Here is a 142,964-nt window from a genome sequence, read left to right as displayed (position 1 = left end):
CCATTTGTCTATAGTAAAACGTAATGTAAGCTTTACTGAGACCTTGAATGTTGTAACCCTGATCGAACAATTTCTGAGCAAGAGGTGATGCTCACTGAAATCTTGGTAGTGTTTTGTCACTCTGAATCTTTCCGCATAGGTCTAAATATGAAACAGATGAAGCGGTCTCAGTGGTTTCCTTCATTTCTAGTTCAGGTGGGTAAATGAGTGGAAGGGAATTGTCTATTTGATGGTTATTGAACGATATCAGATCATCGATATATACCTGAAGCCTAAGTTTAAACGTCTTGGCCAAATTAATTTTGCCAATCCGAGCAGACATTTTGATTCATATGGATAAAGAAACAGATCAGCAAGAAGAGGGGCGCATTTGGTACCCATGGCGATGCTTACTTCTTGCCTAAATGCCTTACCGAAAAATTTCACACAGATGTTATGCAATGAGGAAGTCCAGCATTTCACATATTGATTTCTCAGTAAACTTCATATGACATTTGCTTTCATTTTTGACAAGTTGACCTGAACTTCAGAAGATAGATATGCTACTATATCTATGGTCACCACGTTTTGTAAATTGATCAAGGAATTAAGTTTTTTCTTAAGGTTGTGTCGGCAACGCAGCATGTTGTGAGGGGTGTCGTAAAGATTCTGGGCAAAGCTATGATGTGACATGATGTGAGTACATCCTTCACAGTTTTCATGTCTTAAGTGCACTGTATCCATGCTTACAGGTTATATTTGAACCAAAAAGACAACCAGGCAGCATATTTCTGCTGGCATCAACGTGACTAGGTATTATTGGCTACCACGTGATCATCAAATATCTCCCAACTTTAAAGTTGATTTAGGCATGGTATCAACTTTCGGCAGAAGTATGTGGACCTTGGAAGGCATTATGTTGAAAAAAAATGAGCAACCACCTCCATCAACGCACATATAGGCTTAAAACATTTCTGCAACCCTTCGTATGATGGATGGGGCACGGGTGCCCCCGTCGTCTCATGCGCCGCAATTCGCTGTGCAGAGTTCGCGCCTTGGGCACGCCAGAATCCTATGATTGTGGGGTCGAAGACTATGCTTGTCGTAAAAGGCGACTAACGGGATCGGGTGGTCAGGCTGGCTGACTTGGTTGATGCATGTCATCGATCCCAATTGCGTGGATATGCTGACGATATCAAACACTGGATTGTCTGGTTCAGACTCGATTATTTACAGACCGCCGTCAGATAGGTGGAATATTAATGAGTGCGGCGTTAAACAACAAACAAACAACAAACTATATCCCCGGCCACCGAGCATTCAAACATGTAGCCACCACTCTGTTCCGCTTGAACTTCTACCTCAAAGGCCTCAGAAGCGAATAGGCATCTTGGGAAGCATGCAACCTCTTAATGCGATGTAATCCGATATCAAATGTTCCCTCCTTATTCACAATATGATAGAGTTCAGTGGGTCCAGAAGGAGACTGGGTGTTATGTATTAAAATCATCTAAAACCTCACAGGTGTATCATCAAATGTGTTTACATCTATAGACTAGTATTATATCTACCTTTATAGTGTCACAGATCGTGCTATTTAAAGCAAGCACGTTGCTGAAAGTGAAGCCCTTTCCCCTCTTCACTCTCAACATAGTCTCTATCAAAAGTGTTTGGCTTGTGTTTGGTCCGACTTGGCCCGGGCTGTCAAAATCAACTTTAAATTCACAGATGTATCATCAAATGTGTTAACATCTATATGATGGTATTATATATACCTAAATACCACATTATAATATCACAGTACATCGTAGTGAAGAAAATTGGTCCGTTAAAGTGAAGCACATTTACTGCATTTTCTCAAGAAAATCTGTCACATGTGTTCACTTGGCCCGGGCTCTCAAAATCATCTAAAACCTCAAACATGCATAATCAAATGTGTTAACGTCTATAGGATGGTATCATATCGACCTAAATTCCACTTTATAGTGTCACAGTACATCGCTGGTCCGTTAAAGTGAAGCCGTTTTCCCTCTACACACTCTAAAGAAGTTTGGTCAGACTTGGCCCGTAGATACTTTATGCAATTTCACCAGAAGACTTTTAATAGGTCACAATGTTGTAAGATACGTGTTTATTCCTTATCCGATAAATAAAGCGTGTTCTGATCACTACATATGTCTAGTTATCTATATCCTAAACATGTTTGGAATTGTTTAAAACCCAAACATGTTCATAATCTAAACGTGTTTACAACCAAATTGTGTTACGGATATTAATATTCCTGATTTAAATGTTTGTCAGTTTTGCTGAGACATTAAATATTTTCTTTGCGATGGTTACATAAACGGCATCAATACCAAGGGCTCCCAAGTTAAAACATGTCAGATCAAATAAGCACCTCTCTATAATCCTCGACTCTTGCAGGCTGATGTATTTATCAAAACAAAATGAAAACCAACACTTTTCAGAGAATCCAGTATTTAAAATATTAATATGTTTAGATTTGAAGATATTATCAAATAGATTATGTGACGGATCATTTCAGACTAATCATTGATTTCATTTCCCTAAGAAATATCCCCCCGAAAACTTTTTAAATTTGATATATAGCAATTGTTACGACAGTTGACAGTTGCTGTTGACTCGCGAAAGGGTTTGGTATGGAATGCCATTCAGTACATTACAAATCTCATCACAAGCAGATCTCACTCGCTGCCGCTACACAAAGATCTGAGGTCATCTCAATACAGGTCACGCCATTGTATAAATGTAATAACCTTAAGAAGATCCAATTTTGTCAGTGGCATCACTATTTGCAACATCGTTGTCCTAAACGCTCGTGCAAAACTGCTCTTCTTTATTTTATACATAATCATTTGCACCATTTTTTCCTTAACTCACTAGTATAATGGTAACGCTATTTTTCAGAGCATTATCATTTGCAGAAGCCCGAGGTTTTCCATTAATAAGCTGAAAAGACCGATTGCGTCTGCAAATGATACTAGTAATGCCCTGAAAAAATAACGTTACCGTTATTATGGCGAGTGTGTGAGTTTGGTTTTACGCCGCTTTTAGCAATATTCCAAAAATATCACGGCGGGTGACACCGGAAATGGGCTTCACACAGTGTACCCATTTCGGGAATCAAACCCGGGTCTTCGGCGTGACGAGCGAACGCTTTAACCACTAGACTACCCGACCGCCCCTTACAGTTATTATAGCTAAAATGGATAGAATTTGTTATCAAATAAATATAAACAACAATATCGTTTTTTAAACATTTATTTAATAAACACACAACGAATGTCACTTACCCACTTTTACAAATATGAAAACCAGATGACGTCACTAATGAACATCAATATGACGTCACCTAACAACGGGCATGATAATGGCCTCTAGTCAAGCAATATGATTCATTATTATGCCTCAAAGTGAGATTGACCAGAATTGAATAGAATTACTAACCCCTGGTACTGGTTGTTACTGACCTAATATTTTAACAGCCTAACAGCTATTTTGGATTTTTCAACACCCACCTCACATATTTCACATGACAATTGTGGTACAGAAATTCGTCATTCGACACTGTTTTGTCTTTTTATATAATTAATTGTGATGTACTAAGACATTTACTTTAAAAAAAAACACGTTCATGACTTTAACGTGACTTTATTAATAAAAATTATAGAGCAAAATAGCTTACAACGGAGGTAACCGATTTACAAATAGCAACATCATAGAACATAATAAATGATGACGTCACAAACAAAAAACGTGACATCAATGACGTCACATAGCAATAGAATAGGCAGCAGCCCGTCGTAAGGGGAAAGCGGACTGTTATCAAGTTACATTGGCCCGCAGATTTTGAACATGCGGGCATTTTTATGATTGTGCTATCCCTTTTAGCTATAATACTTTTTATAAACGTTTCACAATTAGCGGTTATATATTCCATTGTTCACGTTTATGTTTACATTAAAGCGTTGTATTGGAAAGATTTGTACTGGTCCCGTCGTTTATACAGGTTGTAAGTGTCAGGTCTTCATTCATTCTGACATGTGCGATAAAGATACCAAATAATGTTAACTTTTCGGCACAATATGTTCGTAATGGTGTCTTTAGTTGCCGTATACGTCACAATGCACACGATAAGGTATTCATATGGCTGGACTAAAATTGTGACATTTTAATTCGATTGTATTGCTACTCATTTACCACAGCTACTGTTTCCGAGACCTTGTGGTTAGTGCAAGACATGAAACCCTACCCAATAGACACCACAAAACAATACGAATGTGGATTAAGTCCCATGAACATATCTGAGTTCACGGTAGTGCTGAACATTGTGCAGTTGTAGGTTTATTCCTTCACCCGCTTCCTAGAAGAATTCGAAAACAGGCGATGGACGTTGGCTTATAGCGCCATACCATAAGCTTACTCGGCATATCGATACTGACGAGCTGACTGTGTCAAGAGAATGCCTGCAACAATGGGTTGAATAACAGACAATCGATAGAAATGGATCAATTGTAAACAACATCTGTTCTCACGCAGTTTGAGCATACCTTTAAGCAAGTTGGGCGGTTGGAACTTACTGGCCAAAGAAGATTATTAATATGTCAATGAACAGAGATATCGTATGTCTCTTTATCTTGGAGGTGACTTTCGTGAGCGTACTGTTATATGCATGTTTGACGTCCCATCCAATTGTCAATCACAAGACCCGGATACACAAACAAGCACTCTTCAACCTTGCTGTAAAGGAAGAAAATGTTTCACCGAAAGAACTGAGAAGAGAAACTGGGCAGTCATGTGTTTTCCCTGTACATTCACCAAGTCTTGTTCCATGTCAGCAGAACAACCTCAGTGAGTTGGCTTTTTGTTTCTTTCTTAATTCCTTTTCCGAGGTGCAATGTTATTTATGAAACTAAAATAATTACATATTACGATGCTCAACACCCTGTCGGGAACCCTGTCGTAATCGGTACCCCATGCTTGTAAGAGCCGATATCAGAATCGGGTGGTTACAATTCATATTCTTGCTGACTCTTTATCATTATGCTCCGACCGTACTGGGTGTTGCTCTTGCTATCAATTACTTGTTTTCGGGAGCAGTTAAAATGTTCAAGTAAGAAATAAGCTGTAATCGTCATATTTTACCTCGCAAAAGTGTTGAGTGAAATAACTGTGAAGTAGGATTCGCTTGACAAAAGAATATTTTTGAACCGTTTTCACAGCTAAGTTCTTTTTAGACCCCATATGTCAAAAAGCTTAAAGGACTACCATTTTCATCACACATTGGATCTTTAAAATCCTCTTTTGGCACGACCAAATTCGATTACCAGTATGTTTAGATGCCACTGTGAGTTAACTGACTGCGCTATATTATTAATTTCAAATTATAATGTCAAATAGCATTAACTTATTCAATACAATAGCAAGTATTTGGTAATATACTAACGCAGGCGTTTGCCTTACAAATGACCATGCGAGACGTACCGAATAGATGCTGGCTGAGGTATCTCCGCTTTGCGGATATGTTTTGCTTGTTTGTTTGCTGTGTGTTGATTAACGCCGCACTCAGCAATATTCCAGCGAAATGACGGGGGTCTGTAAATAATCGAGTCTGGACCAAACAATCCGGTGATTGACTTCATGATCATCGATCCACGCAGCTTACATACGATGACATACATCGATCCTGACCATCTGATCCCCTTAGTTACGACAAGCATGGTCGCCGTTTACATTTACCGATATGTGCCTATCGGTAAAAGTGTTTATCCGTGTAACTGGAATAGTAATACACACCATACCTTATGAACATGTCAGAGGTTTGAGGTGTGTCACATGATATAATATCAGAGGAGAAAGGCTTTGATGGTCCATAAAAGTGTTTCGCAGGAATATATGGACATTGAACCTTTTCTTTTTACCCTTTTATGTGTGTTTAGTTCTACATCACCAGTTATGTTTTGTCGCATTCGCCTGGCCTATATATCGAGTTAGCTGGAATATTGCTGAATGCGGCGTTAGGGAACACACAAACAATGTATCGAGCTTAAGATAATTTCTTGTGAGGTAGGATACGCTCACCTTTTTGCGAACATTGGTATTATCGCTAATTGATAGTGATTCAGAAACACATGAATATGATATAGTCTGAATCGCACAATGGACTCTGCTTTTAGCAGAACTGTCGAATGATTAAGGAAGATGTTTTGTCGAGGGTTTTTTCTACGTATGTGCGAGAATATCTTAAGTGCCGTTTCTGGAACGCCAATTCGATTGGATCAGGTTGATGACGGATGATCACATGACAACAGTGTGTCCACGTCCACGATCATGTCGCCAATAAATAGCGAGTCAGTTGGTTACGCCATGTGCACGACCCATGTATAGTCGGCACTTGAAATTGCATCGGGACCAGTTTTGACCAAGAATTGAAGGAACATCACATCTACATTTTATAGAGGCGCCTCTCGAGAAAACTGCTGATATTGTTCTTTATGTTTAAGATGTCTTTCAAACAGTTTGCATTGATCTGAAAGTAGATGTGTTTTCACGAAGCGAGGCTTTTGATTCCCACTGCTGCTTAACATACTATAGCAAAGCTCGATCTGAATGACAGTGCCATGAAGTCACAAAGTAATAAAGAATACAGCTGATTTACGTTTTCAAAATGTATTTTCGGTCCTACATGTACGTGTTTAAATTTATTTTCTCGGTGCTGCCACTCCATGAATAGCATGATAGAAATGTTAAATATACGTTCGCGCACTTATGTTACTATATTTTCAATTAAACGATTGCATTTTGGACACGTTAGCACGTTAAATAAATTTATCATATTGCATGTTGTCTGGTCTGGCTTCTACTTCGAACAGCCGGGTTATATCCCTGAAGGCTGTCCTTAGACGACTGGGCCGCCCGTGACCCCGAGACGACCTTGCATGCGTCCATGAATATATGTGTGTAATAAGACATCTTTGAAAATAATCATTTCCTAGGCATATATGTATATCAGTAATTGTATCGGTACTATTCTTCAGGTGAGAAACGACGAATACTAAACGAATCGCTACCATGGCTTGATCTTGAGGCGACCTTGAATGCGTCCAAGACACTTCTCCCCGGGGGATACCACCACCCGCTTGGATGTGCCTCTCCACAGCGACTTGCCATAATAGTTCCCTACAGAGACAGAGAGGTGAACCTGAAGATCCTCCTCAACAACCTCCACAGAGTGCTCCAGAAACAACAGGCGGAATATGCCATCTTTGTAGTGGAGCAGGTGTGTTGACAGTACACCTCACAGCTTAGTAGTAGACAGTCTCACCGTTGTGTGGACAACACAATTGCGAAAGTGAGTGAGTTGACATTTAAAGTCTCATTGGCAGTATTTCAGCCATATAGTGACCCCATTTGTACAGTCCACATCTTTCTCTGACGATACCCGTAGGTTCAGCAAATGTTCTGAATATCCACCTGGGTCACGTCGGGCTTCTAACAACAGCTAGCGAACACACTGTCATACAACTGAAATAATGTTCAAATGCATGGTTAATCCTACTCACCCACTCACCCGTCTCACTTTTCCGGGTTTTTTAACATTATGAGATTACAAGGGTGTCAGGGGATTAGGCTGGATGACCCTGATCTTTTTGTTGTCAATGTGTGTGGTTGTGAAGTAACATGGTGAAGAAGGAAATACATTCAATCTAAATATACACCTTGCACATTCAAGACTGACTTTCAATGAAAAGGAACAGACGAATCATAATAAATTACCAATGGCGTGAAGATCCCGGTTAGAAATGTACTTCAGCAACCCTAGCAACTTATCGGGTTGATGCGTGTCATGGTATAACAATTGCGTAAATTAAATTGACGCTCATTTCATTCACTTGATTGAAAAAACAAGAAAACAAAGAATATATAGAATATCACACGAGTGTGTTTGGAGATGGTAAATATCCTGTATTAGGAATATGGATTCTATTAAGCGAGCCTTGGCCCTGTCCGATAAACTAACTGCCCTTTGTCAAAGGGAAGCTACTCTAACCCTTGTCTATGAGACGTCACGGCTACGGTCAGACGTTGTTGACAGTCGGCCTGTCCTGACATAACGTTACGAAGTGCAGTCAGATGTACACACAGCGACAAAACGAAAAAGGTAGCAATTCGAACATATTTTGGCCAAATCCTACTATTTAATTTGTGGACAGGTTCCAAGCCGCAGAGGTCTGCAAGCACAGATATGGCTACTGATCCCGCTTGGCTAGGCCTGGTGCCCTCTCAAACTTGTTTCGAAATTTATATCTCCAAAGTTGCCCAAACTTGTAAAATGCCTTAGCTACGTCACAGTTAGACACGGATTTTGAGTATATTAGACTGTTCTTTTGATAATGATAGCAATTATCCCAGTAGTTTCTCCAGATTCCCGATGGTTAATTCTTATTGGATCGCCGAATGACAAGGACGACTGAAACACTGAAAGTAGTCCCTACTTGACCTTTGATATTTGCATCTCTATCCGCCTATGACCCCAACGGATATCGTTTCTATCTGTTGGCTTTATCCTGCCGAGAAACCTACCCATTATATGATAAATATATATTTCTTTTTCAGGAAAATGGTACACCGTTTAACAGAGGATTGATTAAAAACATTGGTTACGTTGAAGCCCAAGCTCTTTGTCATTTTGACTGTTTCACCTTCCAAGATGTCGACTTGGTGCCTGAGAGTGAGAGGAATACCTACTGGTGTGGTGCGAGGGCTTTACATCACTCTCAAAGACTCGACATACTGAAATACAGGTAGACTCAACCCTTTGCCATCCTCTCTACAGATTGTTAAATTCAAAATAGTTCTGGTGGTGCATGGTTTTCAGGGTAGGAGTAAACAAAGGTGTTCCAATTCCAGTTTTCTGAATGATGGATTGCACATATTTATCGAATTCCTATTTAAGGTTTGTTAATAGCATTAATCCCATTATCTGATAACGCACCAAGATGAGAGCTGATAGTAATAATGCGTTCGTCGACTTTAAGTGATTAATTCGTGTGTCTGGTGCATTTAATTAAAACTTTCATTTCAGTATGTGACGGGAGCTATATAGTTTGTGCCTGACCGGGAAGGACATGTCAAATGTTCATAAAGAAAAATGTTCTTGTATCTTACTTGATGTGTTGGGGTAGACTAAGACCGATGTGTTCGATTTCCCACATGGGTATAATGTTTGAATCCAATTTAAGGTGTCCAAGTCATATCACTCACTCCAACAATATGCTGACAAACTGTCATACAACTGAAATAATAGCTGCGTTAAACATAACTCACACACTTATTTCCAGGATATTTTACAAGTATCACTTTGGTGGAGTGATCACCTTCAACGAGACATTTTTCTCCACCATCAATGGTTACTCTAACTTGTTCTTCATGTGGGGAGGTGAAGATGATGACCTGTTTCACAGGTAAGGCTTTTCAAACAGTGACTGGCAGTTCACGCATAATTTAATAAAAATGGAGCATAATACTTGCAGTTAGGGATCTGTATGGCTCTAACTGTACTTTTCTTACCTGAGCCACCATGTTTACGTTGACAGACATATCACAATTTAATTTCAACATCACCACCTATGTACCCCTTCTTTGTTTACACTACATCACTCATTCATACAAAATCGTTCGTTTTTTAAATTCCTTTCGAAATGTTTCGATTACGTATGATTTGAAATGGTTACATCATGCATTTGCTCAGCGCGCTATTCCCAATATGGAATGTAGTTCGGGTAATATCGTTTGCCATAAAACATCAATTGACTTATTAATTGATCATTTCAGTTGTAGCTCTGGTTATTCTAGACATTGTTTTACATGCAGAGATTACCATCCCTGTGTGTATTTGCCTCTGAAACTAAGCCTGAAAAATATCCATCAGCTCTGCATACATTTTGTCCCAATCTAAATAAATCCAATAACATAACTTAAAAGAATGATACAATGATTGACAAAGTATTTGTAATTAATATTTGACCAGGAATAACATATTCCATTATATTGTTATTTCATTTGAAGCTTTTATTATATGTCTGTAGCACTTGGACGTGTCACCGTTGAAGATCAGACGGTCTTGCAATTTCGATCGCGAATATGTTGACGTATGATAGTCAAACTACAAATAATATGACTCGTTACGAGTCAACGTATGACATTTATGATATATAGATCCATTCTCTGACAACTAAGGTTCGTTTCATGGCGTCAGTAGCGGTAATCTGATCGTGGTTGCATCTTTCGATCAGTTGACAAACAATTTCGATGAGTTTAATGTAAACAATATAGAATTGACTCGATGGTTTTAAGACTTTGATTAGAGAGATAATTTGAATAGGTAGGACGTTTCCTTTCTCTTGTGTAATAACGTGTGTCTTTTCAACTCGAAACCTGATATTATTGACATATTCCCAAGTAGATGCGCCACGTGCAACAGATGGATTTGACATGACATACATGTAGGTACACGTTTTTAACATCTGTAACCAGTGTTCTTTTATGCCAAGGTGATAGGATTGCACGTGGTTGCCCAAGTCTAAAATTTTTTTAAAAGAACATACATATATGTATATACATTTCGAATATAGATCACCCGATTAGATATCAAACTCAATAACTGAAATAACCACGGTTCAATTGTAACAGTAATGTCGGTTCGACGTTGCGGTAAGATGACGTAGGTAGACCCATACATATAAGCAAAGACAGACCCATAGTACCATAATGTCCACTCGTACTGTGACAGTATCATTGCTGGAAGAGGATGAGAACCATGCAGTTTCATACAAATAGTATAACAAGGATAGAACGAATCGTTACGATGTATTTTACCACATACATCTAGCTCATATAGAATGCATTCAACACATGGTGCTTTGTGTAAGTATCAGTTTGCATTGTTCATGGCATTTGTGAAGTTAATCATTTTACATATCTTGCAATTATATCAGTGACGTCAAACGCGACAGGTGCTAATGGCACCAGTTATATGCCCCAGTCGTTCACAAAGGGCAAATTCAGTAAGTAAATCATAATCATACCACTTGCATACTTATTTCATATCGATATACAATCATTTTCAGATTGCTGAAGAAAAAAATGCCATATGAATTCAGCAGATATCCTCGTTACACTGCTTTGACGCATAAGAAAGACCCGCACCATACAAAGGAAGAGTAAGTAGAATTATGCTCTCCACTTTCAGAACATTTATATGGTGCAATACAATCAGCATGTAATAATGAACAGACCGCAAAAGAAACGTCACCCAAAGTAACATTGCATGAAAAGTCTTTTAAATTTCTGAGTATTTTTAGTCAAAGTTTCTAAAGTTTAACATTACCTCTCCGGGAAAAATGAAATTTGACGATAAAAAACAAAGCAGATGACAATAAAACCGATAGCCCAAACGCATCACGGCAACGGCCATGGTAACCCGATGCACGTGAGTTCCGTGCAAATTGAAATGCACATGCGTTCCCCCATTTCTTGCCCTATAAAAATCCACCCAGATCGGATAACATTCATTCCTTATTGAATTGCCACCACATACCAAGATTGACAAGAAATCAGCGACACCAAGCCCTTGGGCGATTGCAAGCTGGACAAACCGCCCGGCAAGTCCACGTAAGGACCATATACAGGCTCCAACAACGGTACCATGCCACCAACGCTACAGATGACCGACCACGTAGTGGAAGATCAAGGGTCACCACCCGACGTCAGGATCGTCTGACTGTGCGACAGCATCTTCAAGATCGCTTTGTTACTGCCGCGGAAACTACTCGACAGACCATGGGGACACACCAGCGACACATTGGTGCGGACACCGTGCGACGACGATTGACGAGCAGACACCTCCACTGTCACAGGCCACACTGAGGACCCATTCTGACACCACGTCATCGCCGGGACCGTCTTCAGTGGGCAACACAGCACCAGCATTGGCGCCACCAGCAGTTGAGAAAAGTCTTCTTCTCAGACGAGAGCCCTTACTGTATCTCAACAGCAGATGGCAGAGAGTCTGGCGACGCCGTGGGAAACGTTATTCGGATGCTTGTGTTGTTGAGAGAGACTCGTGGGGTGGTCCGAGCATCATGACGTGGGGTGGAATTGGTCTTGCACATTGGTTCAGGGAGAGGCAATGGTGTCACAGCAGCTCGGTACATTGATCAAGTTTTGAGACCACACGCCATACCTAATTTGGCACGTCGCCGCAACCACGAGTTTCAGCATGAAAACGCCCGTGCCCAAACTGAGAGAGCAACAAGAGACTTCCTCCAGCAGAATGGCATCAGAACCATGCAGTGGACTCCCCTCAGTCCCGATTTAAATCCCATTGAGCATCTGTGGGGCGAGATTAAAAAAACGGCTGAATGACGTCCGACCAAGGCAGACAACTGCAGCTGAACTGCGACAGGCGTTCCTCAGAGTGTGGGCTCAAGTGCCCATGGCCTCATCCATTCCATGTATCGACGTTGCACGGCAGTCATCAATGCACATGGCGGACACACGAGATACTGACTTGTCATGCCATTTTCTCAGAGACAAGTGTTGTGTTTCACTTTAAGTACGTTTGACACTTTAATTTCGACCTTAATGATAGGTTTTGTATGTTTACAGCGTTTGGACAAATAAGGTTTCTCATATATCTATCCATGGAGACGTTTCTTTTGCGGTTCAGTATATATATATACCACTGCCTGGAAGTTCATCCCCCTTACACGCGTGAAGCAACCCGTGTGCAATCCGTCCGTCACGCCTCGCAAGCCTCGGAGTTTTTCCTCTTTTATCAACTCGTGTTCATGTATTTGATGCCAAAAGACACTCAGGTAAGATTCTCTATATCTTGCTGATTCTAAAAATCGATTATGCAATATCAATAAATATATAGAGATTATCACGCGAGTGTGTTTGGAGATTGTAACATCCTGTATTAGGAATAAACATTGTGTTTAGCGAGCCTTGGCGAGCTAAATACAAAGGGTTTATTCATAATACAGGATATTTACCACCCGCAAACACACAAACGTGATAACCTCTTTAACATATAATGTCATTCTTCAATTCTGTTAACCGCCTCCGTGGTCTAGAGGTAGAGCGTTCGTCCGGAGAGCGGAAGATACGGGGTTCGATCCCCGGTCGCGTCATACCAAAAGACGTTAAAAGATGGTACTTGTTGTTACCCTGTGTGGCGCTAGGCATTAAGGGGATAAAACAAGGACTGATCGGCTCGGAGACAGTATACTGTGTCTGAGTGGGGTATTCATGTTAAACTGAGGCATGGCATCTCAGTGTGCTAGCACCATAAATCTTCATTAGTCCGGACTAGTACAGGCAGGCAGCCACACACACACACACACACACACACACACACACACACCATGCATGCACGTCGCTATGTAAGTGCAATAATCTTAGACGCGACGTTAAACCCCATTTCACCTCACCTCACCTTCAATTGTGTGCAATCTCGACAATCTCTTTCCATCTTTCACAAACATTACCGAAACATTGCAAGTTTTCCTGGAATGCGCGCATCATTATTTATTGCGTCTTATGTTATTACGTGATCTGTCCGATAGAGTAACTGCCCTTTATTAAAGGGAAGCTATTCAAATCCTAGGCCATGAAACGTCACGGCCACAGTCAGACGTTGTTGATAGTCGGCCTGTCCTGACATAACGTTACGAAGTGCAGCCTGATGTATACACAGCGACAAAACACAACAAAGTAACAATTCAACTATTGTTCACCAAACCGATGGTAAAAATTAGATGTCCGTTGTAAGTAGACCGTTTTAATTAGAAAAGAGAAAATATTACTCAGTATTGAAATGTTGAATTTTAATCATAATATTTGTTCGAAAAAGAGTTACATATGATATATAATTTAAAAGAGACCTACGCAGTATTAATAGAATGGGTTATAGAGATATAGCACGTATAAACATGAGATGTGGAATATATGCCTCAAATTTTACATACATGTGAGTATATGTGAATATGTAGTGATGCCACTAAAGGGTTGCAAATGATAAGCATATATGGAAAAACACATTCACAGACACAACCCATCTATGTCCCATATAGGCTATACATACATGCCCTCTCAAGACCCACTTAGAGCCTATGGACAAATACAAGAGGGTCCACAAAGGGCTACCCAGTTAGGACCTATTTCCCAGTCTACATCATATCAAGTGGCTCTGTACGACAGTTCAAAGTAGGACGTGTGCCCATGTAAAACTACTGAGTAATATAAACGCCGCTTTGGACTGCAAAAGGTTTGATTTTAGAGGTTTACATGAACAGTATTTAAAAGTGGGAAGAATCGTCAATTTCAATCATTTTTACCATTGCCATTCACTTAAAGCAATGTGTTTGGTTTAGATTAGATGAAGTATGTGTATGTTTGTTGTTGTTGTCTTAAGTGTTTAAGAGGGCGCCTTCTGCCTTAGCAATTTCGTTATGTTTCGATATGTTTCGATATGTTTCGATTTTCGTATAATGATATAATTTCATTTTTATCTTTGGCTGCTCTGTTTATATAGGTTCGAGAAGCTGTCCATCTCTCAGAAATAGAGTTAGTTTGGCCTTCGCTATTGCATCTCTTGGCTTCAGGAGAAAATTATAGCATAATCGGTGATAAAATGAAAGCAGTTAGGCTGCAGTTAGATATAGAGGCCAAATGAAGGAAGAAAAAGGGAATAAGCGCCTAGCGTAAGTCTATACCGGCTGGGGTGGGGGGTGAGATATCTGTGTAGCGCGTTAGCCGTGTGAGTGGAGTAAAGACCGAATTTTGGTGTCCTTGACCGTAAGAGCTGGCTGGTTGAACGGCGTTCTGATTTAGTGGTATGGTTAAGTAAAGTTTAGCGCGCGGGCGTCGTAGAAGACAGTTCGCGCTGGATATTTCGTGAGAAGGGGTAGAGAGGTAAATTTTGGAGTGAAGGGTGCTATATAAAGGACAGTGATTAAAAACATGATAAAGGTCTTGTGGCTATTGCAGTGTATACACAGTTACCAGTTGCCGGTTCTGTTTATATAAGTTATAATTAACATTTGTGTGGCCACTTATTATTCGGGATATGATTTGTTTAAAAAAATGTCGAAATGTTGTAATTGTGGCATTTATATATAGACTTGTTTATAAAATTAGGTTTTAAGCCACGTAGAGTTGGAATTTTGAATAATATGATGGTAATAGTGATGTGTGGTTGTTATTTTTCCTGCTGTGTCTGCTATGTGGTTTCCAGGTATGTTTGATTATCCATAACAGACTTATAGATTTATTAGTTTGTTTCAATTCTTCTATAAGATGTATGATATTATTGATTAGGTCAGGGCGGGATTTTGAATACTTGTTTTGAATTTGTTTTAATGAGCCTAATGAGTCTGAAATGATTAAAAAGTTGTTTCCTTTAGTGGTTTTACTGAATGTAGGGCAGTAAGTATGGTCTTAATGGATACCTAGCCCTGTTTTATTGTTTTTGTCTTGTAATCCATCTGAGTAAATTTGTGTATGAGATGGCCAGGTAGAGTGTATGGGGTTTAGTATGAGTGATGAGTTTAACATCAGAATATGACAACAACGTATCCCATAAAATGCTTCTATCTATAAAATCGTAGGCTTTTCCGAAGTCGATGAAAGCAGCAAACGTTGGTTTTCTTTGACTTTTCCTTGTTTTGACTATAGAGGTGAGTCTATATATGTGTTCTGTAGTTGATCGACCCAGTCTAAAACCGTTCTGGCTGTCGTGCAGGGGATCATTCGTTTCCACAACATATGATGTCAGTCTATTGTTCAATACTCCACAGTGTATCTTATAGCATGCGCTGGCTAGGGTGATGCCGCGCTATGCCAAGGGGTAACCTGGGTCTCCGATCGAACTCTTCGGGATAGGTGAGATGATGCCTTTACACCATATTAAAGGGACTACGCCCTTACAGAAACATGCGTTAAATAATTCATGGAAAAAACGTAAACAGTTTTTATTTTTAAGAACTGTAGATGGAATGTCGTCAATTCCATGTGATTTACCACGTTTCGCACTTGATATCACTCGCTGCACTTCATCTACTCGCTGCACCTTCTTATCGAATGGTTCTAGCACTTACATACGCTGCTTTGTGATTTGCCTTCTGAGGACCCTTGCACCGACACCACGCCCTTTCTGCTGAACACATTGCGTTCCACAGGGAAGATAACTCTTCTGTCCACCAGGGTTTACGGTTGCATCGCTTCTTATTGCTCTGTTTTGAATTAGACAAACGCTTAGTTGGTAGTACTCTCATCATTTCCTATTTAACATACATATCAAAGTCTTTAAAGTCGCCTTGATCCTTCTTAGAATTCCCAAGTCCATCTATGATGCATCTTCCCGAGGCGAGAGAGTTAACTCATCAACGTCCAGTTTTCACTCTTGCCGAGAGAGGCTGGTTTTATGAAATTTTGACTGGACTAACGAGTCTATGCATAGTCCAATCACAATCGCGCAACGAAATCGAAATCCGGTTCGTAAATCGTCGTGCAAATTTCGGTAGATTGCAGGATTTACAAAGCATGCCCACCGCCAACTCGTTGTCAACAAATATTTTCCAAATCTTTTCATGTTTTGTATCAAGATGCTCGCGTGATTTGATGCACTTTGCAGTGTAACACCCTATTTATCACAACATAGATCTTGATTATCAATCAGATCGTCTTGACTGGGCGCCGCCATTTTGCAAATGGAAGTGAAACGAGAGGTGGAATCTGATTGGCACAGAAGGGACATAGCTCGTAATAGCCAATGGTGGCGCTAGGATCGAGCCCGGGAATTCTAGCCTAGTTCGGCAAGGGTTGAAACTGGACTTTTGTTGTCAGTTAACTCTCTTGCCTCGTGAAGGTGTCTATGATGTGGTTAAGGGTCTCGCTGCATTCTTCTGATGACATGAAAGTTTGTGGAATATTTGATGTGTCGCAACTTATTTTACTCTCAGATACACAGTTGCGATATTCTGGTTTCTTCACCGGCACATTAATATCAAGAGTACAGTTTAACACCGAAGGATCAACTTTAAGAACAGCTTGATCTACCGCACCCTGGCTGCCACAACGTTACCTATTTCAGTTGGCCTTAACACATTAAAGTAAATTATTTTGTTCAGTTTCTCATGCGGACATATGCAGTAGTACCACAGAGGCACCCCTAGATGCTATATAAGCAAAGTCGTCCCTTGAGTCACATCTTCCATTCACAATACAATAATTAATGTTAATTTAAAAGTCAATTAGGAGATGGCCGCAATTATTAACAGTACTGTCAATTGTTTCCCGGTTAGGCAAAATATCAACTCCTTCCACACAGTCTAACAGCCCTCAACATTGATTATTAATATCTCCACAAATACATGTCATCTCAGGCCGTTGATATTTAATAACCTGCATTAAAGTGTATAAAAAACTCAACAACATCTATTTGTCTTGATGAATATTCAGGTGGCAAATAACATACACAAATTGTAATAACAATATCATGATTATCCTTATTTGTCAACTCCATCCACAATATACTTTCGTATGAGGAATATAAAAAAATAACACTAAAACAATCATAAAATTCACGTTTGCTGAAAAAACCAACGCCCTTGAACCACACTTGGCTTTTGCATGTCTATTTTTTCGGTTGTGTCCGTACCATATATATCCATCAACATTCAGTGCATTATCACCAATTAAATGCGTCTCTGCAGCACCTACAATGTCTAGGTTAGATTGGATAAAAACTGTGAGCGTAATAAATAATTATCAGAATTAGTGTCTTTTGAAAAACCACACGTATTCCCAAACCCACATCGAACCTAGAAGTTTCGCAGATTGGATCGCCGGCTGTGACTTCTCGCTTCTGTGTCGGTTGGCTGGCTCCATTCACGTGACACGTGTATGTAAACACGACCACGTGAACGCGAATCATTCTGGTTGTGTCGCGTGTCTCTCTCCAACCTGTTGTCGCCTCTTTCCCGGGACTTGACCAGTCCTCCCTCCCTCGATGTACCCACTGCAGTCTGCTTCCTGACAGTTTAGCTGACCATCACCCACTGTTTCAACAAGCAACTTCATGTTGTTCTCCAATTTTCTCTGCTGTAGGGGTTTATCATTTTGAATATAAACCTCCCTAAAGTTTCTGCTATCTTTTAGTTTCATTTTTTCACCATGGATGATCTTCCTGTGGTCGATGGATCTGCATTTGGCGATTTCTACACCAGGATATCGGGGGTTATTCGAATATTTCCTAGCAGCATTGACTGCTGTAATGTCTCCAAACTTTAGTCCATCTTTAATTATGACATTCAATTTGGAGGTAGCACACTCGTTGTTCGAATCTTGAACATTTCTCAACACAATGTTTAGCCCACTAATTTCTTCTTTTGCAGCTGCAGCATAGCTTTTTTGTCTGCGTATATTGACTATACTCTTTTTCATTGTTTCGTGTTTTTGGTCTTGTTCATCTTTCATTTGTTTGAGCTCAGAGTTCACATCGCCTATCTTATCTCTAACCTCACTTTACATATCTCTATGTCTATAATGTTCTGCATTTCACACATTATTCTCTCCTCCATTGTGTCTAACCCTTTATCAAAATGTCTTGTGAGATATTCAATTGCTGTCATCACCCCTGTGAGGCTTTTCTCACATTCTACTGAACAGCACTTTGATGTATGTGTTGACTGTTGAGTCTCTACTCACATTGTCTGTATGCACCAGATCGACATTCTCACCTGTCTGACTCTTGTGTTGTACTTTGTACCTTGACCGTCGCCATTGTGTCCATCGTTTGATCCCGCCTCGCTTGAGTGAACTTGCACCTCTATCGTTGTTAATCTTACTTCTTCTATCTCCTCCTTTCTTTTCTTAGAATCATCATTCCTGCAGATTTCTCTGATCGGTGTCTTTGACGATGAACAACTTGTCACTGACAGGCCGGGTAACAAGCCTGACAGCATGTAGTCCTCCGAGTCGGTGAGAACACTTTCTCCAATTTCTGGCATAATTTCCGACATGAAATGACACTAACGATCTCACAAGATGTAAAAGTGATTGATTAATCACTGATTTTACCTCGATCGATGTCTTTGTAGCAGATATTTCACTATATTTTCAGTTGTCCTAGACAGCTTGTCACAAAGTCCAGCAACTGAGCACAAATAAAGACGGGTCGAAATTGTGTTTATTGTCTGGTGGACACAGGTCAATGGCCGCTCATATACTCAAGATTCACATCTTATTGTTCTGCTTTCTCTCTATATTGATTTGATCAATTTGTCAAATTCAAATGAAACCCGGTCCCCTGTTACACGCATGGCACACGCGTGGTCAGCAGGTTACACACGCGCTGCACACACGCGTGTCAGGGGAATGAACGTCTGGGCAGAAGTGTGTGTGTGTGTGTGTGTGTGTGTGTGTGAGAGAGAGAGAGAGAGAGTGGTGATTGGTGAATGCAAATCACTACATCAAATAATGCCACATGTTAATATGCCAAAACCATGCATCACTACATATAATAAACACATGCTCATGATAAAACCGGAATCGTACAATCAATATTTCTTATGATTGTGGAAAGGGTTTTGTCGCTTTTATTAATTTTTTTCTTGACTCTATAACCCGGTGACATCCATTCCTCATTTATACTGGATTCCAAAGCGCTATATAAATCCGTACAAAGAGAGATATATTGCTGGGTCCGTCAAATGTACCACCAAATCAAATAAAAGATTAATCACAATCCTTAATACAACAAAGGAAGGCCGTTCTTTATACTCACATAAAGTATTTGAGAAAAGTGGAATTAAAATCTTGTGGATTCTCAAAAAAAGAAAGGATTTTCTTGGAGCTTTGCAATCTCAGAAAAGAAGTTCAAATATGTAAAAGCATTTGTTTTTCAACTTTGTATATCGCAATCTCACACGACGAACATAATGGAAAACTTCATTCCTCGGCCCATGGGGCATTTGTCACTAAACGTGGATACCGTAGATATAGTTACATTTCAGAGGTTCTTCAGACGTTGAGGACAGTGTGTCAAAAATGAAAGCACGTGTCATCTGAAGTTTACGTAGAAAACAATTGTGAAATGGTGGATTTCACGTCCAAATACATTTGCCAAAAAGGCTCATGAGCACCAATTGTGCTCTCATCCTTGCTGATCTGTTATTTTATGCATATAAAACGGTATTTCTCCTCTGACATCAAAACAAGGAGATTTGGCCAAGATGTTTCACATATATCGAATCTGATATCGCTCAATAGTGGTCAAATAGCCAATTCAATTTCACTAGTCTACCCAACTGAACTAGAAATAAAAGATCAATGAAACTGCGTCATCTGTTTCACATTTATATCTATGCATAAAGGTTCAGAGTGACAAAATTACCCACAAAACTGTTTGACAAGAGGGATCATTTCAACTTTCCGATGGTCATCCGTCACGTTATGTCGAGCGGTATTCCAGCTGCTCCAGCCTTTTGTATCTACGTTTCACAACTGTTGAGGTACAATCGAGCATGCTCTTTCTACGAATATTTCGAAGAGGGTCATACAACTCGTGTTCAAAAGTTGTTTGATCAGGATTACAACATGCACCGCTTTAGTAAAACTTTGAAAAACTTTTATGGTAGAAATGTATTTTCGAATTCGACGCATCAGTGACAAAAATTATGTCTGACGTGAAGTGAAATGGGGTTTAAGGGATGTGCATGCACATGTGTGTGGCTGCTTGTACTTATCCGGACAAATGCCGATTTTATAGTGCTAAAACACTGAGATGCCATGTCGCAGTTTAACATTGATACCCCACTAAGACACAGTATACTGACTCCGATATTCAATCTATGTATTTTCTTCAGGATGGCTGTGTATGGAAAAAGTCGCCTCCGATTTGAGACCGACGGCCTCAACAGTACGGGACGACTTTACCGGTTAATATCTGTGGACTACAAGCCTCTATATACCCGAATATATGTTTCTGTCAATCAAACTGAAGTACTCACTCAGCTGAAGCATTATGGCATTAATTTATAAATGGTTTCACTGGTTAGAACACTTCATGGTCTCGGCAGTAACCTTTTTCTAATTAATCAGTATAATATATATGATCTAATATGACTTCCGTTTTTCCACCCTCGTGTTTTGAGGTTCTTGATTATCAGCATACATGTCAACTCTCAGAGATGACGCTCACTACAGGAAATCTCACTCATTTATTAAGAAATATTTATTCAACAAAATATATTTTCCATCTTTCTGGCTCTTCACCAAAAAGTACAATGGGGCCCTAAAGCCCCCACTGCACACTATAAAAAACTTGGTCTTAATCCGTTTGGACCCCACGGTCCCTAGGATGGTGGCCTAATTTTGGTTGCTGGTGATCTGTAGCCTTTTTTATTTTGTGTTTTATATTAGATCCATTTTGAACAAGCTTTGGGCAATTTCCGACAAGGTTGGTTATTCTGTTGCATTGACAATTTATATTTACGTGTACAACATTAAATCGGGGGGAGTTTGTAAAGACATGGGACCTATCTTGTGATATTTGCACTAACCCTATTAGCCCAGGCAATCTAGGCCATTTTCCACTCAACTGGGAACAAATTGCAAAAGAATATATTTCACCACAAAGCATTTCAAGTCCCAAGCAATCCCAGTTTGGGAAATATGTCTAATTTGCATAATCCAATCTGGTCACCTATAATCAATATATTGTCCATATGTCAGAAAAGGTTCAATGTTTTGATGTAAAAAGCATGTGTTGTATTGCGAAATAGCCATATTATGTTTCTAAACAGATATTCACAACTACTGAACGTTTCCAACTATTGACAAATCTGCAAAAATTCAAGACTTGAAAATGGCCAATTTTAAGATGGCCGACAAGTTTCCTATATGTGTGTTTACACGGTTGAATCTTTTAACTCTAAAACAGTGTCCCAGGACTTATATGCATATAACTTGCCACATTAACTCACTGAAGTATACTTAACACTTTAAGAAAGAAACTCCGTCACCTGAGGCCCCTGGTGGCCCAAAAATCCAAGATGGCCGCCAAGAGTTTTATGGCTAGGCATAGAATATCAATACACTGTTGGTCTCTGATGACATATTTCAGTGATTTGAACTTCTACATTGGAGTAAACAGACGCAAGGATACATGTAGAATACTCAGTTATTTGCATAAACCTAATATAACCACCACATATCAATATGTACCTCTTGAATGACGAGTTTTGTCGAGTTAGATATCAATGTTGATTGTTATTGTCTGAATCTACTTATTAACATGACAATAAACGCTACAATAAGTTTCGTTTTCATTCATGTAAATACTTGTTGGAAACAAGTATGACCTATATGAGATCCTCTGCGAATTTACCCCAAACCAGTTGATTCACAAGAAGTCGATGAGTTATCTCCCTTGTAGTTTATTTGCGCACTCAGCAATATTCCAGCTATATGATGGCGGTCTGTAAATATTTAAGTCTGGACCAGACAATCCAGAGACTGACATCATGAGCATCTATCTAAGCAATTTGGATACGATGACATGCATCAACCAAGTCAGCGAGCCAGACCATCCCATCCCGTTAGTCGCCTCTTACGACAAGCATGGCTTGCTGTGCTGAAGAGAGTATTCTAACCCGGACCATCACGGGTCACAACGAGGAGTGGAAAGATTGTCACGGTGAATGCTGTAGCTTGCTGTTGCAGGGGTCATTATATACATGCACCTCGAAAGTCTCAACAGGTTTGAGACTCCCTTGAGAAGTCTGGTAACTGTTTATTGGTACAGCTCGTACCATGGTATTCCGCGCACACAGCACGGCAAGTGAGACCATATTTCCGGCAAGTGCATCTTTTTGTTGTTGAAATTACAGCAGATAATATCACGAAGTGCTGGAGGTGCTGCTGGCTGATCTGACTGTATTGTAAGCAACGCCCATCTATCATGTGCCATCCCCACTCGAATGGATTCACACTGAACCCTTTTCACTCCATTATCTGATAGCAGACACGGGGGCTGTGGTATCTTGTGGTTGCAGAGGATGGTGACAGAATTTGTGGAATAATCGTGTATCTAGCTGATATTTTACGTGCGCTTCATTATTTCAGTAGGTCCCATATCCTGGATTTTGGGATTGAATGAGTGAGTGAGTATGGTTTTACGCCGCTTTTAGCAATATTCCAGCAATATCACGGCGGGGGACACCAGAAATGGGCTTCACACATTGTACCCATGTCGGGAATCGAACCCAGGTCTTCGGCGTGACGAGCGAACGCTTTAACCACTAGGCTCCCGAACGCCCCTGGGATGGAATGATCATACCTACATTGGTAAACCTGTATTTGTAAACAATGAATTTATTCCTGGAACAGAATTTATTTTCATATCAATATCTTATATTGATCCAGGGAAGGCAATTTCATTCAGTATATGTTGCTTCATGTTTACACGGACAGCCGCAACGTGGAATAAAATAGTTCATCAAACGGGGCGGTTGCATGAGTGTATGTATGCTTTAATATGTTTTCAACGACTAAATGGACCAACACGCAATTCTATGTCAAAACAAAGATCAGATTTGGAATCCTTGAGGTCAAAACCGCATAAAAAGAGTCTTTTTTCTTGATCCTATGACTGTTGGTTATGAAGTTGGCCATCTTGGATAAAACACTGCAGGGAGAATAAACTATTTGGGGCTGCACCCCTCATGGTTTATTCTCTCTGCAGTGTTTTATTTTACGGTTATCAACTACCACGAGTCGTTTATTTCTTATATATTTTTTAATGTGAAATTGTACACACATTACAGTGCAAATCATTTCAATAGTTTTATTTAAAATAGTGCAAAACAGTTCAATACTTTTTTTAAAAATTTCACTCATCTTAAATAACTTATTGGTTAAATATGTTTCCAAGTGCACCGAAATTCTATGCCCTTTGTCTGTTTAATATATTCAACAAACATTCGGCGTATCCCCTCTGATCACAAGCCCCATCCGGGCAGAACCCTAAATCTCCAGCGCTATCTATAAATGTCAATTAGCACCTACTTACGCCGCCGGATCTTACGTATACACATACACGTGGGACAATGACCTTGCCACACGTTATGTAATACCTCTCTCTACAAAACCCGACTGACAGGGTCAGTCTGGGAGAGCAGCCAGGACAAAAGTATGACAACTCATAGACGATTCTAAAAAAGAGTCATGGCAGACCTTCTGCAAATGAGAAAACAACTGCTAAAACAGTCTGGAGCAAAATACACGCAATCAGGGGTAAGCGTAAACCCACAAAAATTCCCAAGTTAGCCAACGCCCATACAGTCAAAGAAAAGGCCAACATTTCTCATCTGTCAGCAGCAACACAAATTGCAGCAAAGAATTCAAACAGGAAAAAATGCGTATGCTTAAGATCTCAAAACGGCCGCAAAGCAAGCATCTGGTATACAATATACCATTTACTGTGACAGAGTTTGATGATGCGATACAACATAGAAAGGACTGAAGGTCTGCCATGACTCTTTTTTAGAATCGTCTATGAGTTGAGCACACAAAGGAAAGGCTGACATTCCACCACCAGAAGGGTATAGGTGGACGTCCACTGAGAACCCATCCCAATGACCCAGGAATAAATGCCAGCACTGTATCTAGAATTACTTACCTGTAAATGCACAACAGGCAGATGCTCCTCATTCAGGTGTAGCTGCACCAAGAACATCATGGGATGTTCCCTTGGATGCAGTTGTGCTATGTCATGCCTAAACAGAAACAACTTACCTACCTTTCAAGATGAGACGGACTCTGACGGTGACTAGAGATGACATTATTTCACATTTTATTTTTAATACTTCATAATACTAGAAGTATTCACATGTTTGTTTCATCACTAAAATTATAAACTAGTGAAATGCTCAGACAAAAGTGCAGTATATCTACAATTTTGAGTGAAACGATGTCCATTTTAATTTAAATCAAAATTTGGGTAAAGTTGCGAGAAATTAGCTTTCAATATTTCCTTTTTTTCATTGATGGGGATCAATTTACCACAGGAGTCAGTGAATTATGTACATCATTGAAAAGACAATGTAAAAAGCTTTCATATGATATATTACATGACCATGTTGAAGAACTATATAAGATCTTGATTTCGAAAACAGGTCAAAATGGCGGCCATCTTGAAATTCAAGATGGCCACCCAAAATGCTCACGGAAAAACTTTAAACATCATTTTTCTTTATGAGATTACTATTTTGGTGTTTTTAAGCATTGTTGCAATTATCCCACTCATCCACTACAGCAGCATCATTTACCACCATATCTCAATAAGCAATTTTCGTCAAAATTGGTTTTTGGGGGGTGGGGTAACACTGTATACAATATCTCAACCCCTATGTAATATATTTTCATTTTGTTTTTTGTATGGTTTTATTGTCAAAATTCAATGGAATTAGTGTTTTACCTACTCACAAGATTTGAAAATGAAGTAAAAAAACATGATTTTTACCAATGTTTCCACTGAGAATTAAAATAACAATTAAATGAAACGAAATGTTTGCCAAATTCAGATAACCGAACATATTACCTGTAATCAAAGACATAATTGGGATAGTTTAATGACTTAATAAAAGTGTTACAGCCAATTTTGTCAAATTATGCATTTTTCCTTCAATTTATGCAATTTTGACCCCCTGAAAATTCCTGCACACACTTGCAAGCTTACTACCCAATGAAAATTGTGTACAGATACCTCCTTTATGCAATAGAAAAGGTTTAAGGTATACAGGAAAAGGTGGGAACGAAAATCTTGTTTTTCACCCCTGGCCAACTGACTATCAGTGGCAGAAACTCAAACTCCAGGCCAAACACACTCAATATTCTATACGAATATACTATCGGACCAAGGGCAACAGGTTGAGCTGTGTTGGATCCCCTCTCACATAGGTATTCATGGAAATGAAAAAGCAGACTCACTGGCGAAGCAAGCTCTAGACAAAGCGGATATACAGCCTATTCCCTTTAGTAAACTAGAGATAAAAAGCAAAATCAAAGCCTCCATGGCAGAAAGATGGCAAGACCAATAGGACGCAAGTAAGATCGACAGATGGCTATACAAAATTCAACCCAAGGTCGAACAAAAGCCAAACTCATACTCAAATGAAAGGAAAATTGAAATTGCTATATGACGCCCAAGACTCGGTCACACTTGTTCATCTTGCAATCAGGCTGAAACCATTGCTCACGTGTTACTAGAATGTCAAGACCATGCCCCAGCCCGGATTAGGTTAAAACAAGAATTGCAGTTAGATCCGCTATCTGTCATAGATCTCCAAAAGCCAAGAGATTCAGTAGCGAAGGCCAAACTAACTCTATTTCTGAGAGCTGGACAGCTACTCGAACGTGTATAAACACAGCAGCTAAGGATAAAAATAGAAATCATATCAATACAAAAACAGAAATTATGTGAATACCAAACTCACACTAGATATGTGTAACCTACTCACACACAGGAGTCCCAAAGAGGGACAGGTCAGCCGAAATTGCTTAGGCAGAAGGCGACCTCTTAAGCACTAAATGCAACAACATCAGTCTGGAAGACAGTCAGAAGATCGGCTTATGTAAGTGACAATAGCTGACGACAAGAAGCTAGCATTCCATTAGGAGTCAAACAGATAATCTGATATCAGTTGGCATCACCCTACCCATCCATCCAAGTTCACACAGTCGTCATCGCTTTTGGGGGATCTCCAGAATGTAGAGGTGTCAAGACATGCATTTGATACTTTCTTTGACGTCCGTGATCTCCACAAAGACTTGGTCGGCACTGACGGATTCTTGGGTGAACCTTACAGGGCGATCTGATCATCGGCAAAAGAGAGAGATAAGCTGTCATAAGCATATCTGTGTATTGCTGTGCAGATACACCTCTGTCAAAAACTGTCATCTGAGCACTTTGCCACTTTATAAACCTCAGTCCTTGCAAAACATTCTTATCTAAACTATATTCCGGCATCTGTCTATTCCGGATACCAGCACTAATATTGGCCCCAATTTCCTTTCTAAACAGGTTACACACAACCAAATGTTCTCCCATACCATTCTATAGTAACGTTATATTAAAATAAATAATAATGAAGCATTCAACAGCTATTACCTGTACGTGTGTACATGTGTCCACAGTTTGGCTTGAGGTCACATTCAGCATAAGTCATCATGTTGAAAAAGACAGTACTAAATATATAAAATCATGGTCAGTCTTAATAACTGGATGGATGTACATTTAAAAGACATAAAACATCTTATACAATATCATCCAATCACAGCCCGCAGATATCTATCGATCTGCACTGAAGGATGGTTCTGATTAGGTGTAGTAGAACCTGTACCGGTATCTTATTGCTCTGTTGGGAATTAGAAAAAAGCTTAGTTGGTAGTGCTCTCATCATGTCCTCTTTAACATACATATTAAAGTCATTAAAGGCAGCATCAATGTCGCCTTGATGCTTCTTAGAATTCCAAAGTCCATCTAAGTTACATTTTGGCTGAACTAACGAGTCTATGCATAGTCAAATCAAAATCGCGCAACGAAATCGAAATCCGGTTCGTAAACCGTGGTGCAAATTTCAGGCGATTGCATGATTTACAAATAATGTGCACCGCCAACTCGTTGTCAACAGATATTATCCAAATCTTTTCATATTTTTTATCAAGGTGCTCGCGTGGTTTGATGCGCCTTGCGGTGTAAGACCCGTTTGATCACAACATAGATCTTGATTATCAATCAGATCGTCTTGACTGGGCGCCGCCATCTTGTTTGAAGCAAATGGAAGTGAAACGAGAGGTGGAATCTGATTGGTCCAGAAGAGAGGCATAGAAGGGACATAACTCGTAATAGCCACTGGTGGCGCTACGATCGAGCCCAGGAATTCTAGCCTAGTTCGGCAAGGGTGGAAACTAGACTTTTGTAGTCAGTTAACTCTCTTGCCTCGGGAAGATGTCTATGATGTGGTTAAGGGTCTCGCTGCATTCTTCTGATGATATGAAGGTTTGTGGAATATTTGATGTGTCGCACCTTATTTTACTCTCAGATACACAGTTGCGATATTCTGGTTTCTTCACGGGTACATTAATGTCAAGAGTCAAGGTCCAGCAACGTCTCTAAATGAAGCAGTAAATACACTAAGTAAGTTCTATAGAATGACTGGCTTACAAATAAACAGACAAAACAAAAGCCCTATGGATAGTCTCAATGACAGGGAGTTCACCCACATTATGTCCTGATTTGACATTGGCACAACGCAGATTTCGATGCCTTGGAATTAAACTATACGCTGATTTGATAAACCTTTGGGTTATCAACACTAGAAAATGACAGGAAACAATTCTTGCAAACTGGCGGAAACGCAACTTTACATTAATTGGGAAAATAACCGTAATATAATCTTGGCTTTGTCAACTATAGACCATATATTAACTGCTTTACCAAATCCCCCAAAAGAATTTATAAAATAATTAAACAGCATTTTGTCAATTTCATATGGAATGGAAAGAATGAAAGACAAAATAAAAAGAGTGAACCTAGTTCGAAAATGTGAGATTTCTTCTCCATGGCTTGAATGGTTGATATTACAATGTTTATTTACTCACTTAAGGTATCGTGTATCAAACGATATATTTCCAAACCAAACAGCTATACCCTCTTTCAGGCTTTCCCTAACAAGACATCTTCCGTTTGGGCGCAAATATTTAAAAACACTTCTATATCACCAAACCATTTTGGAAAGACACATTAGACGCTTGGAGCAAATATATAAAACGCACGAACAAAACGAAAACGATGTTAATGAAATTTTAATGCAACCATTGTGTTACAATCATAAATGTAAATTTCCGGATTTCATTATTAGAAAGGATTTATGTGACTCGAACGGCTTTATTTCATTCCCTGAGCTGAAAGTAATGTATGGCTTAAAAGGTACTTTATTAGAATATAACCATTTTCTCTTAAACATCCCTAAGCCATGGAAAGAACTCGTGCATGATGCAAATAATCCAAACACAATGCAAGTAAACATTTCTTCTCAATGGCTTGATTTACTTGAGACAAGCAAAGGTTCTAGGATATTTTATGACAACTTCATTGACTTTAGGCATCGTATCAACTTTTGGCAGAAGTATGTGGACCTTGGAAGGCATTATGTTGAAAGATAATGAGCAAACCAACTCCATCAACGCAGTCCATCACATATAGGCTTAAAACGTTTCTGCCACCCTTCGTATATAGGAGGGGGCACGGATGGCCCCGTCGTCTAATTCGCCGCAATTCGCTGTGCAGAATTGCATCCCTTGGGTACGCCAGAATCCTATGCTTGTGTGGTCGAAGCCTGGCTCGACCCGACTATGTTTCTAGGTTTGTCAGCACCATACCCATGCTCGTGGGTTTCAGTGAAGTGGTAAACCTCTGAGACCGTGATCACTTCGGTCTTTCCGCCCACATTAAGCTGACACGCCGTAATATGACTGTTAAAAGCGGCGTTAAACAAAACTCACTCACTCAATCGTATGATAGAGCATCACTTTATGATTATGTCAGCTATTATGTCACACCACTCTCAAGTTATCGCGGAACCTTTCGAAGTGGAACCTTCCACCCATAGCAGAATACTCTCCTTTGAAAATTTGCTCTATCATCGCCACGTGCAGTCAGTGTATCTTAATACCATTTCATGAAGTGCCATGATTAATGACACACATCATTTGTGTCTTTAATGCAGGTCGGTGACATCTTCTAGTCTTACATCTCATACACTATGACTAGTACGCATAATCAATCTTTAATAAAAGTTGTCCTACATTCGATCTGATTTCGCCCCCGATTTTATTTTGAGACGATACCTACCTTGTTTGTTTTGTTCATCATTGTTTACAATTAAATTCGACAAAAATGACGAGATTGATAAACATTCCAGGTGTAGGAATAGATACTAAGGCGTGACATGAATCAGGTGAGTGTTAAATATTTGCACATAACTTGCAACGCTTACACAGTCAGTAGCCAATCAACGCAGAGTAGGATCAAACCAATGTTCATTGGACCTGTCAATTACGGCAAGAGACGAAAAGAACTGCACCAGTCAGTCTGTAACGAACCGGGAGAAATATGTCCGGGAGAAGGCGGCTGTTTTTCAAATAACATGGTCAGTTACCGCGCATATTCAAACATTACTTCCCTGATTACGGTAAAACACAGTTGGAAAAATGCTAGTTAGAAATGAAACCCTAAGACATGAAAGTTGAACCGAGGCGAGCGGGAAAAAAACAGGCCAGATCCTGCACGCTTGCTGTTTCATTCATTTTGGGCCTCCAGTTTCAAAGGGTAGTTTGGACAATGAATATGCATGAAAGCCGCTAAATGTCCTGTGCATGACAATACACGTGAGCAGAAAGGGAATTCCCTTGACTGTAATATTGAGATTCCCCGACATTCCGCAGTAATACAAGTAGTGCGCCTCGGTGGGCGTGGCTTTTATTTTTTACATTCATTAGGAAATGAATGCAATAACACGTGACCAATTCAGCTAATCAGAATGCAGGAATTTCAATGAACACAACGAAAATTTAATTATTCATTCTTTGATAAAAGTTGTCCTACATCCGATCTGATTTCGCCCCAGATTCGCGTGGGTACTACCCTGTCTGATCCTTATAATAAGGATCAGGGTGTCCAAAAAGGCAGTATTTTGTCTGTCACTATGTTTAGTATGAAAATAAATAGCCTCTCCAAAGTTTTAAATGATTCCATTGACGGATCATTATTCGTAGATGATTTTAACATCTCATATCGTGGTAAGAATATGAATACTGTCGAAAGGCAGCTGCAATTATGTCTAAATGAAATCCATAAATGGTCGTTAGAAAATGGTTTTACATTTTCAAAATCAAAAACTAATTGTATCCACTTTGTAGAAAATACAAACCTCATAGAGACCAAGAGCTAGTATTAGATGACAATCCCACTAAAGTGTTAATGGAGGCCAAGTTTTTGGGCATCATTTTCGATCACCATTTGACCTTCTTACCGCACATTAAGTGTTTGAAAACTATATGCCTGAAGGCCCTTGACTTTTTGAAAGTTGTTTCAAATTCCAAGTGGGGAGCGGATCAGAAAACCCTACTCCAACTCTACAGAGCCCTTATCTGGTCCAAATTGGATTATGGTTCCATCATTTATGGTGGAGCCTGTAAAAGTAATTTAAAATAATTAGATACAATACATCAACAAGCCCTGAGGCTTTGCCTTGATGTATTCAGAACATCACCCATTTATAGTCTGTACGTGGAGGCTGATGAGTCATCTCTAAAACAACGTCGTATTAACTTTCATTACAATACGCCACAAAACTCTTTTCGAATTAATCTAATCCAGCCTATGACTGCGTTTTTCATCCACTGTATGAGGATCTGTATCAAAAGAAACAATCCCTCATTCCACACCTTGGAATAAGAATAACACCTGAAATATCTGCTGCAAAAATGACCTCAATAACATCTCTACCACCCACAAACTGTCGTCTCCTCCGTGGCAACTGGTAAAACCACAAATAGATCTTTCCTTAAACTAAACTATAGAAATCAGACACTAACCAACTAATGTATCAGCAAGAATATAATCAATTAGGAAGCACTTACAACACTTCCAAGTCTACATTTACTGATGGATCCAAAGATGGTGACGCAGTTGCTAGCGCAACTGTCATTGGATCCGGAACCATATCATCCAGATTACCAAATGACAGTTCAAATTTTACAGCTGAATCACAGGCCATACTAACAACTCTTAAATATTTATACTAAACATAAGCAGCTCATCATATTTTCTGATTCCTTTCCTATCATCAGGCCATTAAGAATACTTCATCTGAACATCCACTGTTACGCGAAATTATAGAGTGACATGACGATCTTGCGACTGACCAGTACGACATCGTCTTTTGTTGGTAACCAGCCATGTTGGAATCATTGGTAACCATGGCCGATGCTGCTGCAAAAGCAGCACTCAACTAATTTTGGACACCACTTCTTATCCCATACAGTTATTATAAACCTGTAATTAGATGTTACATCAACGATATGATGCAAAAGAAGTGGGACATCCAAATAGATATTAACAAATTACTTGCAATAAAACCAACTATTGGTTACACCTTCTTGGGTTGTCAGTCAAGATTTAAAGAGGTCGTTTTACGACGTATATCGTATTGGCCATTCAAGATAAACAAATTAATATTTATTAAAATGTGAAGACCCTCCTTTCTGTATCCCTTGTGATGAAAGAAGCATGTCCTGCTTTACTGTATTGATTTTTCCATCACAAGGGATCAATATTTCAAAGTTTCATCACTCAAGGAGTTTTTTTAAAATAAGCTCTCATTTAATTCTTGCATTTTAAAAAGAAATTGAATTAATTGATATTTTTTTTATGTGGAAAGTTCTACATTTTATGAAATTGGTAGCATATGATTATGAACTGAAGTTGTTAGTGGTTGTACACTTGATGGCGGTTGAAGTAGCATAAAATTAGTGTCCCCTTGAAAGGGTATGTAAGTCCACTTCATTCAAAGTATTATCTATATACCAGGTTTTTATTCATAGAATATTTGTTTGTTTTAATCATGCATTGGCTAAACTTCTCCATAATCACCAATAACTAGAGGGATGGTGTAAATCCTGCCGGTGTAGAAGGCTCAAACGACTCCCCCTAAATTTGACTCGAGAGTCATCTGAGCCTAGGCTAACGTGACTCCCCTAGCCAGGCCCAAAACACTCCCTCTAGGCCCAGCTAAATCCCCTACTTTGCCCAAATGACTCCCCTTGTTTGAATTAAAATGATTACAGAAAAGATCAAACATATCTTGTATAAGGTTTTCAACCCCTCTTCCCTATTTTCTATTTTGAAATGTCAGGTTGAGAAAATCCCCAATATTATGTGTTAGATGTGTTAGTATCATTTATTTTATTACAGTTCCATGTTTAACTTTATTTGGAAAAACTCAAAGTGCCTCTCGTAAATCACTATACTTTTCTTAACCTATAATTTGATACTCCCTGTGTCCTACATCCAATTCTTTCATATCAGGCTCAAACTACTCCCCTATTCTATATCCGATTCTTGACTATCAGGTTCAAACTACTCCCCCCATTTCCAGCTATCTAATGCTCGTAAATCAGCTCCGAAGTTAGAGGCCTTTCTTCTGAAGTTTGCCTACTGTCCTCTGATACCTGTACACCAGTCTAGATATGTTTGGGTGGAGGTAGCAGGTAGCAAAGGTACTGTAAGTCCCCATGGTCCCTGGTATGGTGGCCTATCTTTATGTTGCTGGTGATATATAGCCCAATTTTACATTGCAGTAGTCGAGTTTTATGGTCATTTTCTAGTTTTAAACCTACATCTGTGATAATCTAGTTCTTTTACTGTCCTTTGTCGACAGGTTTGTATTCTACATTGGTGTATTGTATAATTTGATATAATCACCATATGGCTGAAATATTGCCGATGTGACTTTAAATATTAACTCACTCACTCACTCACTCACTCATTTTGTTGTTATTAACTTCACGGCCTTTATCCGACCTCATGATCTTTGGCAAAGGCGCGGTTGTAAATATTTTCCTCATGGCTTTGACCACAGAGTCAGAATATTGATTGCTATTAACAAGTACTTGACTTTGTCATTGTCCGAAGCTATGACACGTCTGCTAAGTCTATATCCCAGGCAACCCGTGAAGATCCGGGGTAAGAATAGGTCTTCAGCAACCCATACTTGCCGTAATAGGCGACTATGCTTGTAAGAGGCGACTAACGGGATCGGGTGGTCAGGCTCGCTGACTTGGTTGATGCATGTCATCGATCCCAATTGCGTGGATTGATGCTGATGATATCAATCACTGGATTGTCTGGTCCAGACTCGATTATTTACAGACCGCCGTCAGATAGGTGGAATATTGCTGAGTGCGGCGGTAAACAACAAACAAACAACAAACTATATCCCCGGCCACCGAGAATTCAAACATGTAGCCACCACTCTGTTCCGCTTGAACTTATGCCTCAGAAGCGAATAGGCATCCTGGGAAGCAAGTCACTTCTTAATGCGATGTAATCCGATATCAAATGTTCCCTCCTTTTTCACAATATGATAGAGTTCAGTGGGTCAAGAAAAGGAGACTGGGTGTTTTGGATTAAAATCATCTAAAACCTCACAGGTGAATCATCAAATGTGTATACATCTATAGACTAGTGTTATATCTACCTAAATACCACTTTATTGTGTCACAGATCGTGCTATTCAAAGCAAGCACGTTGCTCAAAGTGAATCCCTTTACCCTCTTCATTCTCAACATAGTCTCTATCAAAAGTGTTTGGCTTGGGTTTGGTGTCACATGTGTTTACTTGGCCCGGGCTCTCAAAATCATCTAAAACCTCAAACATGCATAATCAAATGTGTTAACGTCTATAGGATGGTATCATATCGACCTCAATACCACTTTATAGTGTCACAGTACATCGCATTGAAAAAACCCTGGTCAGTTAAAGTGAAGTCGTTTTCCCTCTACACACTCTACAGAAGTGTTTGGTCTGACTTGGCCCGTAGATACTTTATGCAATTTCATCACAAGACTTTTAATAGGTCACAATGTTGTCACAGCACAATTTTTGCCTTAACTCACTAGTATTATGGTAACGCTATTTTTCAGAGCATTATCATTTGCAGAAGCCTGAGGTTTTCCATTAATAAGCTGAAAAGACCGAGTGCAGAAGCCTGAGGTTTTCCATTAATAAGCTGAAAAGACCGAGAGCGTATGCAAATGATACTAGTAATGCCCTGAAAAAAATAACGTTACCGTTATTATAGTGAGTGTGTGAGTGTGGTTTCACGCCACGTTTAGCAATATTCCAAAAATATCACGGCGGGGGACACCGGAAATGGGCTTCACACATTGTACTCATTTCGGGAATCAAACCAGCCATAATACTTTTTATAAACGTTCACAATTAGTGCATTATATATTCCATTGTTCACGTTTATGTTTACATTAAAGCGTTGTATTGGAAAGATTTGTACTGGTCCCGTCGTTTATACAGGTCGTAAGTGTCAGGTCTTCATTCATTCTGACATGTGCGATAAAGATACCAAGTAATGTTAACTTTTCGGCACAATATGTTCGTAATGGTGTCTTTAGTTGCCGTATACGGCACAATGCACACAATAAGGTATTCATATGGCTGGACTAAAATAGTGACATTTTATTTCGATTGTATTGCTACACATTTACCACAGCTACTGCTTCCGAGACCTTGTGTTTAGTGCAAGACATGAAACCCTACCCAATAGACACCACAAAACAATACGAATGTGGATTAAGTCCCATGAACATATCTGAGTTCACGGTAGTGCTGAACATTGTGCAGTTGTGCAGTTTCTGGTTTATTCCTTCACCCGCTTCCTAGAAGAATTCGAAAACAGGCGACGGACGTTGGCTTATAGCGCCATACCAAAAGCTTACTCGGCACATCGATACTGACGAGCATCACTTTGTCAAGAGAATGCCTGCGACAATTGGTCGAATGACAGACAATCTATAGAAATGGATCAATTGTAAACAGCATCTGCGCTCACGCAGTTTCAGCATACCTTTAAACAAGTTGGTCGGGTTGAACTTACTCGCCAAAGAAGATTATTAATATGTCACTGAACAGAGGTATCGTATGTCTCTTGGTCTTAGAGGTGACTTTCGTGAGCGTACTGTTATATGCATGTTTGACGTCCCATCCAATTGTCAATCACAAAATATGGAAACACAAACACGCACTCTTCAACCTTGCTGTAAAGGAAGAAAATGTTTCACCGAAAGAACTGAGAAGAGAAACTGGGCAGTCATGTGTTTTCACTGCACATTCACAAAGTCTTGTTCCATGTCAGCAGAACAACCTCAGTGAGTTGGCTTTTTGTTTCTTTCTTAATTCCTTTTCCGAGGTGCAATGTTATTTATGAAACTGAAATAATGACATATTACGATGCCCAACACCCTGTCGGGAACCCTGTCATAATAGGTACCCCATGTTTGTAAGAGCGGATATCAGAATCAGGTGGTTACAATTCAGAGCCTTGCTGACTCTTTATCATTATGCTCCGACCGCACTGGGTGTTGCACTTGCTATCGATCACTTGTTTTCGGGAGCAGTCAAAATGTTCAAGCAAGTAATAAGCTGTAATCGTCATATTTTACACCGTAAATTTATTGAGTGAAATAACTGTGAAGTATGATTCGCTTGGCAAAAGAATATTTTTTGAACCGTTTTCACAGCTAAGTTCTTTTTAGACCCCATATGTCTTAGAGCTAAAAGGACTACCCTTTTCATCACAAGTTGGATCTTTAAAATCCTCTTTTGGCAGGACCAAATTCGATTACCAGTATGTTTAGATGCCACTGTGAGTTAACTGACTGCGCTATATTATTAATTTCAAATTGTAATGTCAAATGGCATTAACTTATTCAATACAATAGCAAGTATTTGGTAAAATTCTAACGCAGGCGTTTGCCTTACAAATGACCATGTGAGATGTACCGAAAAAATGCTGGCTTAGGTATGTATGTTTTGTCGCACTCAGCAATATTCCAGCAAAATGACGGGGGTCTGTAAATAATCGAGTATGGACCAAACAATCAGGTGATTGACTTCATGAGCATCGATCCACGCAACTGACATACGATGACATACATCGATCCTGACCATCTGATCCCCTTAGTCGCCTCTTATGACAAGCATGGTCGCCTTTTACATTTACCGATATGTGCCTATCAGTAAAAGTGTTTACCCGTGTAACTGGAAAAGTAATACTCACCATACCTTATGAACATGTCAGAGGTTTGAGGTATGTCACGTGATATTCTATCAGAGAAGAAAGGCCTTGTGGGTCTATTAAAGTGTTTCGCAGGAATATATGGATCTTGAACCTGTTCTTTTTACCCTTTTATGTGTGTTTAGTTCTACATCACCAATTATGTTTTGTCGCATTCGCCTGGCCTATATATCGAGTAAGCTGGAATATTGCTGAGTGCGGCGTTAGGCAACACACAAACAATGTATTGAGCTAAAGATAATTTTTTGTGAGGCAGGATACGCTCACCTTTTTGCGAACATTGGTATTATCGCTGATTGTTAGTGATTCAGAAACACATGTATATGATATAGTCTGAATCGCACAATGGACAATGAAAAGTCTTATGATTAAGGAAGAGATTTCGTCGAGTTTTGTTTTGACGTATGTGCAGGCGATATCTTAAGTGCCGTTTCTGGAACGCCAATTCGACTGGATCAGGTTGATGACGGATGATCACATGACAACAGTGTGTCCAGGTCCACGATCATGTCGCCAATAAATAGCGAGTCAGTTGGTTACGCCATAAGCACGACCCATGTGTAGTCGGCTCTCACGTCAAGCATTTGAAATTGCACAGGGACCAGTTTTTACCCAGAATTGAAAGAACACCACATCTAAATTTTATAGAGGAATTTTCTCAAGAAAACTGCTGATATTGTACTTGATGTTTAAGATGTCTTTCAGACAGTTTGCATTGATCTGAAAGTAGATGTGTTTTCACGAAGCGAGGCTTTTGATTCCCACTGCTGCTTAACATACTATAGCAAAGCTCGATCTGAATGACAGTGTCATGAAGTCACAAAGTAATAAAGAATACAGCTGATTTACGTTTTCAAAATGTATTTTCGGTCCTACATGTACGTGTTAAATTTGTTTTTTCGGTGTTTCCACTCGACGAATAGTCATGATAGAAATGTTAAATATACATTCGCGCACTTATGTTTCCATATTTTCAAAGAAACGATTGAATTTTGGACAGGTTAGCACGTTAAATAAATTTATCATATTGCATGTTGTCTGGTCTAGCTTACACCTCGAACAGCCGGGTTATATCCTTGAAGTGTCACAGGAGACATCTCGCTGTAGTTCAAGCACTGGGGTATTGGGGTTAAAGATGTCAGTCATGGCAATGTTTGATCCGCGGCTTTTGCAATGTGTTTAATAATTCAAGACAGACAAGACGAATAACAAAAGAATAATTTCCATGGCTTGACCTTGAGACGGCCTTCAGTGAGTGAGAAAGTTGGATTTAACGCCGCTTTTAACAGTATTCTAGTCATATGACTGCGTGTCAGTTAAATGTGGGAGGAAAGCCCGAAGTGATGCAGGTCTCGCGGACGTTTACCTATTAGGTAAAACCCAGGAGCACGGGTATGGTGCTGACAAACCTAGAAACATAATCGGGGCAAACCGGGATTCGAACCCACAATCATAGGTTTCTGGCGTGCCCGAGGGACGCAACTCTGCACAGCGAATCTCGGGGGGCCTTAGACGACTGGGCCGCCCGTGTCCCCGAGACGACCTTGCATGCGTCCATGAATATATATGTGTAATAAGACTTCTTTGAAATAATCATTTCCTAGCCATATATGTATATCAGTAATTGTATCGGTGCTTTTCTTCAGGTGAGAAACGACGAATACTAGATGAATCGCTACCATGGCTTGATCTTGAGACGACCTTGAATGCGTCCAAAACACTTCTCCCCGGGGGATACCACCAACCGCTTGGATGTGCCTCACCACAGCGACTTGCCATAATAATTCCCTACAGAGACAGAGAGGTGAACCTGAAGATCATCCTCAACAATCTCCACAGAGTGCTGCAGAAACAACAGGCGGAATATACCATCTTTGTAGTGGAGCAGGTGTGTTGACAGTACACCTCACAGCTTAGTAGTAGACAGTCTCACCGTTGTGTGGACAACACAAATGCGGAAGTGAGTGAGTTGACATTTAAAGTCTCATTGGCAGTATTTCAGCCATATAGTGACCCTATTTGTATAGTCCACATATTTCTCTGATGATACCCGTGGGTTCAGCAAATGTTCTGAATATCCACCTGGGTCACGTTGTACAGCAACCCATGCAACTTATCGGGTTGATGCATGTCATTGTATAACAATTGCGTAAATTGACGCTCGTGTCATTCACTTGATTGAAAAAACCCGAAAAAAAACAATATATAGAGGTTATCATGGGAGTGTGTTTGGGGATGGTAAATATCCTGTATTAGGAATAAACATTGTCTTAAGCGAGCCTTGGCCCTGTCCGATAAAGTAACTGCCCTTTGACGTCACGGCTACGGTCAGACGTTGTTGACAATCGGCCTGTCCTATCATAGCGTTAAAAAGTACAGTCAGATGTACACACAGCGACAAACCGAAAAGGTAGACATTCGAACATATTTTGGCCAAATCCAACTATTTAATTTGTGGACAGGTTTCAAGCCGCAGAGGTCTACAAGCACAGATATGGCTACTGATCCCGCTTGGCTAGGCCTGGTGCCCTCGCAAACTTGTTTCGCAATTTATATCTCCAAAGTTGCCCAAACTTGTAAAATGCCTTAGCTACGTCACAGTTAGACACGGAGTTTCAGTATATTAGACTGCTCTTTTGATAATGATAGCAATTATCCCAGTAGTTTCTCCAGATTCCCGATAGTTAATTCTTATTGGATCGCCGAATGACAAGGACGACTGAAACACTGAAAGTAGTCACTACTTGGCCTTTGATATTTGCATCTCTATCCGCCTATGACCCCAACGGATATCGTTTCTATCTGTTGGCTTTATCTTGCCGAGAAACCTACCCATTATATGATAAATATTTATTACTTTTTCAGGAAAATGGTACACCGTCTAACAGAGGATTGATTAAAAACATTGGTTACTTTGAAGCCAAAGCTCTTTGTCATTTTGACTGTTTCACCTTCCAAGATTCCACTTGGTGCCTGAGAGTGAGAGGAATACCTACTGGTGTGGTGCGAGGGCTTTACATCACTCTCAACAAATCGACAAAATGCAATACAGGTAGACTGAACCCTTTTCCTTCCTCTCTATAGATTGTTAAATTCAAAATAGTTCTGGTGGTGCATTGTTTCCAGGATAGGAGTAAAACAAAGGTGTTCCAATTCCTGTTTTCTGAATGATGCGTTATAATGCGTTCGTCGACTTTAAGTGATTAATTTGTGTGTCTGGTGCAATTAACTTAAACTTTCATTTCAGTATGTGACGGGAGCTATATAGTTTGTTCCTGACCGAGAAGGACATGTCAAATGTTCATAAAGAAAAATATTCTTGTATCTCACTTGATGTTTTGGGGAAGACAAAGACCCGGGTTCGATTCCCCACATGGGTATAACGTTTGAATCCAATTTAAGGTGTCATATCACTCACTCCAACAATATGCTGACAAACTGTCATATAAGTGAAATAATAGCTGCGCTAAACAAAACTCACACACTCATTTCCAGGATAATATACAAGAATCACTTTGGTGGAGTGATCACCATCAACGAGACATTTTTCTCCACCATCAATGGTTACTCTAACTTGTTCTTCATGTGGGGAGGTGAAGATGATGATCTGTTTCACAGGTAAGGCTTTTCAAACAGTGACTAGGAGAGCCATGCGCCAAACCCAGTTCACGCATAATGTAATAAAAATGGAGCATAATACTTGCAGTTAGGGGTCTGTATGCCCTGTACTTTTCTTACCTGCGCCACCATGTTTACGTTGACAGACATACCACAATCTAATTTCATCATCACGACCTATGTACCCCTTCTTTGTTTACACTACAGCACTCATTCATACAAAATCGTTCGTTTTTTAAATTCCGTCCGAAATGTTTCGATTACGTATGATTTGAATTGGTTACATCATGCATTTGCTCAGCTTGCTATTCCTAATATGGAATGTAGGTCGGGTAATATCGTTTTGTCGTGTGTATAGTGCGCTATTGTTATTTCATGTATTGTGCAGAGTCAAAAACTACTTCGTATGCCTTCAGGAGAAAAAACATGCTGGAGGTACCAAACTTGAATGGACCATGAGACCAAATGGAAATGAGACATTTGCCATAAAACATCACTTGACTTATCAATTTATAATTTCAGTTGTAGCTGTGGTTATTCTTGACATTGTTTTACATGCAGTGATTACGATCACTGTGTGTATTTGCCTCTGAAACTAAGCCTGAAAAATAGCAATCAGCTCTACACACATTTTGTCCCAATCTATAAAAATCCAATAATATCGCTTAAAAGAATGATACAATGATTGACATGGCATTTGTTATTAATATTTTACCAGGAATAACATATTCCATTATATTGTTATCCCATTTGAAGCTTTTATTATATGTATGTTGCACTTTGACGTGTCACCGTTGAGTATCAGACGGTCTTGCAATTTCGATCGCGAATATGTTGACGTGTGATAGTCAAACTACAACAAATATGACTCGTTACGAATCAATGTATGACATTTATGATATATAGATCCATTCTCTAAAAACTATGGTTCGTTTCATGGCGTCAATAGCGGTAATCTGATCTTTCGATCAGTTGACAAACAATTTCGATGAGTTTAATGATAGAGAATTGACTCGATGGTTTTGACTCGATGGTTTTCAGACTTTGATAAGAGAGAGAGATAATATGAATAGGACGGATGTTTCGATTCTATTGTGTAATAACGTGTGTCTTTTCAACCCTGATAATTTTGACATATTCCCAAGTAGATGCGCCACGTGCAACAGATGGATTTGTAATGACATACATGTAGGTACACGTTTGTAACATCTGTAACCAATGTGTTTTATGCCAAGGTGACAAGTTTGCGCGTGGTTGCTCAAGTCTAAATGAATTAAAAGAACATACATATATGTATAAACATTTCGAATATAGATCGTCCGATTAGATATCAAACTCAATAACTGAAATAACCACGGTTCAATTGTAACAGTAATGTCGGTTTGACATTGCGGTAAGATGACGTAGGTAGACCCATACATATAAGCAAAGACAGACCCCCCATAGTGCCATAATGTCCACTCGTACTGTGACAGTATCATTGCTGGAAGAGGATGAGAACCATGCAGTGTCATACAAATAGTATAACAAGGATAGAACATAACGTTACGATGTATTTTACCACATACATCTAGCTCATATAGAATGCATTCAACACATGGTGCTTTGTGTAAGTATCAGTTTATATTGTTCATAGCATTTGTGAAGTTAATGACTTTACATATCTTGCAATTGCATCAGTGACGTCAAACGCGACAGGTGTTAACGGCACCAGTTATAGGCCCCAGTCGTTCACAAATTAAAGGGCAAATTCACTAAGTAAATAATAATCATGGCAAACACAGAAAACGCCTGAGGAAAACCACTCCCATACTTATTTCATATCGATATACAATCATTTTCAGATTGCTGAAGAAAAAACTGCCATATGAATTCAGCAGATATCCTCGTTACACTGCTATGACGCATAAGAAAGACCCGAAACATACAAAGGAAGAGTAAGTAGAATTGTGCTCTCCACTTTCAAAAAATTTATATGGTGCAATACAATCAGCATGAAACAATGAATATATCTAAAAATCGATTATGCAATATCAATAAATATATAGAGGTGATCATGCGAGTGTATTTGGGGATGGTAAACATCCTGTATTAGGAATAAACATTGTATTTAGCAAGCCTTGGCGAGCTTAATACAAAGTGTTTATTCCTAATACAGGATATTTACCATCCCAAAACACACAAACGTGATAACCACTTTATCATATAATGTCATTCTTCAATTCTGTTAACCGCCTCCGTGGTTGAGAGGCAGAGCGTTCGCCCGGAGAGCGGAAGATACGGGGTTCGATCCCCGGTCGCGTCATACCAAAACACGTTAAAAGATGGCACTTGTTGTTACCCTGTCTGGCGCTTGGCATTAAGGGGATAAAACAAGGACTGGTCGGCTCTGAGTCAGTATACTGTGTCTGAGTGGGGTATTCATGTTAAACTGCGGCATGGTATCTCAGTGAGCTAGCACTATAAATCTGCATCAGTCCGGTCTAGTACAGGAAGCCACACACACACACACACACGCACGTGCATGCACGTCGCAATAATCTAAGACGCGACGTTAAACCCAATTTCACCTCACCTCACCTTCAATTGTGTGCTCGAAAATCTTTAATATGTTTAGGCCAACTGAAATAGGTAACGTAGTGTCAGCCAGGGTGCGGTAGATCAAGCTGTTCTTAAAGTTGATCCTTCGGTGTTAACCTGTACTCTTGATATTTCGGCCAAATCCAACTGTTGTAATTTGTGGAAATAGTTCCAAGCCGCAGAGGTCTACAAGCACAGATATGGCTACTGATCCCGCTTGGCTAGGCCTGGTGCCCTCGCAAACTTGTTTCGCAATTTATATCCCCAAAGTTGTCCAAAATTATAAAATGTCTTAGCTACGTCAAGTTAGACACGGATTTTCAGTCTATTAGACTGTTCTTTTGATAATGATAGCAAATATCCCTGTAGTTTATCCAGGTTCCCGATGGTTAATTCTGACTCGATCGCCGAATGACAAGGGCGACGCCATGTTTGTTTATAGACACTGAAAGTAGTCCCTACTTGACTTTTGATATTTGCATCTCTATCCGCATATTACCCCAACGGATATTGTTTTTATCCGTCGGCTTTATCCTGCCGAGAAACCCAACCGGTATATGATAAACCTATTGAGCAGATCATGTTGTCATATTTCAGAGAGCCCTATTTCAAAGTGGAACAGTTAGTTGATGATATTATATAGACAGTAGCATTATCATTGTTTTTGATGTTGGAAATTAAGGAATGATATTGCAGTATGTTGGAGAATATAGAATGGTATTGCAGTATGTTGGAGAATATGGAATGGAATTGTAGTATTTTAGCTTTCTATGTTTGTTCCAAGGGTAGAGGTTGCATGTTGCAAGTTGGATGACTCATAAGCAGTGATGACACCAGGTGTTCGCAAAAAATACGTCACATGCAGCTGTTACATGCGGGACACGGTGATCTTGGATCAAGTAGATCTAGAAAGATTAGTGTTATCGGTACACGGCTAATGTACGCGGCTCACACCAAACCATTAAACCAGTGACATATTGATAACAGAAAGTCAATAGAACTGAGACTGTATAATTACATCATATATAAGAATTGAGTTTGTATAAAATGATAGTTACCTTTTCAGAGAAACCTTTATTCAAACGGTTAAGACCTACTGTTACGAGGTGATTTCCAAATCATATCCTGAGTTGCATGGATTAGCTTAAAGTGTAAAACAATAACATAAAGGTCACAAAATACATGAATGATGGTGGTAAAGTAACAAATTAGGACCAAAACATGTATCTGTTCTTTGTACTGATTGAAACAAATGTTACCATGTATGTTTGTGTTATAAGAGTGAAGAACGGGTGTTTTATTTACATATAAGAAACTATTTTGACCAATTTACAATGCTGAATTCATGATCATTGATCTCATTTGTAAAATATGTTGAAATTTATTCATTTTGTTCGTACTCAACTATATTGTTCACCAAACCGATGGTAAAAATAAGACGTCCGTTGTAAGTAGACCGTTTTAATTAGAAAAGAGAAAATATTACTCAGTATTGAAATGTTGAATTTTAATCATAATATTTGTTCGAAAAAGAGTTACATATTATATATAATTTAAAAGAGACCTGCGCAGTATTAATAGAATGGGTTATAGAGATGTAGCACGTATAAACATGAAATATGGAATATATGCCTCAATTTTTACATACATGTATATGTGAATATATAGTGATGCCACTAAAGGGTTGCAAATGATAAGCATACATGAAAAAAACACATTCACAGACACAACCCATCTATGTCCCATATAGGCTATACATACATGCCCTCTCAAGACCCACTTAGAGCCTATGGAGATATAGTCCATGCATGTAGCAAAGGTACTGTAAGTCCCCATGGTCCCCAGTATGGTGGTCTACCTTCAGTTGCTGGCGATCTATAGCCTGTTTTTATAATGTAATGTTATGCATAGTACTATTGATTTTATGATTACCTACTAGTTTTAAATTTATTTCTGTGATAAGTCTAGTTATTTTACTGTCCCTCGTTGGCAGGTGTTTTATATAAGTTTCAATCTATGTATTATAATTAACTATTGATAGTCACGATATGGCTGAAATATTGCGATGTGACTTAAAATTTTAACTCACTCACTCACTCAATATGGACAAATACGAGAGAGTCCACAAAGGGCTACCCAGTTAGGACCTATTTCCCAGTCCACATCATATGAAGTGGCCCTGTACGACAGTTCAAAGTAGGACGTGTGCCCATGTAAAACTACTGAGTAATATAAACGCCGTTTGGACTGCAAAAGGTTTGATTTTAGAGGTTTACATGAACAGTATTTCTAATAATCCAACATGAACAAAGCTATTTTTCTTAGGACAATTAGGGAAATACGAAACAAACTTGTGGTAAAATATTCATTTTTGCTCACGAACTTCCTTATGGCTATATTTTATCTTAAAGTGGGAAGAATCGTCAATTTCAATCATTTTTACCATTGCCATTCACTTAAAGCAACGTGTTTGATTTAGATTAGATGAAGCATGTGTATGTTTGTTGTTGTTGTTGTTTTAAGTGTTTAAGAGGGCGCCTTCTGCCTTAGCAATTTCGTTATGTTTCGATATGTTTCTATTTTCGTATAATGATATCATTTCATTTTTATCTTTGGCTGCTTTGTTTATATAGGTTCGAGAAGCTGTCCATCACTCAGAAATAGAGTTAGTTTGGCCTTCGCTATTGCATCTCTTGGCTTCAGGAGAAAAGTATAGCATAATCGGTGATAAAATGAAAGCAGTTAGGCTGCAGTTAGATATAGAGGCCTACTGAAGGAAGAAAAAGGGAATAAGCGCCTAGCGTAAGTCTATACCGGCTGGGGTTGGGGTTGGGGTGAGATGTCTGTGTGAGTGGAGTAAAGACCGAATGTTGGTGTCCTTGACCGTAAGAGCTGGCTGGTTGAACGGCGTTCTGATTTAGTGGTATGGTTAAGTAAAGGTTTAGCGCGCGGGCGTCGTAGAAGACAGTTCGCGCTGGATATTTCGTGAGAAGGGGTAGAGTGGTAAAGTTTGGAGTGAAGGGTGCTATATAAAGGACAGTGATTAAAAACATGATAAATGTCTTGTGGCTATTGCAGTGTATATACAGTTACCAGAATCATGCCGGTTTTGTTTATATAAGTTATAATTAACATTTGTGTGGCCACTTATTATTCGGGATATGATTTTTTTTAAATGTCGAAATGTTGTAATTGTGGCATTTATATATCGACTGGTTTATAAAATTAGGTTTTAAGCCACGTAGAGTTGGAATTTTGAATAATATGATGGTAAAAGTGATGTGTGGTTGCTATTTTTCCTGCCGTGTCTGCTATGTGGTTTCCAGGTATGTTTGATTATCCATAATAGACTTATAGATTTATTAGTTTGTTTCAATTCTGCTGTAAGATGTATGATATTATTGATTAGGTCAGGGCGGGATTTTGAATACTTGTTTTGAATTTGTTTTAATGAGCCTAATGAGCCTGAAATGATTAAAAAGTTGTTTCCTTTACTGTTTTTACTGAATGTAGGGCAGTAAGTATGGTCTTAATGGATACCAAGCCTTGTTTTATTGTTTTTGTCTTGTGATCCATCTGAGTAAATTTGTGTATGAGATGGCCAGATAAGAGTGTATGGGGTTTAGTATTAGTGATGAGTTTTTTCTGTGGGAGCGATGTTGGGTTATGAAAGAAGTAATAACCATTATAAAAGATAGTTTTGTGGAAATGTGGAAATTAACATACCTATTAAAAAGCATCGGAGATAACATATAACCCCTTTTCAGACCATATTTCACATCAAACCAGGAGGTACACAAACCATTCACCCGCACACAGCACTGAACACTTTTGTAAATGGATAAAAGTGCTCAAAACATAAAACCATTAACATCAAAATATGACAACAACGTATCCCATAAAATGCTTCTATCTCTAAAATCGTAGGCTTTTCTGAAGTCGATGAAAGCAGCAAACGTTGGTTTTCTTTGACTTTCCTTGTTTTGACTATAGAGGTGAGTCTATATATGTATTCTGTAGTTGATCGACCCAGTCTAAAACCGTTCTGGCTGTCGTGCAGGGGATCATTCATTTCCACAACATATGATGTCAGTCTATTGTTCAGTACTCCACAGTATATCTTATAGCATGCGCTCGCTAGGGTGATGCCGCTCTATGCCAAGGAGTAATCTCTTCGGGATAGGTGAGATGATGCCTTTACACCATATTAAAGGGACTACGCCCTTACAGAAACATGCGTTAAATAATTCATTGAAAAAACGTAAACAGTTTTTATTTTTAAGAACTGTAGATGGAATGTCGTCAATTCCATGTGATTTACTACGTTTCGCACTTGATATCACTCGCTGTACTTCATCTACTCGCTGCACCTTCTTATCGAATGGTTTCTAGCACTCACATACGCTGCTTTGTGATTTGCCTTCTGAGGACCCTTGCACCGACACCACGCCCTTTCTGCTGAACACATTGCGTTCCACAGGGAAGATAACTCTTCTGTCCACCAGGGTTTACGGTTGCATCGCTTCTTATTACTCTGTTGTGAATTAGACAAACGCTTAGTTGGTAGTGCTCTCATCATTTCCTATTTAACATACATATCAAAGTCTTTAAAGGCAGCATTAATGTCGCCTTGATCCTTCTTAGAATTCCCAAGTCCATCTATGATGCATCTTCCCGAGGCGAGAGAGTTAACTCATCAACGTCCAGTTTTCGCTCTTGCCGAGAGAGGCTGGTTTTATGGAATGTTGACTGGACTAACGAGTCTATGCATAGTCCAATTACAATCGCGCAACGAAATCGAAATCCGGTTCGTAAATCGTCGTGCAAATTTCGGTAGATTGCAGGATTTACAAAGCATGCCCACCGCCAACTCGTTGTCAACAAATATTTTCCAAATCTTTTCATGTTTTGTATCAAGATGCTCGCGTGATTTGATGCACTTTGCAGTGTAACACCCTATTTATCACAACATAGATCTTGATTATCAATCAGATCGTCTTGACTGGGCGCCGCCATTTTGCAAATGGAAGAGAAACGAGAGGTGGAAACTGATTGGTCCAGAGGAGAGGCACAGAAGGGACATAACTCGTAAAAGCCAATAGTGGCGCTAGGATCGAGCCCGGGAATTCTAGCCTAGTTCGGCAAGGGTGGAAACTGGACTTTTGTAGTCAGTTAACTCTCTTGCCTCGGGAAGGTGTCTATGATGTGGTTAAGGGTGTCGCTGCATTCTTCTGATGACATGAAAGTTTGTGGAATATTTGATGTGTCGCAACTTATTTTACTCTCAGATACACAGTTGCGATATTCTGGTTTCTTCACCGGCACATTAATATCAAGAGTACAGGTTAACACCGAAGGATCAACTTTAAGAACAGCTTGATCTACCGCACCCTGGCTGACACTACGTTACCTATTTCAGTTGGCCTAAACATATTAAAGTAAATTATTTTGTTCAGTTTCGCATGCGGACATATGCAGTAGTACTACAGAGGCACCCCTAGATGCTATATAAGCAAAGTCGTCCCTTGAATCACATCTTCCATTCACAATACAATAATTAATGTTAATTTAGAAGTCAATTAGGAGATGGCCGCAATTATTAACAGTACTGTCAATTGTTTCCCGGTTAGGCAAAATATCAACTCCTTCCACACAGTCTAACAGCCCTCAACATTGATTATTAATATCTCCACAAATATATGTCATCTCAGGCCGTTGATATTTAATAACCTGCATTAAAAGTGTATAAAAAAATCAACAACATCTATTTGTCTTGATGAATATTCAGGTGGCAAATAACATACACAAATTGTAATAACAATATCATGATTATCCTTATTTGTCAACTCCATCCACAATATACCTTCGTATGAGGAATATAAAAAAATAACACTAAAACAATCATAAAATTCACGTTTGATGAAAAAACCAACGCCCCTGAACCACACTTGGCTTTTGCATGTCTATTTTTTCGGTTGTGTCCGTACCATATATATCCATCAACATTCAGTGCATTATCACCAATTAAATGCGTCTCTGCAGCACCTACAATGTCTAGGTTAGATTGGATAAAAAACTGTGAGCGTAATAAATAATTATCAGAATTAGTGTCTTTTGAAAAACCACACGTATTCCAACCCACATCGAACCTAGAAGTTTCGCAGATTGGATCGCCGGTGTCCCGGTATAAACTCTCCCCCGTACAAATTCTCCCCCCGGAGATTTTATACCGGTACAGATTCTCCCCCGGCGAATCTGTTCTGAAATAAAATCTCCCCCGGCCGGATATATTTCGCGCCCCCCTCAGTATAAAGTCTCCCCCCTGATTATTCGGTTTGTTGCAATGTCTTTAAGTACTATATTCTTTAAATAGTTATCTTTAATGTAAGGAGGGTTACTTTAAAAAATAGATTATGAAATATGGTCATAATAAATTGATATTTCAGGGGCGGGGCGGAATTGTACCGGTATAAATTCGCCGGGGGGAGATTTTATTCTGGGGGCGAATATATTTCGTGACACCGGCTCGTCTGCAGCCTAAAAAGGGGCTGTTCAGTCATACTCAGTTCCATTGGTAATCACATTGTACTAGAAGGTTCATTCCTAGTAAATCTACAGATTGATGTTGAACCACATTATAGATCGGGGTTGTCATCTTGCTTCATGTAACTTCTAAACTTCTTATGGAGAATGTTAACACAATATTGTCAGCCATTGACAGTTGTGAGGTGTGAATAACCGTTATGTAGATCAAGTTCTGCCACATCCAAGTTCGGGGTGGTGAGGCATTTATTTTGATTTTTTTTATTATTTACTGGGGGTAATTGCCAACTTACAAATAAGACGTACACATGTAAAATAAATAGTAGGGTGTTAATTCATAAAGTTTGTTGAAAAAAATGTATTCGTTTAGCATTTGTACAACCTGTCACCCCTACAATGGAAATGGCATATTAAAACATTTGTCCTTTGATTAAGTTTGGAGGGTTATTTGTCAACTTCATTGTGAAAAACTATGTGTTTTGAACACTTATTTTGAACTACTCAAGAATATAGGTATTCTTATGTTGAACTTTAGTAATATTTGTTACATATGTAACTGCCTTTGACCACTTTTCGGAATGTTCAAAGATAGTGGACCTTTGAGATCACCGTTTTAAAAACGTTATTGCCTTCATGGTAGAATGGAGATAAACCTACTGTGTTTTGAAGGTTGATGTAGTCCCACTGTAGAGTAGATACCTCTTATTTATACATTTGAAAGCGCTCGGTTCCAAATTAAAATAAGAGGTATCAACTCTACAGTGGGACTACATTAAATTTCAAAACACAGTCGGTTTATCTCCAAAATGAATACCCTTAATGCACCCGAATATCTCTTTGAACTTATTTCAGCTCAAGTCTCAGATAATCTAAGAGATGAATCTTATTTACAAACAGTCAACTGTAGGGCCCAACGGCATGCGATTATTCACCGAAACAGATTCAATTGGACGTAAACGGAAAAATAGCGGCGAAAATTATATGAATGGATCAGTGAAGATCAGTGATGACACCAGGTATTCGCAAAAAGGATAAACATAACCTGCTCTACTGGTAATACCCGTCACTCGCACACTTTACCTGAAAAAGTAAGTGTTTGTTTAGTGCCTGACGCCGCACAGCAGTACTTCTGACATACGACGGCTTGTTGTAAACAAACCAGACAAACAAGTTATACGTCAGTAAACTAAATACGTTGTCGGTTATGTGCACCTGATGACCTCACATTCAATGTAGTTACGCGATCTCGTGAATTATCGCGATATTCCTTTTCGTCAGAAACAACGTCCCCGATAGATCTAATTCGGATAAAACAATCGAGCAGTTACTATCAACTCGCTTTGCTGAGTCAGAGGTAAGACAACTGTAGGATATTTGTACTTATCGGTAATTTCAGTCAGGCGATGGATGTTGTATTGCTTGTTTACTCCAGCCAGTAACTCTGTTTAGCCAAGAGTTGATTCAAATGATAGCGAAACTAGGATGTGACGATCTCTATTGAGATAGTGCATGAACGTGTATGCGCTTGGAAACACTCAAGTAAGTCCTCTTGTCACGTTGGGTACAAATTCTATAAAAATAAATACTGATTTGGCAAACTTTTATCCTGTTTCATTATTCTACAGATGATATTTTATGGCATAGTCTCGTCCTCCCTTCTGAAATGAGTTCGAGCTAGTAAGGCCCGCGATCATTGCTTTCCTATAAAATCTTTGCAACTATACAACTGAAAAATGGATGGATAATACTAATGTTTAATACATTAACTGTACAAATCAAGCCTGTACAAATCCAAGGTTCACTCGGAAAACGTTCTTTAATTCGTCAGCACGATACCCGTTGGTTAAACCAGAGACCATATAATCTATTATATGGTCTCTGGTTAAACGGACGACAACTGAACTAATGCACAAAGCGGGGTCAAAGGTCACTCCTCACTGTGCGTACCCAAACCTTTCCAAGGGAGGTAATTTTCAAGGGGTTACAAACACGTGGCGACTGTCCTGACGCCGAATACACTTCCTCCCGCTAATTTGTTTTGTTTGTCAACTTGAAGTTCTGTCACATTTCTGTCATGTTATTGGTTAAATGAGAATGTAATCGGGTAGTTGTAATCTTTTTTAGTCTGCAATCTCGAACCAAGCTCATTAAACAAACATAAATGTAAGTAGGAAATAGAACGTCAGTCGTAAACCTTTTCCCAATTCAGTCGGATGACATCGTCGAAGCCATACACAAAAATATAGATATAAATGTTCTTGTAATGACCGCTTGCACACCGATCGCAACAGGGAGTAACAACAAAGGCTGATATGAATAAATAATCAATGTATTAACTAAACTTAACGATTTACCCCAACAAAATTAACTGAACAAATACTCATACCAAACTCCTTCTCTCCACTAATACATACTAATACTACCACATTATATCACCATACTAATACATCAACATCATAACATCAATACAGCAATGCATAGAAGATCAATACGTATTCATTGAATAATACACCACACACGGGTATATTATAGAACGTCACTGTTCAGAATGTTCACGGATCTACCGTACACAATGTGCGTCGTCATAGCCACCCTCAAGGTGAATAAGTCACTACAGTAATGCTATTACTGTTTCCATAGATGTATCTCTATCTCTCACAACTCAAGTCTCACATCTGCTCTATCTCTCTCATCCCAGTTGGTTACGTCTTTCGGTCGTCGTCACTTCCTTGTCCTGGCTCCTCTCTGGTGCCCAACACTATATAATCCAATGTATGCTGCTCAGTAAACATAGTCATTTAACTTACAATGAACATGAATACACATACTCAGAACGGGTATACTTACATGAGTTATTGAACATATAGCCAAGCAAGAGAGCACACTCAGAATAATTGTACATACACGGTTCTTCAACATACAAACGAGCATGAACATAATAAGAATAACCAATAACAATTGCGCTTACAACTTGACAAATGACACACACACACACACACACACACAACCACACACACACACACACACACACACACACACACACACGCACGCACGCACACACACACACACACACACACACACACACACACACACACACACACACACACACACACACACACACACACACACACACACACACCACCTCAAATCAATTTACACAATCTCACACATTCAGAGATTACAGCTTTTATACGGTCCAACCCAACTTTTATGTATACAGTCAAATCAAATTGAATGGTTATGCAGTGATCTTGACAAGCGGGATGGTAACGAAGATGTCACGCGCTGGGAAGGAGCTTCATGGATAATCAGACGTATTGCGGAAGTTCCAATCTACCAAGTAAACATGAGATCATAACCTTCACTCGCTAAACTATCGCGTGCCTTTGCAATGATTCACGTTCGTTCACTGTACTGTGGCTCTCACATTAAGCTCATACTCCGTGATGTAACTGAAATACTGTTGCAAACGGCGTTTGTAGCGACACCGTAATATGGTTTGTGGTCAGTATTATTTTTAATGTTTGGTAGCTCAGTTATCTTTTCCAACATATAGAGAATCTCACCGAGTGTCTTTTGATATCAAATATATCAACACGAGTTGATAAAAGTGGAAAAGTTCCGAGGCTTCGAGGAATTTTTCCACTTTTATCAACTCGTGTTGATATATTTGATATCAAAAGACACGAGGGTGAGATTTTATTTATCATCCAACATCATTCTTCCAACTTTTTCAAATTGTAGACAGCAATTAGCAGTGTCTTCAGTGTAAAAAGTACTGCTAACAGCTTCAGTAGCAGAGCCATTAGTGATGTCATTTGATTGTGATGTCATGGTAACCAGTGACGTCACAATGGTCTGCAAAGCATTGTGATGTAATTTCATTGCAGCGATATCTTCAGTGTAGATATCGCTTGATCTACTCCAAGCGATATCTCCTGTGGGAGCCAGTTTTGGATGATAAAAACAGGTGCTCAATTATTTTTTTTAAATGCACAGATGATAACGAACTGTATTCATTGGAAACACCGTTTGCAAGAAAAGGGCATATTATGATTTTACTACAGTGGGAGGCATATGTAATTTTAGGAGCTAAGTCTAACTCTCTATCACTGTTCTAATGCGATGGCTGATAACTGAATCGATGCACAATCGATGCGCCAGGCCAACGGAGTTCAAGTAAGGATCACTGGCCTGTACAACCGACAGAACATACTCGCGCTAATAGTTATGCCGTTTGCGCGCCATTTGTCATTCACGTATGTGACTGACAACCTCCAGCAGCAAAACATCACCAGAATGCAATGGCCAGCAATAAGCCCTGACCTTTCTCCCATAGGGCAGCTTGTCCTGGGCATGATCAAGGGTACGCTGACGTGAAAAACCACCAACTAGCTTTGTCGAACTGGGCCAGGCGCTGCATAATATTCTCTCAAGTAGACAATATTCTCTCAAATTGTGATTGGGAGATTTATTCGGACCATGCCACGCCGAATAAAGAAATGTTTGGCCAATCGTGGGGGCATGACCTGTTATTGATCAAGTTATCTCAAACGTTCAGTTTTTCACAACACACTCTGTCCTCTTTTTGACCGCCTCCGTGGTCTAGAGGTAGAGCGTCCGCCCGGAGAGCGGAAGGTCCGGGGTTTGATCCCCGGCCGCGTCATACTAAAAGACGTTAAAAGTTGGTACTTCAGGAGATAAAACAAGGACTGGTCGGCTCGGAGTCAGTGTACTGTGTCTGATTGGGGTATTCATGTTAAACTGCGGCATGGTATCTCAGTGAGCTAGCACTATAAATCGGCATCAGTCCGGACTAGTACAAGCAGCCACACACACACACACGTGCATGCACGTCGCTATATAAGTGCAATAATCTTGGACGCGACATTAAACCCAATTTCACCTCATCTCACCTCTCCTCTTTCTTGGTTGTTTACACCCTCACAATACATCGCCAAACATGTTCTGTTGATTGTCTTGTTACACCTCGTCCTTCCTGTTTCTGATCCATCCAATACCACCACTCGATACATCTTTGTAAATCTGTAATCGTCTGTTATTTTCGAATTGTTATTACATGTAAACAGACGTAATTTCCTCTGATGATGATGGTATGTGTGTTTCATTGCAGAAATGGGAAAAACCGAAATCTGCCCCACCTACGCAGGGAAAAGCAGCTCCGAAGCCTAAACCAAAGAGTAGGTACATGTGCACTCTTCGATAGTATTGAGTTAAACAACAATATCACACGGTAAATTAGATTCGTGAAATGTTTGATCTGATGTTTGAAGATGAACATTTTATTTAGAATTATTAATATCACATGCTGATTACTGAAAGTCACTTTAAACATCAGATGCAATTTGTCAAAATATGAAACGCCATCATTTTGCTGTACCCATTGACTGCTACATGCAGAGGTAATAGTTTCTCTGAACATTTACCAACGTGAAGTCTAATATTTTTAATCAGTACATACGATGTCTAATTGCTAGCCAATTTTTAAGCACTGTTTGTAAAACACAGAAATGGAATCACAAATGCATGATTTAATTCTATATGTCGAACAGTGTTGTTCAATGAGAGTTATTTCATTTTTGGAATGGCCTTAAAGCATTTTCGATATTGAAGAGACCCTATCACTGCAATTATAGAAGTATAGTTATGTTATTACTGTATTGTGCTAAACAGGACGTTCTATAGAGTGGTACTTATGTCAACGGCAATTACATGTTTATAGCTGTCACATTTTTCTTATTTTCCTACCCCCTAAAACCCCATTTTGTACATTAAATAAGAGTGAGTTTACAGTATTTCAGTTCCATTGTCTATCACGGTGTGTTAGGTTAATGTGTGAGAAAAGGCCGAAGTAATGCAGATCTTGGACGTTTAACTTTTGTTACATTTGCTCTATCTCTCTCATTCAAGAGCATTAATACACATACTCAGAACGGGTTTACTTACATGAGTTATTGAACATACAGCCAAGCAAGAGAGCACCCTCACCACACATAAATACACAAGATTAGATATTCAATAAAAAAGAACATAATAAGCATGACCATTTTTACATAAAAATATTACTCACGCAACGAAATTGGGAAACCTTCAAACACCCCAAACCGAATAGGTTAGATTTTTCAAATGACTGCTCTGGTAATCGGGTCGCAGTATCTTTTATACCCCACGCTATCACTCAGCACAAACAAATATAAAACGTCAATGCCAGAGAATAACCATACTCGATTGTCTACCGAAACAAATCCCATAAGGCCTAAAAGGCAAAATAGAGGTTAAAAGTATAGGAATGGATGACTGACAAATAAAGCCTTTCACTCCATCTCAAAACAATTTACACAATCTCACACATTCAGAGATTACAGCTTACATACAGCTTATATACACTTATATATACACACTTATCTCCCCTGAATCTGGCTGGCTGGCATTCGTTGGAGCAGATGAAATAATTATGAAATAACTGATCACCAAATTGTTTCCAAAATGCAAAGTTGGTACATGAAGTAGATTGGTATACCTAAAAAGATTGGAGAAGAGAAGATGATCGATCTTGCGACTTACAGAGCCAGGATCGGGCAGTTTACCCACCCTCCACGGACCCGATAGGTGAGACATATCGCAATGGACGCTGAGTACACACCTCACACGTCGTGCTCTGATACACCGCTGCGTGTATCAGTCTGCATGGTCTTGCTTACACTCCACCTCATGCTGTCGGCAATTCTGCTAGCTAACAAACAAGTTCTCTTTAACGCCGTTGAGGATCTTCATCGTTATTTACCACATGAACACGAAAGTGTATGTGACGTCACTATGTTTATCCCTGTGACAAGTCATGCATGTCGGCCATGTTTTGCGACTTCATTACTCAACTGTGACGGTCTCCGCATCGCAGGATATGTAACGAGACTCCATATACTACTCTCTGGTGATGTTGAGACCAACCCAGGGCCTGTTACTATGGAAGATTTGAACAATGTAAAGACTGAGATCAAATCAGATATCCTCGCAGAACTACGGGATTTCCGACAGTCTCTGTTTACCGAGATGAGTGTAATTAAATCACAACTAACCGACCTTAGCAGCAAGTGTTCATCACGTGAGAACTCACTTTCAGAAGTGCGCTCAGAGGTAGAAAGGGTTGGACTTGAACAGGAGACTATCTACAGTGATATAGATGCACTCTATCAGAAAGTTGAACAACTTGAAGACAAGGTATCTAGTCAAGACTCTGATATCGACAGGTTAGAGGCCTTCAGTCGTCGGGATAACGTAGTATTTTATGGCGTGCCTGAAGAAGCTGATGAGACCTTCGAAATGTGCAAGGATAAAGTTATTACTATGCTCAATGAGCATGTGAAGACAAAGGATTGGCAACGCCCAGATATTATACGGGCGCATCGGATAGGGGTCAAACAGCCGCAACCCAATAAACCCCGCCCTCTCATTGCTAAGTTTTCTCTGACGGAGGAGAAGATTATAGTACTGAAGCACAGACATACCTTGAGGAGTGTTGCTATAGGCGTTGCTAACGACCTAACCAAGCACCAGAGACAGACTCTAGCTGATCTGAGGGACAAAGGCCTAGATGCCTACTACAAAAATGGTAGACTGGTCACAAAACCTGGTACCCATGACAACACATCCAGACACGAATCGACACGGAGATATGTACATGCTAAACCAACCACTACTGTTCCTGTTTCCCGGAATGCCCAACCTCTAAGAGCTGTCCACTCCGCCCCCAACAGCAATTCCGAGCACAGTGCTACCGCGGACAGTAGCTAGGGATACGGCCCGGCCCCTACCATCACTTCTGAATTATCAGGTGCAGAACATTCCATTTCCATATCAAACCTCAAAATAGTTACATGGAATATTGAAGGTTTTCTTTCCAAAATAGACGATCTAGGCTTTTTAGATTACATAAAAGGCTTCGAAATTATATGTCTAGTTGAAACATTTATTGACTATGCATTATCCATACCTCAGCTGTCAGCTTATGACACATATATTGCAAAAGCTCATAGGCTAGCTAAGGCTGGTAGACTGTCAGGCGGTGTAACGTTGTTGGTTAAGACTCGTATAGACCTGCACTGCCAACAGATTGAATTAGATATACACAATGTCGTATGCATTAAATTTGATAATTTCTCAACTCTTGGCAAAAACCTGTTATTATTTGGAATGTATGTTCCACCCATCGGCTCAACATTCTACGTTGCAGCTGAAAAGGCAACCGCCATTGAATTGGTTGACCAGTGGTTGATTGAGCATAGTGACTTAGACTGTGAGGTCATCATCTGTGGGGACCTGAATGCCCGTCTAGGCGGGGGAAACAACCCACCTGAGACACTAACTCAGCGTGGCCTCAACAATGCAGCATTCCCCGATGAACCACCCGTTCCAGTAGAAAAGAGACAGTCATGTGATAGTTTTGTAAACGCTTTTGGTCGTAAGCTACTGGAACTGTGTTTCACTCATGATTTATATATCTTCAACGGCAGGACAACTGGAGACAAAGAGGGTAGTTTCACTTACATAGCAGATCAAGGATGTAGCGTAATCGATTATTTTATAGGTTCAGTTAATGTTCACAATTGTTGTCAATCCATGTTTGTGGATACAAGAGTTGAGTCAAAACATATGCCTGTATGTCTACATTTGGACATATTTCTCCCTAAAGCATCTACAAGTGATGATTATCTTTCCACCAAAACACACAAATATAAATGGAACCCTCGTAAGCGTGATGTGTTTATAGGAAGTATAACAAATCTATGTCCATCCTTCAATGAGCTCATCGATCTTTTAACTTTTGATTTCAATCTTGCCCTCGAAAAATTTGTTAATGTTGTTCTTTGTGCCGCTGACTGTATGAAGGTACCTTGTGTTAAAAGTTCACCCCGAAATACGGGGTTTTATAACAGTGAATGCAGACGAGCAAAACGGGAAGCGAGGCGATACATGAGGAAATTCAAAGAGAAGAAATCTAACGAAAATAAGTTAATCTTTTGTAAAATGAGAAACAAGTATAAACATGTTTGCAGAACAGCAAAATTAAACTATCAATTTATGACACGAACAAAACTAAAGCTATCTCTATCTGATTCAACCACATTTTGGAAAGAGTTACGGAGTATATCAGGTCGTAGGGAAACAAAGAATAACATAAGTAAAGAGTGCTGGTTTGTTCATTTTACAAACGTTTTTCAGTGTACAGATGTATTACATGCTGAAGTCGAATGTCAATGTGATGAAGATTTTATACTTGATGAGATTGACCAGTGTATTTTGGAGTCGCCGATTACCGACTCAGAAATCCACAAGGCTATAAATCGTTTAAAGAATGGCAAATCCCCTGGTGTTGATGACGTGGTCATTGAAATGTTAAAATGTTGTGAAAATGTAATAACTCCTTTCCTACGAAATTTGTTCAATAAGTTATTTGATTCTGGATTATTCCCTCAGAACTGGACGAAAGCTATTATCCTTCCACTACATAAGAAAGGTAACAAAAATAATCCAGATAACTTTAGAGGGATATCTCTATTGTGTACAATTAGTAAGGTTTACACAAGTGTCTTAAACTCTAGACTTACAAACTGGGCTAATATAAGAAGTAAATTACCCGAGACACAAGCAGGCTTTAGACAGGGATATTCTCCTGCTGACCACATATTCACGTTGAATGCAATTATTAACAAATGTTTATCGAAAAGAAAAGGGAAATTATACGTTGCTTTTGTGGATTTTAAAAAAGCCTTTGATTCAGTAAATCATCTTAAACTATGGGAGTGTCTGCACGATGTAGGCTTGGGTGGAAAGATGATGAGAGCACTTAAGGGAATCTATGCCTCCGTGAAAGCGTGTGTGAGATGTAATGATAACATTTATACAGAATATTTTGATTGTCCTAACGGAGTTAAACAAGGCTGTATATTAAGCCCTCTATTATTTTCCTTTTTCATCAATGAACTGTCAAATGATGTTTCATCACATGGGAAACACGGCGTACAATTATTTCCTGACTTGTTTGAAATATTATTATTATTGTTTGCCGACGATGTTATTCTTGTCTCTGACACAGTAACTGGTTTACAGAACCAACTTAATATTATTGATAACTTTGCAGATTCACATGGATTAACGGTTAATTTAGATAAAACGAGTGTTGTTGTATTTAGACGAGGAGGGCGGTTATCTGTTCATGAGAAATGGTTCTATAAAGGCAAACGTATTTCAACCGCCAACTCCTATAGATATCTTGGGTTTGTATTCTCATATACATCAAAGATGAACCAATGTGTTTCAGATCTAGCGTCAAGGGGTAAACGAGCTTTAATGGAAATATTTCGCAATCTACGGAAGATTGGTTTTGTTGACACTTCAGTTTTCTTTAAAATATTTGATACTCAGATTCAACCTATTCTTTTATATGGTGCGGAAACATGGGGTGTAGACAGATTTGAAAAAATAGAACAAGTGCATATTATGGCTTGTAAGAAGTTTCTTAACGTTGGTTTGCAAACCCCAAATGCTATTGTGTATGGGGAATGCGGTCGGTACCCACTACATGTAAATGATATGTGTCGTTCTGTAAAGTATTGGCTAAAACTGATTGAAATGGACGAAGATAGGATACCAAGAAAATCTTATAATATACTTGTATATAACGACAAGTGTGGTCGTCATAACTATGCTTCTTCTATTCGTTCCATATTATTTTCTCACGGATTCGGAGTAGTTTGGCTCAGTCAAGCTGTTGGCGACAAACCATCATTCATGAATAGTTTTAAAAACGTTTTGATAAATATGTTCTACCAATCATGGAATAGTACTATCAAGGCTAGTTCTAGGTACATTCTGTATAAAGAATTTAAAAGTCTCCTGGAACCAGAAAAATACCTTGCCATTATTACTGAAATAAAATATCGAAATGTTTTGATAAGGCTTAGAGCCGGTGTCACGAAATATATTCGCCCCCAGAATAAAATCTCCCCCCGGCGAATTTATACCGGTACAGTTCCGCCCCTCTCGAAATAAACTCTCCCCCACCCTACGAAATAAAATCTCCCCCCAGAATATTTCCTCCCCCGGTCGTTTTATAAATACTTGCCATGCAGTTGCCAATAGTTTTAATGTTAATTTGTTTATGTGTTTTTTTATTCATTTTTTTTTTTCTCCTTTATTTTTTCTGAATTATACATTTAGTTACTTGTGTGGGGTGTGGGGTGTGTGGTGGGGGGTGGGGGATGTCCCACCTTTCCTTTCGTTTTTCATAATATTATATTTTTAAGTTGTATATTACGTATGAATCCCTTCTCAGATTACTTTATCTCAGTTCTATATGACGTACTATTTTACTTTTCTGTGTCGTTCTTGTTTTCTCTTCAGTGTGAGGTTAAACTGTATCATTTTTACTATTTTGATATTTTGCAATATGTTGTGGTCATCAGTTATGCAAATCAGTTTCGGTGTGTCTTTTTAACAAGATGTTCTTCATTAATATTCACCGCCAGCCCCATTGTAACAATTACATGTACACTTTGCTTTGACGATGCCGGTTGATGTTGTTCAATACAGGTGTTTTTGAATCTATTCTACATGCTAATCATTTCGGGAAGATGATACACATTATCTATATTTTGGGTTACTTTGCTTATAAAGATTAAACATGTAAACGTACGCAGTCTTAGTAGATTTTAAAGTAGATTTAATCAATGCTGAATTAGATAGTTATGATGTTGTATGTTTAACAGGAACCTGGTTGCACCATGATATTCTAGCCCCTGGTATTACACTGATACCATTTTCAAATGGTAGCCTGTATTAAGGTATATTTTAGATCTTTAATCAGAGTATAACGGCGTGGATATGTTGACAGTTTTTACGTAGTTAGTGTTAAAACCGAATGTTTGCGAGGATTAATAAGATGTCTGAAATCAGTTACATCAGTAGTTCCGGTGTCACGAAATATATTCGCCCCCAGATCTAGAATTGCCAATGGAAATACTACACCATAAATGAACTGTTTCGATTTGCGCGGTTTCACCAACCGTTCAAGATAACTAATACTCTCTGTCAATGCGTTCAACGTGTAAATGCATTTCATACCTGATATACTGACATGGTCCCAGCTGGCAAACAAGACTTCTAAGAGCTTACTGTTTCGGCATTACTTCATCTATTCATCGGAGGCAACAGATTTTTGCAAACAATTGCGTCATCACTGATTTTCAGTGATCCATTAATATATTTGTACCGCTATTGTCAACGTTCACGCCAAAAGGAATTTTTTCGTTGGAAAATCGAACTTGGTTATTCTCTATTATTGATGTTTCACATTTCTATGGTTGTTTACGTTATGAGTATTGGTTGATAACAACATCTGGTGTCACATGACACAAAATAATATGTGTATGCCTGAAGTAGATAATGTTTTATTCAGGAAATAATAGCTAGAAATGGTTACCCGAACAGACTAAACGGTTATATTTCCCTTTAATATAACAGTGTTTCAACACACAAAAATGTTAAACAAACACACGTTTGTGTTTACCGTTATACTTGCCCATGTAGCCGTCGTATACATGTAAATATATAAATGTTGTGTACAGTCATGGGTGGAATTGAATACAATATTGAAATAAGGAACGTGTTCATGAGGCGAGACATTTCAAAACAATATACAATCTGAAGTGTTGATTATCTTCTTTGGTTGACTGCAAACTACAGTTTTTACACGTGCACATACCTTAGCAACATCATAAATAATATATATTTCATATTTTTTTGTTATCTATAAATACCCACATCTAAAATCAACCAACATCCCTGAAATACAATTTCACGTAGTTAAAATTATAAATCTACTCAATAGAATACAAATGGATCCCAGAACGATGCTTGATTTCAGGACCAGAACTTAGGCAATCTAGACTTGTCAAATCATTCTTTACTTGGAGTCCGGTCGTTTTATAAATACTTGCCATGCAGTTCAATAGTTGCCAAACACTTCTGATAGAGACGATGTTGAGAATGTGGAGTGAAAAGGGCTTCACTTTGAGCACTGTGTTTTCTTTACTACCGCAGTATGAGACAATAAAGTGGTATATAGGTGGATATAATATTAGTCGTTAGATATAAAGAATGTTTAGTAACTTAAGAAGTTCTAGGACAGTTATTAACACATGTCGTGTCAGCCCTATTACATTCGCGATTGTCCACTTCCAGAAAACATCCTGTGTTGGTTTAACATGAATTAGTAAATGTTAATTAGGGATGCCCATAACGTTAATTAATGAAAGACGAGTAGTCAAAACACTGTCATTTCCTGCCCAGGACATCACACCCCTACACGCTAAGGTCGGTGAGAAACATTCTCATAAAAAAACACACACACAGTCAAGACTGTAGATTCCCGTCGTCTAGCTACAAATCCCTGTGATGTATTAAAGGTTGAAGAATTTTGAACTGAACTGTCCGAAAGTTTATATCTAAAATGTTGGAATTGGATACAGTGATAAAGTCTTATATCAATATGTAGACTCATAAATATTGGTTTTATGTTTTAACGGAGATATGATATTTTCTTATGAAATATCGCGTATTAGAGTAATTTGCATGCTTTACCATTCATTGTACCATTCTAAACCATGTGAATGTTGTATGTCAGTCAATCGGGTGAGAAAACAGCCCAATCCTCGCTCTATAAAGGACTATGTCAATCATTTTGCAAGTTGAAATGACCCCTGATACTTTATGAATACTTTATAACAGTTTATTCATAAACTTAATGCTTCGTACTATAGGCCTGTGGCCTCTTCAGTGCTGAATAAAGATTGAAAATACATCAGTCAATCAAAGATGAAGGTAACTTTATACATCAGAGTTCTTTAGAATTAGTTCATGTTTTGTTCTTAGACTAACATTTCAACCATCGATTGTGTTCACATGTAGACTCAAACTGGTATATTAAAAAAATGTATACAGACAACAACAACTGTATTAGAAACAACAAGTTCTGTAGAGACTCATGTCTCCCATCCTTTGTTTGGTATGATTATGTCTTATAATTATTTTAGGATGGAAGGTACAGTTACCAAATAAAATATTCTGAAATATCAATTCATTATGACCATATTTCATAATCTATTTTTTAAAGTAACCCTCCTTACATTAAAGATAACTATTTAAAGAATATAGTACTTAAAGACATTGCAACAAACCGAATAATCAGGGGGGAGACTTTATACTGAGGGGGGCGCGAAATATATCCGCCCGGGGGAGATTTTATTTCAGAACAGATTCGCCGGGGGAGAATCTGTACCGGTATAAAATCTCCGGGGGGAGAATTTGTACGGGGGAGAGTTTATACCGGGACACCGGGCTACTAAGACTTAAGGTAAACGAAGGTAGATGGGCTGATATTGACTTACGTTTACGACTCTGCCCCATATGTGAAACAAGTATAGAGAATGAATATCATTTTACTTTAGAATGTGAATATTACAACGATATTAGACATCTGTATTTACCAACAACATTTTGCAATAATCCAAATATGCATAAATTTAAAACGCTACTGTCATCTTCGTGTAAGCAATTACTTGGAAAACTATGTAAATACCTGTATTACAGCTATGAAAGAAGACGTAATTATGAAAAGCCTGTAAACCTGTAAATTTGTACCTGACATTACCTTTTTTCATGTACCACACTATTTCAAATGTATGTATTGTATATGGGCCAGTGGCCTTGGTACAAATAAAGACTTCTTCTTCTTCTTCTTCTTCAGTCCAACCCAACTTTAATGTATACAGTCAAATCAAATTAAATGGTTATGCAGTGATCTTGACAAGCGGGATGGTAACGAAGATGTCACGCGCTGGGAAGGAGCTTCATGGATAATCAGATGTATTGCGGAAGTTCCAATCTACCAAGTAAACATGAAATCATAACCTTCACTCGCTAAACTATAGCGTGCCTTTGTAATGATTCACGTTCGTTCGCTGTACTGTCGCTCTCACATTAAGCTGATACTCCGTGATGTAACTGAAATACTGTTGCAAACGGCGTTTGTAGCGACACCGTAATATGGTTTGTGATCACTATTATTTTTAATGTTTGGTAGCTCAGTTATCTTTTCCAACATAAACAGGTGCTCAATTATTTTTTTTAAATGCACAGATGATAACGAACTGTATTCATTGGAAACACCATTTGCAAGAAAAGGGCACATTATGATTTTACTACAGGGGGAGGCATATGTAATTTTAGGAGTTAAGTCTAACTCTCTATCACTGTTCTCATGCGTTGGCTGATAACTGAATCGATGCACAATCGATGCGCCAGGCCAACGGAGTTCAAGTAAGGATCACTGGCCAGTAAAACCAACAGAACATACTCGCGCTAATTGTTGGCTCGTTTGCGGGCCAATTGTCATTCACGTACGTAACTGACAACCTCCAGCAGCAAAACATCACCAGAATGCAATGGCCAGCAATAAACCCTGACCTTTCTCCCATACGTCAGCTTGTCCTGGACATGAGCCAGTGTACGCCGGCGTGAAAAGCCACCGCTAGCTTTGTCGAACTGGACCAGGCGTTGCACAATGTTCTCTCAAGTGGACAATATTCTCTCAAATTGTCATTGGGAGAGTTATTCGGACCATGCCACGCCGAATAACGAAATGTTTGGCCAATTGTGGGGGCATGACCTGTTTTTGATCAAGTTATCTCAAACGTTCAGTTTTTCACTACACAGTCTCTCCTCCTTCTTGGTTGTTTAGTCCTTCCTGTTTCTGATCCGTCCAATACCACCACTCGATACATCTTTGTAAATCTGTGATCGTCTGTTATTTTCGAATTATTATTACAAGTAAACAGACGTAATTTCCTCTGATGATGATGGTATGTGTGTTTCATTGCAGAAATTGGAAAACCGAAATCTGCCCCACCTACGCAGGGAAAAGCAGCTCCGAAGCCTAAATCCAAAATAGGTACATATGCACTCTTCGATAGTATTGAGTTAAACAACAATATCACACGGTAAATTAGATTCGTGAAATGTTTGATCTGATGTTTGAAGATGAACATTTTATTTAGAATTATTAATATCACATGCTGATTACTGAAAGTCACTTTAAACATCAGCGCTGATGAGCAAAATAATATTAATGATTATCAGTATGTCGGAAATGTTGAAGACTTGTCGGGATACTTAATAACACTCTCGCTGAGATCGCACATGCTTAGTAAGACTTTCAGCGACTATTTAACAGGTACATTCACTCATTGTTTATTGGATTTTGTGTGTTTGTTTACCTTGTTATGCTGGAGAAGAGTGATCACCAATAACAATTGCGCTTACAACTTGTAACTCACACTAGTCAGAATACTAGTATCTAACTAAGAAGTACACAGAGATAGAATTTTGTTTGTTTGGGTATGATGTACAGTTATAATGTAATTGCAACCACAACAACATTAGAAATGTTAAAATGACACACACATACACACACAATCTCTCTCTACATACACACTATTTCCCTCTCTCTCTCAACAAACACACATACTATCTCTCCCTACATACACACATACGAACACACTCTCTCATTACATACACACAGAGCACACATGCACACACGCTCACATTGCACACATGCTTATATAAACTTATATATGTATACATGTTCCTACACCCGTACATACATATATATGTTACAGGAATTATTTATAATCAAGGAATATGTGTATTCCCTGAAATGTTCAGGGAATTTAATGTCTGATTCACTCAGGGAATACACATAATCCTTAATTTTTTTAGATATTGTACATATTCCCTGATTTAACATCAAGTGTGTTTGACATATTCCCTGAAATTACTTTTGAGGCTCTCATATAGTCAAACTTGATAAAAAAAATCGAGAAGACAAATATATTTGACATGATAACAAATACCTTTCACATAACTTAACAATTAGTTTTAACTGTAATCAAAACATAGGATAGAAATGAGATTAAAAAACTGTAAATCGTGAAATTAATGCGCCTCCAAAAGAATGCGACCACTGGCCCCTAGCCAAAAATGCGACTCAATATGAATGCGACACCCCGCTCCTCTAACTAACTATATTGGAGATTTAACGTGCGCTAGTAGTTGGTGGCATCACTCTGGGACCGCTCCTGGCTTCGGATTGGTCGGTTTGGTCACGTGACCTCTGATGACGTCATCAGAGGTCACGTGAACTGTGCAGGGCATTGTGGGTCATGGGGTGGCGTGTGGGACAGACACCAACCAATGAGAAGGTTGCGTTCTTCATCAATGAGAAGGTCGGACTTTCCACCAGTCAGGAAGCAGGGTGTCAGTTCCTTTAAATACGACCAACGTTCTCTGGCCATCACTTTTCACAGAACAGTCCAAGCAACAACACCATCATGTTCCGGCTACTACCACCGCATGAAGACAACGGCTACTACCGTATCACCGTCAAACAGAAGAAGAAGAAGGTGGACAAGTACGAGGACGTTCTCAATGGCGAGCATTTCCGTCGTGCAATGGCGGGCATCCTGAAGGAACGGTTAGTTCTACATTGGGAGCTGATGAGAGCGAGTACCTTGTAAAAGCTTCCCATGACTGCATACATGAGAAGTTAAAGAGCGTCGTGGACACATTTCTGCCTCCGGGGTATGGCATCTGCATCCCCAGAATGGACCTATACGTGGAAAAGTCAACCCCAATACCTGAAGCAGCAGCACTCACAGCATCAATACTCAAAGGAGCAAAAAAAAATTGCTGCAGCAATACTCGTCGCAGACAACACCAACAACAACGCCCGTAGCAGCAGCAGAAGCAGCCACCACACAGGCAGAAGAAGATGCAGCTGCAAACACAGCAACAACACCCTCACTAAAAGTATTCATCTATGCACTACAGATGACGCAATGTGCGGCAGCTGTGAGGGCATCGAAGAGGACACCCCGAGAAGCAGCAGCAACAGAAAAATTCGCCTCAGCACTATCCTGGGCGCAGCAACAGCCACAGCCGACACACCCGCAGCAGTAGAAGCAGCAACAGCAGCACTCGTCGCCGTAGTAACAGGAGTAACCTCAGCACAGTCACCACCACCGTCACCACCATCACCACCGTCACCATCACCGATGGACACCTCAGATGCAGCAGCACCCACACCAAAACCAGTGGCAGCCACCACAGCACCCCCATCGACAGCACCCACACCAAAACCAGTGGCACCAGCACCCACCACCCCCACAGCAACAGAAGCACCAGTAGCAACACCCTCACTAACAGAACTCTTCGACGCACTCCACGCAGCAGCAGAAGCAGCCGCAGCAGCGACAACACCCTCACCAGCAGCAGCAGCACCAGCACCAGAACTCATCTTAGCACTATACAGAGCGACAGTAGTAGCCGCAGTAGCAACACCCTACCAATAGAAGCAGCAGCAACAGCAGCACTCGTTGCAACATTGAGCAGGCTACCTGTGTGATGACGATGACGAAGGTTGTCATCCACTTTTTCGCATTGTTCGCAAATTTTCGTATTGTTTTGCATTGTTTGCCCTGTATCTAAGTTGAAGTGTGTTAGGTGTCATCATTAAACAGGGATAAACTGAACTGACTCTTTGTTTCTTGATTGATCTCAACTCCAATAGGATGTCGAACCAAGGGTAGAAGCTGAGTTGAGATGTCGTCTACGATGTCTGTCTGTGCGTCTGTCATGTCTGTGCACATGTTCGTTGTAAAAGTTAAGAAACAAGTAAAGAATAAATAGATAAAAGAGGAAGGCCATGCTTTAAAGATGAGTTGCCTTGTAAGACGTCATGGAGTCCACATCGTGTTCAGACTGTGGTAAGACAATTTCTAGAAGTGATGTCTTACTTCATCATAAAAAACACCTCCATGGCTTATCACCAACACCATCACCTATGAGACCAGTGACATCACCGTGCCGCCCTCTTGGATGGGGAGATGGCCCCTCGGAAACGGACGTGCCGCCATTTTGGATGCGCACGCGCCACCGGAACGTCATCGTGACGTCACCCATGACCCGCAATGCCCTGCGCAGGTCACGTGACCTCTGATAACGTCAGAAAAAACCCGACCAATCAGAAGCCAGGAGCGGCCCCAGAGTGGTGATAAAGAAACCAAAAAGGTTTCAGTGAACTGTGTGAATGTACATACGTTTCTCTATCTCTTTCCTTTCCTTTCTGTCATTTGATTTATTAACCGTAAATAAGCATACATGTAAATCTATGAGAGAGGGCGTTCTAAGTTGTGATAACTTGTGCCCAGTCCTTTTCATGAGAATAAAATATGTTTAAACTAAAACTCATTACCAAACACATAGAACAACTCTAGAGACACTCCTAAGCCCATTAAATAACTCACTAAACTTCAGAGCCCTGGGCGTATACCTAATTAAAACAGGTCTAATAAACCGTATCTAAAACCATCGAACACACCAATAAACCACCAACTACTCGACTGAGAGCGTATTTCGCACATGGCCCGCCAGGCCATTTAGTGAAGTTTCGAAAAGGGGAGCAAAAGGGTGTGCGCAATCCAGGATGGGGCTTTTAGGGGTTGCTTATATTGTAATTTGGAGATTTGGAGATTTGGAATAGGTGCCAAGGTGGGGAGGGACTTAGGGAACCGTGTGTGGTGTATGGTTGTTTGTTTATGTAGATTTGGGACATTTGCTTTCATTTTTGACAAGTTGACCTGAACTTCAGAAGATAGATATGTTACTATATCTATGGTCACCACGTTTTGTAAATTGATCAAGGAATTTTCTTAAGGTTGTGTCAGCAACGCAGCATGTTGCGAGGGGTGTCGTAAAGATTCTGGGCAAAGCTATGATGTGACATGATGTGAGTACATCCTTCACAGTTTTCATGTCTTAAGTGCACTGTATCCATGCTTACATGTTATATTTGAACCAAAAGACAACCAGGCAGCATATTTCTGCTGGCATCAACGTGACTAGGTATTATTGGCTACCACGTGGTCATCAAATATCTCCCAACTTTAAAGTTGATTTAGGCATGGTATCAACTTTTGGCAGAAGTATGTGGACCTTGGAAGGCATTATGTTGAAAAAAAATGAGCAACCAACTCCATCAACGCACATATAGGCTTCAAACATTTCTGCAACCCTTCGTATGATGGAGGGGGCACGGGTGCCCCCGTCGTCTAATGCGCCGCAATTCGCTGTGCAGAGTTGCGTCCCTTAGGCACGCCAGAATCCTATAAATGTGGGGTCGAAGACTATGCTTGTCGTAAAAGACGACTAACGGGATCGGGTGGTCAGGCTGGCTGACTTGGTTGATGCATGTCATCGATCCCAATTGCGTGGATATGCTGATGATATCAATCATTGGATTGTCTGGTCCAGACTCGATTATTTACAGACCGCCGTCAGATAGGTGGAATATTGCTGAGTGCGGCGTTAAACAACAAACAAACAACAAACTATATCCCCGGCCACCGAGCATTCAAACATGTAGCCACCACTCTGTTCCGCTTGAACTTATACCTCAAAGGCCTCAGAAGCGAATAGGCATCTTGGGAAGCAAGCCACCTCTAAATGCGATGTAATCCGATATCAAATGTTCCCTCCTTATTCACAGTATGATAGAGTTCAGTGGGTCCAGAAAAGGAGACTGGGTGTTATGGATTAAAATCATCTAAAACCTCACAGGTGTATCATCAAATGTGTTTACATCTATAGACTAGTATTATATCTACCTAAACACCACTTTATAGTGTCACAGATCGTGCTATTTAAAGCAAGCACGTTGCTCAAAGTGAAGCCCTTTCCCCTCTTCATTCTCAACATAGTCTCTATCAAAATTGTTTTGCTTGTGTTTGGTCCGACTTGGCCCGGGCTGTCAAAATCAACTTTAAATTCACAGATGTATCATCAAATGTGTTTACATCTATATGATGGTATTATATATACCTAAATACCACATTATAATATCACAGTACATCGTAGTGAAGAAAATTGGTCCGTTAAAGTAAAGCACTTTTACTGCATTTTCTCAAGAAAATCTGTCACATGTGTTTACTTGGCCCGGGCTCTCAAAATCATCTAAAACCTCAAACATGCATAATTAAATGTGTTTGCGTCTATAGGATGGTATCATATCGACCTAAATACCACTTTATAGTGTCACAGTACATCGCTGGTCCGTTAAAGTGAAGCCGTTTTTTCCTCTCCACACTCTACAGAAGTGTTTGGTCTGACTTGGCCCGTAGATACTTTATGCAATTTCACCAGAAGACTTTTAATAGGTCACAATGTTGTAAGATACGTGTTTATTCCTTATCCGATAAATAAAGCGTGTTCTGATCACTACATATGTCTATATCCTAAACATGTTTGGAATTGTTTAAAACCCAAACATGTTCATAATCTAAACGTGTTTACAACTAAATTGTGTTACGGATATTAATATTCCTGATTTAAATGTTTGTCAGTTTTGCTGAGACATTTGCCTTAAATATTTTCTTTGCGATGGTTACATAAACGGCATCAATACCAAGGGCTCCCAAGTTAAAACATGTCAGATCAAATAAGCACCTCTCTATAATCCTCGACTCTTGCAGGCTGATGTATTTATCAAAACAAAATGAAAACCAACACTTTTCAGAGAATCCAGTATTTAAAATATTAATATGTTTAGATTTGAAGATATTATCAAATAGATTATGTGACGGATCATTTCAGACTAATCATTGATTTCATTTCCCTGAGAAATATCCCCCCGAAAACTTTGTAAATTTGATATATAGCAATTGTTACGACAGTTGACTGTTGCTGTGGACTCGCGAAAGGGTTTGGTATGGAATGCCATTCAGTACATTACAAATCTCATCACAAGCAGATCTCACTCGCTGCCGCTACACAAAGATCTGAGGTCATCTCAATACAGGTCACGCCATTTTATAAATGTAATAACCTTAAGAAGATCCAATTTTGTTAGTGGCATCACTATTTGCAACATCGTTGTCCTAAACGCTCGTGCAAAACTGCTCTTCTTTATTTTATACATAATCATTTGCACCATTTTTTCCTTAACTCACTAGTACAATGGTCACGCTATTTTTCAGAGCATTATCATTTGCAGAAGCCCGAGGTTTTCCATTAATAAGCTGAAAAGACCGAGTGCGTCTGCAAATGATACTAGTAATGCCCTGAAAAAATAACGTTACCGTTATTATTGCGAGTGTGTGAGTTTGGTTTTACGCCGCTTTTAGCAATATTCCAAAAATATCACGGCGGGTGACACCGGAAATGGGCTTCACACAGTGTACCCATTTCGGGAATCAAACCCGGGTCTTCAGCGTGACGAGCGAACGCTTTAACCACTAGACTACCCGACCGCCCCTTACAGTTATTATAGCTAAAATGGATAGAATTTGTTATCAAATAAATATAAACAACAATATCGTTTTTTAAACATTTATTTAATAAACACACAACGAATGTCACTTACCCACTTTTACAAATATGAAAACCAGATGACGTCACTATTGAACATCAATATGACGTCACCTAACAACGGGCATGATAATGGCCTCTAGTCAAGCAATATGATTCATTATTATGCCTCAAAGTGAGATTGACCAGAATTGAATAGAATTACTAACCCCTGGTACTGGTTGTCACTGACCTAATATTTTAACAGCCTAACAGCTATTTTGGATTTTTCAACACCCACCTCACATATTTCACATGACAATTCTGGTACAGAAATTCGTCATTCGACACTGTTTTGTCTTTTTATATAATTAATTGTGATGTACTAAGACATTAACTTTTAAAAAAAAACACGTTCATGACTTTAACGTGACTTTATTAATAAAAATTATAGAGCAAAATAGCTTACAACGGAGGTAACCGATTTACAAATAGCAACATCATAGAACATAATAAATGATGACGTCACAAACAAAAAACGTGACATCAATGACGTCACATAGCAATAGAATAGGCAGCAGCCCGTCGTAAGGGGAAAGCGGACTGTTATCAAGTTACATTGGCCCGCAGATTTTGAACATGCGGGCATTTTTATGATTGTGCGATCCCTTTTAGCTATAATACTTTTTATAAACGTTTCACAATTAGCGGTTATATATTCCATTGTTCACGTTTATGTTTACATTAAAGCGTTGTATTGGAAAGATTTGTACTGGTCCCGTCGTTTATACAGTTTGTAAGTGTCAGGTCTTCATTCATTCTGACATGTGCGATAAAGATACCAAATAATGTTAACTTTTCGGCACAATATGTTCGTAATGGTGTCTTTAGTTGCCGTATACGTCACAATGCACACGACAAGGTATTCATATGGCTGGACTAAAATTGTGACATTTTAATTTGATTGTATTGCTACTCATTTACCACAGCTACTGTTTCCGAGACCTTGTGGTTAGTGCAAGACATGAAACCCTACCCAATAGACACCACAAAACAATACGAATGTGGATTAAGTCCCATGAACATATCTGAGTTCACGGTAGTGCTGAACATTGTGCAGTTGTGCAGTTTCAGGTTTATTCCTTCACCCGCTTCCTAGAAGAATTCGAAAACAGGCGATGGACGTTGGCTTATAGCGCCATACCATAAGCTTACTCGGCACATCGATACTGACGAGCTGACTGTGTCAAGAGAATGCCTGCAACAATGGGTTGAATAACAGACAATCGATAGAAATGGATCAATTGTAAACAACATCTGTTCTCACGCAGTTTGAGCATACCTTTAAGCAAGTTGGGCGGTTGGAACTTACTGGCCAAAGAAGATTATTAATATGTCAATGAACAGAGATATCGTATTTCTCTTTATCTTGGAGGTGACTTTCGTGAGCGTACTGTTATATGCATGTTTGACGTACCATCCAATTGTCAATCATAAGACCCGGATACACAAACAAGCACTCTTCAACCTTGCTGTAAAGGAAGAAAATGTTTCACCGAAAGAACTGAGAAGAGAAACTGGGCAGTCATGTGTTTTCCCTGTACATTCACCAAGTCTTGTTCCATGTCAGCAGAACAACCTCAGTGAGTTGGCTTTTTGTTTCTTTCTTAATTCCTTTTCCGAGGTGCAATGTTATTTATGAAACTAAAATAATTACATATTACGATGCCCAACACCCTGTCGGGAACCCTGTCGTAATCGGTACCCCATGCTTGTAAGAGCCGATATCAGAATCGGGTGGTTACAATTCATATTCTTGCTGACTCTTTATCATTATGCTCCGACCGCACTGGGTGTTGCTCTTGCTATCAATTACTTGTTTTCGGGAGCAGTTAAAATGTTCAAGTAAGAAATAAGCTGTAATCGTCATATTTTACCTCGCAAAAGTGTTGAGTGAAATAACTGTGAAGTAGGATTCGCTTGACAAAAGAATATTTTTGAACCGTTTTCACAGCTAAGTTCTTTTTAGACCCTATATGTCTTAAAGCTTAAAGGACTACCATTTTCATCACACGTTGGATCTTTAAAATCCTCTTTTGGCACGACCAAATTCGATTACCAGTATGTTTAGATGCCACTGTGAGTTAACTGACTGCGCTATATTATTAATTTCAAATTATAATGTCAAATAGCATTAACTTATTCAATACAATAGCAAGTATTTGGTAATATACTAACGCAGGCGTTTGCCTTACAAATGACCATGCGAGATGTACCGAATAGATGCTGGCTGAGGTATCTCCGCTTTGCGGATATGTTTTGCTTGTTTGTTTGCTGTGTGTTGATTAACGCCGCACTCAGCAATATTCCAGCAAAATGACGGGGGTTGGTAAATAATCGAGTCTGGACCAAACAATCCGGTGATTGACTTCATGATCATCGATCCACGCAGCTTACATACGATGACATACATCGATCCTGACCATCTGATCCCCTTAGTTACGACAAGCATGGTCGCCGTTTACATTTACCGATATGTGCCTATCGGTAAAAGTGTTTATCCGTGTAACTGGAATAGTAATACACACCATACCTTATGAACATGTCAGAGGTTTGAGGTGTGTCACATGATATAATATCAGAGGAGAAAGGCTTTGATGGTCCATAAAAGTGTTTCGCAGGAATATATGGACATTGAACCTTTTCTTTTTACCCTTTTATGTGTGTTTAGTTCTACATCACCAATTATGTTTTGTCGCATTCGCCTGGCCTATATATCGAGTTAGCTGGAATATTGCTGAATGCGGCGTTAGGGAACACACAAACAATGTATCGAGCTTAAAATAATTTCTTGTGAGGTAGGATACGCTCACCTTTTTGCGAACATTGGTATTATCGCTAATTGATAGTGATTCAGAAACACATGTATATGATATAGTCTGAATCGCACAATGGACTCTGCTTTTAGCAGAAATGTCGAATGATTAAGGAAGATGTTTTGTCGAGAGTTTTTTCTACGTATGTGCAGGCAATATCTTAAGTGCCGTTTCTGGAACGCCAATTCGATTGGATCAGGTTGATGACGGATGATCACATGACAACAGTGTGTCCACGTCCACGATCATGTCGCCAATAAATAGCGAGTCAGTTGGTTACGCCATGTGCACGACCCATGTATAGTCGGCACTTGAAATTGCATCGGGACCAGTTTTGACCAAGAATTGAAGGAACATCACATCTAAATTTTATAGAGGCGCTTCTCGAGAAAACTGCTGATATTGTTCTTGATGTTTAAGATGTCTTTCAAACAGTTTGCATTGATCTGAAAGTAGATGTGTTTTCACGAAGCGAGGCTTTTGATTCCCACTGCTGCTTAACATACTATAGCAAAGCTCGATCTGAATGACAGTGCCATGAAGTCACAAAGTAATAAAGAATACAGCTGATTTACGTTTTCAAAATGTATTTTCGGTCCTACATGTACGTGTTTAAATTTATTTTCTCGGTGCTGCCACTCCATGAATAGCATGATAGAAATGTTAAATATACGTTCGCGCACTTATGTTACTATATTTTCAATTAAACGATTGCATTTTGGACACGTTAGCACGTTAAATAAATTTATCATATTGCATGTTGTCTGGTCTGGCTTCTACTTCGAACAGCCGGGTTATATCCCTGAAGGCTGTCCTTAGACGACTGGGCCGCCCGTGACCCCGAGACGACCTTGCATGCGTCCATGAATATATGTGTGTAATAAGACATCTTTGAAAATAATCATTTCCTAGGCATATATGTATATCAGTAATTGTATCGGTACTATTCTTCAGGTGAGAAACGACGAATACTAAACGAATCGCTACCATGGCTTGATCTTGAGGCGACCTTGAATGCGTCCAAGACACTTCTCCCCGGGGGATACCACCACCCGCTTGGATGTGCCTCTCCACAGCGACTTGCCATAATAGTTCCCTACAGAGACAGAGAGGTGAACCTGAAGATCCTCCTCAACAACCTCCACAGAGTGCTCCAGAAACAACAGGCGGAATATGCCATCTTTGTAGTGGAGCAGGTGTGTTGACAGTACACCTCACAGCTTAGTAGTAGACAGTCTCACCGTTGTGTGGACAACACAATTGCGAAAGTGAGTGAGTTGACATTTAAAGTCTCATTGGCAGTATTTCAGCCATACAGTGACCCCATTTGTACAGTCCACATCTTTCTCTGACGATACCCGTGGGTTCAGCAAATGTTCTGAATATCCACCTGGGTCACGTCGGGCTTCTAACAACAGCTAGCGAACACACTGTCATACAACTGAAATAATGTTCAAATGCATGGTTAATCCTACTCACCCACTCACTCGTCTCACTTTTCCGGGTTTTTTAACATTATGAGATTACAAGGGTGTCAGGGGATTAGGCTGGATGACCCTGATCTTTTTGTTGTCAATGTGTGTGGTTGTGAAGTAACATGGTGAAGAAGGAAATACATTCAATCTAAATATACACCTTGCACATTCAAGACTGACTTTCAATGAAAAGGAACAGACGAATCATAATAAATTACCAATGGCGTGAAGATCCCGGTTAGAAATGTACTTCAGCAACCCTAGCAACTTATCGGGTTGATGCGTGTCATGGTATAACAATTGCGTAAATTAAATTGACGCTCATTTCATTCACTTGATTGAAAAAACAAGAAAACAAAGAATATATAGAATATCACGCGAGTGTGTTTGGAGATGGTAAATATCCTGTATTAGGAATATGGATTGTATTAAGCGAGCCTTGGCCCTGTCCGATAAAGTAACTGCCCTTTGTCAAAAGGGAAGCTACTCTAACCCTTGTCTATGAGACGTCACGGCTACGGTCAGACGTTGTTGACAGTCGGCCTGTCCTGACATAACGTTACGAAGTGCAGTCAGATGTACACACAGCGACAAAACGAAAAAGGTAGCAATTCGAACATATTTTGGCCAAATCCTACTATTTAATTTGTGGACAGGTTCCAAGCCGCAGAGGTCTGCAAGCACAGATATGGCTACTGATCCCGCTTGGCTAGGCCTGGTGCCCTCTCAAACTTGTTTCGAAATTTATATCTCCAAAGTTGCCCAAACTTGTAAAATGCCTTAGCTACGTCACAGTTAGACACGGATTTTGAGTATATTAGACTGTTCTTTTGATAATGATAGCAAGTATCCCAGTAGTTTCTCCAGATTCCCGATGGTTAATTCTTATTGGATCGCCGAATGACAAGGACGACTGAAACACTGAAAGTAGTCCCTACTTGACCTTTGATATTTGCATCTCTATCCGCCTATGACCCCAACGGATATCGTTTCTATCTGTTGGCTTTATCCTGCCGAGAAACCTACCCATTATATGATAAATATATATTTCTTTTTCAGGAAAATGGTACACCGTTTAACAGAGGATTGATTAAAAACATTGGTTACGTTGAAGCCCAAGCTCTTTGTCATTTTGACTGTTTCACCTTCCAAGATGTCGACTTGGTGCCTGAGAGTGAGAGGAATACCTACTGGTGTGGTGCGAGGGCTTTACATCACTCTCAAAGACTCGACATACTGAAATACAGGTAGACTCAACCCTTTGCCATCCTCTCTACAGATTGTTAAATTCAAAATAGTTCTGGTGGTGCATAGTTTTCAGGGTAGGAGTAAACAAAGGTGTTCCAATTCCAGTTTTCTGAATGATGGATTGCACATATTTATCGAATTCCTATTTAAGGTTTGTTAATAGCATTAATCCCATTATCTGATAACGCACCAAGATGAGAGCTGATAGTAATAATGCGTTCGTCGACTTTAAGTGATTAATTCGTGTGTCTGGTGCATTTAATTAAAACTTTCATTTCAGTATGTGACGGGAGCTATATAGTTTGTGCCTGACCGGGAAGGACATGTCAAATGTTCATAAAGAAAAATGTTCTTGTATCTTACTTGATGTGTTGGGGTAGACTAAGACCGATGTGTTCGATTTCCCACATGGGTATAATGTTTGAATCCAATTTAAGGTGTCCAAGTCATATCACTCACTCCAACAATATGCTGACAAACTGTCATACAACTGAAATAATAGCTGCGTTAAACATAACTCACACACTTATTTCCAGGATATTTTACAATAATCACTTTGGTGGAGTGATCACCTTCAACGAGACATTTTTCTCCACCGTCAATGGTTACTCTAACTTGTTCTTCATGTGGGGAGGTGAAGATGATGACCTGTTTCACAGGTAAGGCTTTTCAAACAGTGACTGGCAGTTCACGCATAATTTAATAAAAATGGAGCATAATACTTGCAGTTAGGGATCTGTATGGCTCTAACTGTACTTTTCTTACCTGAGCCACCATGTTTACGTTGACAGACATATCACAATTTAATTTCAACATCACCACCTATGTACCCCTTCTTTGTTAACACTACAGCACTCATTCATACAAAATCGTTCGTTTTTTAAATTCCTTTCGAAATGTTTCGATTACGTATGATTTGAAATGGTTACATCATGTATTTGCTCAGCGCGCTATTCCCAATATGGAATGTAGGTCGGGTAATATCGTTTGCCATAAAACATCAATTGACTTATTAATTGATCATTTCAGTTGTAGCTCTGGTTATTCTAGACATTGTTTTACATGCAGAGATTACCATCCCTGTGTGTATTTGCCTCTGAAACTAAGCCTGAAAAATATCAATCAGCTCTGCACACATTTTGTCCCAATCTAAATAAATCCAATAATATAACTTAAAAGAATGATACAATGATTGACAAAGTATTTGTAATAAATATTTGACCAGGAATAACATATTCCATTATATTGTTATTTCATTTGAAGCTTTTATTATATGTCTGTAGCACTTTGACGTGTCACCGTTGAAGATCAGACGGTCTTGCAATTTCGATCGCGAATATGTTGACGTATGATAGTCAAACTACAACAAATATGACTCGTTACGAGTCAATGTATGACATTTATGATATATAGATCCATTCTCTGACAACTAAGGTTCGTTTCATGGCGTCAGTAGCGGTAATCTGATCGTGGTTGCATCTTTCGATCAGTTGACAAACAATTTCGATGAGTTTAATGTAAACAATATAGAATTGACTCGATGGTTTTAAGACTTTGATTAGAGAGAAAATATGAATAGGTAGGACGTTTCCTTTCTCTTGTGTAATAACGTGTGTCTTTTCAACTCGAAACCTGATATTATTGACATATTCCCAAGTAGATGCGCCAAGTGGAACAGATGGATTTGACATGACATACATGTAGGTACACGTTTGTAACATCTGTAACCAGTGTTCTTTCATGCCAGGATTGCACGTGGTTGCCCAAGTCTAAATAAATTAAAAGAACATACATATATGTATATACATTTCGAATATAGATCACCCGATTAGATATCAAACTCAATAACTGAACTAACCACGGTTCAATTGTAACAGTAATGTCGGTTCGACGTTGCGGTAAGATGACGTAGGTAGACCCATACATATAAGCAAAGACAGACCCCCATAGTACCATAATGTCCACTCGTACTGTGACAGTATCATTGCTGGAAGAGGATAAGCACCATGCAGTGTCATACAAATAGTATAACAAGGATAGAACGAAACGTTACGATGTATTTTACCACATACAAGTAGCTCATATAGAATGCATTCAACACATGGTGCTTTGTGTAAGTATCAGTTTGCATTGTTCATGGCATTTGTGAAGTTAATCATTTTACATATCTTGCAATTATATCAGTGACGTCAAACGCGACAGGTGCTAATGGCACCAGTTGTAGGCCCCAGTCGTTCACAAAGGGCAAATTCAGTAAGTAAATCATAATCATACCACTTGCATACTTATTTCATATCGATATACAATCATTTTCAGATTGCTGAAGAAAAAAATGCCATATGAATTCAGCAGATATCCTCGTTACACTGCTTTGACGCATAAGAAAGACCCGCACCATACAAAGGAAGAGTAAGTAGAATTATGCTATCCACTTTCAGAACATTTATATGGTGCAATAGAATCAGCATGTAATAATGAACAGACACGCATATATATATATATATATATATATATATATATATATATATATATATATATATATATATATATATCCGCAAAAGAAACGTCACCCAAAGTAACATTGCATGAAAAGTCATTTAAATTTCTGAGTATTTTTTGTCAAAGTTTCTAAAGTTTAACATTACCTCTCCGGAAAAAAATGAAATTTGACGATAAAAAACAAAGCAGATGACAATAAAACCGATCGCCCAAACGCATCACGGCAACGGCCATGGTAACCCGATGCACGTGAGTTCCCCCATTTCTTGCCCTATAAAAATCCACCCAGATCGGATAACATTCATTCCTTATTGAAGTGCCACCACATACCAAGATTGACAAGAACTCAGCGACACCAAGCCTTTGGGCGATTGCAAGCTGGACAAACCGCCCGGCAAGTCCACGTAAGGACCATATACAGGCTCCAACAACGGTACCATGCCACCAACGCTACAGATGACCGACCACGTAGTGGAAGATCAAGGGTCACCACCCGACGTCAGGATCGTCTGACTGTGCAACAGCATCTTCAAGATCGCTTTGTTACTGCCGCGGAAACTACTCGACAGACCATGGGGACACACCAGCGACACATTGGTGCGGACACCGTGTGACGACGATTGACGAGCAGACACCTCCACTGTCACAGGCCACACTGAGGACCCATTCTGACACCACGTCATCGCCGGGACCGTCTTCAGTGGGCAACACAGCACCAGCATTGGCGCCACCAGCAGTTGAGAAAAGTCTTCTTCTCAGACGAGAGCCCTTACTGTATCTCAACAGCAGATGGCAGAGAGTCTGGCAACGCCGTGGGAAACGTTATTCGGATGCTTGTGTTGTTGAGAGAGACTCGTGGGGTGGTCCGAGCATCATGGCGTGGGGTTGAATTGGTCTTGCACAGCAGGTCGGTCCCGTGGCCTTCCAGAACATTGGTTCAGGGAGAGGCAATGGTGTCACAGCAGCTCGGTACATTGATCAAGTTTTGAGACCACACGCCATACCTATTTTGGCACGTCGCCGCAACCACGAGTTTCAGCATGATAACGCCCGTGCCAAAACTGAGAGAGCAACAAGAGACTTCCTCCAGCAGAATGGCATCAGAACCATGCAGTGGACTCCCCTCAGTCCCGATTTAAATCCCATTGAGCATCTGTGGGGCGAGATTAAAAAAACGGCTGAATGACGTCCGACCAAGGCAGACAACTGCAGCTGAACTGCGACAGGCGTTCCTCAGAGTGTGGGCTCAAGTGCCCATGGCCTTCATCAACCGCCTCATCCATTCCATGTATCGACGTTGCACGGCAGTCATCAATGCACATGGCGGACACACGAGATACTGACTTGTCATGCCATTTTCTCAGAGACAAGTGTTGTGTTTCACTTTAAGTACGTTTGACACTTTAATTTCGACCTTGATGATAGGTTTTGTATGTTTACAGTGTTTGGACAAATAAGGTTTCTCATATATCTATCCATGGAGACGTTTCTTTTGCGGTTCAGTATATATATATACCACTGCCTGGAAGTTCATCCCCCTTACACGCGTGAAGCGACCCGTGTGCAATCCGTCCGTCACTCCTCGCAAGCCTCGGAGTTTTTCCTCTTTTATCAACTCTTGTTCATTTATTTGATGCCAAAAGACACTCAGGTAAGATTCTTTATATCTCGCTGATATCTAAAAATCGATTATGCACTATCAATAAATATATAGAGGTTATCACGCGAGTGTGTTTGGAGATGGTAAACATCCTGTACTAGGAATAAACATTGTATTTAGCAAGCCTTGGTGAGCTAAATACAAAGTGTTTATTCATAATACAGGATATTTACCATCCGCAAACACACAAACGTAATAACCTCATATAATGTCATTCTTCAATTCTGTTAACCGCCTCCGTGGTCTAGAGGTAGAGCGTTCGCCCGGATAGCGGAAGATACGGGGTTCGATCCCCGGTCGCGTCTTACCAAAAGACGTTAAAAGATGGTACTTGTTGTTACCCTGTGTGGCGCTAGGCATTAAGGGGATAAAACAAGGACTGATCTGCTCGGAGTCAGTATACTGTGTCTGAGTGGGTTTTTCATGTTATACTGCGGCATGGTATCTCGGTGTGCTAGCACCATAAATCGTCATTAGTCCGGACTAGTACAGGCAGCCACACACACACACACACACACACACACACACACACACACACGTGCATGCACGTCGCTATGTAAGTGCAATAATCTTAGACGCGACGTTAAACCCCATTTCACCTCACCTCACCTTCAAGTGTGTGCTCGACAATCTCTTTCCATCTCTCACAAACATTACCGAAACATTGCAAGTTTTCCTGGAATGCGCGCATTAATATTTATTGCGTCTTATGTTATTACGTGATCTGTCCGATAGAGTAACTGCCCTTTATCAAAGGGAAGCTATTCAAATCCTAGGCTATGAAACGTCACGGCCACAGTCAGACGTTGTTGATAGTCGGCCTGTCCTGACATAACGTTACGAAGTGCAGTCTGATGTATACACAGCGACAAAACAAAACAAAGTAACAATTCGAACATATTTTGGCCAAATCCAACTGTTGTAATTTGTGGAAAAAGTTCCAAGCCGTAGAGGTCTATAAGCACAGATATTGCTACTGATCCCGCTTGGCTAGGCCTGGTGCTCTCGCAAACTTGTTTCGCAATTTATATCTCCAAAGTTGCCCAAACTTATAAAATGCCTTAGCTACGTCACAGTTAAACACTGATTTTGAGTATATTATACTGTTCTTTTGATAATGATAGCAATTATCCCTGTAGTTTATACAGATGCCCGATGGTTAATTTTGACTCGATCGCCGAACGACAAGGGCGACGCCATGTTTATTTATGGACACTGAAAGTAGTCCCTACTTGACTTTTGATATTTGCATCTCTATCCGCATATGACCGGATATCGTATTTATCCGTTGGCTTTATCCTGCCGAGAAACCCACCCGGTATATTATAAACCTTTTGAGCAGATAATGTTGTCATGTTTCAGAGAGCTCTATTTCAAAGTGGAACAGTTAGTTGATGATATTATATAGACAGTAGTATTATCATGGCTTTTGATGTTGGAAATTAAGGAATGATATTGCAGTATGTTGGAGAATATAGAATGGTATTGCAGTATGTCGGAGAATATAGAATTGAATTGTAGTATTTTAGCTTTCTATGGTTGATCATACAGAACGACTTGCTGTGTACACCTTGTGTTTGTCTTTATTTGTTACATTCTTTGTTCCAAGGGTAGAAGCTGCATGTTGCAGGTGGGATGACTAATAAGCAGTGATGACACCAGGTGTTCGCAAAAAATACGTCACATGCAGCTGTTACATGCGGGACACGGTGATCTTGGATCAAGTAGATCCAGAAAGATTAGTGTTATCGGTACACAGCTTATGTATACGGCTCACACCCAAACCATTAAACCAGTGACATATTGATAACAGAAAGTCAATAGAACTGAGACTGTATAATTACATCATATATATGAATTGAGTTTGTATAAAATGATAGTTACCTTTTCAGAGAAACCTTTATTCAAACGGTTAAGACCTACTGTTACGAGGTGATTTCCAAATCATATCCTGAGTTGCATGTATTAGTTTAGAGTGTAAAACAATAACAAAAAGGTCACAATATACATGAATGATGGTGGTAAAGAAACAAATTACGACCAAAACATGTATCTGTTCTTTGTACTGACTGAAACAAATGTTACCATGTATGTTTGTGTTATTAGAGTGAAGAACGGGGTGTTTTACTTACATATAAGAATCTATTTTGACCAATTTACAATGCTGAATTCATGATCATTGATCTCATTTGTAAAATATGTTGAAGTTTATTCATTTTGTTCGTACTCAACTATATTGTTCACCAAACCGATGGTAAAAATTAGATGTCCGTTGTAAGTAGACCGTTTTAATTAGAAAAGAGAAAATATTACTCAGTATTGAAATGTTGAATTTTAATCATAATATTTGTTCGAAAAAGAGTTACATATTATATATAATTTAAAAGAGACCTGCGCAGTATTAATAGAATGGGTTATAGAGATATAGCACGTATAAACATGAGATGTGGAATATATGCCTCAAATTTTACATACATGTGAGTATATGTGAATATGTAGTGATGCCACTAAAGGGTTGCAAATGATAAGCATACATGGAAAAAACACATTCACAGACACAACCCATCTATGTCCCATATAGGCTATACATACATGCCCTCTCAAGACCCACTTAGAGCCTATGGAGAAATAGTCCATGCATGTAGCAAAGGTACTGTAAGTCCCCATGGTCCCCAGTATGGTGGTCTACCTTCAGTTGCTGGCGATCTATAGCCTGTTTTTATAATGTAATGTTATGTATAGTACTATTGATTTTATGATTACCTACTAGTTTTAAATTTATTTCTGTGATAAGTCTAGTTATTTTACTGTCCCTCGTTGGCAGGAGTTTTATATAAGTTTCAATCTATGTATTATAATTAACTATTGATAGTCACGATATGGCTGAAATATTGCCGATGTGACTTAAAATTTTAACTCACTCACTCACTCACTATGGACAAATACGAGAGGGTCCACAAAGGGCTACCCAGTTAGGACCTATTTCCCAGTCCACATCATATCAAGTGGCCCTGTACGACAGTTCAAAGTAGGACGTGTGCCCATGTAAAACTACTGAGTAATATAAACGCCGCTTTGGACTGCAAAAGGTTTGATTTTAGAGGTTTACATGAACAGTATTTCTAATAATCCAACATGAACAAAGCTATTTTTCTTAGGACAATTAGGGAAATACGAAACAAACTTGTGGTAAAATATTCATTTTTGCTCACGAACTTCCTTATGGCTATATTTTATCTTAAAGTGGGAAGAATCGTCAATTTCAATCATTTTTACCATTGCCATTCACTTAAAGCAACGTGTTTGATTTAGATTAGATGAAGCATGTGTATGTTTGTTGTTGTTGTTGTTTTAAGTGTTTAAGAGGGCGCCTTCTGCCTTAGCAATTTCGTTATGTTTCGATATGTTTCTATTTTCGTATAATGATATAATTTCATTTTTTATCTTTGGCTGCTTTGTTTATATAGGTTCGAGAAGCTGTCCATCACTCAGAAATAGAGTTAGTTTGGCCTTCGCTATTGCATCTCTTGGCTTCAGGAAAAAAGTATAGCATAATCGGTGATAAAATGAAAGCAGTTAGGCTGCAGTTAGATATAGAGGCCTACTGAAGGACGAAAAAGGAAATAAGCGCCTAGCGTAAGTCTATACCGGCTGGGGTGGGGGTGAGATGTCTGTGTAGCGCGTTAGTCGTGTGAGTGGAGTAAAGACCGAATGTTGGTGTCCTTGACCGTAAGAGCTGGCTGGTTGAACGGCGTTCTGATTTAGTGGTATGGTTAAGTAAAGTTTAGAGCGCGGGCGTCGTAGAAGACAGCTCGCGCTGGATATTTCGTGAGAAGGGATAGAGTGGTAAAGTTTGGAGTGAAGGGTGCTATATGAAGGACAGTGATTAAAAACATGATGAAGGTCTTGTGGCTATTGCAGTGTATACACAGTTACCAGAATCATGCCGGTTTTGTTTATATAAGTTATAATTAACATTTGTGTGGCCACTTATTATTCGGGATAAGATTTGTTTTAAAAATGTCGAAATGTTGTAATTGTGGCATTTATATATAGACTTGTTTATAAAATTAGGTTTTAAGCCACGTAGAGTTGGAATTTTGAATAATATGATGGTAATAGTGATGTGTGGTTGCTATTTTTCCTGCTGTGTCTGCTATGTGGTTTCCAGGTATGTTTGATTATCCATAATAGACTTATAGATTTATTAGTTTGTTTCAATTCTGCTATAAGATGTATGATATTATTGATTAGGTCAGGGCGGGATTTTGAATACTTGTTTTGAATTTGTTTTAATGAGCCTAATGAGTTTGAAATGATTAAAAAGTTGTTTCCCTTAGTGTTTTTACTGAATGTAGGGCAGTAAGTATGGTCTTAATGGATACCTAGCCCTGTTTTATTGTTTTTGTCTTGTGATCGATCTGAGTAAATTTGTGTATGAGATGGCCAGGTAGAGTGTATGGGGTTTAGTATTAGTGATGAGTTTTTTCTGTGGGAGCGATGTTGGGTTATGGAAGAAGTAGTAACCATTGTCATGACACTGACCATTATAAAAGATAGTTTTGTTGAAATGTGGAAATTAACATACCTATTAAAAATCGGAGATAACATATAACCCCTTTTCAGACCACATTTCACATCAAACCAGGAAGTACACAAACCATTCTCACGCACTCAGCACTGAACATTTTTGTAAATGGATAAAAGTGCTCAAAACATAAAACCATTAACATCAAAATATGACAACAACGTATCCCATAAAATGCTTCTATCTATAAAATCGTAGGCTTTTCTGAAGTCGATGAAAGCAGCAAACGTTGGTTTTCTTTGACTTTTCCTTGTTTTGACTATAGAGGTGAGTCTATATATGTGTTCTGTAGTTGATCGACCCAGTCTAAAACCGTTCTGGCTGTCGTGCAGGGGATCATTCATTTCCACAACATATGATGTCAGTCTATTGTTCAATACTCCACAGTATATCTTATAGCATGCGCTCGCTAGGGTGATGCCGCGCTATGCCAAGGAGTAATCTCTTCGGGATAGGTGAGATGATGCCTTTACACCATATTAAAGGGACTACGCCCTTACAGAAACATGCGTTAAATAATTCATTGAAAAAACGTAAACAGTTTTTATTTTTAAGAACTGTAGATGGAATGTTGTCAATTCCATGCGATTTACCACGTTTCGCACTTGATATCACTCGCTGCACTTCATCTACTCGCTGCACCTTCTTATCGAATGGTTTTTAGCACTTACATACGCTGCTTTGTGATTTGCCTTCTGAGGACCCTTGCACCGACACCACGCCCTTTCTGTTGAACACATTGCGTTCCACAGGGAAGATAACTCTTCTGTCCACCAGGGTTTACGGTTGCATCGCTTCTTTTTGCTCTGTTTTGAATTAGACAAACGCTTAGTTGGTAGTGTTCTCATCATTTCCTATTTAACATACATGTCAAAGTCATTAAAGGCAGCGTTAATGTCGCCTTGATCCTTCTTAGAATTCCAAAGTCCATCTATGATGCATCTTCCCGAGGCGAGAGATAACTCATCAAAGTCCAGTTTCCACTCTTGCCGAGAGAGGCTGGTTTTATGGAATTTTGGCTGGACTAACGAGTCTATGCCTAGTCCAATCAAAATCGCGCAACGAAATCGAAATCCGGTTCGTAAATCGTCGTGCAAATTTCGGTAGATTGCAGGATTTACAAAGCATGCCCACCGTCAACTCGTTGTCAACAAATATTGGATGTCGCTGCATTCTTCTGATGACATGAAAGTTTGTGGAATATTTGATGTGTCGCAACTTATTTTACTCTCAGATACACAGTTGCGATATTCTGGTTTCTTCACCGGCACATTAATATCAAGAGTACAGGTTAACACCGAAGGATCAACTTTAAGAACAGCTTGATCTACCGCACCCTGGCTGACACTACGTTACCTATTTCAGTTGGCCTAAACATATTAAAGTAAATTATTTTGTTCAGTTTCGCATGCGGACATATGCAGTAGTACTACAGAGGCACCCCAAGATGCTATATAAGCAAAGTCGTCCCTTGAATCACATCTTCCATTCACAATACAATAATTAAAGTTAATTTAGAAGTCAATTAGGAGATGGCCGCAATTATTAACAGTACTGTCAATTGTTTCCCGGTTAGGCAAAATATCAACTACTTCCACACAGTCTAACAGCCCTCAACATTGATTATTAATATCTCCACAAATATATGTCATCTCAGGCCGTTGATATTTAATAACCTGCATTAAAAGTGTACAAAAAATTCAACAACATCTATTTGTCTTGATGAATATTCAGGTGGCAAATAACATACACAAATTGTAATAACAATATCATGATTATCCTTATTTGTCAACTCCATCCACAATATACCTTCGTATGAGGAATATAAAAAAATAACACTATAACAATCATAAAATTCACATTTGATGAAAAAACCAACGCCCCTGAACCACACTTGGCTTTTGCATGTCTATTTTTTCGGTTGTGTCCGTACCATATATATCCATCAACATTCAGTGCATTATCACCAATTAAATGCGTCTCTGCAGCACCTACAATGTCTAGGTTAGATTGGATAAAAACTGTGAGCGTAATAAATAATTATCAGAATTAGTGTCTTTTGAAAAACCACACGTATTCCCAAACCCACATCGAACCTAGAAGTTTCGCAGATTGGATCGCCGGCTGTGACTTCTCGCTTCTGTGTCGGTTGGCCGGTGTCCCGGTATAAACTCTCCCCCGTACAAATTCTCCCCCCGGAGATTTTATACCGGTACAGATTCTCCCCCGGCGAATCTGTTCTGAAATAAAATCTCCCCCGGGCGGATATATTTCGCGCCCCCCTCAGTATAAACTCTCCCCCCTGATTATTCGGTTTGTTGCAATGTCTTTAAGTACTATATTCTTTAAATAGTTATCTTTAATGTAAGGAGGGTTACTTTAAAAAATAGATTATGAAATATGGTCATAATGAATTGATATTTCAGAATATTTTATTTGGTAACTGTACCTTCCATCCTAAAATAATTATAAGACATAATCATACCAAACAAAGGATGGGAGACATGAGTCTCTACAGAACTTGTTGTTTCTAATACAGTTGTTGTTGTCTGTATACATTTTTTTAATATACCAGTTTGAGTCTACATGTGAACACAATCAATGGTTGAAATGTTAGTCTAAGAACAAAACATGAACTAATTCTAAAGAACTCTGATGTATAAAGTTACCTTCATCTTTGATTGACTGATGTATTTTCAATCTTTATTCAGCACTGAAGAGGCCACAGGCCTATAGTACGAAGCATTTAGTTTATGAATAAACTGTTATAAAGTATTCATAAAGTATCAGGGGTCATTTCAACTTACAAAATGATTGACATGGTCCTTTATAGAGCGAGGATTGGGCTGTTTCCCCATCCGATTGACTGATATTACAACATTCACATGGTTTAGAATGGTACAATGAATAAAGCATGCAAATTACACTAAAACGCGATATTTCATAAGAAAATATCATATCTCCGTTGAAACATAAAACCAATATTTATGAGTCTACATATTGATATAAGACTTTATCACTGTATCCAATTCCAACATTTTAGATATAAACTTTCAGACAGTTCAGTTCAAAATTCTTCAACCTTTGGGCACGCCAGAAACCTATGATTGTGGGTTCGAATCCCGCTTCGCCCCGATTATGTTTCTAGGTTTGTCAGCACCATACTCGTGGGTTTCACCGAAGTGCTAAACGTCTGAGACCTGCATCACTTCGGGCTTTCCTCCCACATTAAGCTGACACGCCGTGATGTAACTGGAATACTGTTAAAAGCGGCGTTAAACCCAACTCACTCATTCGGCGAGTATCCGAATATTATCATGTTTTAATGCTTTCTTTGGCAACTTACGAGAAATAATATTTATAGCTATTCCTGCCAGTCCAGAGACTCCAGCGGCTATTTCCATGTCAAGTACGATAGGCGTGGCGATTATAGTTGATAGTAAACCAACACCGGCTACACCGAGTCCCATGCCAGCCTTTACAAGCATACGTTATCAATGTACCTCGAGTACAAGCAAGTAATATCCATGTACTGGTACAGCATATCATTATTATGAATATGAAATCACAATAGCACATTTTCTTTTTAAAACAGACAAATTGTGCGTTGATAATGCTTTAATCTCTACATTAACAATCCCGGAAGAAAACTAACCCCTTTATTGCACCACTGTGCCCAAGCTTGTTCTATTATGCCAACAGTTCAAACTCGAGACCTAGCAACATATCCGATTACACTTGGCCCAGGCTGACCCAAGCGGGATTCCGTCAGTTCTCAATGCAATACTCACGCGGTAGTCTGTCTCCTAGGCCTGGTCCTGCGCCATGACTGTGGGATTTATATGTTTTAGGTATTCTGTTTTACTAAATTCCTAGGCAAGTCTAGATCATACTAACCAAGTCTAGTTTAGTTGATTCCATAACAGCAGAAGGAGAAAGGTTCTTCCGAATAAAAAAAATATATTTTAAAGAAATGTTTTCATTGACTATGTGTTACTCTATCTGTCCCCAGATCATAGAGAATATATTTGAAACGGACTCCAAGTAAAGAATGATTTGACAAGTCTAGATTGCCTAAGTTCTGGTCCTGAAATCAAGCATCGTTCTGGGATCCATTTGTATTCTATTGAGTAGATTTATAATTTTAACTACGTGAAATTGTATTTCTGGCATGTTGGTTGATTTTAGATGTGGGTATTTATAGATAACAAAAAAATATGAAATATATATTATTTATGATGTAGCTAAGGTATGTGCACGTGTAAAAACTGTAGTTTGTAGTCAACCAAAGAAGATATTCAACACTTTAGATTGTATATTGTTTTGAAATGTCTCGCCTCATGAACACGTTCCTTATTTCAATATTGTATTCAATTCCAACCATGACTGTACACAACATTTATATATTTACATGTATACGACGGCTACATGGGCAAGTATAACGGTAAACACAAACGTGTGTTTGTTTAACATTTTTGTGTGTTGAAACACTGTTATATTAAAGGGAAATATAACCGTTTAGTCTGTTCGGGTAACCAATTCTAGCTATTATTTCCTGAATAAAACATTATCTACTTCAGGCATACACATATTATTTTGTGTCATGTGACACCAGATGTTGTTATCAACCAATACTCATAACGTAAACAACCATAGAAATGTGAAACATCAATAATAGAGAATAACCAAGTTCGATTTTCCAACGAAAAAATTCCTTTTGGCGTGAACGTTGACAATAGCGGTACAAATATATTAATGGATCACTGAAAATCAGTGATGACGCAATTGTTTGCAAAAATCTGTTGCCTCCGATGAATAGATGAAGTAATGCCGAAACAGTAAGCTCTTAGAAGTCTTGTTTGCCAGCTGGGACCATGTCAGTATATCAGGTATGAAATGCATTTACACGTTGAACGCATTGACAGAGAGTATTAGTTATCTTGAACGGTTGGTGAAACCGCGCAAATCGAAACAGTTCATTTATGGTGTAGTATTTCCATTGGCAATTCTAGATCTGGGGGCGAATATATTTCGTGACACCGGAACTACTGATGTAACTGATTTCAGACATCTTATTAATCCTCGCAAACATTCGGTTTTAACACTAACTACGTAAAAACTGTCAACATATCCACGCCGTTATACTCTGATTAAAGATCTAAAATATACCTTAATACAGGCTACCATTTGAAAATGGTATCAGTGTAATACCAGGGGCTAGAATATCATGGTGCAACCAGGTTCCTGTTAAACATAGAGCAAAGTAACCCAAAATATAGATAATGTGTATCATCTTCCCGAAATGATTAGCATGTAGAATAGATTCAAAAACACCTGTATTGAACAACATCAACCGGCATCGTCAAAGCAAAGTGTACATGTAATTGTAACAATGGGGCTGGCGGTGAATATTAATGAAGAACATCTTGTTAAAAAGACACACCGAAACTGATTTGCCTAACTGATGACCACAACATATTGCAAAATATCAAAATAGTAAAAATGATACAGTTTAACCTCACACTGAAGAGAAAACAAGAACGACACAGAAAAGTAAAATAGTACGTCATATAGAACTGAGATAAAGTAATCTGAGAAGGGATTCATACGTTATATACAACTTAAAAATATAATATTATGAAAAACGAAAGGATAGGTGGGACACCCCCCACCCCCCACCCCCCACCACACACCCCACACCCCACACAAGTAACTAAATGTATAATTCAGAAAAAATAAAGGAGATAAAAAAAAATGAATAAAAAAACACATAAACAAATTAACATTAAAACTATTGGCAACTGCATGGCAAGTATTTATAAAACGACCGGGGGAGGAAATATTCTGGGGGGAGATTTTATTTCGTAGGGTAGGGGAGAGTTTATTTCGAGAGGGGCGGAACTGTACCGGTATAAATTCGCCGGGGGGAGATTTTATTCTGGGGGCGAATATATTTCGTGACACCGGCTCCAGTCACGTGACACGTGTATGTAAACACGACCACATGAAAGCGAATCACTCTGGTTGTGTCGCGTGTCTCTCTCCAACCTGTTGGCTGTCGATCTGCGACTTTCGCCTCTTTCCCGGGACTTGACCAGTCCTTCCTCCCTCGATGTACCCGCTGCAGTCTGCTTCCTGACAGTTAAGCTGATCATCACCCACTATTTCAACAAGCAACTTCATGTTGTTCTCCAATATTCTCTGCTGTAGAGGTTTATCTTTTTGAATATAAATCTCCCTAAAGTTTCTGCTATCGTTTAGTTTCATTTTTTCACCCAGGATGATCTTCTTGTCGTCGATGGATCTGCATTTGTCGATTTCTACACCAGGATATCGGGGGTTATTCGAATATTTCCTAGCAGCATTGACTGCTGTAATGTCTCCAAAGATTAGTCCGTGTGTTTAGTCCATCTTTAATTATGCCATTCACTTTTGAGGTAGCACACTCGTTGTTCGAATCTTGAACATTTCTCAACACAATGTTTAGCCCACTATTTTCTTCTTTTGCAGCGGCAGCATAGCTTTTCTGTCTGCGTATATTGACTATACTCTTTTTCATTGTTTCGTGTTTTTGGTCTTGTTCATCTTTCATTTGTTTGAGCTCAGAGTTCACATCACCTATCTTATCTCTAACCTCACTTTACATATCTCTATGTCTATAATGTTCTGCATTTCACAAATTATTCTCTCCTCCAATGTGTCTAACCCTTTATCAAAATGTCTTGTGAGATACACAATTGCTGTCATCACCCCTGTGAGGCTTTTCTCACATTCTACTGAACAGCATTTTGATGTATGTGTTGAGTCTCTACTCACATTGTCTGTATGCACCAGATCGACATTCTGACCTGTCTGACTCTTGTGTTCTACTTTGTACCTTGACCGTCGCCATTGTGTCCATCGTTTGATCCCGCCTCGCTTGAGTGAACTTGCACCTCTATCGTTGTTAATCTTACTTCTTCTATCTCCTCCTTTCTTATCTTAGAATCATCATTCCTGCAGATTTCTCTGATCGGTGTCTTTGACGATGAACAACTTGTCACTGACAGGCCGGGTAACAAGACTAACAGCACGTAGTCCTCCGAGTAGGTGAGAACACTTTCCCCAATTTCTGGCATATTTTCCGACATGAAATGACACTAACGATCTCACAAGATGTGAAAGTGATTGATTAATCACTGATTTTACCTCGATCGATGTCTTTGTAGCAGATATTTCACTTTATTTTCAGTTGTCCTAGACAGCTAGTCACAAAGTCCAGCAACTGAGCATAAATAAAGACGGGTCGAAATTGTGTTTATTGTCTGGTGGACACAGGTCAATGGCCGCTCATATACTCAAGATTCACATCTCATTGTTCTGCTTTCTCTCTATATTCATTTGATCAATTTGTCAAATTCAAATGAAACCCGGTCCCCTGTTATACGCATGGCACACGCGTGGTCAGCAGGTTACACACGCGCTGCACACACGCGTGTCAGGGGAATGAACGTCTGGGCAGAAGTGTGTGTGTGTGTGTGTGTGTGTGTGTGTGTGTGTGTGTGTGTGTGTGTGTGTGTGTGTGTGTGTGTGTGTGTGTGTGTGTGTGTGTGTGTGTGTGTGTGTGTGAGTGGTGATTGGTGAATGTAAATCACTACATCAAATAATGCCACATGTTAATCATATAATAAACACATGCTCATGATAAAACCGGAATCGTACAATCAATATTTCTTATGATTGTGGAAAGGGTTTTGTCGCTTTTATTAATTTTTTTCTTGACTCTATAACCCGGTGACATCCATTCCTCATTTATACTGGATTCCAAAGCTCTATATCAATCCGTACAAAGAGAGATATATTGCTGGGTCCAGCAAATGTACCACCAAATCAAATAAAATATTAATCACAATCCTTAATACAACAAAGGAAGGCCGTTCTTTATACTCACATAAAGTATTTGAGATAAGAGGAATTAAAATCCTGTGGATTCTCAAAAAAGGAGAGGATTTGCTTGGAGCTTTGCAATCTCAGAAAAGCAGTTCAAATATGTAAAAGCATTTGATTTTCAACTTTGTATATCGCAATCTCACACGATGAACATAATGGAAAACTTCATTCCTCGGCCCATGCGGCATTTGTCACTAAACGTGGATACCGTAGATATAGTTACATTTCAGATGTTCTTCAGACGTTGAGGACAGTATGTCAAAAATGAGTGAGTGAGTATGGTTTTACCCTGCTTTTAGCAATATTCCAGCAATATCACGGCGGGGGACACCAGAAATGGGCTTCACACATTGTACCCATGTCGGGAATCGAACCCGGGTCTTCGGCGTGACGAGCCAACGCTTTAACCACTAGGCTACCCGACCGCCCCATGTAAAAAACGAAAGCACGTGTCATCTGAAGTTTACGTAGAAAACAATTGTGAAATGGTGGATTTCACGTCCAAATACATTTTGCAGAAAGGCTCATGAGCACCAATTGTGCTCTCATCCTTGCTGATCTGTTGCTTTATGCTTTATGTATTTCTCCTCTGACATCAAAACAAGGAAATGTGGCGAAGATGTTTCACATATATCGAATCTGATATCGTTTAATAGTGGTCAACTAGCCAATTCCATTTCACTAGTTTACCCAACCGAACTAGAAATAAAAGATCAATGAAACCGCATCATCTGTTTTATATTTATATCTATGCATAAATATTCAGAGTGACAAAAATACCCACAAAACTGTTTGACAAGAGGGATCATTTCAACTTTCCGATAGTCATCCGTCACGTCATGTCGAGCAGTATTCAAGCTGCTACAGCCTTTTGTATCTACATTTCACAACTGTTGAGGTACAATCGAGCATGCTCTTTGTACGAATATTTCGAAGAGGGTCATACAACTCGTGTTCAAAAGTTGTTTGATCTGGATTACAACATGCACCGTTTTAGTAAAACTTTGAAAAACTTTTATGGTAGAAATGTATTTTCGCATTCGACGCATCAGTGACAAAATTATATCTGACGTGAAGTGAAATGGGGCTTAACGTACTTGTCCGGACTAATGCCGATTTTATAGTGCTAACACACTGAAATGCCATGTCGCAGTTTAACATTGATACCCCACTAAGACACAGTATACTGACTCCGAGACGACCAGTCCTTGTTTTAAACCCTGAATGCCAAGCGCCAGACAGCGTAACAACAAGTACCATCTTTTAACGTCCTTTGGTATGACGCGGTCGGGTATCGAACCCCGGACCTTCCGCTCTCTCGAGTCTTGTCGATGTTGTGCCATATGCCATCTTGATCAAAATTTTCTATGTGAAATACACCCGATTCATTAAGTGAAAATCAATAAATTAGGTAAAATGTACATAACTTATATTTAATCTATGTATTTTCTTCAGGATGGCTGTGTATGGAAAAAGTCACCTCCGATTTAAGAACGACGGCCTCAACAGTATGGGACGACTTTACCGGTTAATATCTGTGGACTACAAGCCTCTGTATACCCGAATATATGTTTCTGTCAATCAAACTGAAGTACTCACTCAGCTGAAGCATTATGGCATTAATTTATGAATGTTTCACTGGTTATAACTCTTCATGGTCTCGGCAGAAACCTTTTTCTTATTAATGAGTATAACATATATGATCTAATATGACTTCCGTTATTCCACCCTCGTGTGTTGAGATTCTTGATTATCAACATACATGTCAACTCTCAGAGATGACGCTCACTACAGGAAATCTCACTCATTTATTAAGAAATATTTATTCAACAAAATATATTTTCCATCTTTCTGGCTCTTCACCAAAAAATACAATGGGGCCCTAAAGCCCCCACTGCACACTATAAAAAAACTTGGTCTTAGTTCGTTTGGTTCCCACGGTCCCTAGGATGGTAGTCTAATTTTGGTTGCTGGTGATCTATTGCCTTTTTTATTTTGTGTTTTATATTATATCCATTTTGAACAAGCTTTGGGCAATTTCGGACAAGGTTGGTTATTCTCTTGCATTGACAATTTATATTTACGTGTACAACATTAAATCGGGGGGCAGTTTGTAAAGACATGGGAACTATCTTGTGATATTTGCACTAACCCTATAAGCCCAGGCAATCTAGGCCATTTTTCACTCAACTGGGAACAAATTGCAACAGATTTCAATTTCAAGATGGCCGACAAGTTTCCTATATGTGTGTTTACACTGTTGAATCTTTTAACTCTAAAACAGTGTGCAAGGACTTATATGCATGTAACTTGCCTCACTAACTCACTGAAAGAAAAGAAACTCCGTCAACTGAGCCCCCTGGTGGCCCAAAAACCCAAGATGGCCGACAAGAGTTTGATGGCTAGGCATAGAATATCAATACACTGTTGGTCTCTGATGACATATTTCAGTGATTTGAACTTCTACATTGGAGTAAACAGACGCAAGGATACATGTAAAATACTCAGTTATTTGCATAAATCCAATATAACCACCACATATCTATATTTATCGAGTTTAGATTGTTATTGTCTGAATCTACTTATTAACATGACAATAAACGCTACAACCAGTTTCGTTTTCATTCATGTAAATACTTGTTTGAAACAAGTATGACCTATATGAGATCCTCTCCGAATTTACTCCAAACCAGTTGATTCACAAGAAGTCGATGAGTTATCTCCCTTGTAGTTCATTTGCGGAAGTGCAACATCACCACCAAATACCAATATTTGAATATAAATCTGACACTTTTTATCCACTTCCCATTCAGTTACATGATTGTGTGATTCATGACCATTATTACGTTTGTTTGTTTTATTTGTTGTTTAACGCCGCACTCAGCAATATTCCAGCTATATGATGGCGGTCTGTAAATAATCGAGTCTGGACCAGACAATCCAGAGATTGACATCATGAGCATCGATCCAAGCAATTTGGATACGATGACATGCATCAACCAAGTCAGCGAGCCTGCCCACCTCATCCCGTTAGTCGCCTCTTACGACAAGCATGGGTTGCTGTGCTGAAGAGAGTATTCTAACCCGCACCTTCACGGGTCACGACGAACAGTGGAAAGATTGTCACGGTGAATGCTGTAGCTTGACGTTGCAGGGGTCTATATATACATGTACCTCGAAAGTCTCAACAGGTTTGAGACTCCCCTGAGAAGTCTGGTAACTGTTTATTGGTACAGCTCGTACCATGGTATTCCGCGCACACAGCACTGCAAGTGAGACCATATTTCCGGCAAGTGCATCTTCTTTTTTTGAAATTACAGCAGATGATATCACGGAGTGCTGGAGGTGCTGCAGGCTGATCTGACTGTATTGGTAAGCAACGTCAATCTATCATGTGCCATCCCCACTCGAATGGATTCACATTGAACCCTTTCCACTCCATTTTCTGGTAGTAGATATCTTGTGGTTGCAGAGGATGGTGACAGAACTTATGTAATAATCGTGTATCTAGCTGATATTTTACGTGCGCTTCATTATTTCAGTAGGTCCAATATCCGGTAGGTTTGGATGGAATGATCATACCTATTAGTAAACAATGAAGTCATTCCTGGAACAGAATTTATTTTCATATCAATATTTTATATTGATCGAGGGAAGGCAATTTCATTCAGTATGTGTTCACGATTCTAAAAAAGAGTCATGGCAGACCTTCTGCAAATCCCTTAATGAGAAAACAAATGCTAAAACAGTCAAGGGTAAGCGTAAACCCACAAATTCCCAAGTTAGCCAACGCCCATAAAGTCAAAGAAAAGGCCAACATTTCTCATCTGTCAGCAGCAACACAAATTGTAGCAAAGAATTCAAACAGGAAAAATGCGTATGCTTAAGATCTCAAAACGGCCGCAAAGCAAGCATCTGGTATGCAATATACCATTTACTATGACAGAGTTTGATTATACAATACAACCTAGAAAAGGCACAGCACCTGGTCTTGACACAACCAGCCACGAGATATTGAAAAACCTACCTGATCAAACCAAAGGCTTACTCACTGAGTTGTATAACACGATATGGTCCAAAGGGGAAGTCCCAAAAGCATAGAAATATGCTGCAGTTATCCCGCTGCTAAAGCCAGGGAAAGACGAAGCCCTACCAAACTCTTATCGACCGATCTCACTCACCTCAAACATGTGCAAAGCCATGGAAGCCATGGTTACTAAAAGGCTCATGCATCACCTTGAAACTGGCAACCACATAAAACCTGACCAATGTGGCTTCAGGAAGGGACACTTGTGTCTAGATCATATTCTAAGACCTGAAAATGAAATAAAAAAGCTCAATTAAACAGACAATGCCTAGCCGCAGTATTTCTGGACTCCAGAAAAGACTTTGACATGGTATGGCATGACGGACTCCTCTCAAAACTAGCACAAAATGGAGTAGAAGGGAACATGGCAAACTTCATAGACAGCTTCCTGCAAGACAGGTCGCTATCAGTTAAAATAGGGAACAAACAATCTGATCCTATGGCACTGGACAATGGCACGCCACAAGGCAGCATTATAAGCCAAACCCTGTTTAATATCATGATCAATGATCTTTTTGACCATGTCAACTCTCCTACCCTAACTTCTAAATTCGCTGATGACGGAGCAATATAAGTAAAGCACAGAGATATTTCACAAATCAGAAAAAAACCTCCAGTCATCCCTGGACGGAGTAGATCAATGGTGCAATAAATGGGGATTCACCCTTTCAAGTGAAAAAACTGTTGGAGTTCTATTCAAACGCCAGCGTTTAGTTTAAATCCAAGGACATCGAAATCTGCGTTGTGCCAATGTCAAATCAGGACATAATGTGGGTGAAGTCCCTGCCATTGAGCCTATCCATGGAGCTTTAGTTTTGTCTGTTTATTTGTAAGCCAGACATTCTATAGAACTTACTTAGTGTATTTACTGCTTCATTTAGAGACGTTGCTGGACGTGGACTCTTTGATATTAATGTACCGGTGAAGAAACCAGAATATCGCAACTGTGTATCTGAGAGTAACATAAGGTGCGACACATCAAATATTCCACAAACCTTCATATCATCAAAAGAATGCAGCGAGACCCTTAACCACATCATACACATCTTCCCGAGGCAAGGGAGTTAACTGACAAAAGTCCAGTTTCCACCCTTGCCGAACTAGGCTAGAATTCCTGGGCTCGATCAAATCACGCGAGCACCTTCAAAATAAAAAGGGAAAGATTTTGAAAATATCTGTTGACAACGAGTTGGCTGTGGGCATGCTTTGTAAATCCTGCAATCGACCGAAATTTGCACGACGGTTTACGAACCGGATTTCGATTTCGTTGCGCGATTTTGATTGGACTATGCATAGACTCGAGTTGGCGGTGCACATGCTTTGTAAATCCTGCAATCGACCGAAATTTGCACGACGGTTTACGAACCGGATTTCGTTGCGCGATTTTGATTGGACTATGCATAGACTGGTTAGTTCAGCCAAAATGTAACTCCATAATACCAGCCATTCTCGGCAAGTGTGGAAACTGCACTTTAGTCAGTTAACTCTCTTGCCTCGGGAAGATGCATCATAGATGGACTTTGGAATTCCAAGAAGGATCAAGGCGACATTGAGGCAATCACACAGAATTATGGAGGAAGATCGTTAAAGTTGGAGTAGGGTACGATAGGAATCGGACATTTCCCATGCAGGTCAAACTGGGTGATGGTAGTTTGAAACAGTGTTAGACACGTGGCGAGATGTGTATTCAGACTTGTTAAATTGTAACGCTGGTGAAGCAAAAGCAGGGATAGTCTTTTAAATATACCCATAACTGTACGTGAAGTGCAGCGAGTGATATCAAGTGCGAAACGTGGTAAATCACCTGGAATTGACGACATTCTTAACGTTCTTGACGTTCTTAAAAATAAAAACTGTTTACGTTTTTTCCATGAATTATATAACGCATGTTTCTGTAGGGGCGTAGTCCCTTTACTATGATGTAAAGGCATCATCTCACCTATCCCGAAGAGTTCGACCGGAGACCCACGTGACCCCTTGGCATACCGTGGCATCACCCTAGCCAGCGCATGCTATAAGAAATAACTTGGTGTATTGAACAATAGACTGACATCATATGTGAAAACGAATGATCCCCTGTACGACCGCCAGAACGGTTTAAGACAGGGTCGATCAACCACAGAACACATATATAGACTCACCTCTATAGTCAAAACAAGGAAAAGTCAAAGAAAACCAACGTTTGAGGCTTTCATCGACTTCAGAAAAGCCTACGATTGTATAGATAGAAGCATTTTATGGGATAAGTTGTTGTCATATTTTGATGTTAATGGTTTTGTTTTATGCACTTTTATCCATTTACAAAAATGTTCAGTGCTGTGTGCGTGTGAATGGGTTGTGTACTTCCTGTTTTGATGTGAAATGTGGTCTGAAAATAACCCCAAAATATACAACTCCTTTATAAAATTCATTCTTGAATTTTTAGACCCTCCCAAATAAATTCTAATATCCAGCGCGAACTGTCTTCTACGACGCGCTAAACATTACTTAACCATACCACTAAATCAGAACGCCGTTCAACCAGCCAGCTCTTGAGGCCAAGGACACCAACATTCGGTCTTTACTCCACTCACACCGCTAACGAGCTACCCAGACATCTCACCCCCACCTCAGCCGATATAGACTTACGCGAGGCGCTTATTCCCTTTTTTGGTCTTCAGTAGGCACCTATATCTAACTGCTTTCATTTTATCACCGATTATGTTATACTTTTCACAACACTTAGTCTACAATCACACTAGGATAGTTTAGACTGCTCATTTTACCCATTTTAGGCCATTCTATTCATAAACCAAAATTCACTTCTGATTATATAAACTAATAGATTTATATACATGTATCTCAATATTTCTTACGTACGTAAATACACTAGTTTTATATTTTATAGAAATAGAATTATAGTATTGGGCTGATGTCCCGTCAGTTACAGTTTTTTGGGTATGGTGATTTAGTTTTATTCAAATGTTATTTATATTTATCGTTCCCCACCTACACCGTCTACGAAATACATTAACTTTCAAGTGGACGTTAAACCCCCTAAACACAACACTAGTCTCTGAGAAAATGGCATCACAAGTCAGTATCTCGTGTGTCTGCAATGTGCATTGATGACTGCCGTGCAACGTCGATACATGGAATGGATGAGGCGATTGATGAAGGCCATAGGCACTTGAGCACACACTCTGAGGAACGCCTGGCGCAATTCAGCTCTAGTTGTCGGCCTTGGTCGGACGTCATTCAGCCGTCTATGAATCTCGCCCCACAGGTGCTCAATGGGATTTAAATCGGAACTGAGGACAGGCCACTGCATGGTTCTGATTCCATTCTGCTGAAGGAAGTCTCTTGTTGCTCTCGCAGTGTGGGCACGGGCGTTATCATGCTGAAACTCGTGGTTGCGCCGACGTGCCAAATGTGGTATGGCGTGTGGTCTCAAGACTTGATCAATGTACCGAGCTGCTGTGACACCATTGCCTCTCCCTGGACCGATTTTCTGGAGGGCCACAGGGCCGACACTCTGTGCAAGACCAATTCCACCCCACACCATCCCACGAGTCAACAACAAAAGCATCCGAATAAAGTTCCCCACGGCGTCGCCAGACTCTCTGCCATCTGCTGTTGAGATACAGTAACGGCTCTCGTCTGAGGAGAACTGGAGGTGTCTGCCTTTCATCGTCGACGCACGGTCTCCGCACTAATGTGTCGCTGGTGTGTCCCCAAGGTTTGTCGAGCAGTTTCCGCAGCAGTAACAAAGCGATCTTGGAGATGCTGTCGCACAACCTGACGATCCTGACGTCGGGTGGTGACCCTTGGTCTTCCACTACCTGGTCGGTCATCTGTAGTGTTGTGGTCTTGTACCGTTGTTGGGTGGAAGCATGGACAGGTGTCAGTTTAGCATGTGTTTGATACATATGCAAAGTTTCGTAATTAACAATTGAACGGTATCACTCGCTGCACTTCATTGAACAAAATGTTACGGACGAACGGACGGAGGACAGACGGACAACACCCATTCCTATATCCGCCTCCATGAAGTGGGTAATAAAGGGTTTTCCCTTATCTTTCTCAACTGTCACGAACTTTGCTACTAATGACTCCATGTGGTGAACGATAGCTTTAGCTATGAACGTGTAATTATATGCCATGTTGATAAAACATGTATATGGTCATTTTCCTATTTTCTATAATGAACACCTATTGTTTCATAGTTCATATAGTGTATATATTTTTAGGAATGTTTTCAAAAACGTTTTATGGTAGGCATACGCAATACATTTCTTAATTAGACGCATCAGGGACAAAAATGATGTCTGATGTAATTCCCTATTTTGACTAGTACCATAATTATGTTTGTTGCAAGCCTCGGAGTTTTTACACTTTTATCAACTCGTGTTGATATATTTGGTATCGAAAGACACTTGGGTGAGATTCTCTATATATACACAATGCAAAATATTTTAATAATATCACGAGGTCACTATAACACTTAAATGTCAGCATAGGGGATCTTGAGCCGTGTTTAGACGTTGTCAAAACACATTTCCGTTGCGTATTTCCGTTGCATATGCCTACTAAATGTGATAAAAAACATGCGTACTCGTGTGTAGGATTGATGCGTTTATTATACAACTTGTGCGTGCACGGTGAAACGTGTTCGTATTCCGAAAGCTTCTTGCGACCGCCATATGAATGTCTTCACCATGCACAATGTTTTATTCATATGGCTGGACTAAAATTGTGACATTTTAGTACGATTGTATTGCTGCACATTTACCACAGTTATAGCTTCAGAGACCTTGTGGTTTCTGCAAGGACACACAATACATGAAACACTACCCAATAGACCGCACGAAACAATACGAATGTGGATTTAGCCCCATGAACATATCTGAGTTCACCGTGGCGCTGAACATCTTTGTGCAGTTCAGGTTTATACCTTCACCCACTTCCATGAAGAATTCGAAAACAGGCGATGAACGTTGACGTATAGCGTCATACCATAAGCTTACTCGGCACTTCCATACTGACGAGCCCCACTGTGTCAAGAGAATGCGTGCTACAATTGGTCGAATAACAGACAATCAATAGATATGGATTTGTAAATCAATTGATATGGATTTTGGTAAACAACATCTGTACTCACGCAGTTTGAGGATACCGTTCATCTGGTTGGTCGGTTGGAACTTACTGGCCCAAGAAGATTATGAATATATCAATGTATAACCGAGAATTCGTTTGTTTCTTCGTCGTAGAGTTGACTTTCGTGATCGTACTTGCATATGTATGTTTGACGTCCCACCAAACTGTCAATCACAAGACCCGGATACACAAACAAGCACGCTCCAACCATTCTGTAAAGGAAGAAAATGTTTCACCCGAAGAACTGAGGAGAGAAACTGGGCAGTCATGTGTTTTCCCTGTACATTCACCAAGTCTTGTTCCATGTCAGCAGAACAACCTCAGTGAGTTGGCTTTTGGTTTCTTTCTTAATTCCTTTTCCGAGGTGCAATGTTATTTATCAAACTGAAATTATTACATATAACGATGCCAAACAACCTGTCGGGAACCTTGTCATAATAGCAACACCATGCTTGTAAGACTCGATATAAGAATCAGGTGGTTACAATTATAACCTTGCTGACTCTTTATCATTTTGCCCCCACCGCACTGGGTGTTGCTTTTGCTATTAATCACTTGTCAAATAGCATTAACTTATTCAATACAATAGCAAGTATATGGTAATATGATAACGCAGGCGTTTGCCTTACAAAAGATCATGCCAGATGTACCGAATAAAGGCTGGCTCCCCTTTACCGATATGTTTTTTTTGTTTGTTGATTAACACCGCACTCAGCAATCAGTCAAGTGTATTTCGTAATTCAGGCCACATGGCCCATAGTACAGTTGTTGGATAAATAGCATTTTAAGTCACATGTCCAGAGTGTTACATCTCTGTCGATCTTATTTTAAATAATTCACATAAATATAAAGCTATCAAGCGTAGTATATTAATATCACATGATTTAAATAAATTTGCAAACGTTATATTACCTTTATAATATTTCTGTAATGAGGTAGAAAAGGTAGTTCTCAAGTGAATATATTTCTTATATACAAAAAAAGACATGGTATTCATCCTCTAATAAATGAAGGTCACATTCTTCTCATATAGATTCTGTATTAGGTATAGTTAACAATGACCTTTTACGAATAATGTTGAGTCGAAATTTACACATTGCTCTAAGTAATCGTTTGTCTTTGAGTATTGTTATGTATAATTCGGGTTGCAGAAGAGATTTTATGTTAGCATAATGCACAGAAAATAGACGACTCTAAACATGGTACTATGAGTGGAAATCTCTTTAGCGTCTTCTAAATGCAGATAAAAACATGTTCTTATCACCAACATCTTGGAATAACCACAAATACGCAAAACCGCTATTAAATAACATTTATCTCACATTATCCCAATTGACTTTTCCATTCTCATCTAATACTTTAAGCATAATATAACTTTGGAAGGGGTATCGACTTGCATTCATTCGCAAAAGCTTAATCAGTACTTAATTACCTTTATTTGCGTATTTATAAACATACCATGACGTCCAGTTTCACCCAGAATAGCTTTGTTAGCTGCAAATTTACCCACAACAAGAAAACGTTTAAAATAGCATGTTTCTATCTTTTCAATTGTATCAAAATGTTTAATACCCCATATTTCCGAACCATACATCAATATTGGATCGATTTTACTATATATATTACAAACAGTCGAGAGATCTATAAAGCTGTTATTACTAAACAAATGAAAAACTGGCCCTATTGCTTGCAAGTCAAGAGTTTCACAATGTCATGCTTTGGACCATATTAACCGTGAGGAGAACAAAATTCCAAGATATTTATAGTACGTTATCGTCTTTATCTTCACATTATCCAGTGCCCATGCTTCATACTTGGTGATTATCCCTCCATTTCTAAATACAATAACATTTGATATGACAATCCCCATTTCAAACGATATGTATTTAGGAGATAAATATTTCGTTTTGTAAGATTTGCGTGATGTTATGCTGAATGGATGTACGGAAATTTCATTTGAACACGACGCCGTAATAATAGTGAGTGAGTGAGTATGGTTTTACGCCGCTTTTAGCAATATTCCAGCAATATCACGGCGGGGGACACCAGAAATGGGCTTCACACATTGTACCCAACGCCGTAATAATAACAAAACTAGGTGGGTATATGAAAGTCATAACTATTAAAGAGTTGTAATATATGTTTTTTACTCTGTTGATTTTGTTTTGTTTTTCCCTTTGGCCAAGCCCAAGAAAATTTCTTCAGTTATGATTAAGATTGTGTAATTAATGGAAAAAGGTAAATTTCATTTACCTTCAAATTCTTGAATTATTTCAGAAAATGTCTCGTCGTCCCATTCACTTATTATTTCATCGAAATCTCCGATGTGGAAGTCAGGGTAAATTTCCATCTGTTCCTCCATGTTGATGATTTCAAAAATAGTTCCATTAATTAATGTATACATACACCGTGATGAGACCCCAAAAATTCAGTGATGTTATGCTCATTCGACAACACTTTTTAACCAATCAGATCAGGGAACACACTTACTTTTATGTTACAATTTAAAACATGTAGCTGTCTCTGCAAGTCCCGAACAGTATACGAGAAAAGTACAATGTCATCGGCAAATAAGCGTAACATCAGATCTTCAACATTCCAGCTAAATGACGGGGGTCTGTAAATAATCGAATCTGGACCAGACAATCCAGTGATTGACTTCATGAGCATCGATCCACGCAACTGGCATACGATGACATGCATCAACCAAGTCACCGATCCTGACCATCTGATCCCCTTAGTCGCCTCTTACGACAAGCATAGTCGCCTTTTACATTTACCGATATGTGCCTATCTGTAAAAATGTTTACCCGTGTAGCTGGAATAGTAATACTCACCATTCCTTACAAACATGTCAGAGGTTTGAGGTGTGTCAAAATAGTCATATGATATTATGTCAGAGGAGAAAGGCTTTGTGGGTCCATAAAAGTGTTTGGCAGGAATATATGGACCTTGAACCTTTTCTTTTTACCCTTTAATGTGTGTTTAGTTATACATCACCAATTATGTTTTGTCGCGTTCGTCTGAGTTCGTCATACAGCTGGAATATTGCTGAGTGCGGCGTTAGGCAACACACAAACAATGGTATCGAGCATAAGATAATTTCTTGTGGGGGGAGGATACGCTCACCTTTTTGCGAACATTGGTATTATCGCTGATTGATAGTGATTCAGAAACACGTGTATAGGATATAGTCTGAATCGCCAAATGGACTCTGCTTTTAGCAGAAAAGTCTTATGATTAAGGAAGAGCTTTCGTCGAGTTTTGTTTTGACTTATGTGCAGGCAATATCTTAAGTGCCGTTTCTGGAACGCCAATTCGACTGGATCAGGTTGATGACGGATGATCACATGACAACAGTGTGTCCAGCTCCACGATTATGTCGCCAATAAATAGCGAGTCAGTTGTTAACACCATGAGCGCGATCAGATCACGTATAGTTCTCACGTCAAGCACTTGAAATTGCACTGGGACCAGTTTTGACCCAGAATTGAAAGAACACATCTAAATTTTATAGAGGCTCTTCTCAAGAAAACTGCTGACATTGTACATGATGTTTAAGATGTCTTTAGACAGCTTGCATTGATCTGAAAGTAGATGTGTTTTCACGAAGCGAGGCTTTTGATTCCCAGTGCTGCTTAAACATACAATAGCAAAGCACGATCTGAATGACAGTATCATGAAGTTACAAAGTCATTAAATATGTTAAATATACATTCGCGAAATTCTAAGTTCCCATGTTTTTAAATGAATGTTGGGTACGTTAGCACGTGGACATCTCGCTGTAGTTCAAGCACTGGGGTATTGGGGTTAAAGATTTCAGTCATGGCCATCTTTGATCCACGGTTTTTAGCAATGTGTTTAATAATTCAAGACAGACACGACGAATAACAAAGAATAACTTCCATGGCTTGACCTTGAGACGACCTTGAGTGAGTGAGCGAGTTGTGTTTAACGCCTCTTTTAACATTATTCCAGTTATATCACGGCGTGTCAGCTTAATGTTGGAGGAAAGCCCGAAGTGATGCAGGTCTCAGACATTTACCTAATCGGTAAAATCCAGGAGCACGGGAATGGTGCTGACAAACCTAGAAACATAATCGGGGGGAACCGGGATTCGAACCCACAATTATAGTTTTCTGGCGTGCCCAAGGGACACAACTCTGTACAGCGAATTGCGACTCGGCCGCTCGTGCCCCCGAGACGACCTTGCATGCGTCCATGAATGTATATGTGTAACAAGACATCTTTGAAAATAATCATTTCCAAGTCAGTAATTGTATCGGATATTTTCTTCAGGAGAGAAACGACGAATACTAAAAGAAGCGCTACCATGGCTTGATCTTGAGACGACCTTGAATGCGTCCAAGACACTTCTCCCCGGGGGATACCACCAACCGCTTGGATGTGCCTCACCACAGCGACTTGCCATAATAATTCCCTACAGAGACAGAGAGGTGAACCTGAAGATCCTCCTCAACAACCTCCACAGAGTGCTCCAGAAACAACAGGCGGAATATGCCATCTTTGTAGTGGAGCAGGTGTGTTGACAGTACACCTAACAGCTTAGGAGTAGACAGTCTCACCGTTGTGTGGACAACACAATTGCGGAAGTGAGTGAGTTGACATTTAAAGTCTCATTGGCAGTATTTCAGCCAAATAGTGACCCCATTTGTACAGTCCACATCTTTCTCTGACGATACCCGTGGGTTCAGCAAATGTTCTGAATATCCACCTGGGTCACGTTGGGCTTCTAAAAACAGCTAGCGAACACACTGTCATACAACTGAAATAATGTTCAAATGCATGGTTAATCCAATCACCCACTCACTCGTCACACTTTTTCGTTTTTTTTTAACATTATGAGATTACATGTGTGGTGGGGGATTAGGCTGGATGACCCTGATCTTTTTGTTGTCAATGTGTGTGGTTGTGAAGTAACATGGTGAAGAAGGAAATACATTTATACTAAATAAACACCTTCCATATTCAAGACTGACTTTCAATGAAAAGGAACAGATGAATCATACTAAATTACCAATAGCGTGAAGATTCTGGTTAGAATTATACTTCAGCAACCCATGCTAGTATGAGGCAACTTATCGGGTTGATACATGTCATGGTATAACAATTGCGTAAACTGACGCTCATATCAATCACTTGATTGACAAAAGGAAAACAAAGAATACATGTATATAGGGGTTATCACGCGAGTGTGTTTGGGAATGATAAATATCCTGTGATAGGAATAACCATTGTTTTTAGCGAGCCTTGGCTCATCAAATATCTCACACAAACATTACCGAAATATTGCAAGTTTTCCTGGAATGTGCTCATTAATATATATTACGTAACAGGGTAAATGATGTGTAGGTCAGACAATGACAGTGTAACCAATTTTGTTCCAACTGAAATCTGTTTCTTATACAGTGGCGAAACAACATACACGCAAAACAACATTTGCCTATACAGCTTGTTTTTACTTGCCTTTCACGGCAATCCATCAGTTTGTCCGATAGAGTAACTGCCCTTTGTCAAAGGGAACGTACTCTAATCCTAGTCAATGAGACGTCACGGCCACGATCAGACGTTGTTGACAGTCGGCCTGTCCTGTCATAACGTTAAGAAGTGCAGCCAGATGTACACAGAGACAAAACGAAATGGTTAACAATTCTGACATATTTCGGCCAAATTCAACAATTTTGATTTGTGGAAAAGGTTCCAAGCCGCTGAGGTCTACCAGCCCAGATATGGCTACTGATCCCGCTTGGCTAGGCCTCATGCCCTCGCAAAATATCTCGCAATTTATATCTCCAAAGTTGATAAAACTTGTAAAACGCCTTAGCTACGTCACAGTTAGACACTGATTTTCAGTATATTAGACAGTTCTTGTGATAATGATAGCAATTATCCCAGTAGTTTCTCCAGATTCCCGATGGTTAAATCTGACTCGATCGCCGAATGACAAGGACGACTGAAACACTGAAAGTTGTCCCTATTTGACCTTTGATATTTGCATCTCTATCCGCCTATGACCCCAACGGATATCGTTTTTATCCGTTGGCGTTATCCTGCCGTGAAACCTACCCATTATATGATACATATATATTACTTTTGCAGGATAATAGTACACCGTTTAACAGAGGAGTGATTAAAAACATTGGTTACCTTGAAGCCAAGGCTCGTTGTCATTTTGACTGTTTCACCTTCCAAGATGTCGACTTGGTGCCTGAGAGTGAGAGGAATACCTACTGGTGTGGTGCGAGGGCTTTACATCACTCTCGGGAACTCGACATACTGAAATACAGGTAGACTCAACCCTTTGCCATCCTCTCTATAGATTGTAAAATTCACAATAGTTCTGGTGGTGCATGGTTGGTTTTCACGAAAGGAGTTAAACAAAGATGTTCCAATGATGGATTGCACAAATTCATCAAATTTCTTTTTAAGGTTTCTTAATAGCATTAATCACATTATCTAATAATGCATCAAGATAAGTGCCGATAGTAAGTATGCGTTCGTCGACTTTAAGTGATTATTTTGTGTGTCTGGTGCATTTAATTAAAACTTTTATTTCAGTATAGGACGGGAGCTATATATACTCAACAACAAAAGTTCCTGTGGCACCAATATTTTAGTGTATTTTTATAACAAGTAATGTTTGGTTTTCAATATTGTAGTACGTGTATGGAATCAAGTCACAAAAACGCAACTGCTACAGAAAAGCATGCATTCCATGCAAAAGTTGACTTTTATGCAAGCCCCATGCATTTCACTACCCAAAGATGGGTATAAAAACATGTGCGTTAACGGGATTCCACATGCATTGTTTCGCATCGTGCTGACAACAACCACTCAGAAAAAACAACAAAATTACGCAATTATTCAACATTACGAAATGCCACACCTGTCCGAAAATGAGCGTCTGCGAGCCACTGGTATGCTTGAAGCAGGATCGAGTCAACGTGATGTTGCAAGACAACTTAACGTCCACAGAAACACCATTTGGTGTTGATGGCAACGTTGGCAACAGACGAATGCAGTAACAGACCATTCTGGGAGTGGCAGGCCACGCGTAAGCAATAATCGACAAGACAACTGGATTCGAACAACACACCTACGAAACCGATTCCAGCCAGCAACAGTGACTGCAAGAAGCATCCCTGACCTTCGCCGAATATCTTCACAAACCGTACGTCGTCGCCCCAGGTGTGCAGGGATTGTCGCCAGAAGACCAACCAGACGTCCCATTTTGACAGGAAACCACCACCAAGCACGTTAACAGTGGTGCAGACAGCTTCTACGCTGAACGGCCATGCAGTGGGGACAAGTTCTATTCACTGACGAGTCTCGTTTTCAACTCAGCCACAGCGATGGACGGATTCGAGTGTACCGACGTCGAGGTGAACGTTACGTCAATCATTGTGTCATGGAAGAAGATCGGTTCGGGGGCGGCAGCGTTATGGTATGGGGTGGGATTACAGCAAGACAGAGGACCCGTTTGATTGTGGAAGAGGGAAATCTCAATGGACAGCGCTACCGGGACGAGATCATCGGTCCTGTTGTTCTACCGTTTTTGCGTCGTCATGGCCTAGGCATTTCCTTTCAACATGACAACGCCCGGCCTCATATTGCTCGACTTGTTTCCTCTTCAACACAACAACGTGAATGTCATCCCCTGGCCGGCTCACTCCCCAGATCTCTCACCAATGAAGCACATGTGGGATGAGATGGATCGGCGCCTTCGACGTCAACCACGTGTTCCACAGACACTCCGGGAACTTCGAAACATGCTCCAGCAGATATGGACAGATATCCCACAGGACTTTGTGCGACGCCTGGTCCATTCCATGAGACGAAGATGTGTTGCTTGCATCGCAACCATAGGTGGACACACACGCTATTGATTTGTAAATTGACATTTTGGCATGTTCATGTTTTTTTATGAAATAACGCATTTTCTGAAGTCAGTATGGCAAATTAAACCATTTAAACACTTACAGGAGTCTTTTATCTGTTGCAAACCGAAAATGTTTCAGATTTGGTAAAAAACATAACTTTGTTTTAAATCTTATTCAATGTCACAGGAACTTTTGTTGTTCAGTATAGTTTGTGCCTGACCGGGAAGGAAATGTCAAATGTTCATGAAGAAAAATGTTTTTGTATCTCACTTGATGTGTTGGGGTAGACTAAGACCCGGGTTCGATTCCCCACATGGTGTCCAAGTCATATCACTCACTCACTCACTCCAACAAATGCTGACAAACTGTCATACAACTGAAATAATAGCTGCGTTATACATAACTCACACACTCATTTCCAGGATATTTTACAAGAATCACTTTGGTGGAGTGATCACCTTCAACGAGACATTTTTCTCCGCCATCAATGGTTACTCCAACTTGTTCTTCATGTGGGGAGGTGAAGATGATGACCTGTTTCACAGGTAAGGCTTTTCAAACAGTGACTAGGAGAGCCATGCGCCAAACCCAGTTCACGCATAATTTAATAAAAATGGAGCATAATACTTGCAGTTAGGGGTCTGTATGCCCTGTACTTTTCTTACCTGCGCCACCAAGTTTACGTTGACAGACATACCACAATTTAATTTCATCATCACGACCTATGTACCCCTCCTTTTTTACACAACAGCACTCATTCATACAAAATCGTTTGTTTTAGAAATTCCTCTCGAAATCTTTCGATTACGTATGATTTGAACTGGTTACATCATGCATTTGCTCAGCGTGCTATTCCTAATATGGAATGTAGATCGGGTAATATCGTTTTGTCGTGTGTATAGTGCGCTATTGCTATTTCGTGTATTGTGCACGGTCAAAAACTACTTCGTATGCCTTCAGGTGAATGAACATGCTGGAGGTACCAAACTTAGTCAATTGAAATGAGAAATTTGCGATAAAACGTCACTTGACTTATTTATTTATCATTTCAGTTGTAGCTCTGGTTATTTATTCTTGACATTGTTTTACATGCAGAGATTACGATCACTGTGTGTATTTGCCTCTGAAACTAAGCCTAAAAAATAGCAATCAGTTCTACACACATTTTGTCCCAATCTAAAAAAAATCCAATAATATAACTTAAAAGCATTTGTATACAATGATTGACATAGTATTTGTTATTAATATGTTACCAGGAATATATTATATTGTTATTTTATTTGAAGCTTTTATTATATGTGTCACCGTTGAGGATCAGACGGTCTTGCTATTAACAATATGTTGACATATGATAGTCAAACTACAACAAATATGACTCGTTACGAGTTAGTGAATGACATGATATATGGATCCATTCCCTGACAACTGAGGTTCGCTCATGGCGTCAATAGCGTTAATATGATCGGGGTTCCATCTTCCGATAAGTTGACACACAATTTCGATGAGTTTAATGTAAACAATATAGAAATAAATCGGCCTAACTGACTCTATGGTTTTTATACTTAGATAAGAGAGAGAACATGAATAAGTTGGACGTTTTTGGTTTCTCTTGTGTTATAACCTGTGTCTTTTCAACTCGAAACCTGATATTATTGACATATCCCCAAGTAGATGCGACACGTGCAACAGATTGATTTGAAATGACATAGGTACACGAATGTAACAGCCATCTGTAACCAGTGTTCTTTCATGCCAGGATTGCACGTGGTTGCTCAAGTCTAAATGAATTAAACGAACATACATAAAGGTATAAACATTTCGAATAAAGATTCCCCGATTAGATATCAAACTCAACAACTGAAATAACCACGGTTCAATTGTAACAGAAATGTCGGTTTGCCGTTGTGGTAAGATGATGTAGGTAGACCCATCCATATAAGCAAAGACAGACCCCCATAGTACCATAATGTCCACTCGTACTGTCACAGTATCATTGCTGGAAAAGGGGCGGTCGGGTAGCGTAGTGGTTAAAGCGTTCGCTCGTCACGCCGAAGACCCAGGTTCGATTTCTGACATGGGTACAATATGTGAAGCCCATTTCTGGTATCCCCCGCCGTGATATTGCTGGAATATTGCTAAAACGCGTCGTAAAACCATACTCACTCACTCACTCACTCACTCGCTCACTCATTTCTGGAAGAGGATGAATACCATGCAGTATCATGCAAATAGTATAACAAGGCTAGAACGAAACGTTACGTAACGTTACGAAACGTTTTACCACATACATCTAGCTGTAGAATGCAATCAACACATGGTACTTTGTGTAAGTATCAGTTTGCATTGTTCATGGTATTTGTGAAGTTAATAATGTTACATATCTTGCAACTGTATCAGTGTCAAACGCGACAGGTGCTATCGGCACCAGTTGTAGGCCCCAGACGTTTACAAAGGGCAAATTCACTAAGTAAATCATGATCATGGGAAACACGAAAGCGCCTGTGGAATACCACATACATACTTATTTCATATTCATTTTCAGATTGCTGAAGAAAGAAATGCCATATGAATTCAGCAGATATCCTCGTTACACTGCTTTGACGCATAAAAAAGACCCGCACCATACAAAGGAAGAGTAAGTAGAATTGTGCTCTCCACTTTCAGAACATGTATATGGTGAAATACAAATGAAACAATATACTATGTATTTATATAGTAATAATGAGATAAGTGGAGTAAGATTGAACACAGTTTTAATTGGCTTGCGCTTTCAACTCGTACCAAGTACGAGTCTCGTCAGGCCATAACTGAATAACAGACATGAGTGAGTGAGTATGGTTTTACGCCGCTTTTAGCAATATTCCAGCAATATCACGGAAATGGGCTTCACACATTGTACCCATGTCGGGAATCGAACCTGGGTCTTCGGCGTGACGAGCGAACGCTTTAACCACTACGCTACCCGACCGCCCCATAACAGACATGAAGTAGTAACATATAGTTACGTGACGTCATAACATTTAGGAGAACTATGACGTCACAATACCAAGGTGACAATGGACAAATAACTTACGCCTTTACATTTAACTTAGGCGCGTATTTATGAATGAAATGTTGCTCTTTTTGAAACAATGTAGGTTCATGATCGAAATTTAGCTTATATAGCGGGAAAACTAAACAATATATCAAAAGACACTCGGGTGAGATTCTCTCTCTCTCTCTCTCTCTCTCTCTCTCTCTCTCTCTCTCTCTCTCTCTCTCTCTCTCTCCACCAAATGTACCACCAAATCAAATAAAAGATTAATCACAATCCTTAATACAACAAAGGAAGGCCGTTCTTTATACTCACATAAAGTATTTGAGATAAGTTGAATTAAAATCCTGTGGATTCTCAAAAAAAGAAAGGATTTGCTTGAAGCTTTGCTATCTCAGAAAAGAAGTTCAAATATGTAAAAGCATTTGATCTTCAACTTTGTATATCACAATCTCACACGACGAACATAATGGAAAACTTCATTCCTCGGCCCATGGGGCATTTGTCACTAAACGTGGATACCGTAGAAATAGTTACATTTCAGAGGTTCTTCAGACGTTGAGGACAGTATGTCAAAAATGAAAGCACGTGTCATCTGAAGTTTACTTAGAAAACAATTGTGAAATGGTGGATTTCACGTCCAAATACATTTTGCAGAAAGGCTCATGAGCACCAATGGTGCTCTCATCCTTGCTGATCTGTTGCTTTATGCATATAAAACGGTATTTCTCCTCGGACATCAAAACAAGGAAATTTGGCTAAGATGTTTCACATATATCGAATCTGATATCGTTCAATAGTGGTCAACTAGCCCATTCCATTTCACTAGTTTACCCAACTGAACTAGTAATAAAAGACCAATGAAACCGCATCATCTGTTTCATATTTATATCTATGCATAAAGATTCAGAGTGACAAAAATACCCACAAAACTGTTTCACAAGAGGGATCATTTCAACTTTCCGATAGTCATCCGTCACGTTATGTCGAGCAGTATTCCAGCTGCTCCAGCCTTTCGTATCTACGTTTCACAACTGTTGAGGTACAATCGAGCATGCTCTTTGTACGAATATTTCGAAGAGGGTCATACAACTCGTGTTCAAAAGTTGTTTGATCTGGATTACAACATGCACCGCTTTAGTAAAACTTTAAAAAACTTTTATGGTAGAAATGTATTTTCGCATTCGACGCATCAGTGACAAAAATTATGTCTGACGTTAAGTGAAATGGGGTTTAACGTCGCGTCCAAGATTATTGCATTTTTATAGCGACGTGCATGCACATGTGTGTGGCTGCTTGTACTTGTCCGGACTAATGCCGATTTTATAGTGCTAGCCCACTGAGATGCCATGTCGCAGTTTAACATTGATACCCCACTAAGACACAGTATACTGACTCCGAGACGACCAGTCCTTGTTTTAAACCCTTAATGCCAAGCGCCAGACAGCGTAACAGCAAGTACCATCTTTTAACGGCCTTTGGTATGACGCGGTCGGGTATCGAACCCCGGACCTTCCGCTCTCTCGAGTCTTGTCGATGTTATGCCATATGCCATCTTGATCAAATTTTTCTATGTGAAATACACCCGACTCATTAAGTGAAAATCAATAAATCAGGTAAAATGTATATAACTTATATTCAATCTATGTATTTTCTTCAGGAGGGCTGTGTATGGAAAAAGTCACCTCCGATTTAAGAACGACGGCCTCAACAGTATGGGACGACTTTACCGGTTAATATCTGTGGACTACAAGCCTCTATATACCCGAATATATGTTTCTGTCAATCAAACTGAAGTACTCACTCAGCTGAAGCATTATGGCATTAGGTTATGAATGTTTCACTGGTTAGAACACGTCATGGTCTCGGCAGTAACCTTTTTCTTATTAATCAGTATAATATATATGATCTAATATGACTTCCGTTATTCCACCCTCGTGTTTTGAGGTTCTTGATTATCAGCATACATGTCAACATCTCAGAGATGACGCTCACTACAGGAAATTTCACTCATTTATTAAGAAATATTTATTCAACAAAATATATTTTCCATCTTTCTGGCTCTTCACCAAAAAGTACAATGGGGCCCTAAAGCCCCCACTGCACACTATAAAAAAACTTGGTCTTAATCCGTTTGGACCCCACGGTCCGTAGGATGGTGGCCTAATTTTGGTTGCTGGTGATCTGTAGCCTTTTTTATTTTGTGTTTTATATTAGATCCTTTTTGAACAAGCTTTCGGCAATTTTCGACAAGGTTGGTTATTCTCTTGCAATGACAATTTATATTTACGTGTACAACATTAAATCGGGGGGAGTTTGTAAAGACATGGGAACTATCTTGTGATGTTTGCACTAACCCTATTACCCCAGGCAATCTAGGTCATTTTCCACTCAACTGGGAACAAATTCAAACAGAATTTATTTCACCACAAAGCATTTCAAGTCCCAAGCAATCCCAGTTTGGGAAATATGTCTAATTTGCATAATCCAATCTGGCCACCTATAATCAATATATTGTCCATATGTCAGATGCGGTTCAATGTTTTGATGAAAAAAGCATGTGTTGTATTGCGAAATAGCCATATTATGTTTCTAAACAGATATTCACAACTACTGAACGTTTCCAACTATTGACAAATCTGCAAAAATTCAAGATTTCAAGATGGCCGACAAGTTTCCTATATGTGTGTTTACACTGTTGAATCTTTAAACTCTAAAACAGTGTGCCAGGACTTAAATGCATGTAACTTGCCACACTTACTCACTGAAGAGTACTTAACACTTTAAGAAAGAAACTCAGTCACCAGAGCCCCCTGGTGGCCCAAAAATCCAAGATGGCCGACAAGAGTTTGATGGCTAGGCATAGAATATCAATACACTGTTGGCCTCTAATGACATATTTAAGTGATTTAAACTTCTACATTGGAGTAAACAGACCCAAGGATACATGTGTAATACTCAGTTATTTGCATAAATCCAATATAACCAGCACATATCAATATTTATCTCTTAAATGACGAGTTTTGTCGAGTTTGGATATCAATGTTGATTGTTATTGTCTGAATCTACTTATTAACATGACAATAAACGCTACAACAAGTTTCGTTTTCATTCATGTAAATACTTGTTGGAAACAAGTATGACCTATATGAGATCCTCTCCGAATTTACCCCAAACCAGTTGATTTACAAGAAGTCGATGAGTTATCTCCTCTGTAGTTCATTTGCGGAAGTGCAATATCACCACCAAATACCAATATTTGAATATAAATCTGACACTTTTTATCCACTTCTCATTCCGTTACATGATTGTGTGATCCATGACCATTATTACGTGTGTTTGTTTATTTTACTAGTTGTTTTACGCCGCACTCAGCAATATTCCAGCTATATGCTGGCGGTCTGTAAATAATCGAGTCTGGACCAGACAATCCAGAGATTGATCGATCCAAGCAATTTGGATACGATGACATGCATCAACCAAGTCAGCGAGCCTGCCCACCTCATCCCGTTAGTCGCCTCTTACGACAAGCATGGGTTGCTGTGCTGAAGAGAATATTCTAACCCGCACCTTCACGGGTCACGACGAACAGTGGAAAGATTGTCACGGTGAATGCTGTAGCTAGACGTTGCAGGGGTCATTATATATATGCACCTCGAAAGTCTCAACAGGTTTGAGTCTCCCCTGAGAAGTCTGGTAACTGTTTATTGGTACAGCTCGTACCATGGTATTCCGCGCACATAGCACTGCAAGTGAGACCATATTTCCGGCAAGTGCATCTTCTTTTTTTGAAATTACAGCAGATGATATCACAGAGTGCTGGAGGTGCTGCAGGCTGATCTGACTGTATTGGTAAGCAACGTCCATCTATCATGTGCCATCCCCACTCGAATGGATTCACACTAAACCCTTTCCACTCCATTATCTGGTAGTAGACACGGGGGCTGTGGTATCTTGTGGTTGCAGAGGATGGTGACAGAATTTGTGGAATAATCGTGTATCTAGCTGATGTTTTACGTGCGCTTCATTATTTCAGTGGGTCCCATATCCGGTAGGTTGGAATGGAATGATCATACCTATTGGTAAACAATGAAGTTATTACTGGAACAGAATTTATTTCATGTCAATATTTTATATTGATCGAGGGAGGGCAATTTCATTCAGTATGTGTTGTTTCATGTTTACACGGACAGCCGTAACGTGGAATAAAATAGTTCATCAAACGGGGCGGATGCATGAGTGTATGTATGTTTTAATATATTTTCAACGACTAAATGGACCAAAACGCAATTCTATGTCAAAATAAAGATCGGATTTGGAATCCTTGAAGTCAGAACCGCATAAAAGAGTCTTTATTCATGATCCTATGACTTTTGGTTATGAAGTTGACCATCTTGGATTTTGCCAATGATCGTCGGCTTTGCCACCCCCCAAAATGAATACATTTCTTGTAAACAAACAGATGTTCCCGTAAAGCAGGTTGATCATACATATGCTCATATCACCTCTCTTTTTGTGGAACTATTTTATTCTAGTTGTTGTATGGCTGTCAGTGTAAACATGAAGTCACACGTATAGATCTAGCGCTACCTCCCTCGAGGTATAAACTATTGATATAAAGAAATATAAGAATTGACTCTCACTGTGTGTGAGGTCATTGGAATATGATTTTTGTTTGTTTGTTTGTTCTTTAACGCCGCACTCAGCAATATTCCTGGTCTGTAAATAATCGAGTCTTGACCAGACAATCCAATGATTGACATCATGAGCATCGATCCATGTATTTGGGATTCGATGACATGCATCAACCAAGTCAGCGATCCTGACCACCCGATCCCGATCGCCTCTTACGACAAGCATAATCGCCATTGGAGTATGAACCTTGCATTGGGTGAGGGACAAACATTGAAAGAAAGTCGCGATCGTCGCAAGTTGCGAGGTTCATACACTTTGGCCCTCGCTCTATGACGGTTCATACTCCAATGAACACACACAAAGTGAAGTAAATTCTTGAATAAACGAAGCCAGTATTGTTGAACGCGGTCTGCAAAAAATAGAATAAAAAAGTGACTGGGAGCACAAGCACTAGTCCAGGGCTTTGTGGTACTCAACATGCAAAATCACATGCAATCAACCTGGTGATCGACAGTGTCTGCCCACACCATTATAGTGGTCACATAAGACAAACGCACTCATCACACCCTTACCCTGTGTGAGGGGGACATGTTCTTGTGTTTGTAGCACTTTACACCATGGAAACTAAGCGAGTATAAAGTCTGAAGGGGGTTATTTTACTCCCTACGCAGGCGCTTCGATTCGTACATAAATAACGTTAAGGAGACGGTGGGGTGGCCCAGTGGATAAAGCGTTTTCTCCTCGTGGGTACGATTCCCCTTAAGGGTACAATGTATAAAGCTGTTTTCTGGTGTTCCCCTCTCTGATAATGCTGAAAACAACGTTATACCAGTCACCCAGACGTAACGTTACATGTATTGCTATGTATTTATATTCATTCTCAAATCCCTAAGATGTGTTTACTACTTTCAAAATATTTGCATAAAGTATTCTGGAAGACCCTCAATATTAATTGGTCAGTCCCTGAAGACTGCCTACACATTGATTGAGAGTATTAAATGTAACTGAAGCAAGCAGCACTGAGCAGAGACACATTTTATTGATGGTTTGTGGGATACTATGCGTCTTGATGCGTAAAGACTCGATAGCTCTGGCCCAATGCACACACATTCTAGTTTCTGTCGGACCCTGCTTCCTTTGTAACCTTTCAATGTCGAACATCTTATTGATGGTTTGTGGGATACTATGCGTCTTGGTGCGTAAAGACTCGATAGCTCTGGCCCAATGCACACATTCTAGTTTCTGTCGGACCCTGCTTCCTTTGTAACCTTTCAATGTCGAACATCTGCACCTTGACACTGGACGTCATGACACTGACTTCGATGAAGTACTCCTTTTGGGCACTATCTACAACTTGGGTGAAGCTGACGCCGCCATTGTGGCCAAACCGGTAACCTGGAAACAAATAGATACACGTTATAGGTCAACAATCATATATACCCCTACTCATTCACTTTATGATCACTCACTGTCTCACTTACCTAAAACCCCACCCATTCACTCACTCCTCAAGCACACATTCACCCCTCATTCACTCACTCTTCAAGCACTCAGTTACCACTCGTTCACCCCTCACTCACTCACTTCTCAAGCACTCACTTATCCCTCATTCACACGCTCACCTCGGCATTTACCCCCTCGTTCACTCGCTCCTCCTGCACGCGTTTACCTTTCATTCACTTACTCGCCCCTTTCACCCCCTACCCTCACCTGAGATCCTCCCGGACCACCACTGGTTGGTCGTAGTGTTATCTGGGGAACACTTATCCCACTGTAACGCGTAGGTCATGGCGTAGCCCATGCGGAGGCGGCTGATGAGGTCATCCTGGGTGGTCACCTCTCCGCTTGGCGTGGACAACTTGTTCACAACAACACCTCTGGAAGCAGTATTTGTAGCCATATGGGTTCCCCTACTCTTTGTAACATACTGAAAAATGTTAAGTAACTGCCGACCGTAGCACACATTTTGCTGAATAAGGAACACATGTGCAGAAATGCTTTTGAACTAAGCGTTTCGATATATTAGTCTCATTCAGATGGATCACAAAGTAGTGATTCTGCGTGGGGTCTCGCGTGATTTAGTATGTATTCACAATGCTTGGTCTCTTACTTGTTCCTGTATATTGGGAGTAAAAGGGAGAGATATCCCCCAGTGCAACCAGTAGCTGACGACTAGCAGATAGCACTCCATTAGGTGTCAAACAGATGATCTGATATCAATTGGCATCATCCTACCCACCCATCCAAGTAAAATAGACAAAGTTGTCATGTAGACATTGGTGCCAAGTACTTTGTTCGCTCTCTGGCAGAATCTCCAGAATCCAGAGGTCTCAAGACATGCATTTGATACTTTCTAAAATGATGGCCTTACCCGTCTGTACTTGCACACTGAATAGAGCCGGTTGAAAGAAAGGCGGGAGCATCTTCGTTGACGTCCGTGATCTCCACAAAGACTTGGTCGGCACTGACGGATATTTGAGTGAACCTTACAGGGCGATCTGATCATCGATAGAGAGAGATAAGCTGTCACAAGCATATCTGTGTATTGCTGTGCAGATACACCTCTGTCTTCCAAGCACTTCGACACTCTATAAACCGGCATTGAGTTCCGGTCTTTGCAAACATTCTTATCAAAACTCTATATTCCGGGTACCAGCACTAATATTGACTCCAATGTCCTTTATATACCGGCATTGTTTCCTGACGAGGTAACAATCTGTGCCGGGAAACAACTGAACATGAACATTGTTAATTGGACAAACGATTTGTGTCAGTCTGTAACAATTTCAACGATCTTCGACACTTTGGACTTTTATCTCAAATTAAGCTGACAAACCGTGATACATGTGACTGTCTAGTACTGTACTGAACCAAACTTGTGTCCCCATGTTTACTTATGATACTGACAAATTCTGAGTAGACCGACACTCTGTCTAAATCGTCATGGCTATTACACAATTGGATAGACATATAGAAGATATAGAAGATATATGACAGGGAAGACAGATGGGTTTACACAGGTATATCTACGGAATGTACATGCTGGGTATACATTGACACGCATAGGTGTCTGTACATGCTGGGTATACATTGACATATGTGTCTGTACATGCTGGGTATACATTGACATAGGTGTCTGTACATGCTGGGTATACATTGACATAGGTGTCTGTACATGCTGGGTATACATTGACATATGTGTCTGTACATGCTAGGTATACATTGACATAGATATGTGTCTGTACATGCTGGGTATACATTGACACGCATAGGTGTCTGTACATGCTGGGTATACATTGACATAGATATGTGTCTGTACATGCTTGGTATACATTGACATATGTGTCTGTACATGCTAGGTGTACATTGACATAGGTGTATGTACATGCTAGGTATACATTGACATAGATATGTGTCTGTACATGCTGGGTTTACATTGACATAGATATGTGTCTGTACATGCTGGGTATACATTGACATAGATAGGTATCCGTACATGCTAGGTATACATTGACATAGGTGTCTGTACATGCTGGGTATACATTGACAGAGAAAGGTGTCTGTACATGCTGGGTATACATTGACAGAGAAAGGTGTCTGTACATGCTGGGTTTACATTGACATAGATATGTGTCTGTACATGCTGGGTTTACATTGACATAGATATGTGTCTGTACATGCTGGGTATACATTGACATAGATAGGTATCCGTACATGCTAGGTATACATTGACATAGGTGTCTGTACATGCTAGGTATACATTGACAGAGAAAGGTGTCTGTACATGCTTGGTATACATTGACATAGGTGTCTGTACAAGCTGGGTATACATTGACAGAGAAAGGTGTCTGTACATGCTGGGTACACATTGACAGAGATATGTGTCTGTACATGCTGGGAATACATTGACAGAGATAGGTGTCTGTACATGCTGGGTATAAAATGACATAGATAGTGTCTGCATGTGGTTGGCATGCAATGACCTTCATAGATATGTGTATAAGCTGCATGTATGTGTCGTGTATACTTTAACCTCACACACAAGGGTCTCTGCAAACATTGTCCCTGCACAGGTGTACATGTGTCTACCAGCGCTGGATATACATGTACTCATACACCTGTGTATGGATATACCGTACACGCATTGACTCTCTCTATATATGTGTGTATCTGTACGCGCTTGGCTTGCATTAATGCCTTTGATTGACTTCAAGATGAAACCCCACCTGGTTGATGACATGGTTCAACAGTACATGGAGTACAGGTTCTGCTACACTAAATCCGAACCAGATGTGACTTTTCCGTTTTCGTAGCTTTTAGTGCAGATCGATAGATATCTGCAGGCTGTGATTTGATGGTATTGTGTAAGAATTTCTATGTCTTTTAAATGTACATCCATCAAGTAAATAAAACTGGCCATGTTTTTTCAATATTGAGTGCTGTCTTTTTCAACATGATGACTTATGCTGAATGTGACCACAGATATTTTCAAGTAGGTGACATTTGGTGCGGAACTGCGGGTGGTGTGTAGAAAAGTAGATGGCTGAGCTGGTCATTTTTTTGTTTTTATTGCTGCTCTAAGGCCAAACTATGCACACACGTATAGGTAATAGCTGCTTAATTATTTAAAAAATAAGATAACGTCACTATAGAAGTCTATGGAAAAACATTTGGTTGTGTGTAACCTAGAAGGGGTGTATAACCAACCTGTAAGGTTATATCTTATCCCGTTGACCTTCCTGGTGATAGAGAACTCTACTGAGAACTGTGCATTTCCCTCGTCAAAGATGATGGCGTCGTCAACCCTGTCCCCCCACGAGAAGGATGGGATCTTCTTGGGCAGACTGTTGCTGCATTTGCTGACATTCAAGTCGTACGATATCTGCCCCCCGACTTGAAGAAACTTGACAGCATCTCCAAATGATAGCTGTGATGGTTTGCAGGAGCACCCGCCTAACCTTGGTAAAATGGGACATTGTAGCTCAAACACTTGTTATATAGTCTCTATTATCAAAGTCGATTTTCAAGGGCAGGTGCTTTCTGTTAAAACTTAACTGTCACATACGTTATATATTTCAGGGACCGCAACTCAACACTTTGTAACAACCTACATTTGCTAATACCGTTGAAACTGCCCACCCACAATGATTGAGGAAAAGTTTGATTCAACAACTGACCTTAAACTATTTCAAAGTCATGAAAGAATGTCGACACTTTGTAACAACCTACATTTGCTAATACCGTTGAAACTGCCCACCCACAATGATTGAGGAAAAGTTTGATTCAACAACTGACCTTAAACTATTTCAAAGTCATGAAAGAATGTCGGTTATTTGGGAAGTGAGTGAGTGCGTCAATGGAGGTTAACGCAAAAGTTGGCACTATCCTAGTTTTGTCCCAGCGGCCTGTAAGTTTCGTGATTCTGTATCAAGTGTGGAAAACTAACTGATAACGTTGATGACGTTTCTTTATTTAAGGTGTCTGAAACCTCGTTAACCTGAACTCATTATATCATTACATATGATATAAGACGATCTCACTATATTACCACTAAGTAATCCGGGATATGGTAACTTAAAACGTCAACACCAGATAATAACCAGCCTCGATTTTCTGCCCAAAGAGATACCATTGGGCGTAAAAGGCAAAATAGCGTTGAAAATTATATAAATGGATGACTGAAAATCACTTATGACAGCAGGTGTTCGAGAAAAGGGTTAGCATGTCCTGCTCTACCGGTAGCACCCGCAACTCAGAGAATTTGCATAATAAAGTAAGTGCTTGATTTTTGCTTGACACCGCATCGACACTACGCTTGTCTCGAACAACGGGTAAAGTGTACTATCGATGGCCCCCAATATATCGAGGTAATGAGGTGTCACAATTACTTGTTTTCCCCCAACGACACGTTTAAAGAGTTCAGAGAACAATAATTTTACAATCATCAGTAACTGTTATTCTTATAAATGAAATGGTTATAACACTCCGTGTCCTTGGACTAACAACGGGACATTTTTAGAAAAATTAAGAGAAAGACAATGGTAGAGTTCAAAAGTATTAACAATGATGTTTAAGTCAGAGAATGTGAACGCCGCTTTGAACAGTATTTCGGTTTATATCACGGTGCGTCACCTCTGTGTGAGAAGAAAGCCTTAAGTGAAGCATTTCTCAGTCGTTTACCACTTTTGTGAAACCCACGAGCACGGGTATAGTGCCAGCAAACACAATCAGCGCCAATTTAGCACAGGAACCCATAAACAATAGTTCCCTATACAGCAAATAGATGTCTATCATACAGCATTTTCTTATGCTAAACTCTGTACGTACATAAGCCCAGTAGCGATCACCAACAGGTAGGTTTCCATGTCAACACTTGTCCTTAATATATCTATACTTCTCTATCTTCTTTATCAGACAATCCAGGGTGTTGAGTCGCTTCTGTAGATAACCGGTGGTATCAATGACTTCTCGATTGCGAGTGTTGGGAACACTATACTACCTGCTGTCACACGTGACGCGTCATGAGAAGATGAGTTGCTGGTTGATATGTTCAAAGGTTAATATGGACCATTGTTCCTGTACCGGGTAACTACTATTGGTCATGCTGTGATATCTGATAGCTTTACATAGTGATAAATGAACTTTGAAAGCAATATACGGTCAGCATTTGTAATACATGTGCAGGGTCTCGTAATGAATGATCAAAACAATGTAGGCAAATCGTCATATATTAAACATTGCGGATGGTTTCACCAAGGGGCAGCGATCCACGTCGGAAATACGGCATGTTCAAATGCATTCGTCACCACTCGCCCCTTTCCGTAACCTGCTAGAAGACTCGTCCCCAACCCCAACCCCAACCCCAACCCCAACCCCACCCCCACCCCCATCGATGAATGTTATGTGAGAAAATACGACAAACCAATCAGAATGCGGGTATGACTTCTTCAAAGAATCCCTCAGGAATACGTTTTGATTTTACATATGTCTTGCATCTAAAAAAATAACCAAGACATAGTTAAATGTGTTCAATCATACTGTATAATTCCGCATGTCCCGTTGTGCCTTAAATTGCATCTGAAATACATATAATATATGGTGAAACATATGTGAACCATTACGCAACGAGTTTACAATTGTTCTAGGTATGCCCGTTTGCGCTAAGACGGAACCCGGTCGCCAAAATGGCCACGAGAGGGGTACGAGTCGCTATTCGGCTTGTTGATCAGAAAGAACGTTTATGTATGTTTTCGTGCTAAGGAATTCCCAGGGTTTTCCCCAGGAATGTGGAAGTAGTCCGTCGGTGTTTGCGTCATTTCAAGAACACGGTCTCGTGAAAAACGTATGAACGTCAAATTGTGTCGTTCATACACTTATGAACGTCAATTTCGCGGTCATGTGACCGACCTCTCGTCCAATGGAAAAGCCGTATATCGTGTAAGGTGATTATAGGCACCAGACTATCTTCAATTAAAGGCCGAATTGGTTGAGCAGGTGAATTCTAAGCACTCAATGTATGTATATGATCTGTGTTTCTGTAAATTCGTTGAGTAAGCATTATCGTAAATTTGCAATAATATTAAAACTAGAACCAGTCATGTGTGTGGTTGCTTGTACTATTCCGGCCGATTTATAGTGCTAGCCCACTGAGATACCATGCCGCAGTTTAACATAAAAACCCAATTCAGACACAGTATACTGACTCCGAGCCGACCAGTCCTTGTTTTAGGCCCTTAATGCCGAGCGCCAGACAGGGTAACAACAAATACCATCTTTTAACGTCATTTGGTATGACGCGGTCGGGGATCGAACTCCGGACCTTCCGCTCTCCGGGAGGACGTTCTACCACTGGACCACGGAGGCGGTCCTAATGAAAATAATTGAAACACATGGAACATGTACAATAAGTTCAAAGTAAAACCAAATGTTGGGACAAACTGCAGTAATTTTATTGGTCTATCAACTGATTTGTGAACAGAAACACTTACTTTACTGAGCATGTTTGTAGATTTTAAGTGTATCTCCATATATGCATTTTTTGTTGGCCAAATGGGTTGACTCCGATGTTTGTCGCGAGTACATGTACATGTCAATTGTGACGTTAGTTTCGGACGTCAGCTCAACATTGAAGACTGTAATGAACCCCAGGCCAAGGAGGCGATCCGAAAATACCATTGCTCCCTTCTTGTTGATCCGAAAATCTGAAAAATAGCATGTTGAAAGAGTAAGTAGTTTTAAATGCCATAACACCTGTTTTGAAAATACTTAATACCTCTAACCTCAATTCAGGTCCGTAAAACCTCCGCAGTGCTATCGAGATACGTTAGCCTAATCAACGCGGTAGACACAGTTGCGGAATTATCACTTTACTGTAACGGAATATGAACGATGTGGTTACGGATTTAGCGCGGTACTGTTGCAGAATTACAATGATGTGGTTGCTGAATTAACACGGAATTGCTGCGGGAGTAAAGGGACACAGTTGCGGAATAACTGCAGTACGCACGACTGCGAAATATCCCGGGTACGCGCGATTGCGAACCAACCGCGAAACGAACGTCTGGGGAATTACCACGGTGCTGCTGCGGAATTACGGCGATAGGGCTGCGGAATTTCCGCGGTACGTTTGTAATATGGTGTCATCGTGCCGCCAAGATATCACATAAAGATCTCTGAAATTCCACCAAAAAAGAATTGAGTAGTTATGAACGGAAGCGCTGTTTATTCAAAGTTAAGAGGCAACGCTTTACTCGTCTGTTTAATCAGCTTGAAACACGAGATTTATCTCGCAATTGTCTAATTAAAAGTCTAGACACTGGGTGATTATAGGCACCAGACTATCTTCCCTTAAAAGCCGAGACAGGAATTGGGTTGCCTGTAGCGATGACAACAGGTTAATGAGTGGATGTATCTGTTATTGACTTATCAGAAGGACATTAATTAAAACTCTTAAGGAAAGCTAAAATAGATCACATTCAAAATATTTTAATTAGTTTGTTAGTGCTACTTAATTCACTGGAGAAGACATATCATACAATTTTGGTCTTTAAATTATGTGGGCACGGGTGGCCAAGTCGTCTAAGGCGCCGCGATTCGCTGTGCAGAGTTGCGTCCCTTGGGCACGCCAAAAACCTATGAACGTGGGTTCGAATCCGGATTCGCCCCAGTTATGTTTCTAGGTTTGTCAGCACCATACCCGTGGTCGTGGGTTTCACAGAAGTGGTAAACGTCTGAGACCTGCTTCACTTCGCGCTTTCCTCCCACATTAAGCTGACACGCCTCAATAGAACTAGAATACTGTTAAAAGCGGGGTTAAACTCACTCACTCACTCACTCACTCTTTCAATCATGTAACATAGCAGCTGTTTACTAATACTAAAAAATGTGTTCATGTTCACGTGGGTCTACTAAGTGATTCTGCGTACCTACGATTCTTCCAGCGTAGTACTGTTTGGCATCCAATGGTTGTACAGGTACGCAGTGGTAGATATCAAAGACGTAATACACAATCTCCCCAGTCATAAGCGACATCTGAACATCTTTCAACGTCGTCAGTAGAGTTCCTTTAGGCGTCTGAGCAAACAACTGAAAACCCCTGAAGAAGAATGGAGGAAGAGTGAGACATTCTGCTTTTACCAAATTCAGTTTTAATTTCAGCTACTCCAGGAACTAAAGGAAAACTATACTCACTCACTCACTAATATATATGTAATAGTTCAATCTATTCGTTTACCATCCACAGAAGAGTTACTCTCTCTATATATATATACGAATAAGCACCCTTGGTCGTTTCCCTCGTTTTTGCAGACAACTTGTGATTGGTCCATTACGCTTCCGGTAGCGGGATTGATGTCGTTCATACCCACAAGCACATCTGGTGAGTCGTCAAGGGCAATGCCTGTTGACCTGATAGCAGGACCTGTATAAAACAAGATAATTATAACCTGTTATAGCCTACATTGAATTATTTGTAGTTGAAGAGTAGGGATTGCTGTGTTCGTGTGTGTATATGTGTGTGTGTTTGTGCGTGCGTGCGTGCGTGTGTGTGTGTGTGTGTGTGTGTGTGTGTGTGTGTGTGTGTGTGTGTACGCGTGTGTCAGTATGAGTCAGCTGGTTGTAGAGTTGCGGTCTAATGGGGCATTACAAACCAGTTAGATTGAGGTGCCTCCCGTCGACCTCCCTGTCTGAGCTGTACGTCAAGATGAACTTTCCAGTAGGGTAACTGGTCACGTAGCCATTGGTGATGACATCCCCATACGAATACATCGTAATGTTGCTGTAGATGTCGTTGGTGCATTGCTTGATGTTCACGAAGTAGCTGAGAGCTGCGGCGTTGATGTAATAGTCTAGGAACTCTCCTGGAGTCAAGAGCTTGGGCGTCCAGGCAGGCAGACTTCTCGGTAAAATATGTGTGCTGGTAAGTCTATATAATACTAAAGGCAAAAGTGAGAGGGTAAATATAAAGGTATCAGTATTCTCAGGATTCGTTATGCAGAGTTGCGCCCCTTAGATCAGGATCGAATCCAGCAGTTGCACCGATTATAATTCTTTGTTCGTCGGCACCATATCCGCTCTTGTTGATTTAACAAAGTAAACCACATACGTGATATGACTGAAAAACTTCCAAAGGAGCATAAATTCGAACTCACACTCGAAGATTACCCGTTAAAGGGAATTACAGCACAACTTTTTCAACTTGGCCAATCGTTTTCTTATCCCGTGTGAAAGAATATACGATTAAACACTTTACAATATCTTGAACAATACCATACAACGTACAACATACCCCAGAGGAATACCTAACAGAAGAATGGTCAAATGGCACGATCGGGTCATGATGGCGCCTTCGTGTACGACAGCAGGTGATTAGATTTAATCTGATTTCTGTAACGACCCACTAACCCGTTTTCTACTGTTTGTGTCAAGATGGTATTTGTAACATTCAATGCATGTAACATAGCTGATGTGCAAACAGTTTAGAAATTTAATATTACGTAAAGCGGCCCCGTTCAACAAAGCGATCATATACTAGACTATATATGTTACATACAACCATGTAGAGGATCATATATAGACAATCTAGAACATAGGTACATACCTTAGTGAAATGATATTCACACCGGACACATAGCAGGAACATTGACAGGCTTTACAAAATGAAAGGATGGAAAGGACATAGGTACGTCAAGAAATGCTAGAACACGTTTCATCTTTACAGCGATAAGAGGAAATTTAATTGGGTTATCAAAATGCCGTAAAGGTTTCACGGTTGTTTGTTTGTTTGTTTGTTATATCAAAGGCTATGACATACAAAGTTAATGTATTCGCGTCGCACATTTATGGTATACAACCCAATGTGTACATATTTTGTTATTGTCTGAAGGTGTGTCAGAAGGAAGAAACTAAAATTTAAAAGAAAATACAAATTAAAATACACAATTATTTTCCCAATTAATTTTCATGTTCTTCACAAGTATTATGGTGAGGTATTTGTTCATTTTCATTTCATTTTGAGGTATTACTTTCTATTTTTCCCCAACACGTATAATAACGTAGGACCTTCTTGACAAAGGGGGTCGTTTGAGTAGTCTAGTTGTTAAAGCGTTCGCTCGTCATGCCGAAGACCCGGGTTCAAATCCCCACATGAGTACAGTGTGTGAAGCCCATTTCTGGTGTCCTCTGCCGCGATATTGCTGGAATATTGCTAAAAGCGGCGTAAAACCATACCCCCTTATTCACTCACTCACTCTTGACAACTGGTTTCTTGTGTACACAGTGAGGAGACTGGTCAATCTGTAAACAATATAGATTATGTGGTAAGCGCGTGAATTCATTGATAACTGACAATTGTTGACAATAAGTAACTAATTTTCAGTTTTCGATATATTCATGCGACGCCCGTTACCTGTCTATCATTTAGGCAGGGTAACAACAAGTACCATCTTTACGTCTTTTCTTATGACGCGGCCGGGGATCAAATCTCCGACTTTTCGCCCTTCCGGGCATACGTTCTATCCACTTCGGAGGCGGCCCAACGCCTTCTATGATGTCTTGTGGAATTATTAATATTAAGATTGTTAATCTATCTCCTGATCATCGATCACCCTTTGGGATGCAAGTTGAACGTTACAGTCACTGAGAGTAGTTGGTGCTCTTTTGCAAAGTACACAGCATAGGACATGCATTCGTGACCAACTCGTGTTATTCCGGGACAAGCCGAATAGCGACTCGTGCCCCTCTCGTGGCCATTTTTGCGACCGAGTTCCGTCTTAGTGCAAACGGGCATGCCTGAAACAATTGTCAACTCGTTGCGTAATGGTTCATATATATCTCCCCGTATATTATATATATTTCATATGCAGTTTAAGGCACACCGGGACATGCGGAATTATACAGTATGTTTGAACACATTTAACTGTGTCTTGAGTATATTTTTAGATGCAAGTCATATATACAATCAAATATTATTTCTGAGGGATTCTGTGACGAAGAACTTGAAGTCATACCCGCATTCTGATTGGTTTGTCGTATTTTCGCACAACGCATTCATCGATAGGGGGACGAGTCTTCTTGCAGGTTACGGAAAGGGGCGAGTAGTGACGAATGGTTTAAAAAGTAGTCAATTTGATCATACGAGAGCCGTTCAATAAGTTTTGCAACTTGGGCATTTGTGTTTACACAAACAGTGCCAACTTGTGGCAGGTGTGACACTAGTCATAACATCAGGTTGACACGTGTTATAACAAGTTCCAGACACAACAATAAGTTAGATGTGATGGCTTCATTCACCTAAGGGTGGTCACAATCATGGATTCTCTCAAACATGAACAACGCGCTGTAATAAAGTTCCTTACCAAGAAGAGATGAAAAGCAAAAGAATTGCACAGGCCGCCATATGTGAATGTGGATTCTAACAGTTTAATCACCCACCCTACAGCCCAGGCTTAGCCCCCCAGTGACTATTTCCTGTTCCGGCAAATGAAATCTGCCCTACGTGGAAGACGCTTCCAGGATGACGAGGACACAAAGGCTGCCACAGAGGCGTTGTTAGAGGGCCAATCTGCGGATTTCTAGAAAAGTGGTATTAAAAGCTTGAAGGACCAATGGAAAAAGTGTATTGTGGTCAATGGAGATTATATTAAAACATAAAGTGCAAAAGATATTCTTCGACTTGGTCGTATATAGAAGTTGCAAATCTTATTGAACGCCCCTTGTAATTGCTATTAATATTCACTTGTTAAACACAAAGTCAAGACATGATCGGATCATATACAGGTGACGCTTTATTCACCACAATACAATCATACAAGTCAGTTGCCATCAATCGAGCATATCAAGTTTGTGGGGACGTTATTTTATACACACCAAATCCAAACGTCCCTATTGTGTACTTGCATGTTTTCGTAACTAACTGTCTTGGATTTCCCTTTTGTGAATACGTGTACTTCTCCAAGGTGATATCATCTGATGACGTCATCTTGATTGTTATGATATCCATTGATAAATTACTGTTCACAACCCGGTAAGTGAAAACGACGCTCCCGTCCTCATCCAATCGATACTCTGAAAATGTCGTTAACATTCACTTAGCTATTAGTACAATAAGTTTAGAGTTGATGTGACGCTTTCTCTTCTTACAACTGACGCTCATGCACACCGTAAACGGTAATAAACAATAAATACATGATCATTCTTTGGTGTAGATATTATGGTAACCTGATAGAAAGGAATAATGGTATTTCTTATTGGACATATCAGCTGTAACTCTATTGTGCTCTGTTATTAAACGTATTCTGGCATATGCATATGTTTCTGCTATGACATGATGAAATATTTGGGTTTTAGGTTTAAAACAATAAAAGCAACTGCTTTAACATCACAGTAATACACCAAAGCCTTCGTAGTAGACGAATTTATTCTGTATGTGAAATGGGACGCTTACGGAAAAAATGGAACAAAAATACACGGAAATAATAATCGCTGACAACACATGTTTGGGAAACCATTGCACAGATAGCATCCACCCTAGAAATACCCTTAGCATTAACACAGGACAGAATAACGGTATCACATACATACCATCAATAGGCCCGGCATCTACATATATATGGGTATAGTTCTTGGGCCTGGGTTCGCAGTATGTGGTGTAGATGCTGTACGATAGCAGAGATCCCTTCAGCAACTCTCCTTTGATGTCATCAAAAACTAACTGCTTTCCTCCTGGCGTTTGAGCAATTGGTGTAAACCCTGAAACAAAAAGCTAAAAATCACTCTCTTTTTTCTAAATTGTGCATTATTTTCAAAGTCATTAAGGGGAATCAGAGGAGGAAATACAGCTCAATTACAGCGAAAGAAGTAAAGATACGAAATGTCGAATATACCTGTCATGGCCCAACACTCCATGTGAAGATAGGCCATTCTGGTCAACGTCTTTGGGTCATAGTCGTTTATATAGACGTAAGCATAGCCGGTGGCATCCATCTGAACACCAGTGAGGCGGGACGTGGGGCCTGGGTGAGAGGATGACGAAAATATACGAATGAACTCTTAAAGCAGAAATATATCTTCAAATTGTGTTATTGACCATTGAGTTTGAATGTTTGTCAGATTGCCTGTGACACAAACATGTTTATGCCAACTTAGAAAAATCAGAAGAAATGCATAATGATAGTTTCAGATAGTGTCACACCCACCACTTCTAGTTTCGTGTCTGTCATCCACGTAACGCTGTCTCCAGAACGTGAGGTTGTTGAGAGGGCCGTACATGACGTAGCGGCCGTGTCTGATGTCGTCTCCAAAGTCGTTTGTCTTGATGGGAGGGGACGTCTGGGCCACCGTCTTGCAGCCAGTCATGTTGACAGAGTAACTAAGCAGGGCCCCCGCCAGGAAGTGATCAGTTGTTTCTTCAGGTAGCAGTGGTCGTGGGTACGTAGCGCTGCTGCTGCTACTGCTGGTTGATTAAAACAAACAGACACGTCATCCTATGCATGTAAAGTTTCGAACTAGATATTGGCCAATGGAATGACGGAATGATGCAGTACTGTCAAACGGATTTTCAATAACCATTAATGATGCCTTTTCGTTTATTGTATAATTACAAATCATTTTAGCTCGGGCAGGGTAATGCTAAACCGCTTTTGGAATTCGTACTTTTTAATATACCGAGGATCAAGAAAATCAGTAATGCACGGTATTGCTATTGTGAATATAGTTTTGATTTATTAACATGCTTATAACTGATATGACGTACATGTATAGACAATACGTTTAGGCTGCATAAAGCGTCAATTCAAGTATTGCTGTTTTGTAGGTGGACTTCAAGACAGTTGATCTAAGTAGGTCTTCGCATTTCAAGGCCAACCATGGTATAATATATATCAACTGTGCTTCAGATACAGTTCAATAACAAAAAGATTATTCTGAAATAAAATACTGCATCTTTCAATACATATTCATGAAGACATCTTCTCCTCTTGAAAGTCGTGATTCACAATTTGCATGTGTATGTTCCTGCACGGCGTATCATTTGGATTGTTGATATTCACACATGCGGTTTTTAATGAGACGGCACACAATGCTTGTTTAGCTATCAGTTGCTCATAAAAACACTTTCGTTCAACCTCTTACGTAATGCCAAGCTTGCTGAAATCATCGTCTATGTGCCGTGAATAATGCCATGCTGTGATGCATACATGCAAAAAAACTATAATTGCATAACGTTCCCAAAAAGTGTAGATAATATACTCCTATTATAAAATATTTACTATACGAAAAGACACTCGGCTAATAATCTTTTTAGATGTGCAAATATTGTTAATAAATTGCAAAAGTTATAATACTGATAATAATATGTTTTGTACTTTTGGAATGTAAACGAACATGGGTAATACAGAACTGTTTTGTTATATGTTCAGAAATGATGGCATAGTGAGGTCCTATGATAAGTAGATAAGATATGATCTGGGACAAGCCGTGCAATATGGTGTGACATATCCTGCCGGGCAAAAACAAGTATACACCCAAACAAGAAATGGTTATTCGACGGAGATGTATTTGATACGGGTATCATCGCAGTGTTTCGAAAACTGTTTTCAGCCGAGTGAAGATTTGATTCCGTTTGTACTTTTTGGGTCAAATCAAATTTTCAAATGTAAAGTATATTTCTTTTCCCTGGCAGTTTACATAGTGATGTACAGGTCCATACAACCGCAAATACAATACTACCTTCATATGCACTGGTCAATATAACCAACCAGAACTACTTAAATAAACATAGGTCGATGCAACCGAAAATCAAGATCCACCTAAATAAGCATTTACCGATAGAAAATCAACCTACTTAAACATTAGCCCATACAGTTGGCGGTAGTGCCATGGGGACTTCCTTTATAAACATTACTCTATATGATATGAATACCCGGACTATCTACATAAGCATTGCTAGACATTGTACAAAGGTTTGTCAAGTCACATTGCTAGACATTGTAGACATACAAAGGTTTGTCAAGTCAGGTGTATTCGATAGAATAGCAATATCAGGGCTACCTAGATCTACACAAACATAGGTGGATGCAGTCTGTTTGTTGGGGTGTCGGTAAGGTAAGTATTTACCTGATCACACTGACCAAGAGGAGAAGGAGTATTGGAGTAGTGGGCACCATCATAAAGCAGCTGGTCAACTGTCGTGTTAGTCGCCAGCCTAATCTAGGTGTGGCGTGTATCTAGGTCAGATATTTATCTACAATACCCAGTGCTGAGCACGTCGAGAATCTATATAGAGTTACCCCCCGTGAATCAGTGTAGTTCTGTGTCAGTCTGTCGAGGAAATAACAAACGACATAGTAAACGTTAATAGTAAACACGCACTAAGGATCCCGGGGTTGTGGGCATCGCGCCCCATACAGTAAGAGGACAAATAACGCAACAGACAATTAAAACTAAATGTGTATATTCTTAGTGATAGGACACGTTAGTAAGTACTTCCATCGGAGGTATGAGGTCAGTATCATCAACATGAATGTCTAGGTTACTTTAAGGAGGCAGAGGTGCGGAGACGTAGCCTAGTGGTTAAAGCGTTAGTTCGTCACGCCGAAGACCCGGGTTCGATTCCCGACATGAGTACAATGTGTGAAGCCCATTTCAGGTGTCCCCCGCCGTGATATTGCTTGAATATTGCTAAAAGCGGCGTAAAACCATACTCACTCACTAGAAGACAGAACGACTTCATGAAAGCCAAATTTGTGTAATGGTGTCATAAATTATTTATATATTGAAATAGTACGAGGAAGTACAATGCATTATAGATTATTATGATATTGATTACTACATAAAATGTATCAAATATAAGTTTGAAATGTTGTGCATTAAGAGACATGCATTACCTGAGTTAGTATTGTGTCACTCAAGAATGTCCATGGATCAGAATAATCGTACGAGTACAACATGTGAAACGCTTGTAAAATATTTCACACCGGTGTGCTCATGTTTTATATTCCCAGGGTGATCGTCACGGTACAGTATTTGTCTGTTCAAAGACAAGGGATAGAAGACGATTTTACATACTATTATTTTACTTATGGAAACCTTCGGGTGTATAGGACGTTTCTTTTGTTTACAAGGAATAGACGAACAACCTTCTAAACATATGAATTATGAAACCAAGAAATGGATAAGTTATGAAGTTTTCAGGAAAGTGGTGATGGTGTTCACCTGTTATTAGTTTGTCTATATTTCATTGTTACGTAAAATAACGATGCCCTCATATCAGTGGACATACCCAAAAATCAAGGAACTCTTTATGTAAGCCTTTATTAATAAATTTACTTTAACCTAATCAACATGTCATCATTGTAGGAATTGCGCATTAAAAATGTCATCTGATGTCACTGGATGTTTCTGTTTCGTTACAATATATATTGACGTCATTATTTTTCACGTAGGTTTAACATTTACCGCTCCGATAATGTAATAATATATTTTCTGAAAATAACAGACATTACATCTTACCAAGATCTGATTATTACGCTTGTGACAAAACTCATGGAATTATCAAGATTCTCTGGAATGCAAGCATTATGAAATAGTGTACTTCTCAAAATTGATGTCATCTGATGACGGCATCTTGATAGTTATGATATCCATTGATAAATCACGCTTAAAAACCCGGTAGGTGAAAACGACGCTCCCGTCTGGATCCAATCGATACTCTGAAAACGTCGTTAACATTGAGCCATCAGTGTTGAATAAGCTAAGGGAGACAACTGATCATTAGGTGTCTTTGCAGCAACGGAGGGGCGCATGTCAAGCGAATGTTATTATGCGCCACAGTCAGTGATATTCCAGCGATATCACGGCGACTGTCAAAATCGAGATTGGGAATGAGTGAAAGCATAAGCAACGATATACACCGTCGGACATGATGACCCACAGTCAGGTGACACATTGTTACCACCCGTGCCTCTTTTGTCGAATCTCACCACAAGGATGGGATAGTATAGTACTGGTGACCTTTTATAACCTGGAGTCTTTCACCCTTTTTACTATCAGTTCAATGACCATTGTCGATATTTGTGAGGACATAAGATAATAATGTGATAGACAGCCACGCATATATGTTTCATGTCAGAGTATAGGTCTGTGTTCATTTGTGTTTCGGCATATCTTGTCCTAGCGCTATCCACTGTCATGTAAAGTTGGCCCACACATGTCTGTTCACTATCGCGTGTACATATCATCAATAGGCCCGGCATCTAAATGTACATGGGTATAGTTCTTGGGCCTGGGTTCGCAGTACGTGGTGTAGATGCTGTACGATAGCAGAGATCCCTTCAGCAACTCTCCTTTGAGGTCATCAATGACCAACTGCTTTCCAATTGGTGTTTGAGCAAATGGAGTAAACCCCCTGAAATCGGCATTCCACCATTAATTTGTAAAATACTGGAATCTGTTTGGTCAATCAGAGGTTTCAAATCACAGTACTCCCCTCTGATTGCAACAGCTGATTTGAGGGCCGCATCATCTCGGAAGGTAATAATTGTAAAAGAAGAGTTGAAGGGACAACAAAAATTTAAACTCTGGTGCTTTTCTATATCCTACCATGACGTCATATGTTGTGCTTCAAATTTGCGTGTCATTGATTGAAGTGCGGTGAAAACTTAGCCTTGCACACCGTTCTTAATTTTCTTCAGGGGTGTCAACTTCATGTTGTCTTAAGAAGCTATGCTCAACATGTTCAATGCTTTCCACATAAATGTAGTTATAATATAAAATAATAATGTTAGGGGAAGAACATTGCCATATTCGTTAAATAGCAACCGGTGTTTCTTTATTCAGCCTAACATCAACTTCAACGCATACCGCTTCACTAAATATATTCACTAACATTAAGCGTTTAAGATTTGTCATGGTAGAACGCATTGTGTTGTTGTTATATATCATGGTTATAATGTCATTACTGTTTTCAATGTAGAGCTACCGTTAACCGTTACTTGATCCAAGCAGCCGAATTATATCTCCAAAATAGGCGCAGTCAGACAGGGACTGCGTTTTTAAGTCGGGGTTGTTAATTCATGTCACTAAGAAAGAGAACATTTAGTTATTTCCAGATGGAATAAAACCCAAATAAAAATACCCGTCATGGCCCTGTACCGCATGTGAACATTCGTAACCCGGGACCTCGTCTTTGGGTCATAGTCGTCTATATAGACGTAGGCGTAGCCAGTGGCGTCCACCTCGAAACCAGAGGCGAGTCAAGGGGCCTAAAGAAAGAGAACCAGTCGTTCCTTCATACGTACAGTGTGAGTGTGTGCACCCTGAACTACATGCAACTGAATTATGAATTATACAAGGCGAATTATGCCAGCGACACGATTCACCAGACTGATCTGTTACGTATCATCATATCTGGTTGAGGAGAGTGACGGTACAGTGACTAGAGACATTTGAAGAACATCCGAAGAACATGACCCTTTCAATGTTGTTCATATTATAAAAGGGGGCACGGGTGGCCCAGTCGTCTAAGGCGCCGCGATTCGCTGTGCAGAGTTGCGTCCCTTGGGCACGCCAGAAACCTATGTATGGTTCGAATCCCGGTTCGCCCCGATTATGTTTCTAGGTTTGTCAGCACCATACCCGTGCTCGTGGGTTTCACCGAAGTGGTAAACGTCTGAGACCTGCATCACTTTTGGCTTTCCTCCCACATTAAGCTGACACGCCGCGATATAACTGGAAAACTGTTAAAAGCGGCGTTAAACCCAAACTCACTCACTCACTCACTCATATTATAAAAATGAATGTTCAATTAATTTTACTTCATACTTCTCATAATGGTCAGGCTATCGAACAGATATGTTCAGTAATTAATTGGGCATTAAACTTTCTGCTGCATGTAAGTTATTCTTTTATTTTCATTGTTTGCGAAGAGGCAAATTATTTCGCAAATGCAGAGGTGACGACATTCATTGTTCGTGACGTCGTTGGTGACTTCGTTCACATAATAGATTTACTGGGCTGATGCATCCACTTCTGATCGGCAATGACACCTTTTTCTTCATTATCTCAGATTCACGTCATCCTATGCATGTTAAGTGGTCGTGGGTTACTAGAGCTGCGGGATCTAGAGGGAATCCACCAGGTTGATTAGAAACACAATTCTGATAAAAAGGCTTATGTTTCAGTTCACTTCCATGAAGGAGGACTCTGCACTACTGTACTGCATTATAACTATAGCATTCTACTGTAATCAGAAATGGGGCAAGCAATCGAGGATTATATTCCGTGATCTGCAAATAGTTTATGAAAATATATTTATCCTCTCTTGAAGAAATAAGCAAAGACCTAAATGTATAATCGTTAAAGAGAATTGTCCAGCCCGAAGCATTTTAATACATCAATTTCTAGAACAAGATGGAGTTTCAAACACATAGTACATGTATACATGTACCACCCATGAAACTGGGTGAGTCAGTGTGCCTGAATTAGGATTTGGTTTGGTTTGGTTTGGTTTGTTGTTTAACGCCGCACTCATATAAATATTCCAGCTATATGGCGGCGGTCTGTAAATAATCGGGTCTGGTAGCTTCAGGTATATCGTTGATCTGATATCGTTCAATAACAATCAAATAGCCAATTCTCTTTCACTGATTTACGCACCTGAACTCGAAACAAAAGAGACCAGTAAGACTGCATCATCTGTTTCATATTCAGATCTGTGCCTAAAGATTCGGAGTGACAAATAACTCTCCAGACGACTGTGTGACAAGAGGGATGACTTTCCAAACGTCAACTGTCCCTTTATGTCGAGCAATATACCAGCAGCTCCAGCCTTTGGTGTCTACATTTCACAACTCTATGTACCATCGAGTATGCTCTTTCAACGGAGATTTCGAAGAGCGTCACACGACTTTTGCTCAAAGTTTATTCGATCAAGGTTACAAAATTCAAGGTATTCTAGAAGTTGGCCAAATAAGTAAGAAAAACGTACAACTTTATGGATTACAACTTCTAGTTTATTGCATACCTGACGTTTCGATGTAGATTTTGTGGAGAGGTGAGGAGAGGTATATATGCATGAAATGTTGTGGTGAGCAGCAGATTAACATAGACAACAACGGTAATAGATAACAAGCACATAATTGGCTTCGTGTACTTGTTATCTATTACCTGGGGGATGTTGTTTCAAATATCAACCATAGATTGGGCCAACTGAGCCAACGTTACTGATGAGTTCTGGTCCTGTCGTAGGCGTCCTTCCTGGAATGGTATTTGCCCGGCAGCGCTAGCTGCATAGCAACAGGGGTTGCTTGGCAACGGTAGTAGCAGGGCAGCGGTTGCTGCATTGGTAAGCAACATGGTCATCCCAAATATATTCACTGGGGGAGAGGGTTGGGGAAAGCGCCGTCCGTGGGAGTACAGCAATGTTATGCAGTCTAAAAACGTCTGTTACAAAACGTGGGCAGGCATTATCCTGCTGCAACGTGCCGTTACGTCCCTGCATTTGCATAAAAAAGAACATGATTTCGAACGATGTCGCCTCGGTCGCGTACGCCATTCAAATTGTCAAAACCAATGACGAGTTCTCCAATGAGTTGTGATGCCACCTCATACTATCACACTTTCACCCCCAAACTAACGACGTTGAGTAACGCAATCGCAAATCGTCTACCTTGATGCCTGTAGACTCATATGTGAACAGTTATACTGATGGGTATCTTACATAGTTTAAAATCCTTCACTGTAATTTCATATAAATCCTTTTAAAAAGACCCGTGAAGATTCCGGGTTAGAATAGGTCTTCAGCAACCCATGCGTGCCGTAAAAGATGACTATGCTTGTCGTGAAAGGCAACTAACGGGATCGGGTGGTCAGGCTCGCTGACTTGGTTGATGCATGTCATCGATTCCAATTGCGTGGATCGATGCTCATGATATAAATCACTGGATTGTCTGGTCCAGACTCGACTATTTACAGACGTCATATAGCTGGAATATTGCTGAGTGCGGCGTTAAACAACAAACCAACTAACCAAAAACTTTTTAAAAAATAATTGATGCAAAATTACACCTATTCCTTTATATGGAGTAGACGTATGGGGTCAAAATGAAAACAGACCTATTGAACTGGTCCACTTATATGTAAACGATTCTTTGGCGTAAAACACTGTATATCGAGTAGTATGTGGTGAATGTTGACGTGTATCACTTAACATATTTTCAGTATGTTAAATTCAAGATTCTTAAAATGCCTTTCGATAGATGACCAATGAAATGCTATGATGTGATGTTAATGAATGAAAAACATGGAATTCGTAATTGGGTATATCCTTATTAAAATTAATGAATGGACTTTCGGATAATCAATGTATACGCAGTAATACAGATTCGTTCTTATTATCTGTATCTGTATTATTATCTGTCTACTTACAGAAATGGTCATATAGCAGAACGTGTTAAGTTCAGAAAAATGTTAGTATTACAAGCTTTATTTCCTAAGAATACTATTTGCTCGATACATGTTTTAAAAGATTTAGAATAGCCTCAACACAATTTAGATGCAGCTCTTACAGATTTATGGTTGAAGCAGGCAGACATAGAAACCTTTATAGAAAATTGTGAATTTGTGAGCAATGTGGTTTAAATGGCATTGGTGACGAGATTAGTTTTATGTAAGTTTGTCCAAAATACGACTTTCTAAGAAGTAAATATATATATCGATGATGTCAACAACGGATAATTCTACTCTTAAAAAGCTATCAGTGTTCATTGATCATGCTATGTTAATTAGAATGTGATTACATACTTGCAACCACTTTCGAAAATAGGGGCGGTCGGGTAGCCTAGTGGTTAAAGCGTTTGCTCGTCACGCCGAAGACCCGGGTTCGATTCCCGACACGGGTACCCTGTGTGAAGCCCATTTCTGATATTGCTAAAAGCGGCGTAAAACCACACTCACTCACTCACTTCCGAAAATAGAATTGTACTATGGGCCATTGGCCTTTCAGTATAGAATAAAACTAATCCTTATACTGCCCCAGTCTTGTTTTCTGAACCTCAGATGCTATCTCCACCAAGCCGGTAATGTGAACAATTGGGCGTATCGCTGGACCTCGGGACCGGATGTTATTCTCCCTCAATCGGGTACGTACGGCTCTGTCACTGTCTCACTCCAGGAATTATTCC

General features: G+C 39.7%; 6 protein-coding genes across 16 annotated transcripts; 3 read left to right on the top strand and 3 right to left on the bottom strand.

Annotated features, from left to right (window-relative positions):
• The first annotated feature begins 4,345 nt into the window (after positions 1-4,345).
• LOC124140903 (beta-1,4-N-acetylgalactosaminyltransferase bre-4-like) lies at positions 4,346-21,348 on the top strand. Of its 2 annotated transcripts, none has more exons than XM_046508723.2 (6): positions 4,346-4,851; positions 7,038-7,279; positions 8,617-8,804; positions 9,342-9,464; positions 11,130-11,222; positions 20,934-21,348. In XM_046508723.2, exons 1-6 carry the CDS (start codon positions 4,602-4,604, stop codon positions 21,106-21,108), a joined length of 1,071 nt encoding a protein of 356 aa, XP_046364679.1. In that variant the 5' UTR covers positions 4,346-4,601; the 3' UTR covers positions 21,109-21,348. The 2 variants fall into 2 exon arrangements, with proteins under 2 accessions (XP_046364679.1, XP_046364680.1); XM_046508724.2 differs by lacking the exon at positions 20,934-21,348 and adding an exon at positions 18,944-19,024.
• Positions 21,349-50,971: 29,623 nt separating this feature from the next.
• LOC124140906 (beta-1,4-N-acetylgalactosaminyltransferase bre-4-like) lies at positions 50,972-97,109 on the top strand. 9 transcript variants are annotated; one of them, XM_046508731.2, is made up of 11 exons: positions 50,972-51,099; positions 54,880-54,946; positions 64,570-64,714; positions 65,704-65,772; positions 69,595-69,666; positions 73,350-73,864; positions 76,052-76,293; positions 77,632-77,819; positions 78,357-78,479; positions 80,137-80,229; positions 95,952-97,109. In XM_046508731.2, exons 6-11 carry the CDS (start codon positions 73,615-73,617, stop codon positions 96,124-96,126), a joined length of 1,071 nt encoding a protein of 356 aa, XP_046364687.2. In that variant the 5' UTR covers positions 50,972-51,099; positions 54,880-54,946; positions 64,570-64,714; positions 65,704-65,772; positions 69,595-69,666; positions 73,350-73,614; the 3' UTR covers positions 96,127-97,109. The 9 variants fall into 9 exon arrangements, with proteins under 9 accessions (XP_046364687.2, XP_046364683.2, XP_046364684.2 ...); XM_046508727.2 differs by lacking the exon at positions 69,595-69,666; XM_046508728.2 differs by lacking the exon at positions 69,595-69,666 and having other exon boundaries at positions 73,342-73,864.
• A 5,276-nt stretch (positions 97,110-102,385) lies between these two features.
• Positions 102,386-117,755, top strand: LOC124140904 (beta-1,4-N-acetylgalactosaminyltransferase bre-4-like). The gene is made up of 6 exons (XM_046508725.2): positions 102,386-104,042; positions 108,019-108,260; positions 109,840-110,027; positions 112,043-112,165; positions 114,163-114,255; positions 116,315-117,755. The coding sequence occupies exons 1-6, from the start codon at positions 103,784-103,786 to the stop codon at positions 116,487-116,489; spliced, it is 1,080 nt and encodes a 359-aa protein (XP_046364681.1). The 5' UTR covers positions 102,386-103,783; the 3' UTR covers positions 116,490-117,755.
• A 2,553-nt stretch (positions 117,756-120,308) lies between these two features.
• On the bottom strand, positions 120,309-125,769 carry LOC124140991. The gene is made up of 5 exons (XM_046508841.2): positions 125,617-125,769; positions 123,997-124,247; positions 121,661-121,787; positions 121,000-121,166; positions 120,309-120,684 (listed from the first exon to the last, which is right to left on the bottom strand). Exons 1-5 carry the CDS (start codon positions 125,652-125,654, stop codon positions 120,473-120,475), a joined length of 795 nt encoding a protein of 264 aa, XP_046364797.1. The 5' UTR covers positions 125,655-125,769; the 3' UTR covers positions 120,309-120,472.
• Positions 125,770-127,216: 1,447 nt separating this feature from the next.
• On the bottom strand, positions 127,217-130,371 carry LOC124140992. The gene is made up of 5 exons (XM_046508842.2): positions 130,076-130,371; positions 129,438-129,682; positions 129,070-129,208; positions 128,715-128,884; positions 127,217-127,490 (listed from the first exon to the last, which is right to left on the bottom strand). The coding sequence occupies exons 1-5, from the start codon at positions 130,123-130,125 to the stop codon at positions 127,279-127,281; spliced, it is 816 nt and encodes a 271-aa protein (XP_046364798.1). The 5' UTR covers positions 130,126-130,371; the 3' UTR covers positions 127,217-127,278.
• Positions 130,372-132,554: 2,183 nt separating this feature from the next.
• On the bottom strand, positions 132,555-136,025 carry LOC124140993. 2 transcript variants are annotated; one of them, XM_046508843.2, is made up of 5 exons: positions 135,901-136,025; positions 133,983-134,239; positions 133,671-133,799; positions 133,369-133,536; positions 132,555-132,852 (listed from the first exon to the last, which is right to left on the bottom strand). In XM_046508843.2, the coding sequence occupies exons 1-5, from the start codon at positions 135,951-135,953 to the stop codon at positions 132,623-132,625; spliced, it is 837 nt and encodes a 278-aa protein (XP_046364799.2). In that variant the 5' UTR covers positions 135,954-136,025; the 3' UTR covers positions 132,555-132,622. The 2 variants fall into 2 exon arrangements, with proteins under 2 accessions (XP_046364799.2, XP_046364800.2); XM_046508844.2 differs by having other exon boundaries at positions 133,983-134,236; positions 135,901-136,015.
• Positions 136,026-142,964: the final 6,939 nt, after the last annotated feature.

Source organism: Haliotis rufescens, unplaced genomic scaffold (assembly GCF_023055435.1).
Source record: "Haliotis rufescens isolate VD_foot unplaced genomic scaffold, xgHalRufe1.0.p SCAF_3, whole genome shotgun sequence".
NCBI classification, from domain to species: domain Eukaryota; kingdom Metazoa; phylum Mollusca; class Gastropoda; order Lepetellida; family Haliotidae; genus Haliotis; species Haliotis rufescens.
The sequence above is the reverse complement of the archived record's forward strand: the minus strand, read 5'-3'. Positions and strand labels throughout refer to the sequence as shown.

Bases quoted from the DNA above. Each gene is read 5' to 3' on its own strand.
- LOC124140906 (XM_046508733.2), top strand. From the start codon at position 73,615: ATGTCAATGAACAGAGATATCGTATTTCTCTTTATCTTGGAGGTGACT. The intron at 76,294-77,631 runs GTGTGTTGACAG...TTTCTTTTTCAG, and splicing joins CCATCTTTGTAGTGGAGCAG to GAAAATGGTACACCGTTTAA. The intron at 78,480-80,136 runs GTAAGGCTTTTC...AATCATTTTCAG, and splicing joins GATGATGACCTGTTTCACAG to ATTGCTGAAGAAAAAAATGC.
- LOC124140903 (XM_046508723.2), top strand. From the start codon at position 4,602: ATGTCAATGAACAGAGATATCGTATGTCTCTTTATCTTGGAGGTGACT. The intron at 4,852-7,037 runs GTGAGTTGGCTT...ACTATTCTTCAG, and splicing joins ATGTCAGCAGAACAACCTCA to GTGAGAAACGACGAATACTA. The intron at 8,805-9,341 runs GTAGACTCAACC...ACTTATTTCCAG, and splicing joins CTCGACATACTGAAATACAG to GATATTTTACAAGTATCACT.
- LOC124140993 (XM_046508843.2), bottom strand. From the start codon at position 135,953: ATGATGGTGCCCACTACTCCAATACTCCTTCTCCTCTTGGTCAGTGTG. The intron at 133,800-133,982 runs GTGGGTGTGACA...CCTCTCACCCAG, and splicing joins CAGACACGAAACTAGAAGTG to GCCCCACGTCCCGCCTCACT. The intron at 133,537-133,670 runs GTATATTCGACA...TTTTTGTTTCAG, and splicing joins GGAGTGTTGGGCCATGACAG to GGTTTACACCAATTGCTCAA.
- LOC124140991 (XM_046508841.2), bottom strand. From the start codon at position 125,654: ATGGAAACCTACCTGTTGGTGATCGCTACTGGGCTTAT. The intron at 121,788-123,996 runs GTTGGTTATACA...ATCGATGATCAG, and splicing joins GATAAGATATAACCTTACAG to ATCGCCCTGTAAGGTTCACT. The intron at 120,685-120,999 runs GTGAGGGTAGGG...ATTTGTTTCCAG, and splicing joins GTGGTCCGGGAGGATCTCAG to GTTACCGGTTTGGCCACAAT.
- LOC124140992 (XM_046508842.2), bottom strand. From the start codon at position 130,125: ATGACCCGATCGTGCCATTTGACCATTCTTCTGTTAGGTATTCCTCTG. The intron at 129,209-129,437 runs GTTTGTAATGCC...TGTTTTATACAG, and splicing joins GAGGCACCTCAATCTAACTG to GTCCTGCTATCAGGTCAACA. The intron at 128,885-129,069 runs GTGCTTATTCGT...ATTCTTCTTCAG, and splicing joins AACGAGGGAAACGACCAAGG to GGGTTTTCAGTTGTTTGCTC.
- LOC124140904 (XM_046508725.2), top strand. From the start codon at position 103,784: ATGAATATATCAATGTATAACCGAGAATTCGTTTGTTTCTTCGTCGTA. The intron at 110,028-112,042 runs GTAGACTCAACC...ACTCATTTCCAG, and splicing joins CTCGACATACTGAAATACAG to GATATTTTACAAGAATCACT. The intron at 114,256-116,314 runs GTAAGTAGAATT...TATTTTCTTCAG, and splicing joins CCGCACCATACAAAGGAAGA to GAGGGCTGTGTATGGAAAAA.